At 38.0% G+C, this 144,179-nt stretch overlaps 1 protein-coding gene across 16 annotated transcripts; it reads left to right on the forward strand.

Annotated features, from left to right (window-relative positions):
• Nucleotides 1-30,568: 30,568 nt before the first annotated feature.
• Rbm26 (RNA binding motif protein 26) lies at nucleotides 30,569-104,299 on the forward strand. 16 transcript variants are annotated; one of them, XM_057786706.1, is made up of 24 exons: nucleotides 30,569-31,106; nucleotides 51,105-51,223; nucleotides 51,770-51,906; nucleotides 54,494-54,582; nucleotides 55,310-55,527; nucleotides 56,833-57,093; nucleotides 57,791-58,030; nucleotides 58,430-58,600; nucleotides 58,918-59,073; nucleotides 63,351-63,462; nucleotides 64,522-64,681; nucleotides 65,799-65,963; nucleotides 66,514-66,645; nucleotides 67,815-67,886; nucleotides 74,740-74,865; nucleotides 75,208-75,282; nucleotides 77,399-77,566; nucleotides 79,414-79,518; nucleotides 83,314-83,514; nucleotides 86,455-86,541; nucleotides 93,359-93,472; nucleotides 95,095-96,265; nucleotides 96,866-96,924; nucleotides 100,547-104,299. In XM_057786706.1, the coding sequence occupies exons 1-22, from the start codon at nucleotides 31,036-31,038 to the stop codon at nucleotides 95,182-95,184; spliced, it is 3,069 nt and encodes a 1,022-aa protein (XP_057642689.1). In that variant the 5' UTR covers nucleotides 30,569-31,035; the 3' UTR covers nucleotides 95,185-96,265; nucleotides 96,866-96,924; nucleotides 100,547-104,299. The 16 variants fall into 16 exon arrangements, with proteins under 16 accessions (XP_057642689.1, XP_057642690.1, XP_057642691.1 ...); XM_057786707.1 differs by having other exon boundaries at nucleotides 100,550-104,299; XM_057786708.1 differs by having other exon boundaries at nucleotides 96,869-96,924.
• Nucleotides 104,300-144,179: the final 39,880 nt, after the last annotated feature.

A 144,179-nucleotide genomic window follows, 5' to 3' on the forward strand; every position in this document is an offset into this window, starting at 1 on the left:
TCAGAAGTCACTCTGTAAGTGACTTCTCCACTACACTACCAGAGGCTGTGGATGGAAGGATGCCCCCAATCCTACCTATACTCTGTAAGACAGAACCTCATATTCCCCCTGACACACCCAAATAACTAGCACCATAATTATGTTTTCAGTACACTGTGTACTGTTTAACTAGGTCAGTGACTACCACGCCTCTGATTTCATACATTTTTTTAAAAGAGAGGATTTTGATGTTTGCTTTTTAGAGCAGATAATGAAAATGGCTTAGATTCCATTATCCACATGACACATTTATGAAACATGCAGGGAACTATAAATTGAATGCTGGCTTGGATTAGAGAATAGTTAAACATCCATTCCCGGCATGTCCCAGGTCAGCGTTGCCGGGAGAAACACGCTCAGAGTATCCCAGCATCCCTATGATGGCTCGCAGCTGCCTATAACTCTGGTTTCATAGTATCCACCACCCTTTCCTGGCCTCTGCAGGTACTAGACCTGCATGTGGTATTCCTGAGTTTGTACAGACACTCACACATACAGTAGATATATTTATATATAAAAGATAAGTTTTTAGGGCCAGCAATATTGAGACTCAGTAGGTAAAAGCGCTTGCTTCGAAGCCTGATGACCTGAGTTTGGTCCCTGGAACTCACATAAGGGAAAGAAAACAGATCCCACAAGTAGTCCTCTGACCTTCACACACGGTCTGGCATGAGCATGAGTGTGTATGTGCACATGCTCACAAATAAATAAAAAGTGTAATAAAATAAAGATGATTTTTAATAAATTGGCCGAGACAGCTAAATAGCTATTTGGAAAAATATAAACAGATTTCCACCTTACATCATACACAAAAATAACTTCTAAACTGACTACAAATCTTAGAAGAAAATATTGGTTAATTCCTCTTTAATCTTGATATTGTGAAGCAGTTCTAATGCCTCAAAATCTAGGGGCACTAATAAAATAATGAATTTGACTACATAAAGCTAAATTTTTCGTGATTAACAAACCCCATACCATCAGCAAAGTCAAACTACACTTCCGAATGAGTACACATACCGATGATGCATGATACAGAGTCTAAAAGTCTAATACACAACAAACTTTAATGTTAAAACAGTGCTTACTGGGATATTTACACCATCAAATATTTATGTTAGCAAGGAAGACGGGTCTCAAATCAATAATGTTAGCTTCCAATTTAGGAACAAACTAAGGAAGAGGAAAATAAACCCAGAGCAAGAAGAATGAAGGAAATAGTGAAGACTAGAGCAGAAATGAATGGAGTTTTTGCAAACAAATAATAGAGTTAATGAGACAAAAAGGCAATTTGTTGGAGGAAATAAAAGTAAAATTGATCAGCCACTGCAAAGTTGGCTAAAGAATAGTACAGGACACAATGTATCAACGTCAGAAACAAATGAGGGACACTTGCTGGAAGTGTAGTGCAGACAGTCCTAACACTTCCGAGGCAGAAGCAGGAGGATCAGGAGTTCAAGGCCAGCTTCTGCTGTTGGAGAAAAACAATAAGCCAAAGCAAAACGAAACAAAAACAACCAAAAACAACTAAGAGGATATAGCACCACAGCCCCTACAGACAATACAAAGATCCTAAAGAAACATTAGGAACACTCTATGTACACACTCTTAATAGCCCTTTTGTAAACATGAATTTCTTGGAAGCCACATGCTACCAAAAACCATCCAAGTTGAAATACGCAACCTGAATACTACCACAATTACTAAAGAAATTGGATTCACAGCTTATGAATCTTCTAGAGAAAAAAAAAAACTAGGCACAGAGTATTTTACAAAAGAATTACTCCCAGTATTTAGAGAAACAACTGTTAACCTACGCAATCACTTGGAAACGCAGAAATCCTCAACCCGCTGGGGCACCTACTTGTACCACTTGGACTGCCCAGCTCACTCCCCTCCCTGTACCACACCCCAGATAGTGCCCAGCTTCCAGGCCCTACTCCTGATACACAGGCTCTGCTCAGTGCTCTACTTGCTTTCTCTTGTGTCTTGCTGCCTCCCTCTCCCTCCCTCCAAAACTGCACTTACAAACCTGTAACATTCTCAGCAAAATATTATCAAATAAGAGCTAACAAAAGAAAAAAAATAAATACACAGCAACCAAGTGAGACATACTGGGAATTTAAAATTCAATCATGGTAATTTAGTGCATTACCAAGCCTAAGGAAGAAACAATAGTGTTTATTATCAATCGATGTAGAAAAAAACATGACAACACCCAACACTTAGTCATGATAAAAACTCAATACATGTATGTACAAGAACTTCTTCCACTTGTAAAGGGTTTCTACAAAAAGCCAGCCTCTGTGTATATGTATGCATGTATGTGTATATGTGCATGTGTGTGTGCTATAAGATAGTCAGTCATATTGCATAAAGTTGATAAAAGTGATAAAATGTTCATATTTTATAAAACTGAAGTAAAGTTTTTTTTGTAACGGATAGATGGTGTGGATCAAACATTTGCATATAATAACAATGTTCTCTCCTTTCTTTCTTCGTTTTTTTTTCTTTCTTCCCAAGATGCTATGATAGTATCTTCTAACAATCATATTTTTGATTAAAAAATGATATCAAGCTTCAAAGCATAGTATGTTCTGCTTTTAGTTACAAAATAAAAGTTTCTCATCTAAATGACATTGCTCTAAATGTAGTTCCACAAAGAAAAGTAATATTATGAAAAATTGCTCCAGAATTTTTCTCACTTATGTCACATTGAAAGTTATTTTGTAACTGAGTATACTGAAAAGATTATATAGTCATGTTACTTGTTTATGAAATAAAACATGTATTTTGGGCCGGGCGGTGGTGGCGCACGCCTTTAATCCCAGCACTTGGGAGGCAGAGGCAGGTGGATCTCTGTGAGTTCGAGACCAGCCTGGTCTACAAGAGCTAGTTCCGGGACAGGCTCCAAAACCACAGAGAAACTCTGTCTCAAAAAACCAAAAAAAAAAAAAAAAAAAAAAAAAAAAAACATGTATTTTGGGCATGTGTCTTCTTCATTAGATGGGGTGTCAATGAAAAAACTACACTTATTTCAATCAAAGAATTCTGTATTTGATTATGTGGAAAGTTTGGGAGATGGAAACTGAAATCTCATCAGACTCTGTTAATACACTTTATGGCAATTCCTACATTGCCATTAGAACACAAAATTTTCCGAACCAATGAGGAAAAGAATGCTTTTATTTTCATATCTCTTATTTTAATAGACCTCAGTACATTTATATTTTCTTTTATAATATAAACTTAATAAGAGACAAAATTCTAAGAACTATAAAGGAGTGTTATTGATTCAGTATTGTCCCTTCTGAAGATTTCAGTGCTGAAGTCCAAATCCTCAGTATCTTAAAGTATGATTGTATAGATGAGGTATGTCTTGCTTTGTTTTAGATGCAGTTTCAATATGTAGCTCAGGCTACTCTGAATCCACCTGCTGATATTATATGTATATGCCATGTGTGTGCCATCTCTCATACCACAGAGATAGGGCCTTTAAAAATTAGCTTTCGATAGCTATGAAGAGACACCATGATCACGGTAAGTCTTATAAAGGAAAACATTTAATTGGGAGGCTTACATTTTCATCATTGTGGGACATGGCAGCCTACAGGCTGACATAGTGCTGGGGAGGTAGCTGAGAGTTCTACATCTTGATATTCAGGCAACAGGAAGTGAACTGTATCACTATGCATGACTTAAACATATATGAGACCTCAAAACCCAACCCCACAGTGACACACTTTCTCCAACAAGGTCACACCTGTTACAAGCTGCAACATTGTACAGTAATTGCTAGTCATCTTTTCACAAGTGAGTTATCAGAACCAAGGGATCTGATAAAGGTTAAATTAAAAGGCAAGGCTTTTTGGCATTACTGCTTTGTGAAAAAGTTGCTGTCCTGTGATGTAGATTTTTCATTGTGACTGGCTTCCCTTCTGTTACTACATATTTGGGAATTAATTTCCTCAGTTCAGAATTGTTTTCCCCTAGCTACGTGTGAAAACAGTTTCTCACTGCCTGATCTCCATTTCCCTCCCCTAGGTAAGCACAGAGATCTGCCTTCCTGCAATTATCTTTGTCAGCAGGCGTTTGGTCAGTATTTAGAGTCAAGGAAAGAGCGTTCCATTTAAGATACTCACAGATCTCCAAGGGCACAGAGTTACCTGCCCAAAGCTGCTGATCTGGTTTTACCCCACTTAAAAGATTCTTAACTCTTTCTGCTCACTTTCACTGATGATTTTAATTCAGGAAATTTAGGGCTTCTGTTTTACTCTCAAGGACAGCAGGAGAGATAATTAACTGTGACCACAGAAAAACTTCCTTCCCCCTGGCACTACAGACGTACATTGGCCCACGAACCAGAACAGCTGATGACAGCCTATCCCAGAACTGATAAATTTAGAGGCCTGGCTCTCCCCTTTGACTTTACAGCTTAGGTGTGTAGCTCCGAACCGTAGGCCTATAGAAATTGCAGTGTCTAGCCAGGTGGTGGTGGTGCACGCCTTTAATCCCAGTACTCGGGGGCAGAGGCAGGAGGATCTCTGTAAGTTCAAAGCTAGCCTGGTCTACAAGAGCTAGTTCCAGAGCTGGTTCCAAAGCTACAGGAAAACCCTTACTCAAAAATATAAAAATAAAAAAAGAAAGAAGGAAGGAAAAAGAAAAAAAAGAAACAGCAGCATCTGGTGTGTGTGCTATCTGATCAAGAGCCAAGGCTTCAGCCCGGCATTGGTGGTGCAGGCCTTTAATTCCAGCACTGGGGAGGCAGAGGCAGGCAGATCTTTTCTTGAACCCTGAGAGGGGTACCCTAGAAGCTGGACTTTTAGAGACCTCATTATACACCCACTCCAACAAAGTCACACCTCCTAACAGTGACACTCCCTGTGAACTCACAAGGGTCAATGACATTCAACCTACCACAATAAGGTCATATGGGTGCACCCTAATTAAATATGACTGAGATTCTTATAATAAGGAAATTTGAAAACAGACGTGTGGGTACACAGAAGAAAGACAAGGTGTAGTCACAATGAGAAAATGGCCTGTGTTTTGTTTATGGCAACCATCATAATAGAATACAAGGAGCTTTTAACTTTATGTTCAGTGAGGATTAAAAAATGCTTAACGTATGCTAGACACTATGAAGAAGACAGACATTTAAATATTTGTTTCATTTCCTAGAATACTCAAAATTAGGCCAGATGTGATGAGACTCTTGTAATCCCAGAACATGGGAGATGGAGGCAGGAGAATCATAAATTCACGACCATCCTTAGCAATACAGTGATTTAAGGCCTGCTAGACTGCAGAGACATTGTCAACAAACAAATAAAAAAATCAAGGAAAGTTCATGTCTGGTATAGTGGTGAGCTCTTTTAATCATAGCTCTTGGGAGGCTTCTGTGAGTTCAAGGCCAGCCTGATCTACAGAATTATGAAGCTTGAAGGCCATGTTTAAAATAAACCAAAATGAATATGGAGCTATATTTTCATGAATTATTTATTAAATGAAAAAGAAAATTGAGTTTTCATTTCATATGTCTAAAAGAGATTCACAACGTCTGTTTGAACTACATTCAAGAGGTAAATGTTTGCCTTCTGAGAAGGGATTAATGGAAAGTCATTTTTCCAGCTCAGCTGCATGGGAATCACAAGAAATGCAGAAGTAAAAGTTCTGTAACTGACACTGCATTTAACTGGAATGCCCCGATAACTCCCAGACAGGTGGTCGTTATCCACTGGAAACTCATAACCTGAAACCAGGGAACTGGTGTCTAGAGTCCAATTGGGAACAGAGTCCTAACACCCAAGCACATGACATCCTGTCTGCTGCACACAGACTGTCACTGTAGAGTCCTAACACCCAAGCACATGACATCCTGTCTGCTGCACATAGACTGTCACTGTAGAGTCCTAACACCCAAGCACATGACATCCTGTCTGCTGCACATAGACGGTCACTGTAGAGTCCTAACACCCAAGCACATGACATCCTGTCTGCTGGGCATAGACGGTCACTGTTTTACAAAACAAGGTTTCTGTTACACTTGTAATTGTTTTGAAGAGTAATATCAGAAAATTTCTTTCCATAAAAAAAAGTTTTAAAAGTTACACAATTTCTTTCCACTTTAAAAATATCCGGGAAGTTATTTAAAAAGAAAAAAAAATGATAATAAGTCAGAGTTTGGCCTGATCTCTGTAGGTTTGGTACCAATTGTATAATGTGTTCCAACCCACTCATCCGCATTACTCATCTCTGTTACTGAATAATTGAAAGTTAGCCTCACATTTGAGCACTTAATACGCTGTCTGCTCATACATTCTTAATATGGTATCACTATTAGGTTGATAATGTACCACCCTTAAGTTAGAATTAAATAATTAACCCGAGGCGCTGAACACCGCGAATATGAGCCTCCTCACTCTCTTTGCCTCCCTGAACACTGAGTCCATATCTCTGATCACTTTGGCCAGCGGCTGGGATTAGTACATCCTCTGATGAACACTCAATACACATTTTGATAAAGCTTCTTCTGGAAATGAATTCATTTAATCAAAAAGGAGCAAGGGCAGATTTATTGATATATTTGTAGCACATACTAAGAAATAGCCCCAATATATAGTTATTATTGAAGACTCCGTGAAGCCTTCTCAGGTTGTTTATACATTACATGGCTCACAATTATACAGACTAAATTTCTTCATTTATCCAGTCGCTTCAGAAGATTTACTGAATACATACTATAAGATAGCACTTACTGGGGCTGGAGAGATGGCTCATGGTTAAGAGCACTTGCTGCTTTTGCAGAAGATTGGAGCTCAATTCCTAGCATTCACACGGTAACTCACAACCTTTCACAAACCTTGTTCCAATGGATATGACGCCCTCTTCTGACTTCCACAGGCCTAGACATGGTGCACAAACACATGCAGACAAAGCGCCCCTATGCAAAAAATTAATGAACTAATTAAACCCCTTTTAAAGGAAGAAAGATAGTACTTATCAGCAAACACGGAGAAGTTGGGGTGAAGGACTGAGGTAGAGTTCTTGTTGAAATGATGAGCTGAGAGTGTGCGCTCAGAAAAAGGAAGGAGGAAGAAATGGGAGCTCCCAGAAAGAATACGATCTCGTTACTGTGCTACATTCAGTACAGCTTAACAGAAAACTGGTTTCCTTAGGAGAAAGGGTGAAGCCAGTTACTGAATGGCAGCTGTAACTCTCAAGGGTGTGTGCTTGGTTTCTCTGTTGTATTGAAAGCAAGAGAGCAATGTTTCTGGAATGAGAACATCTTTTAAAGAAAAATGAAGGGGATTCCATGCACCCTGGTACATATATGGAGGTCAGAGGGCAGCTACAGGAGTCAGCTCTCTCTTCCACCATGTTGTGGCGAATGCCTTTGCTACACAAAGTTCCCAAACAGCTATGGGATGGCCACACCAGACTTGCCAGCAAGGCGGGGCACCAACAATGTCAGCAGTTTCCCTGGAGGTGTGTGTGAGACAGCCATGACTGACCAGGCTTTCGGAAGTATGAAGCATTCTACAGATAACATAAGAAATCACCATTCACTTTCCACACAGGGTCTGGAAACACAGTAATAGCAGGACCTAATCTGTCATAATCTGAGTTAAACTGCAGGACTAGCATCCAACAAATACACTTTATTATGCCTTAATTCCTATTGACTTCCAGACTCCTGGCTTTTGGTGTGTGTAGAAGTATAGAAACCTTCTCTCTAGTCTCCATGTCCTACCCCACTGTAAAAGAGAAGTGCGAATCTGATGCCATGTTTTGGGTCTAAGTATCATATTAGAAAATAACCAACTTCTCAGAAACAGGTAATTGGATAGATTCATCTTGCAGTGAATTTCAGAAGAAATCAATACCAAAATTTAGATGAGGATGTAAAAAGAAAAGAAAAAAAAAAGACTTTAAACTAGAAATAATAAATGAGAAACGAGAGATCAATTTCTTCCTATTATAAATGATGAGGCAGGAATACCCCAGGTTGGAAATAAGCCTAGAAACAATGGAGCCGAGGCTAGAGAGCGAGGAGAGCTGCCCCATCACCATTCCTTAAAGCAGCAGCACTAAATAGTCACGTCTTGTAAGGAAGAATCTTGAAAGATACAGAATTGTCTTTCTATTTTCAAGTCATTAGAGCTGACATCCCAAAGCAGAAATGTCCCCCTTCTTTTCAGGGGCTTTCCATGTGTCTTTACTCTGTCTTAAGAATTCTGTAATGATATCAGGTACAGAATATGAAAGTCATAAATTCTGCTTAAGAAACTCTTACCCTGGAGCTCTTAAACAAATTCGGGGGATCTTTGAACTTGATTGGATGGAAATATTGCATCATTGCTTTCAGTAACATTTAACTGCATTTTAAATACTCCTTTAGGTATGAATATCAGCAAGTATCTTGGTCTCTGACTTTGCTACCTAGAAAAGCACAGGTATTTTCCTATCACTGTGAAACTGCTGTAGCTATCTCAAAGTGTTATTTATTCTTGTCACTAAGTCAAAGTCACTCTATATTTAATCTTACCTTCCTGATAGTTTCAAAGGACTAAATGTTTGTGTCTCCTACCACCAAGTCTTTATGCTGAAATCCTACTCTCTGGAGCTAGGCTATTAGATGAATAAGTCAGCAAAGGAAAGCTCACATAAATGTGATTCTACCTTGCAAAACGACACAAAAGGCCAGTGAGATGGCTCAGCTGGTAAAGTACTTGCCATATATAGTGGTTTAAATAAGACGCTCATATATTTGAACACTTAGACACTGGGGGCCGGGGTGGGGGACAATGTGAAAGGGTTAAAAGGATTAGAAGCGTCGTCTTGTTGGGGGAAGTGAGTCAAAGGGGGTAGGCTTTCAGGTTTCAAAAACCCAAGGCTGTCCCCCACCTCTACCGGCTCCCCTCTTTCTTCTCTCTCTCTCAGCTACTGCTCCAGTGCCACGTTTATCGCCATGCTCCCTGTCACAACACGGACTAAGCCTCTGAAACTGTAAACAAACCCCTAAGGAAATGTTTTCTGTCCTAAGCACTGCCTTGATCATGGTGTCTCTTCACAGCAATAGCAGTGAGGAAGACACCGTGAAATAATTGTTCTGCATTCTTCAATGTCAGCTTTGAGGAATAAAGAGTCAGAATATAAGAAAGCAAATAGATGTAGATGATTTTGAATTTCTTCTACCACATTTGCCATTACCAAAACCATTAGTGAAATCTGAAGAAAGGCTGTCCATTATGTGGCAGTACCACATCAGCATTGATCACAATATTTATCATTTATAATTATAATTTATAATTATTATGAAGTTATATAAGAAGCTGTCCTTGGTTGTAGCAAGTATACACTGGGCTAGGTAGCGGGGTGGGGGGGATACGTAACTACAACTGATACCTAAATGCTTTAGAAAACTGTGTGCATGTATGTGTGCACAGGTAGACGGAGAAAGAAACAGGGAAATGAATGAATGGAAGATAAAAAAGGAGACTGCAAACATAACAAAAGTTAGCATTGGGAATTTGAGTAAAAGTTATTCTGAATTCTTTGTCCTGGTCTTAGCGTTTCATAAAAATAAAGTTGTGTTAAAAGGAAAATACGATGCTTAGTCTTAAATGTCCTTGCTGTCATACCAAACCCTGAGGTGTTTACGCTCACCTTTATACATCACAGTTAGTTTCCTGCTATTGGTAAATCTTCTCTGTAGATTTTCTACCCTGTGTGCCACTTCTCCATCTCAGACTCTGTGCCTCTCTTCTCCGTAATTTGTTATTCCCTAGGGTAGATGATGCTCATTTTTGAACATATGGCCATTTTCACTTCCTGCCAATCACTTACAAAAATACAACAAATGAGACCCGTCTTTGCAATATGCTAAAATAAGATATGGAAATGGAAAAAAGTATGAGTCATGTATTTTGGGAGTCAGCAGCTTCGGTTGGTCACTGGCTGAATCCTGCCCTTGGACGTGGCGGGAAGGACATTACTTGCTGTGTGTCCTCTTCAGGATCTGTCCTGCCAAGCTGTGTTCCACTGCTGGAAGGACCAATTTGCGAGTGTGAGTCTCTTGGAATCCTGTGATTTAAGTGGTAAGGAAGCGCCCTCAAACAGGCATCCTTATAAATAGTCCCCTTCTGCAATTCCCCTCCTGCTGTTTTGCTTGCAGTTTTGGGACTGCATGTGCTTTCACGAAGCTCAAACGAGGTAAGAATTGCTCTGCTGTGTGCTTCCTCTCTGGACAGCGTCAATAAATAGTAAAGAAAGTTGGATATTACGAAACGGGTCCACTGACTCTTCAATATTGTCCCTTTATGTTTCTAGGCTGGAAATACCTATCCCCCCTGCAAGTGTTCACCTTCTCTACCAAACACACCATCTTTACCTGGCATCTTGTGTTTTCTGGCACCATTAAGCAAGTTTCCTTTAGGTAACTGCCTCCTCTGCTTATTCCACAGGACTTAGCTGTATCTGACCTCAGAGGATGGGGCCCGTGGAGCAAATATGACCAGTCTGAGCAGCGCTCATCAAGTCTGCAGTGATCGGCTCACGAATGGCCATGTAATACCTATGACCTCAGTTCCTTGCCCAGCTCACCAGAATATTCTTGAGAAACAAGAATTGGGCTTGCTAACCCAGGAGAAAGCAAGCTTGGCTTCCCTATAGCGATCTTTCTAGTTAAAGAAGAGAACATTTTAAAGCATATTTCCAGCCTGCATAAATGGCAGAACAGAGAGAAAAGGGAAGCAGTTTCTAAATAACCACTTAATCGCCAAAGCCATACCTGATACTTGTGAATGTGTTCTAAGTCAAAATGAAAGGTTTTAGTTTTAAAATAGTAAAACTATGCACAAAAAAACAGTTATCAAGTAAGAATTACATTTACAACATTCAGTACATTTGTATTTAGCAAACTCCGAGAAAAGACCCCATTACCTATCTTATCTTAGTTATTCTAAAGTTGAATACCTAATTTACTTTCTATCATAACTAAGGAAAACTGTAACTCTAATAATTTAGTCTTTAACTCTATCAAAGATTCCCCAGAAGGATGTACTATTACCTAACAACAGAGACATGCCTGGACAGTCACCCAAAGTTCCTCTGCAAGGTTGGGGCATCCACCTTCAGCCTACAGGCCTAGAATTTATGGCAGACTTTCCAGTAAAGCAGGAAACTTAAAGGACTGTCCCACCATGTATTGTAAAAGTTCAGCAGTCACTTTCCTGTGGGTCCTGCATGTCCAGTTTTTATAGCACATTGTCAATAGTCAAAGGCAAGAGCAGTTTCTTTGCCGGGTAACTAACCTTGCCACAATGACAGCAAACTCCATTGGAGTTTGTTCAATGCCCATTGTCCTTTTATTAAGTAAACTGGTGCTGCCAGGATCAGATTTGTCCTATTGTCATGAAAAATTTGTTATTAAGCATCTTAAATGCCATATTCTGTAGGTCTCTGAAGTGCTTGAAAATCATATAAAATATACCTGTTTAGCCTTGAAAACATACCTAATGTGGCTACAAGTCTGATTATTATAGATTAACTACTAACCTCGTTTCTTATTTATACATTGCATTTTTAAATGAAATGCATAAGCACAATACCCCAAACAAGAGTACAAACATATATACAGTGTAACAAAATAACTTTAAACTTGTATCAATATACCAAAATCCATATCAGTGCAAAATGTCTGAGGTTAATAACCACCTTTTTTATCATATATTCCACAAAATGATAACAAACATCCATAACCCACCAAATAATCAAAGACCACCCACACCACAAATGTGGGCATTCTATTCTCTAGTCTGCTTCCTGTTGTCTAGAGGTGAAGGTATCGTTAGAAACAATGACCTACTCCTGAGAAGACCAGTGCTAACCCTTGTTGATAGATCTCACCTGTCAAGAGATCTCACCTCGGTGGTGGCGCACGCCTTTAATCCCAGCACTTGAGAGGCAGAGGCAGGCGGATCTCTATGAGTTCGAGGCCAGCCTGGTTTACAAAGGGAGTTTCAGGATAGGCTCCAAAGCTACACAGAAACCCTGTCTCGAAAAACCAAAAAAAAAAAAAAAAAAAAAAAAAAAAAAAAAAAGATTCAAGAGGTCTCCCTTGATCAAACCTGATCCATAGTAACCTGGAGTAAATCCACAGTCTCTTGCTTCCCGTGGAAATAAAAACAGAACCTCTTCTTCAGAACAAGACATCTCTTCTAAGTTTCATCTTACAGATACATTTTCTTGACTTCCATTTTAAAGTTAAGGCATTCTTCAAATATCTAGGCTGGTTTATTTCATCAGTCCTCTTTCAATCCCGTGTTTCTTAGCAGCTCTTGTTTGCTTGACAGCATTCAAAAAAATTCAAAATCAACACAGTACTTATAGGATCCAGACTCCCTATGTGTTTCCCGTCTTAGGTGGCACTTTTCTTCTATATTACTTTTACTCTCTCTTTAAAGACTTTACTATTATTTTTTAAACTATTTCTTTCTATGACTGTCTATGCTCACAGTCTTTCTTAAGCCTACACACATTATAAAACACACTAGAACCTGTTTAGAGGCTTTTCCCCTTGGACCTCTTTTATTGCATATATCTAGTCTTTTTTTGACGGTGTGGGCAAATTTTCTTTTTTATTTAAAAGGTTTTATTTTCATTTTGCATACCAACCAGAGTTCACCCTCCCTCCTCTCCTCCTGCTCTCCCTCTCATCCCTCCCCCATTCACTCCTCAGAAAAGTTAAGGCCTCCCATGGGGAGTCAACAAAGTCTGGCATATCAAGTTGAGGCAGGACCAAACCCTTCCCCCCTATATTGAGGCTGAGCAACGTATCCCTTCATAGAGAATGGCTCAAAAAAGCACGCACTGGGAAGAAATCATGGTCCCACAGCCAATGGCCCCACAGACTGCCCAAGCCTCAATATAATTTATCATATAAACAAACTGAAAAAAAAAACATGATCATCTTATTAGATGATGAAAAAGCCTTTGACAAAATACAAAACCCCTTCGTGATAAATGTCTTAGAGAGAGTAGGGATACAAGGAATATACCTAAATATAATAAAGGCAATATACAGCAGATCAACAGCCAATATCAAACTAAATGGAGAGAAACTCAAAGTGATTCCACTAAAATCAGGAACAAAACAAGGTTGCCCACTCTCACCATATCCATCCAATATAGTACTGAAAGGTCTAGCTAGAGCAATAAGACAACAAGAGGAGATCAAGGGGATTCAAATTGGAAAAGTAGAAAAAAATCAAACTCTCACTATTTGTGGATGATAATTTACATAAGAGACCCCAAAAATTCTACTAGGGAACTCCTACAACTTATAAACACTTTCAGTAATGTGGCAGGATACAAAGCTAAGTAAAAAAAAAAAAGGCAGCCCTCCTATACACAAATAATAAATGGAATAAAAAGGGAATCAGGGAAATATCACCCTTTACAATTGCCACAAATAACATACAATATCATGGGAATAATTCTAACCAAACAAGTGAAAGACCTGTAGGGCAAGAACTTTAGATCTCCCTTGCTCTTGGGTAGGTAGGACCAACATAGGGAACAAACTTTAAAGTGCTAAGCCACAGCTGGATCCTCTGTGCTGCTCTATCTGCTGCTCCACCCACTTCTCAGTTAATGAGACCACGAACCCGTATTCAACCTCCCTAGCTGTAGGAAGGCTGTAACTGCTGCCACCAGCGGTTTTCTTGTTTGTTTGTTTGTTTGTTTTACTTATCTTGCTGTTTCTATTAGCCCTGCTAGCTGAACATAACACCTCTGAAAGGAGCCTTGTTCTTTTCCTTTTTCTTCCTTTTGTTTTCCGGCTTCCTCAGGCCCTAGGGATATTTGAGCCCCGCATTGGGCACCAAATTGTAGTTATTTATTTATTTTTACTCTTTACTCTTTTGCTCTTTGTTCTTTGCTTTGGGGGTGCAGGGTGCCACTCAGCTCCCAAGTGTAGCGCGCAACTCTGCCAGCAGAGAAGACGACCACAACAGGATTCTTCTTGGAACGTACTTTATTGGAGCGCAGAAGACTGAAGATAAGATGGAGGCGAAAAGACCCCGAGCCCGACCGCGCGCGGGGAATATATACAGTGCCTGGTCCGCCTATGATGTGTCATTGCTTGATTGGCTCGGCCCACACTGATGCAATTGCGTGAGCAAGACGTGTGAGCAATTGATAGGTGGATTCAAACCACTCTTGGGCCGGTAGCGAGCGTGCGCAGAAGTTGTTTTCTACTAGGGACACTAGCAAATGGCAGCAATGGGCTTAGTGCCAGACCCTGAGAACATGACAGCTGACAGCGCCAAGGTGCGCAAAGCGCCTGGCGCGCAGAGCGCCATGGCGCGCTACATCGGAACATGACAGCTGACAGCGCCATGGTGCACAGAGCGCCGTGGCGCACTACACCCAAGCACATACATATGGAGGCATATTCTTTCTTATGAATGCCTGGCCTTAGCATGGCTTGTTTCTACCCAACTTTTCTTAACTTAAATTATCCTGTCTTCTCTTTGCCTCTGGGCTTTTACCTTTCTCTGCTTCTGTATACCTTTTCTTTACTTCTTACTCCTTGGCTTGTTCTTTAGCATAATAATAAAAACAGGGCCTTGGAGATGAAAGGGTTTATTTCAGCTTGCAGCTCTCAGGTCATTTGCCATGGCTGAGGGAATTTAGTACAGGAATTCAAACCAGGAACCTGGAGACAGGGTCTAATTCAGAGGCCGTGGAGAATGCTGCTCACTGGCTTGCTCCCCACGACTTGCTCAGCCTGCTTTCTTATAGATCCCAGGACTAATAGCCTGGGGTGGTCCCACCCACAGTGCACCTACTACTAAAGTCTGTTGACTAAACATTTGCGTTTATATGGGTCTCTTTGTGTTGCTGTCACCGTTGGTCAGAGTGACACCTTATTCCAGTGAGTAGTGCTTAGTGCAGAGTACCCTAATTTGTCAAAATACCAAACATAAGTAACTCTAAATGCTTAGGTGACTTCCGGGGTGGACATGGCCGTGGCACACAACAGCTCACAGCATCAGCCCAAATGCCAACATGATGGGAAGGTCCCCTGAAGCCCCATACTTCATAGAGGAGCTATTGCTAGTTGGAGGCTGCAGAAAAAGGGAGTCTCTGTCACATGTTCCAGTGGATGGCTCCACCCCCATGGGCAGCCCTAACTGAAGTCAGTGTTGTTAGTAGCAACGAAAAAGGAGGACAGAGTTCGGGGAAGGAAGGGATTGGAGACACTGGGGAGAGTTGGGTAGAGGTGGTGGTGGATATATGTGATTGAAATGCTTTGTATATGAGACAATTGAATAAGTAATATGTTAAAAAGTGGAGAAAGTGAGCTTTCTAGCATTCAGACATTAATTCATCTCCTCCCTCAACTACAGATGTAAAGTCACCAGTTCTCCCAAGGTCCTGCTGCTGTAACCTCATTACCACGAGAGCCTGTAATCTGGATTGTGAGCCAAATAAATGCTTTCTCTCATCAGATGCTTTTTGGAAGCATCAGGAAATGAATATCTGGATTTACTCTGTGTGGGTGTACTACAAAGAGGAAAAGGACAAGAAGAGGTTTGCTGGAAAGGTAGCGTTAATGTCAAACAAAGAGAATCACCTAAGCTCTCTTCACTTTGCCTCATGTCAGCGTTTTTCTCGTGTGAAGAGTAACCAGTAATGTGGGCTGCTGTGACCTCCACTGCTTTTCTTACCATCTCCACACTCCGAAGGACATTGTGGATAGGTCAGCTGCAGTAGTTCAGATGCACAAGGCTTTGCCAATGTGTGTGTGTGTGTGTGTTTACCTGTGTGTGTATGTATGTATATGTATATGTGTGTGTGTTTACCTGTGTGTGTATGTATGTATATGTGTATGTGTATGTGTGTATGTTTACCTGTGTGTGTGTATGTATATGTGTGTGTGTGTGTATGTGTAGGAATTCTCAGTTTTTAGCCTTCTCTCTATCCTTACTATCATGCTTCATTTTAGGCCATTATCAATCTGCGACTTGGAACTTCATGTGTCTTACTTTGGTTCATTGAATCCAGGTTTCTCCACTGCATCATAAAAATAATCTGTTATATAGTCAGGATTGAAAGAGCAACAACAATCTGCAAAGAAGTTGCAGTGGATCGAATGAAAATGTCTCCTATAGGCTCATGTATTTGAACACTTGGACCCAAGTTGGTGGAAGTGCTGGGGAAAGCTAGGAGATGTGACTTTGCCTGAGGAAATTTGTCACTGGGGGTGGATTTGGAGGTTTCAAAGCCGAGTGTCATTCCCAGCCCTCTCTTTTTCTTTTTCCTACCTCCTTTTCTCTTCCATCCCTCTACCTCTTCTTTATGTCTGTCTGTTCTCCCTCCCTGTCTCTCTCTGTAGTGACATTTCATTTGTATTTTAATAAATAAAGCTTTCCTGAAGCTCAGAAAAGCAAAACAGCCACACTGGCCAGCCTTACAGACTAGGCAGCAATGACACACACCTTTAATCCCAGTAGCTACATTTGTTTGACATAGAAACCAGGGTTAGTGGTGACACGAAAGAGGATGATAAGACGGGAGGAGACAGCTCTCAGTCTCAGTCTCCTGGAGGCAGGGTCGCCGTTTTCGGACTAAGGTCATGGTAAAAACCAGTGACTAGATGCTTTGCTTTTCAGGTCTTCGGTTGAACCCCAATATCTGTCTCTGAGTTTTTATTAATTGTGCTTCATTTGATGCCCAATGCTTGGGGTACAAATTCATTAAAAAGGCCATTTGTCTGAGGCTTTTTAGCCACCATCACAGACCAGACCTGGACCCAAACCTAGCCACCTGGATCTGGGAGAAAAAAAGCTAGTTTTCTCCACCAAGTTTAACTCTCCTGCCCTGCCTTTACTTCCACCTGGCTACTGGCCAATCAGTGTTTTATTAAAACCGAAACGAGTGACAAATCTTTGCAGAGCTTATCCCATAACACTCTCTTTTCTTGGTGTTTGCCATTCGAGATGTTTCAACATCCTGCTCCAGCCTCCATGCTTGCCTGATACCCCTGTTCTCACATTACGGACTCTAACCCCCTGGAAGAGGAAACCAAAATCAACCCATTCTTCTATGAGCTGTCTTAGGGGTTTTATCACAGCTAGAGAAAAGTAATGAATGCAGTTACCTAACTCTTGAAGGAAAATAATAGTAACAGATGAGAAGTAAGGTTAAAGAGAAATGAGTTATAGAGTTCAGGGTGGCCATGGACATAAGACACAGGGTCTTTGCATGATAGGCAAGAACTTTATCAATACTATCAGCCCTTAAATGCTTATTGCTCAGTGAGAGACACCAATATGAAGGGAGTAATAAAATAAAATAAAGCTTTCCTAAATGTTTACATTTTATTTGAATTATAATTGAATGATTTTATACTCCCCCAAAAGTAGTATCATGTAAGTGTATTCTATAGTTAGCACTATAAGGCATCTTGGAAAAGGCAAAGTTATGGAGTCAGTAGAAAATATTTAAATTGAACAATGCTCACCTGAATCGTCAATGGGTCAAGGAAGAAATAAAGGGAGAAATTAAAGACATCCTAAAATTCAATGAAAATGACCACACAACATACCCAAATTTATGGCACACAAAGAAAGCAGTGTTAAGAGAAAAAAGTTCATAGCACTACATGCCTACATAAAGAAGCTGGAAAAATCCCACACTAGTGAATTAACAGAACATTTGAAGACTTTAGAACAAAAAGAAGCAAACTCACCCAAGAGAATTAGAAGGCAGGAAATAATCAAATTGAGAGCTGAAATCAACAAAATAGTAACAAAGGAAACAATACAAAGAATCAATGAGACAAAGAGTTGGTTCTTCGAGAAAATCAACAAAACAGACAAACCTTTATCCAAACTAACCAAAATGCAGAGAGAGAATATACAAATTACAACATCAGAAATGAAAAGGGGGACTGGAGAGATGGCTCAGTGGTTAAGAGCACTGACTGCTCTTCTAGAGGTCCTGAGTTCAATTCCCAGCAACCACATGGTGGCTCACAGCCGTCTATAATGAGACCTGGTGCCCTCCTCTGGCATGCGGGCACACAAGGAAGAAATGCTGTACACATAATAAATAAATAAATATTTTTTAAAAAAAAAGAACTGAAAAGAGGGACATAACAACAGACACAGGAAATCCAGAGAATAATCAGGCCATATTTCAAAAACCTGTACTCCACAAAATTGAAAAACTTAAAGGAAATGGATAATTTTCTGGATAAATATCACTTACCAAAATTAAATCAAGACCAGATAAGCAAATTAAATAGACCTATAACTGCTAAAGAAGTAGAAACAACCATCAAAGGTTTCCCTACCAAAAAAAGCCCAGGACCAGTTGGTTTCAGCTCAACAAGATTTTTAAAGAAGAACTAATACCAATACTCTTCAAATTTTCCCACACAATCAAAACAGAAGGAACACTGTCAAACTCTTTTTATGAGGCTACAATTACCCTGATACCCAGACCACATAAAGACATTACCAAGGAAGAGAATTACAGAACAATCTCAGCCATGAACATTGATGCAAAAGTACTAAATAAAATACTGGCAAATCAAATCCAAGAACCGCATCAGAACCATCATCCACCATGATCAAGTGGGCTTTGTCCCAGAGATGCAGAGATGGTTCAACATACAAAAATCTGCCAATGTAATCCAACATAAAAACAAACTGAAAAATAAAAACCACATGATCATCTCATTAGATGCTGAAAAGTCTTTTGGCAAAATACAACATTCCTTCATTTTAAAGGTCCTGGAGAGAGCAGGGATACAAGAAACATACCTAAACATAATAAAGGCAATATACAGCAAGCCAACAGCCAACATTAAACTAGATGGAGAAATTCATAGTGATCCCACAGAAATCAGGAACAAGACAAGGTTGTCCACTCTCCTCATATCTATTCAATATAGTTCTTGAGGTCTTAGCTAGAGCAATAAGACAACAAAAGGAGATCAAGGGGGTACAAATCAGAAAAGAAGTCAAACTCTCACTATTTGCTGATGATATGAGAGTTTACATAAGCCACCCAAAAAAATTCTACCAAGTGGCTTCTACAACTCATAAACACCTGCAGGACTATAGCAAGATACAAGGTTAACTCAAAAAAAAAATCAATAGTTCTCCTTTACACAGATGATAAATGGACTGAGAAAGAAATCAGAGAAACATCACCCTTCACAATAGCCACAAATAACATAAACTATCTCAGAGTACCTCTAACCAAACAAGTGGAAGATTTATATGACAAGAACTTTAAAGCTTTGAAGAAATAAATTGAAGAATACACCAGAAAGAGGAAAGATTGTCCATGCTCTTGGGTATGTAGAATTAACATAGTAAAAATGGCAATCTACCAAAAGTAATCTACAGATTCAATGCAATGCCCATCAAAATCTGAGTAAAATTCTTCATAGACTTTGAAAGAACAATTATCAACTTCATATGAAAAAGCAAAAATCCCAGGATAACAAAAATAGTCCTGTACAATAAAAGAACTTCTGGAGGCATCACAATACCTGACTTCAAACTCTACTACAGAGCTACAGTACTGAAAATAGCCTGGTATTGGCATGAAAGCAGACAGGAAGACCAATGAAACTGAATCGAAGACACAGATATTAATCCAAACACCTATGAACACCTGATTTTTGACAAAGAAGCAAAAAAATGGAAAAAAGCATATATAATAAATGGTTCTGGCATAACTGGATATCAACATGTAGAAAAATTAAAATAGATCCATATCTATCACAATGCACAAAACTTAAGTCCAAATGGATCAAAGACCTCAACATAAAGCCAGCCACACTAAACCTCATGGAAGAGAAAGTGGGAAGTACACTTGAACACATTGGCACAGGAGACCACCTCCTAAATATAACCTCAGTAACACAGACACTGAGAGAACAATTAATAAATGGGACCTCCTGAAACTGAAAAGCTTCTGTAAAGGAAAGGAAATGGTCAACAAGACAAACAGCAGCCTACAGAATGGGAAAAGATCCTTACCAAACCCACATCAGACAGAAGTCTGATCTCCAAAATATACAAAGAACTCAAGAAATTGATCATCGAAAGAACAAATAATCCAATAAAAAATGGAGTACACGCCTAAACAGAGAACTCTCAGAGGAATCTAAAATGGCTGAAGACAATTAAGGAAATCTTCAACATCCTTAGCCATCAGAGAAATGCAAATCAAAACAACTCTGAGATTCCATCTTACACCTGTAAGAATGGCCAAGATCAAAAACACTGATGACAACTTATGCTGGAGAGGTTGTGGCGTAAAGAGAACATGCCTACATTGCTGGTGGGAGTTCAAGCTGGTACAGCCTGTTTGGATATCAGTATGGTGATTTCTCAGAAAATTAGGAAACCGTCTTCCTCAAAATCCAGCAATACCACTTCTGGGTATATACCCATAGGATGATGATCAATTGTACCACAAGGACATGTGCTCAACTATGTTCATAGCAGCATTGTTTGTTTTAGCCAGAACCTGGAAATAATCTAAATGCCCCTCGACCAAAGAATGGATAAGGAAAAAAAAGTGGTACATTTACACAATGAAGTACTATACTGTAGAATAAAACGATATCTTGAAATTTGCAGGCAAATGGATGGAGCTAGAAAACATATTGAGTGAGGTAACACAGACCCAGAAAGACAATTATCATATATACTCACTCATAAGTGGTTTTTAAACCTAAAGCAAAGAAAACCAGCCTACAAATCACAGTCCCAGAGAACTTGAACAACAAAGAGAACCCTAAGAGATACATACATGGATCTAACCTACATGGGAAGTAGAAAAAGACAAGATCTCCTGAGTAAATTGGGAGCATGAGGACCATGGGGAGAGGGATGAAGGGGAGGGAAAAGAAAAGGAGGGGAGTGCCACAGATGGGCTCAGGGGAGCCACTCAGACCATGGGAGAAGCAGGGTCTTAGTACACAGGAAGGCATAAGTTCGGTGAATGACAGACACAACACACAAGAGAGTGGTTGGAATCTGCTGCGATTTTACTGAATTGATGTTTTCATTATATAGTATTCAAACAAAGAACAAATCAGAAGGTCATGAATCATTGGTTGGCACAGTATGAAAGCTTCTTTTAGTCACATCATCAATATTTAAGAAAAGGATATTATCAGGGACAGGTATTAGATATAAAACATCCTTCGAAGAGGAACTCCTGTCCTTGAGAACTTAAACCTCAGACAAGTGGTTTCACCTTATCTAAGAATAGAAAGTTTCTGTCTCATTATCGCTCTCATGGCCCTTCCTCTTTTTAACCCTTTCTTATTTCATCTAGTGACCAAATATGCCTAATCAGTTCTCTGCACCTGTTGAAATATACTTTTTTGTACCTTCTTATGCAGCAGACATCATGGGGGTTGGGATCTAGCAAGCCTATCCATAAAGTTCAAAGTATAATATAACAGTCTTTGTCCATCAACATTAACCCATCTATTCCCTTGCTCATCATACACCCCTGTGTATGACAAGGTCTTTGCTGTAGTCTTATACATTCCCATACTGTGCTTCCCTATCCCAGAGCTGTTCCTGAAGAGAATGATCCTTGTCTTGTAGATATAAAGACTATCATTATTATAAAAGAGATTGTGCAAAGCCCATATCCCACATAGCCAGCTAATCGAGAAACTGTCTATGGCTCAAGGGCGGCCAATACCGGTCCATCTGCCATTGACCTTCAGGAAGCCTAGTCCCATAGGACACATAGCTCCTATCCGGCATAATGATATATGTCATGCCACACAGACGACACTGGAGTTGGTGTGGCAGGGGAGCAGAGAAAAATGTATAGCTCAATAAAATCAATAAAAAAAAAAAAAGAAAAGAAGAGTGAGAAACCTTGAGTGCTCATTAGTATCTCTCACAGAGACTTCATTGACTGGAGTCCTTATGACTCCCATCAAGGGAAGTACTCTCAAAGTTAAGATGGAAGCAGTATAGTTTGAACGGAACTGTAGAGATTAGTTCTTCCATTAATGAACCTATTGAATGCATGGCATTAGAATGTCAAGACCTCTCCTGTAGGAAGTTAAGGCCTACTAGGCCAAGAGGAGCCAACCTAGACCTGCCTGGTGCTGTCAGAACTCTTGATTATAGCTAGCCAATGAGGAGTGACCATGTGATGCTGCCTAAGAGCCTAGAAACAGATGCTGTCAGAGATTCAGATTATGCATACCAATGAGAGGCAACCACACGATGTCAACAGATGGGAATCCCTCGGTGCTGGGAGGGTATATTTTTTTATGTTAAATAAATGAGTCTGCTGTATGCCCTCTACCTGAAAATAAGTAAATTGACTTATTTATCATATATTGTCCAGTTTGTTTTTGACTTGTAGCTGGAAATTTCTTTTTGTGTACTCTAAAACAAGCAATTAAAGCATATATATGCTATTGGGAAAATAAATTGAAAGCATGTAACTTTAAAACCACTTCTAAATATAAATGAGTAACAATATCTTTTTACATTGCAATAATTTTTATTTTAACCAACAGTATGATATTTTTGTTTACTACTGTATTTTTAGTGTATCAATAATAATGACATTCTAAGTGCAGTGGCTTTTAAAGATTTTCTTTACTAACTGAACAAAAATGTGTGAGCTCCCTCTGCTGGATCTGTAGTACCATAACCAAATGTACATTTGCGTGTGTGTGTATGCGTGCATGCATATGTGAATACACATGGTTCACTTTGCTAATATAAAAGAACAATTTTAAATGGTTTTTCATAATCTTATAAATGTTAAATTATTATATATGATATTGAAAACATTAACATTTCAATGTTAAATGTTTACTTTTTATTTGAATCATGATTAAATGATTTTATACTCCCTCCAAAATAGTATTACATAAGTGTATTTTTCATAGGAAGTTTCTCTCCATGTATGTAATATGTACAAGAGGATTTTAGGGTTTTTTCCCAATTTATTTTTAATTTTTTTTTTAAAAAAATCAACTATCTTTTCTCATTTTAAATGCCAAATCCATTTCCCACTCCCTCACCTCCTGCTCCCCACCATCTTTCCCCCTTCCTACCTCCCAGCCACTCCTCAGGAAGGTAAGGCACATTGCTTTGTGGCAGGACCAAGGCCCTCCCCACTCTATCTAGCTTGAACAAGGTATCCCTCCAGAGAGAATGGGTTCTAAAAATCCAGAACAAGCAGTAGGCATAAATCCTGGTCTCACTGCCAGTGGCCCCATAGTCTGCACCAGACATAAAACTGTCACCCACATTCAGAGGGACTGGTTTGGTCTTATGTTGATTCCCACAGTGTCAGGGCAGAGTTGGAAGGCTGCCATTAGCTCGGGTAAGCTGTTTCTGTGGGTGTCCCCATCACGGTCTTGACTCCTCCCTCTCTTCGACTGAACATTGGTAGTTTAGCCTAATGCTCCGCTGTGGTTCTCTGCATCTGCTTCCATCAGTTGCTGGATGAAGATTCTATGACGACATTTAAGATGATTGTAGTAAGAGCTGCGGTGGGCTGCATTCTGGCCGCCCAGCTAGCTTTATCCGAAATAATTACATGGAAACTGTATTCTTTTAAGCACTGCTTGGCCCATTAGTTCCAGCCTCTTATTGGCTAGCTCTTACATATTGATCTAACCCATTTCTAATATTCTGTGTAGCACCATGAGCTGGCTTACCAGGAAAGATCTTAACCTGCCTCTGTCTGGAGTGGGAGAATCATGGCAACTGCCTGATTCGGCTTCTTTCTCCCAGCATTCTCTGTCTGTCTACTCTGTCTACCTAATTTTAATATTCTGTCCTATTAAAGGGCCAAGGCGGTCTCTTTATTTAACCAATGAAATTAACACAAAACAGAAGACTCTCCCCCATCAGATGATCATCACTCTGACTTCAGGGTAAGGCTAGTTCTGGTACCCTCTCTACTGTTGCCTAGGGTCTTAGCTGGGGTCATCCTTGTGGATTCCTGGGAATTTCTCCAGTGCTAGTTTTCTTGCTAGCCCCATAATCGCTCCCTCAATCAAGGTATCTTTTTCCTTGTTTTCTGTATCTGTCCTCCCCCTATCTCAACCATCCTGTACCCTCTAGTTCTCCTTCCCCTTCTCCCCTCTTCCTCTCCTTTCTTCAGTTCTCCCCCTACCCCCACACTCTCAGTTTTCTCAGGAGATATTGTCTAAAATGGCTGAAAGACACTTAAGAAAATGTTCAACATCCTTAGCCATCAGAGAAATGCAAATCAAAATAACTCTGAGATTCCATCTTACATCTGTAAGAATGACCAAGATCAAAAACACGGATGACAACTTATGCTGGAAAGGATGCAGAGTAAGGAGAACACTTCTCCATTGTTAGTGGGAATGCAAATTTGTACAACCACTCTGGAAATCAGTACGGTACTTTCTCAGAAAATTGGGAATCAACCTACTTCAATACCCAACAATACAATTCATGGGCATATACCCAAAGGATCCTCAACCATACTACAAGGACATTTGTTCAACTATGTTCATAGCAGCACTATTCGTAATAGCCAGGACCTGGAAATAACTTAGATGCCCCTCATCTTAGGAATGGACAAAGAAAATGAGGCATATTTACACATTAGAATACTACTCAGCTGTAAAAAATTCAATGACATTTTGAAATTTGCTTGCAAATGGATGAAACTAGAAAAAAAAATCCTCCTGAGTGAGGTAACCCAGACCCAGAAAGATGAGCATGGTATATATCCACTCATAGGTGAATACTAACTGCAAAGCAAAGAATAGAGAGTCTATATTCCACCACCCCGGAGAAGCAAAGTAACAAGGAGAACCCCAAGAGAAATATATATATAGATTCCCCCGGGAAAGGGAAATAAGTCTGTTCTGTGTGGTGCCTATACTTACACACAAACATATTGTTTTCCTGTTAATTCATACTCTGTTAAGCAAAGAACTTTGGAGGTCACAATGTATTCTAAAGTTAGTGCTTACCACAGTTGATACTACTTACATATTACAAGGGCTACGTGGCCATACATTGTTGATGGCTGTGACAGTAGACAGTGCAGCTTCCAAACCTATGGGCAATGTCTCACGAGAGCATTTAATTCGGCTGCTCTATGCTATCTCACTGTTATTGTTTTCTTCTGTCTAGGGTCTGGTCTTCAAAATGATGGCCTTGATTATCAAAAGCTTTAATTTAGGTTCCACATCATTAACATTCATAGCAGACAGTTCTGTCCCAGGGCTAATGGACACCAAGAATAACATGCAGAGGTAGACTGACTTCAAAAGAATAGTTAGCCATTTCCCCCACTCAAGTTAGAGAAGAAGGAAGTGGAAAGGGAGCGCTGGGTAAAAGGTGAATTTTTTTTAAAACTTTTATTTTCTCAATGGCTTTTGGCTTAAAGCATGAAGGCACTGCACCGTAACTATTAATTGAAAAATAGGAAAGAAAGGATGTGACAGAGTCCCTAGAAGCAACTCTCCAGGGATCGCGTGTGTGCCAGCTTGTGAATGAATACTTGTCATGGGATCCGAGGTAGACGTTTGTGTTTGACTTTTTTGGGGGGAGTATCCATTTTTGATGGATTCTCCCCCTTCCCCCTTTGCCTAAAAACAGGCTCCCCATGCACCTTGGAAATCCTTTTTGCAATCAAGAGTGGCTCTCCTGGAGATCCTACCTATGCCTCCCAGGGCTGAAGTATTTATGTTTAAGGCATATATAGTGGGGCTCTGGAAAGATGGCTCAGTGGTTAAGAGTGCCCTCGCTTTCCAGCGGCTCCACGTTAGGTTCCTGGTCCCCGAGCCAGGCACAGAACCCAGCTCACAGCTGCTCGTAACTTTAGCTCCAGGGAGATCTGATGGCTCTGGCCTCTGTAGGCACCTGCGTCCACATGCACATACCCATAACACATACACAATTTAAAAAATAAAAATAAATTTAAAAACTGTATCACGGGGGCTGGCGAGATGGCTAAGAGGGTAAAGTCACTTGCCTGACCTTGAGTTTGATTTTGAAATCCCACAGTGGAAAGAGAACCAATTCCTGAAAGTTATCCGTTGACCTCTCCATGTATGTCATGGCACATGTGCCTACACTCACACACACATATCACATACAATAATAATTTAAACTTAGATAATGGACTGTCAGATGTGACATGACAGGTAAGTAAACCCCAGGATATTTGTTTCTCACTCCAAAAGAGCAGATTCTTTCACAAAGTCTGAGTTGTACTCTCTAGCATTCATTCACGTAACACACAGTGAGAGCTGTCAATGTGTTATGCACATTGCCCAGCACTGAACACACAGCGGTCCCCAGAAGGCCAAGTCTCTGCTCTCACAGAACTCCAGCCTTCTCAGAGGTCTGTTCATTTCTTGGGTCTCTGTTCTTTAATATATTCTCTTTATAAATATGACCTTGACATTATTCCTAAGTAAACAAAACCTCTGGTATTATTATGCTAAAGAACAGTTTGCCTATTCTCAGATTTCAGCTCTGAGAAGGAGGTGAAGATCACACTTCAGTAGCTTCGAGATCTTGTTACCCCTTTAAATCTCAAAACTGACCCATAGCCATTCTCCTCCTCCACCCACCTTCATACTTTCCTACTTCTTACATCTTTTTAAAGGTCTTGGCTTTTGAGGCAGGTGGTGGTGGTGCACGCTTTTAATCCCAGTACTTGGAGGCAGAAGCAAGTGGATCTTTGTGAGTTCAAGGCCAGCGTGATCTACAGAGCATGTCCCAGTACAGCCAGAACTGTTACACAGAGAAACCCTGGCTCTAAAAACAAACAGAATAAAACAATCAAGCGAGCAAGCAAATAAAAAGGTCTGGCTTTTATTTGTGCCAGTAACATCCTACAAGCTATCATATAGGCCTGAAATGTTCTGTTTGCTTCACATGGTTAGTTTCTTTTACTAGCCATCTTTCTTAATCATTAAAATTTTCATATCCCTAAAGAAGCTAGGCATGGCTAAAAAAAAAAATTAAAAATAAGAAGCTAGACATGAGCCTTCCTCGACTGCACTGCTGTAATGATCTATATCTTTATATCTTCTTCTGTGCTGAATGTCTAAATATTTGGAAGATTAAACGTTCTCATTTAGCCAGGTTTAATCTGGAAAAGAAGGACAGAGAAGTATTAGCACAACAGAAAGCAAACAACACAGTAACTGGTGTAGTCATAGACAAATAGACGGACTCAATAGGAAGCCATAACCTGAGTCAAGTGTAAATAGGAATGTGATGTATGATAAATAACATTTCCCACAGGCTACTGAGGGGCACTATAGAGGAAACCTAACTCAGCTCTAGAACAAAAAAGGAGGCTGACAGCAACCTCCTACCATCTGCAGGGTGCACCACTCTAGGTGCGCCTAGAGAGGAGGAAGAGGGGTAAGATGAAATTGAAGAAAATATAGACTATCTTTCTGATCTTGAAAAGCAGAGTGGTTTTTTTGGGGGGGATCATCCTCCCCCTTCCCCCGGCTGTCCTGGAACTCGCTAGGCTCAAACTCAGAGATCCGCCTGCCTCTGCCTCTCGAGAGCTGGGATTAAAGGCGTGCTGCACTACCCCGGCACAGACTGAGTTTTTTTTAAATATTTATTTATTTATTTATTATGTATACAATATTCTGTCTTGTGTGTCTGCCTGAAGGCCAGAAGAAGGCATCAGATCTCATTTCAGATGGTTGTGAGCCACCATGTGGTTGCTGGGAATTGAACTCAGGACCTTTGGAAGAGCAGGCAGTGCTCTTAACTGCTGAGCCATCTCTCCAGCCCCCAGACTGAGTTTTTAAACAAGGCTCTATAACCACTACTGAGAGTGATAAGACTATATTCGCCAGCTATGTGAGAAAACGGAATTAAGAAGTTAAGCCGGCTAACTCCTAGGGGTGGGGGACGGAAAGACGACTGGAGACAAAATAGCATAAAATGATACAAACCTGTAGAAAATGTATCATTATCAGCAGTAACGGAAACTGTTTCTCTTACTTCTGTTTCTTTTCTACTTAAAGTGCAACAAATATCCTTTGACAATTTTTTGTTGCTTTAGTTATTATGCTACGTTGAGATGCAAAAAGGGGAATTAATTTGATGCTCAGCATATTTGAAGATGAGAAAGACTAGAAAATAAAAAATTTAACTTTTATTCTACATCTAGAAACCAAACGGCTATTAAAAACCACGAGGAGACGGAGTGTGAGCAATGAGGAACATTATTCTGTGCAAAAGGAACAGCATTAATAGTGACAGGGTCTTGAAAGACCAATGTACGTTGGGAAATGTGAAGTAACAAATGCCGAGCTCTAAGATGTCCACACTGATGGTTAGTAGTCTCTGGGTAGTACTATTGCTGCACTAGCCAAGTTTCTGTCTTTGAAGAGAGGTCTAAAGAAAATAAAGGAGGTAACACAGACTGAGTAACTGCATAAGCCCGCAAAGCATTGGGGCAGCCGTGACTTAAGGCTGAGTGCTAACAAGCACTGTAATACGGAAGGGGAGGAGCTCCTATTACTCTCGCTGGTGAAGGGACATTTCTTGGAAGCTTCATTTTTTCATTCGGAAATACAGCTGATCCTTGTCACTCACAGACTCTATATTTTATATTCGTGAGTTTCTTACCCTTTAGAATTTATCTGTAAACCCCAGACCCGTACTGGGGTCTGCAGTGAACAACTGTGGCCAAAGCCTGAGTGGTTAAAACTTCAGGTTCAATGGTGTGTGTGTTCTCAGTTGAGGTTGGAGAAGGGGCTATAAAACATCCTGTGTCCTTTTCACAGTTCACACAGTGGAAACAAGTGCCCGTTTTGTGATCTGTTTGGTGCCATGCTTTATTTTCCTCATTTATGAGCTTTTTGCTGATGATGTCACTGTTTAAAATGCCCCATACTCCATATGCAACAACGAGCTTCTCTCCGTGGTCCCTATATAAAAAGGATGTGATGGAAAACAAACCCAAGATTCGGGTTGTGGTGGTGCAGCCTGGTGGTGGCGGCATACTCCTTTAATCTTTAATCCCAGCACTTGGGCGGCAGAGGCAGGTGGATGGATCTCTATGAGTTCGAAGCCAGCGTGGTCTACAGAGAAACCCTGTCTCAAAACAAACCAAAAAAACAAACAAAACCCCCCCCCCAAATCCAGGGTGTGACGTATTTTCCAGAGAAAAGTACGAGAATTATAGGTCTTTGTTCAAGCATGTGTTACAGTGGCATTGAACACGAGCTCTGTATTGATTAATCAACGATACCTATAGTGGCTTTAAACAGAAACACATGGCTCGCAGCAGTGTAGTATTTATAAATCAATTTTATATGTAATCCAAACTTTACCATTTTAATAATTGTATATGTACAACTTTATGGCATTAGATATAGTCAAATTGTTCAGTCATCAACACCATCCATCCCAGAACTCTATTAATCATGCCAAACTGAAACTCTGTATCACTGAGAGTATTTCCGAAGCTCCCTTTCTTTTTGCCTCCCATTCTGCCTTTCACTCCTGTCTCTCCTGCTCCGCTAGAAACCTCTATAAAGACATATTTATCTTTTCATATCTGGATTATCTCACTTAATCAGTGGCTTGATTATAATTAATGGCTGACTTAAGACACTGTCTTTTAGAGCAAACATCTAGCTTGTATTTTATAATCTCAGTTAGTTCTTAAAGAACACTGCACTCCAGCAATGTTCTTTAGATTATAATTGCATCTCATCAAGAATTTCTTTATGGTTCACCATCTTTAGACTGGAACTATTTTCATCTCTCTTGTATTATATGGACTTTATAGTCTTTGCTAGTCTCTTAATATTATATAATAGAATCAAACCCTGTTGGGTCACCCATGACATATGGCATGCTAATTTACATGCTCTGCTTTGGTACACTGTAACTTCTTGGAGAAAGTGTTGAGTCTTTTCTAAGTGAACAGAACTGAAAACGTAACAAAACTGCCCTTTGCTAGGCTGGACCTCATCAAGGTGTTGGGGGGCCATGCATAGGCCGTTAGACCTATGCCACAAAATCCTGACACTAATCCTCTGGAGGTCTAGGTGGGCATCAGAGCGGTCTGTCTTTATGCATCGTGTGCACAGGACAGCGCACACAGGAATACTGAACTGGGAGGGTGCTGAGGTAGCTACGGCAGGCTGCACGGGGCGGGACAGACTGCTGGCCGCGTTCTCAAGGGGCTCCCGCTTCTTGCCCGTTCATTCCCGCGCACACAGGCACAACCCTCTTAGAGGAAATATCTGGGAGTCGGTGGCCTTTCCCTCCTTGTGAAATACGACAGCGCTTGTGGTTCTTCATTACGAGGGCCGATGGGTACAAAGGGACCAGGGCCTCTACCCACGCAGACCCAAAACACACCACCGCATTTGCTCAGCCTACGGTCCGGCGAACTTGCGTCTCTTCCCAGCATGCCCTGGGACTCACCGCGAGACTTCAATTAATTCTCGCGAGATTTGCCGGGCAGCCATCTTCTTGGGGGTGCTGGAAGCCGGGAAGACCCCCGAACCGTTCCCATTGAGCCGCCCTCCGTTCTCGCCCGCCTTCACTCCTGCTCTGCCGCGTTGCCAACAAGCACCTAACCCCAGAGCTGAGAGGAACGCCTGGGTCTCAGCGCGTCCGGCTGTCTTTCGGGAAGATTCATTGGGGGGAGCCGGGCAAGGGGGAGGGCCCGGGGAAACCGTTGCTGCCTCAGCCCCGGGCCGGGGGCCGCCGACGGGAAGCTCCGGGCCAGCAGGTGGGCGCGCGGCCTGCGGCGGCCCCGCCGGGCTGCTGGGCGAGCTCGGCTCGCGGGGAGCTGCCACCGGCACCTCCCACCGCGGCCCACGCGGACGGACGGCGCGCGGAGGAGGGGGCGGCGGCGGTGGCGGTGGCCGCGATCCGGGCGAGCGCAGGAGTGTGACCGGCCTCGGGGCCGCGGTGGATGGTTTCTAAAATGATCATTGAAAACTTCGAGGCCCTCAAGTCCTGGCTCAGCAAGACCCTCGAGCCCATGTGAGTACCCCGGGGAGCTGTCCTTGCAGGCATGGCGGGGGTGGCCCCGGCGGACGCCCAGATCGGTGCAGTTGACCCGAAATGCTCGTGGTGGGGGCCGGAGCGAAGAACGGGGGCCCTAGGGTTCTGCTGTCTCCTCTCCCTCCACCTTCGCTTCCACGGTCGAGGGCGCCCAGGCTGGGACTGTGCTTGTTTTTTGTCGTTGAACCGATCTTTGCACCGCTGTCTACTGCTTTTGTTGTCCCGTTACGTGTAGACTGACGGCAAACTTCCCCAGACACCTGTGTTTTCCGAGGGCCTTCACTTCGGTTTCTACGCTCTCCAGGGCTGCTAGCGTGTGATCCTGGCCATAGCTTATTTGACATTGTTTCTTTAAGCGAAGTGAATGGCTTTTTGGGGGCAGTCCGAGTTTAAACTAGGTTTCACTCACGGTCCCTTAAAAGAAAGGCCACGTCTTCCATGTGGTGTCTGGCTCATACGCACCTCTTTAACTGATGGAAGATGTAACAGGTGCTGATGTGCCCCGTAGAACTCCCCTGTTCCACTCACGCCCTACTCACGTGGAGAGGGGAAAAAGTCAAATCTCTATCCATATGGGATATTTAGCAGTTTAAGGAGGGAATTCAGTAGTTCGTGCGACTGTTGAAATGGCTTAGATGGAAAAATTTTAGGAATGTTTTGTGGATTTGTTAAATGCAAAATACAGTGTAGATAAATTTCTTTTCGGTTTGATTGATTTACAATAACAACACAATGCAGCGACAGATATAGCTCACCTATTTAATACACGTTTTAAGTTTTTAGAGTGTGCTGAGGGAAGGTTTGGGTAGAACTTTAAAATTCCCAGATTAACAGTAAGATACCATTTCAGGTATGACTAGTTTTGACCATTGTAATAATAGAGGATCGTGTATATGTGGTTAGGATGGGGGCTGCTTCAGCACTTGGTGGGAGCTGTCAGAGCAAGTAATATTTAACAAACTAAGATGATAAGCTGTGATAGTCGGAAGAATGGAAAGGCCTGGTATAAGACATAATCCTTGTGGTTTCTGTAGAGAAGGGAGGAAAGACAGTGAAGTTACAAGCAGGCAGGGGCCAAATCATACAGGGGCTTTTAGATCAAGGTCAGGAATTAAGATTTTATTTAACACATAAGTGAAAGATAGGCTATTTGAATCTGGCCAGGACTGATTTGACTTTAAAGACGCCTGCTTTGTGGAATGAAGGGAGGCTATTTTGAGGGTATTGGAGAAAGACTGCATTGGATGCTAGTACAGTCAGAACCAAATGTACTTCACAATGATCTGAGAAAACTTGCTGATAGAGCAGATGTGGGAGATAGGGAAAGGAAAATCAAGTATGATGCCCGAAGTTAACTCCACAGCTGCATGGATGATGTAGAAGGCTGGGGTGGAGTTATTATTTTGATCAATACAGTAAGTTAGAAGCTCTTAGATTTGGCAAGGTGGCAAAACAGTTGACCAGAATGGTATAGAAATTGTATTTCAGAGAGCTGGAGGGTATGCAGAGCCAAAGACTAAATCTTCACTACCCTCCACCTTCAAATAAAAAAGACAATTGTCTTCAGTAACATATCTAACAGGTGAGAGGGAGGCCCGAGCCTAATGATAGTTTTGAACTGTGCAGCTACTGCTCTCCAGCGAGTTGTATAATATTGGATAAGTCGCTTAACTTGGTGCATGTTTCCATTTGTAAAATGGGGAAAATAATGAATATATATATATATAAAGAAAATCCAAAATACTGCCCAGTTTGTAATTAGCATGTTTCAAACCAATTTTATTTTGTTAGTTCATGTTTTTTCACTAACCTAAAATATATCATCTTAGTGTGTATGCTTTTTAATTAAAGAAAAGCATGCTTACTGGAGCACTACTCAGATACTGTTACTTCATGATTACAGTAAACAGTTACTGCTAGTAGAGCCTACTCAGGGGCCCTTTCTAATGTCCATTGTACAATTTAGCTTCTTTTAGTCTCCATGTGTTCTCTTTTCCGCTAGGTGATAACTTACAAAAGCTTAATTATTTACTGCCGTTGACTTCTCTCTCTCTCTCTCTCTCTCTCTCTCTCTCTCTCTCTCTCTCTCTTTCTTTCTTTCCTTCTCTTTCTTTTTTTAAAGACCAAATTTCTCTGTGAAACAGTACTGGGCATTCTTGAACTCACTCTGTAGACCCGGCTGGCCTCTGCCTCCTGAGTGCTGGGATTATTAAAGGCATGCGTCCCCCCCTCCCCATTGGTTTCTTTCTGTTTATTTGTTTGTTTTCGAGACAGAGTTTCTCTGTAGCTTTGGAGCCTGTCCTGGATCTAGCTCTTGTAGACCAGGCTGGCCCCAAACTCACAAAGATCTGCCTGCCTCTGCCTCCTGAGTGCTGGGATTAAAGGAGTGTGCCACCACTGCCCAGCCCCCCATTGATTTCTTATGTTCATTCCTTTGTCCCTCCCCACCTCCCTCCTTCCCTCTCTCCCTTTCTTCATTTTTTGATTTTTCAAGACAGGTATAACAGCTCCGACTCAGCTCTGGTGTGTCTGAGGTCGCTTTGTAGCCCAGGTTGGCCTAGAAATGCCTACAAAGTGCTGGGATCAGCTGGGATCAGAAGCAGGTGCCACCACCACAGGGTGTCTGTCTTTTTGTTTGTTTTTTTTTTTTTTTTTAATGTAAAGAGTTGTGTTTTTTTTTTCTTAGTGTTGACATGTAATTATAAAATACATACTTTCTGAGGAAAAACTATATGAAGGAACTTTATATATTTTTTAGCTATCATGATAGTGAAGTATCATTTAATTTGTTTTTTTTTTTTTCTTTTTTTAACTAACCTGAGTTGTGAATGTATTGGCAAACTTTTAAGTACTTACTCTGTACTAATCAGAGTGTTGTAATAAGAGCAGTGGGCTGCGTCTCCGGCACCCAGCCACCCGCATGGCTAGCTTATGCCCCGAAATAATTACACGGAAACTGTATTCTTTTAATCACTGCCTGGCCCATTAGTTCTAGCCTCTTATTGGCTAGCTCTTACATATTGATCTAACCCATTTCTAATATTCTGTGTAGTACCACGAGCTGGCTTACCAGGAAAGATCTTAACCTGCGTCTGTCTGGAGTGGGAGAACCATGGCGACTCACTGACTCGGCTTCTTTCCCCAGCATTCTGTTCTGTTTACTCCACCCACCTAAGGGTTGGCCTATCAAATGGGCCTAGGCAGTTTCTTTATTAATTAACCAATGAAAGCAACAGATTAATACAAGACCCACCTCCATCATTTCCCCTTTTTCTGTTTAAACAAAAAAGAAAGGTTTCACTTTAACATAGTAAGATTACATATAGCAAAACAGTTATCAAGTAAGAATTACAGTTACAATATTTACATCTGTTTTATCTCTTATCATAACTAAGGAAAACTGTAACTATCTATCCATTCTTCAACTCCATCAAAGACTCCAGAAGGATATAATATTACCTAAGTAAACAAGAAATCTAAAACTCTAGAAATGACAGAGATATCTTGCTGTCTGGACAGTCACCCAAAGTTCTTTTCTACTGTTGGGGCATCCGTCTTTGGCCTTCAGGCCCATAGTGTTTAGCAGACATTTCCATGAAGCAGGAAATTTCAAAGACATTTCAAAATTTCAAAGTCACTAGCTGCTGTGTCCTGCAGAATGTCTCGCAGACTCTTTCATGAGTCAGGAACCCCAAAAGACCATCTCACCTTCAGGCAAGTTCAGCAGTCCTTTCTCTGTAGGTTCTCTGTGTCCAGCTTATGCATCAGTCCAGGCAAGAACAGTTTCTTGCCCAAATGGCTATCAAACTCCATAAGGAGCCTCTTCGATGCCCATCTTCCTCTTGAAGTAGCTGGTGCTGCCAGGAGCAGACGTGTCTCATTGTCATGAAAAACCCTAAGTTATTAAAACATTTTAAATGCCATATTCTGCAGTCTTTGAAAGATATGAAGAATGCCTATCTAACTGAAATATATCTCTGTATATCCAGAAAATCTAACATGACTACAAGCTTGACTATTATTGATGATTATCCATTAACAACCTATATATGTTACATTTTTACATGAACTACACAATCACAATACCTTAGTCAAGATCAGAAATACATATACATATAACAAAATTGACCTTAAAATCCATACCAATGTAAATTATTTATATCTATATCATATCCCCCTTTAAATGTAAAAGAACATTTATAAACAATATTTGGGAACATGGGCGCAGTTATTTCTCTCCAAACTGCTTCCTGTTGAATGGGGGCGTCGTTAATTAGGTCTTTCATGGTACAACCTGTGTGTCAGGGTCATCTCAGTTGGCAGTTGAGTGAAGTAATTTTTTGAGGGTGTTCACAGCAACCTTTCAGGAAGGCGTGGTCTATCATACCATATTGGGATAGATGCAATCCACAGAGTCTCATCCTCTGTGAAAACAAAAGAAGACCCTCTCCAAAGCATCATATCCTTAGACCCAAATTCTGAAATCATAATACCCTTATATCCATTCTGGTTTAGCTTGGCAGCCCATATAATGAAATGTCTCTCTGCAGTTAGCTCCTTTACAGTCAAAAATTTTAAAGAAAACAGAATAATACAAAGAATCCAGACTCTCTGTGAATTTTCCATTTTTACGTGGCTTATTTTTCTTTATTTCTTTTAATCTATAACTATCTGTACTCTGTCTCTTTAAAGACTTTACCCTTTTTTAAGACATTAACTTTATTCTTTATATATATATTTTTTATCTCTTTCAAGCCTACGTACATTAATCCAACAGTGTCTGAATCAGTTGTATTGTGAATCTGTAATTTTTTTACTATCCAGGAGCATTTCTTAAAATGTTAAGCATTTTTTAAAAAATTAAGTTGCACCATGTACAGATAATATGGTACCGCCTGTGTCCTGCTCAGTTCAAACCTTAACTGCGCTGTTATTATGGTAATTACGGTAGTTCCTGCCTGAGACCAGCACAGTTCAGCATGGTGGAGTTGAGCCGCTCCTGCCTCAGAGCTATTTGGTGCCCCTGAGCCACACACAGTTCCAGGCACACAGCAGTCCACATTGCCATCAAGCAAGCCGTAGCACTTTACTCCAAATGCTCCATTCAAAAGCTCTGTCTCCCGCAGGAGCCAGACAGAGATCACAATGGTGGCACAGCCCAGAAAGCCGGCATTTTAAAACAGCCAGTTTTTTCCTGCTGTTGAGTCAGGACAATTTCTTTGCGGCACGCAACCCACAAACAGCAAAAGGCTGTCTTAAATTCTCTCTCTCTCCTTTTTAAGCCCTCTCAGGTTTTACGTGGAGTTCATTAGCACGTTGGGTGCCACTCTGTTGTAATAAGAGCGGCGGGCTGCGTCCCTGACACCCAGCCGCCCGCATGGCTAGCTTATGCCCCGAAATAATTACACGGAAACTGTATTCTTTTAATCACTGCCTGGCCCATTAGTTCTAACCTCTTATTGGCTAGCTCTTACATATTGATCTAACCCATTTCTAATATTCTGTGTAGTACCACGAGCTGGCTTACCAGGAAAGATCTTAACCTGTGTCTGTCTGGAGTGGGAGAATCATGGCGACTCACTGACTCGGCTTCTTTCTCCCAGCATTCTGTTCTGTTTACTCCACCCACCTAAGGGTTGGCCTATCAAATGGGCCTAGGCAGTTTTTTTATTAATTAACCAATGAAAGCAACAGATTAATACAAGACCCACCTCCATCAATCAGAGTAGGAAATGTGGCAAGGTTTTCATCTGTTAGGGAAGACAGATGCTGAACAAGTAATTATAGTATTGTGTGAGGTGAAGAAGTCCAAAATGCTTTGGAGAGACATTGGGTAGAGGTCAAGAAAGACTTCTTTGAAATGGTAACATTAGATCTCAGCTTGGATGAAGAGCAGCTTTCTAGGTTTTGGAGAGAATATTGTATGAATGTCCTAAAAATGAGGTGGAGTAAAATTGTGTGGAGGTAATGAAAGAAATTGAAAGAGCAAAGGAAGAATAGAAATGGTTAGTGATGGGAGACGAGCCAGGTCACACAGGACTTTGTTGAGTCAAGCTATTGAGTCTTTTTTAGGAAGCCTGTAAAGGGTTAGGTGAGTTTGGAGAGTGATGGGGAGTGAGGTGCCCCTGGGAACCTGGCTGCATTTTCAGGCAGAGTGACAAATGTGTGCATCACTTTATTTAGCAGAGTTCTGTTCTTCACAAATCATTGAGAATTTAGATACTAAAATTCCTCTTGAAGTACTTAGAATTGTTATCTTTTGATTTTAACAGTTTTCTTAGTCCTTTCCTTACTACTAATGTCCTTTTGGTAATGTGAAATCCTGACACCCCCTCCCTGCAAATAAGGTATTTGTGATAGTGATTCAACCTTAAAGCTAGCATATAAAGTAGTGGGCTTTATAATGGCATTGGCATTTCCATATATATATGCCTTTCTGTACTTTGTTTTTATTGCTCCTCATTTTAATTGTGGCCTTGACCTCATTCTCCCTATGTTGCATTTGCCTTTTTTCCGTATTCCTTTACCCTGTTTTCACCCTCTCCCCACCTAAGATCTCCTCTCTCTCACATGGTCACCCGTCTGCCTCCTGAGTGCTGGGATTAAAGTCGTGCAACACCACTGCCTGCCTGTCATTTGTTTTCTTGATCCTGGCCATTCTCCTTGGGGTGAACCAGAGTCTTGAAGTTAGTAGTCCAATTCAGGTATTTTCCTACTGCTGTACACTTCGTATTTTGAGACAAAGTCTTTCTTTCTTTCTTTCTTTCTTTCTTTCTTTCTTTCTTTCTTTCTTTCTTTCTTTCTTTTCTTGCTTTTTTCGAGACAGGGTTTCTCTGTGGTTCTTGGAGCCTGTCCTGGAACTAGCTCTTGTAGACCAGGCTGGTCTCGAACTCACAGAGATTCACCTGCCTCTGCCTCCCAAGTGCTGGGATTAAAGGCGTGCGCCACCACCGCCCAGCTGAGACAAAGTCTTTCATTGGACCTCAAGCTCCTTGATTTGGCTAAGGTTAATTGGCCAGTGAGCTCTAGGGTCTACCTGTTCACCACCCCCAAACCAGGCTCTAATTTGTGTCTTCATACTTTTAAGGCAGACATTTTACTGATCTCTGCAGTCTCCTGAAAGCATTTTAAGTCGTTTCTTTAATGGCTAAGGATATTTATTGACCATTTGTATTTCTTCCTTTGAGAACCATTTCTTCATTTGTGGACTTGTTTGTGGGGATTTGATTTTTGTAGTCCTTTATATAATCTAGGTAACTCCATCTGAAGTACAGTTGGCAGTTTCTTTTCCTATTCTCTAGGTTGTGTCTTTACGCTGGTAATTGTTTCCTTTGCTGTGCTTCTATTTCAGGTAATCTTACTTGTCAATTCTTGGGATTATTTCTGCTGTTAGAGTAGTTTTCAGTAAGTCCTAGCCTGTGCGTAAATCTTAAAGGGTTTTACCTACTTTTTCTCATTTTTTTTTAAAGATTTATTTATTATGTATACAACACTCCTTCCATGTATGTTTATATGCTAGAAGAGGGCACCAGATCTCATTATAGATGACTGTGAGCCACCATGTGGTTGCTGGGAATTGAACTCAGGACCTCGGGAAGAGCAGTCAGTGCTCTTAACCTCTGAGCCATCTCTCCAGCCCCTCATTTTTTTTTTTAAATAGAAAAAGTTTCCTTCACTAATTTTTTGTGGGCTTATTACCATATTGGTAATTTAAAAAATCAGATTTTTTTAATATGAAGGGATTCCTCAAAATACAATCAAATCCTTTAATTTTTCAGAAAATAAAACTGAGAGACAGACTAGTGCTCAGACTTTGGAGTTTAGTTTTTGCTTCTGCAGCTGTGCTCTTAATGTCGGTTGTGTGGAGGAAAGAAAGCAAACGTGACCTCATACATAGTATTCTGTCAGTATTCTAATTTCTGCCATCAGTTAGCTTAGTGATCTAGGCAGGTGAACCTTTCTTTCCTTACTGATATAATTGGGGAGGATAGTTTCTTTGTATAGTTAGAAGAGAATTAGATGCTTAAGATTCTGCTGTCTTTTCTCCTTCCTTAAATACTGCTTGATTAAACACAAATAACTTACATAACTATTACTGCTACCACTAACATTTGCGTGTATTGCTGGTGTTTCCTATTACTTTTTATTTGATGGAGTGTTATCTCTGTTTTGCAGGTGATGATGACAGTGAGGCACTGAAGTGTGAAGTTAGATATTAGTTCATAATTAATTAAGTTCAAGCCTTATTTATGCTCTAGAGCACCAGTTTTCAACCTGTGAATCTCCACCCTTTCAGGGGCCGAAAGTCTCTTTCACAGGAGTCTCCTAAGACCATTGGGATTCATAACAGTAACAAAATTGCAGCTATGAAGAAGCAATGAAAATAATTTCATGGTTGGGGGTCACCACAACATGAGGAACTGTATTAAAGGTTCACAGCATTAGGAAGGTTGAGCTCTGCTTGATTGAGCTGAACATGCATGCTCCAGAGCCATGCATGTTCTTACTATGCTACTGCGTGGTAGTGTGGATAATACTTTCTTTCCAGTGGTATACTTCCTTTTTAAACTATTAGACTCTTTCACAGGAACCCATTTGAAAAGGAACAAGAATCTAAAAGCATTACACACAGTTTGAGAGATACCTCCTTGGAGTTTTTGTAGTACTTTTTTCTTATATTTGCTACTAACAAGTACTTTTAAAAAACTCTTTAAAATTTATTTTTTATATCTTGAATTATGGGAAGATTGTTCTTTTGTGATGGACAGTGACCTTTTTACCCCCGAACCTTAATTAGATTTTCTTCTTAATTTTCCCTTACTGCAGAGTAGCACCTTTGGCATAGTGAGTCTGTTTGCTACGTTAGTGAAAATAGCAGAAACTATCCCCGTACTTTTCTTACTATTGTCTTCTTGCTGGTTTCTACTTACATCCTATTTTATTAGCATCTAATTTCTGCAAAGCTACACTTTGTGATTCTCTGTTACATTGTTTATATTGGCCCCCTTTCTCCCATTTTAAATTCATTGACAGCTTACTCTATACTGATTATTTTGCCTTTGTTGAATGTGAACAAAGTCTGTTAAAGATGACAAAATGGACTCTTAGGACCATTTAGTAGCACACCTTACTACTGGCTTGAATTTGATAAATGATTCTCAAGACCATATTCTGTTGCTGCAATCTTATAGGAATATATAACCAGTAGGTGATGGTGATGGACTCCAAATGAAGACATTTTGATTCTGAAGCTTTGTGTGATGGTGCCTCCTGATTTTAGATGTTTTTTATGTGTATGTGTTGTATGTCAGTACTAAAATAGAGATCTGATATGAACTATTTTCCCCAGAAGCTTTTTTGGGATCCTTCTAGTTGGGGATTGTGACTCTTTCCAACAAAACTCTTTAATCAGTCTTATATAACTTACTACGTGCATCACATGCAACACACATTGTTGGAATGTGGCAGGTGAAAGCCGACTTTGTCTCTTGCAGTTTGTCTTTCTGTTCTCGGTAGCACCTAGAATGTGTGTGTGTGTGTGTGTGTGTGTGTGTGTGTGTATGACACAGACTTCAGTATTAAATGCATTCAGTGAAGTTTCTCCTTTGTTGACTGAAAATCTGAGTGACAAGCTCGTTTGTATAAAACTAAAATCCACATTGTTACCTTAACTTTCAGAGTAGCTGACATGAGGGGTCAATTTCTCTTTTTATTTCAGTATTTTAAACACCTTTTGCTTATTTGTGAGTGTGCCCAGGCACCGGTACATGGTGGTGGTTAGAAGACAGCCTGTAAGAGTGATTCTGGAAGTTGGACTCAGGTCATCAAGCTAGGTGACAAGCACCTTTAACTCCTAACCATATTACCAGAAGCCTCTTTATTTCAGAGTGCCTTCAGAATTAGAATTTTTTTCCATTTTGTTTTGAGACAAGGTTTCACTTTGTAGCCTAGTAGGCTGGCCTCAGTTTTCCCAAAATCTGGAATTTACACCAAGCTAAGATTAGAAATTTAAAGCTTAAATTTGTTAAAATAGTTTAGTGATTTTTTTTTTTTTTTTTTTTTATGAGAGCACTGATGAGTTCATGTTTACTAAAGAAAAAGTTGAGGGTTTCTGTGTTGAACATTTTGTTCATGGAGCCGGATAAAAGTAATAATTCTAATTATATATTAATTTTAGTTAGTGGAAGAGTTAATACTGTGTAATTAATTATTAGCCATGATGCTTATATTCATTACTTTCTGTATCTCCTTAACTTGATAAATGGCTCTCAAGACCATATTTTATTGCTGAATACTACTTGAATTTTTCATTTGAAGTTTGAGTTACTAAATTTAGTCCTTTTAAAATGCGTTTTAGCAATTTGACTGGCCTATGGGTATGTCTCCAATAAAATTACTTAAAAACCACAAGATAGGGAAAGGTTTGTGAGCAAAATGGATATATTACCTTGTTTGATGTATACATGTTGAAAATGGCCGAGTCAAGCTCGAACAAATTTCTCAGCTTTTTTTCTTCCTCCCCTTGTTCCAAAGAGAATGAATGAGATGAAGGAGGTGATGATAAGCCTTTCTTACCAGATTTATTACTTCTCACTACCTTATTTTTGTGAGAAAAAAATATTTTTAGTGTATGCCTTAGGGTTACTATTGCTGTGATGAATGATCGTGACTAAAGGCAGCTTGAGAAGGAGAGAGTTTATATGGCTTACATATCCTGGATTACGGTCACTATGAGGGAAGCCAACCAGGTGGGAACCTGGAAGCAGGAGCTGATTCAGAGCCCATGGCGGAGTGCTGCTTACTGGCTTGTGTGCTGTCTCATAGAACCCAGGACTACCAGCCCTGGGAAGTCCCTGCCTACCATGGATTTGGCCCTCCTCCATTAATCATTAATTAAGAAAATGCCCTACAGGCTGGCCCGCTTTCACCCAATTTCATAGTTGAGGTTCCTCTCTTGATATGACTAGCTTGTGTCAAGTTAACGTAAAACTAGCCAGGACAGTGTTCAAATAATTATTTTTGTACCAAGAAAAAGCTTATTTTTAATTTGGTTTCTGTTTGTAAACATTAAAATCAGTTCTGAAATATTTTACTTACATATAAGCAATATTTTATAGTTTTCGCTGGTGAGGTCTTACAAAGATTAGATTTTTTTTCTCCCATGTCTTATAACTAGCATTTAAAAATTTCACTTTGCAACTGTTATTAGTATTTAGAAATATAATTGACATCTATATATTGACTTGTTTTCTGAAACATTTGGCTTGCTTCAGATTAATTAAGATTGCTTTTTAGTGGGAGGTCTTTAGGTCACTATAGGTGTGAACTCTAAGGGGATAGTGGGAACTCAATTCCTTTTCTTCTTTCTTGTTCACTTCTCAGCCATGAAGTAAGTGGGCACTTCCTGTTTTGCCATGTGGTCTCACCATGATGTGCTATCCTGCCATAGGACAAAAAGCCTCTTTTGCAATTGTGTGGGCCCCACCTTAAGGTACTCATCTAATCCTAATTACTTCTCAAAGGCCCACCTGGTTCCACATCATAATACCTCACAGTGCGGATTAATTTCCCCTTTTTGTAGAAACACCTAAGCCATAGCAGGTGAATAATGTTTAAGAAAAATCAGACAATTCTTTAAGTTTTTTTAAGTTAATCACTGTACAGTAAGAAATGAATTAGCCTGTGTTCTATTAAGTCAAGCCTTTATAAAATATTTACAAAAAATATGAAACACTGTTACTCAGTTTTTTAAAATACAATATTTAATTTCCACTGAGGCTGTCAGTCCTGGTGTTCTGAACATTTCTTAAGCCAGATACATATAAAGCCAGTACTCCCTTTGGATTTACAGTTACTACATCAAAGAAGTCCTCCTCTTACTTAAAAGTATTTATGCTAATGTCAGTTTTCAGAATAGCGACACTGGTGGAACACTTACGCCCCTTGGAGTTCTAACAGTTAGAGCACGGAGCTGTAGCACGGATGATAAAACCCAGAGACGGGTACTGGGGCTCAAGCTAAAGATCAGAAAAACTAAGCAGCCAAACACTAGAGAAACCTTTTTTCTCTACCAAATCTTCAGACAGAAAGGGTGAGATCCTCTCTCCATGAATCCTCAGACTTCATACCACACTGAGTTCCTGTCCTCTCCACCCATTCATATCAAGCCTGTCTCTACCTCCCTAGTGCTGGGATTAAAGGTGTGTGATCCCAAGTGTTGGGATCACCTTTGTGTGAGCTTTTTCTCTTTTAGACAGATTCAATTTTGTGTAGCCCAGGGTGGCTTTGAACTACGGAGACATGCATGCCTGTTTTGTGGGTCCTGGGAGTAAAGGTGTGTGCCACCACTTCCTGGCCTCTATGGCTGATTAGCCATACTAGCTTTGCCCTCTGATTTTCAGGCAAGATTTATTTATTAAAACATAAATAATATATACCACTATATAGAGTGATTCTTAGAAAGCATTTGAAGAACCATTCTTAGAAAAATAAGAAAATACTGTTTCTTGGGCTAGTTTAGGGGAGTGAAAGAATGGACTAAAAGCTTATTATAGTTACAAGTATTATGTTATAATTATGTGAATTGTGTTATGCTTTGGCAGTGTGTGGATTTAGTGAAAAACTGTAAAACACTGATTGCAAGTTGGAAAAGACAATAGATAAAAAGTCCTTGTGTTTACAGATGGGCCATATTATTGTAAAACTATTACATCTGCAGCCGGTAGCCTTTTAGTTACCCGCCCACTTGGGTGTGGCCTCTTACGCTATAAATTCTGAAGTAAAGCACGCGGTTGCCCCCTTCTGGCTGCGGGATTTGGTTGCTGTTTCCCATTCGAGCAGAGGACTGTGATCTGTGTGTTTACTCCTAAATAAATAACCCTTTATTATATCAGTTCTGAGTTATGTGAGGTAGAGGACTGTGATCTGTGTGTCTACTCCTAAATAAATAACCCTTTATTATATCAATTCTGAGTTATGTGGGGTTTCTTTTTAGCGTCCATCTTTATCTGGTGCCCCAAAGTTACCAAAAGTAATTACCAACTACAGATTGAACCTAATAGACATCAAAATTCAATAGACATTTCTTGTAGAACTAAAAGAAAAATCCCACAAATTCACATGGAAGCAAAAAAAGATAAAGAACTGGGTGGTGGTGGCACATGCCTTTAATCCCAGTACTCCGAGGCAGAGGTAGGCAGATTTCTGTGAGTTCCAGGCTAGCCTGGTCTACAGAGTGAGTTACAGGACAAGCTTCAAAGTTACACTGAGAAACTGTCTTGAAAAACAAAACAAAAGGTCAGATCAACTGGAGGTAAAGGGGAAAAATGGAGGTACAGCAATCCCCGATAATCCCAGCACTCGGGAGGCAGAGGTAGGCGGATCTCTGGGAGTTCGAGGCCAGCCTGGTCTACAAGAGCTAGTTCCAGGACAGGAACCAAAAGCTATGGAGAAACCCTGTCTTGAAAATCCAAAAAATAAAAAAAAAAAAAAAATAAAATAAAGTTATACTCAGAGCCACAGTCAACAACAAAAACTGGTAGAGTACCCACAGAGGTCAACCTACATAGGCATGGGCATCTTATTCTTATTAAAGGTATTAAAAATGGTGTTTTACTTAAAAAATGACACCTTTTCTAATGTATAGAAAACCAATTAGCCATATGAATAAAACTAGATTCCCCTTTGTTTGTATAAAAAATAAAAGACTGAAGACCTAATTTAGAGCTGAAACTAAAAATACTAGAGTAAAACACAGGGAAAATATTTCATGATCTGGGCATAGGCAACAGTTTTCTGAGGACATGATGGGAATAACAAGAATTGACAAACTGGGTGACATGAAATCAAAAAACTTCTGTATAGCAAAGAAAACAATAGAGTGAAGAAACAGCTAATAGGAGGAAAAATTGCTGCCGTTGTCTATCTAGTGGAATTAATATGCTTAATATATAAAAAACTCAGAACAACAAACAGTAGAAGAATAATCCAGGCAGTAAATGAACAAATGAATTGAACAGTTCATAAAAGAAGTAGACTTCTTGGTTCACTGAGATCTTAGCAAGCAGCCGCTGTCTCCTATGCTGCCACCAAGTTTTCTACCACCATACCTTCCCCACCATGGTAGACTATGTCCTTTAAACCAGGAGCCAGACTTAACATCTGCTTTCAGTTGCTTTTTTTCAGATATTTAGTCACAGGAACAAGGAACAAATGTAGAAAAACAGCATCAAGAAATGGAACTGTTGCTGTAAAACCCGATCATGTGATTTGTAAATCTTGTGTACTGGTTTGTTGAAAGAGTACAGAAAAGTTTGAAACTGCAGGCTAGGGAAGCTAGCTAGCTATAGAATGCTGTTAGTAGTGTTTGATGGACCTTTCTGCTTGAGTTCAGAAGACCAGAATGCCAAGAGACACGGGCAGTGAAAACTAGGGGAATTAGGCTAGGGACTGTTTGTTTTACAACAATGACTATGTTCTGTTTATGTACTGAAAACTTGAGCAAAACTATGCAAAGAAGTAACTCTTCATTGCATAGCTCTCACCCCTTCACCACAGACCTTTTTTTTTTTTCTTTTTTGCAACAGAGACCATTTCAGTAAACTGCAACTTGTCATAATGCAAAGAACAGCTAATTGTGGGATGCCTACCCCCTGTGGATACATCTACAACACAACTCCTGCACCTAAGGCTCAGGGAACATCTTGAAGGGGGATAGAAGGATTGTAAGAGCCAGAGGACCCTGACCAAAAGCCAAAGCCGCTGTGAGATTGTGTCTCCTAGTAATGATAGCAAAACCTTGACCACGATACCTCAACAGTTTGACTAGCCTAAACAGGGCCGGAACTAGAAACAACACTAATTAGATAGGCCAAAGGAAAAATCTCATGGGACTCTACCCGTAGATAAAGAACAAGAGAGGAATGATTAGAGCAGGAGAATTAGGCTACCTGGGGGATGAATTCTTAGTTATTCAGTATCTGGTAGTCAGTCCTGAAATCATACACATTCAAGTATCATTAAATGGACTCATCAGGTTTGTATATTAATGTGTCTATGTATGTGGTAGTAAAAGAAAAGGTTCTAATTTGAGGGGCACTTGGAGGACTTGGAAGGAGGGAAGAGAAAGGGGAATGATATCATTTTATTTTAATAAAAAATATGCTAGAGAGTAATCAGAGATGACACCTGATATTGACCACATGCCTTCACATACCTGCACACATATGCAAACTTATGCCACACACATAAAACATTGGTGGCTCTGATGATTGGGAAAATGAAAAGAAGGAATATGTATTATTAGTCTTGTCATTATGGTAGTCAGTATGGAAAATCTTCAAAAAACTAAAATAGTACTAATATAATCTTCCCATACAACTGGGTATATCATCAAAATCAACAGTGATACTTGCAATGCCCTGTTATTGGGAATATTCACTGTAGCCAAATTACAGGATCAGCTTGTGTGTTTTATCAGTGGATGAGTGGATGGGTTTTTATATAAAGTAGTAAGTTATTCAGCAATAAGGTTGAACAAATTTATATAATTTACATGAAAATGGTGGAACTGAAGGTTGTATGTTAAGTGAAGTAAACTGGACTCAAAAAAAAAATTACTACTGGTTTCCTGTCTTATTCAGGATCTGAATTTAAAAACCAAGCCTGAAAGTATCTGGGAAAAAGAAGGAAACTAGAAAGTATATAGAGGGAGGAAATGGAGTCAATCTGAGCCGACTATACATTACACATATGAAATTGCCAGTGAAGTCAACAATAAATAATGTAAAAATGGATTTTGATGGTTATGTAAAGAATGTATAAATGTTTCATAATCTTATTTTGTAATGTAGATGCTTCATAATTCTTTTTTTTTTTTTTTTTTTCAAGACAGGGTTTCTCTGTGGTTTTGGAGCCTGTCCTGGAACTAGCTCTTGTAGACCAGGCTGGTCTCGAACTCACAGAGATCCGCCTGCCTCTGCCTCCCGAGTGAGTGCTGGGATTAAAGGTGTGCGCCACCACCGCCCGGCTGCTTCATAATTCTTAATAGCCTTTATTGTAAGTAAATTATATGCAAGTATTTTTGGTTTATTTGAATAAAACAATATAGTAATGAAGCTATAGTAATTAAATTTCATATTCTATGTATTATGTCTTTTGCCATGAAATTTTTTTCTTCTTTGTTTTTGACTTTTTTTTTTTTTTTTTGAGACATGAGTTTCTTGGTGTAGCTCTAGCTACACCTGGAACTGCTCTGTAGACCAGCCAGCTTTGAACTCAGAGAGATCTATAAGAGCTAGATTAAAGGCGTGAGTCACCACTGCCCAATTTGAAATTTGGGTTTTTTGAAAGACTAATCCTAAGTATAGAATATAGAATTATGACTTGCAAATTAAATGGTTTTCATGAATATAAAATAAAAAATTGATCAGAGCAGATGTGGGTTTGTAACTATGTTCTAAAGCTATTGAGATTATTTAAGTTTTAATTCCCACCCCAGGTAATCTCCAGCTCCTCATAAATGGAAACTCGGGTTAAATTCCATCAGTTATCTTCCACTGAAATTCTAAAAAGTTTAGGATAGTTGAACAGGGCAAATCTTAAAAATAGTATAGTAGAAGCTGGGTGGTTATAGAAGTACATGCCTTTCATCCAGCAGAGGGAGGCAGATCTCTGAATTCAAGGACAGCGTGGTCTACAGCCTGAGTTTCAGGACAGCCAGGGATACACAGAGAAACCCTGTCTTGAAATACAGCCATATATATATGGTGGAATGCCAGTGTTTTCTGTACTGTTATTACCAATCTGACATCATTAAGTTAAAATATAAATGTGATGATCGTGTTAGAGAATTGTGTGCAGCTTTTCTTTTGAGGCTTAGTCTGATTCTAGTTTAAATTATTAAAACAGTTTAATTATTTTCAAGAATTTTATTGGTTTTCTCCATTTCTTTTAATTCCATCATTTAGTATAATTTCCTTCTTACTATCTAGAAGAGACTAATGTTCTTAATAGCTATATGCTTTCTTTTTATATTTTTCAAAATGTTTATCGTCTGTGTATATGTGTATAGGCATGTTTGTTGTCATCGTGTGCCTGTGGCAGCTTGCTAGGTTACTTTGACACACTGAGCCCTTTCACTGCCTCCATCCCTGTGCTTTTCATCAGTGGTATGAAGCTGGACCTCTACAACTCCATTTTAAAACTAAAAGTGTTTTCTTAGTAGTTTTATTAAGGTTTGTTCAGATAGTGATGAAGTTTTATTCTTAGGCTTTTAAGTAATTTTGTGACTGACCATAATAATCTGAATAATTCGTCCAGAGTCACCGAAAATGTTAATCTGGTGGGTAATTCAGATGTTTTATGTTCATTTTATTCCATTTTGCTGGAATCTTTCTTTGGTGTCAACTCTTTCCAAACCTTGGGTTCTTTCTATTGGGTTCTGTTGGCCTGGGCTGTCTTTTCTAAACAGTCATAAAGTACGCTTGCACTCAGTTCTGATCCTTACAAGAGTTCAGCACCACATGGGTGATAGGAATTGAGTTTGTTACCTCTGGAAGAATGTTCAGTGCTCTTAACCATCAAGTCTTTTATCCAGTCCAAAGGGAGTTTTGAAAATAAGTTTTCATAAAATTTCTCATGTACCATTAAAAAATGTTCCTCCATTTCTATTATAACTAACTTCAAGTCTTGAAAATGGATAGAGTGCAGGATGGGAGCTAAGGGAACTGACTTGGGTTGCAACTGAGGCTGTTGAGAGGTAAAGCCCAGGAGGATTTTTACAGAAAATAATATGGGAGGTGCATAGGAGTTGGTGGTTGTAACACTCGTCATGTAGAGAGATGATGAATTGTTTATCTGGTTTCTGGACATTTCATTGTAAAGAGGGAGTCCTCCAGAGTGGTTAAAAAGTGAGCATTAGAGTTGAATAGTTTGGCTTTAAATATTGGCTCATTCGCTATACTTATTTAATAGTCTTAGGGGACCTGCTTAACTTTTTCCTACTCACCTCAGTTTTTTCTCAGTAAAGCGAGAGCTTTCCATATAATAGTAGAGCTAGCCTAGTTTATGGAACAGAATGAGTTCAGTAAAGCTAGCTATTGCTGTTATTTTGTTGTTTAATTTGTTAAGTGATCCTTAATAACACATTTTATTTAGTTTTTGAGTTGGACAAACATGATTTCAGTATTAGAGCATTCCTTTCTGACCCAGTTTCTCCTTTATTGAAGCAACCAACGCTTCCTCATACAAGTAACTGTAATTATTAGTTATACTTATGCATATGTATTATTTATTTGTAACAGTCCATGTATATAATCTCTTCTTTACAAATAGTAGCATATTGTTTACACTTTTATACGTTGCTTTTTATATTAAAGAAGTTGCTTTTCCTAAGTATATTATTTTTGAGTATTTTGTTGCCTGTCGTTCCCCGATGTGAATTTAATATAATTTTTCTAGTTCTCTTTAAATGGCCATCCCTCCCCAACGCCCTGCCTGTGTTACTGAGTTAATCTTAATTATAGAAACTTAGTGCTTGAGGAATTTTTTTTTTTTAACTCAACGGTTCTCAACTTGTGGGTTGTGACCCCTTTGGAGGTTGAAGGACCCTTTCATGGGGTCGCCCAAGACCATTGGAAAACATAGGTATTTACATTATGATTCATAGCGATAGCAAAATTGCAGTTATGAAGTGGCAGCAAAAATTATATGGTTGGAGCAGCATGAACTGTATTGGAACATTAGGAAGATTGAAAACCACTGTTTTAACTATTGAGCTTTTAGTCCTATTTTTTGACTCTTTATTCTGAAGACTTTTTTATTCAATGGTATTACTCTTTGCTGACAAGAATTTTTTTTTTTTTTTTTTTTTTTTTTGATTTTTCGAGACAGGGTTTCTCTGTGGCTTTGGAGCCTGTCCTGGAACTAGCTCTTGTAGACCAGGCTGGTCTCGAACTCACAGAGATCCACCTGCCTCTGCCTCCCGAGTGCTGGGATTAAAGGCGTGCGCCACCATCGCCCGGCTGCTGACAAGAATTTTGTATTATAATATGACTCGGGTTTTTCTCTAATGCTAGTAATTTTCTATAGTGGGTTCATGTTTCTACTTTCAGTTTAATGTGATTTTTTTTTTTTTTTTAAATCTAACCTACCTTTATTTTAGATTTACTTATTTATTATGTGTACAGAGTTCTACCTGCATTTGTGCCTGCAGGCCAGAAGAGGACACCAGATCTCATTATAGGTGGTTGTGAGCCATCATGTGCTTGCTGGGAACTAAACTCGGGATCTCTGGAAGAAGAGCCAGTGCTCTTAACCTCAGAGCCATCTCTCTATCCCCCCAACATGGTTTTTAAAGATAGTTACCAAATTTCGTACTGCTTGAATGCTATTTTTATAAAATATAAATTCCTAATGCATTTGATTTGCTTTCTAGCTTTTCTGCCGTTTTATTTATCGGAGGGGGGGTGATATACTTACTTACCTGTTTATCTATTCATTCATCCACTCATCCACTTATTTATTTATTTATTTATCTGTGTGGGTTTATTTTCTTTTTATGTGTAGAGTGTTTTGTCTGTTTCTGTGTATATATGTGTGTACCACATGCATACCTGGTACCCTTGGAGATCAGAAGACGGTATTTGATCCCCATGAGCTGGAGTTACAGATGGTTATGAACCTCCATTTGAATTCTGGAAACTGAACTAGGAACTGCAAGAGCAAGTGCTCTTAATTACTAGTCCATCTCTCCAATCCCAGTGACATTCTTTTAAGAAATTATGTTTTTAAGAAGTGATGCAGCATGTAAAATATATTAACATAAGGAAAACATATTCATTCAGGGTCTTTCATGAGCCTAGTGTTTTTACATATATTAACTCAATTATATGTCATAGTTTGCAAGTTTTAACTCAGTTATAGACTGTGAAATCATTTATGGCTAAGTTTCATTCAAATTTTTCTTTTCCCCTTTAGCTGTGATGCCGATCCATCAGCCCTAGCAAAATATGTTTTGGCTCTGGTAAAGAAAGACAAAAGTGAAAAGGAATTAAAGGCATTATGTATTGATCAGCTTGATGTATTTCTTCAGAAAGGTAACACCTTTAGTTTTAAAATACTTTTTGAGTAAGTTATATAAAATAAGATTATGGACTGAATATTAAAGGAATTTAGCCCCTCGTTGCAACAAAGCTTTTAGCTGTAACAATATTGAATACACATATTACTGATTATATATATGACTAGTTTCCTCAGTATCTTTTATAGTTGTTTTGTAACATAGACTAACATATTTAGGAAATGGCTGCCTATTTTAGACAATACTAAGAAAATATCTTGGACTGTTGTATAGGGCATCTTTTCAACTTTGTTACACGTTTCCCACATCTAGATAATGACTAGTTCTTGTATTTATATATTGGTTGTGCTACATGTCAAAGAATAGTCATGTATGGAAGCAGCTGGCCAAGAAACTTGTGATTCTAGTCTTGAAACATGAATGAATTGTTGTCATGGAACTTGTTCCATTATATACTGTTTGGCAAGCTATTGATCAGGGTGTTAAGGAACTTGCTGTGTAGAACCCATTAAAGTCTTACTGAATATATTTTATTCTGTGAACTTTTTGGTTTTATTTTTAGAGACACAGATATTTGTGGAGAAGCTTTTTGATGCTGTGAATACAAAGAGTTACCTACCTCCTCCAGAGCAACCATCGTCAGGTAGCCTGAAGGTAGACTTTCTTCAGCACCAAGAAAAAGATATAAAAAAAGAAGAGGTGAGAATTCGTTATATTTGTGTTGGCTCCTTAAGTTCTTTGAAGGAATAATTAGTCAAGTTTTCTGCATTTTTCTATTGTGTGTCCTAAATACCTGTTCCTAAGTTTAGGGACTTCTCTAGGAGTAATTAGTGAACTAGGAATTTAGTTGTAATCATGGCAATGATTTAGTTAATACAAAAGAGTTAAAAGTTACCAAAGAAAAATGGTTTGCGAGGAAATCTGGTGGAAAATTAGTGCAAGTGTCAAGATTCACTGGGGTCACATGGGATATGCTTAATTCCCCTCGAGACTAGTTATAGCAGCAAGACCTATTTTGAATTAAAAAAAATTATCTCATTGTGTTTACGGATGTTTTGCCTAGGTGTTTATGTATCATGTGTGTGCCTAGTACATATAAGACAAAAGAGGGTCTCAGATCACCTAGAACTGGAGTTAGTTACAGATGGTTGTGAGCCACCATGTAGATGCTGGGAATTGAACCTGAGCCCTCTGGAAGAGCAGCAGTGCTTAATTTTTATTTGGAGTAGGCACCTACTATATAACATGTAACAGAATTCCAGACTCCCAAGAGAAAAGCAAGTGTTGGCATAAACCATTGTGTTTTTGCAAAGACAGTACAGTGAGCCATCCTTATCAAGAAATGGTGGGGACGGTATAGATACCAAAATTTCAGAAGGTAGCTGAAGATCAACCAGTCTTATATGTAGGCCCTTTTAAAACTTAGCATTCTAAGTCTGCTTTGAACTCTATTTATTGGTCATGGAATCCTATAGTTGTTCTGTGAAACTCATCAGGATAACAGGAAATGTACTGTCTGCCTGTCATATGTTTAGTCAGAATATTTTCAACATGGTCAAACAGGAGCTTTCACAAAGCAATAGAAATTACTTTATACTTAAAATTTTTTGGAAGTTTTAAATTACATTTTATAATTTGTGTTTCCATTTGCTTAATAACCTTAATAATTAAGATTTTCTCAATTTGGTAAAAATCAAGATGACCGAGGACAGTTGTGCCAGAGAAAACAGTGTCTGGCATTCGCACTCTACTGTTTTGTATTCGGCTAGTTTTACTTTAAGAGTGTTGGAACAGGGACTATGTATTCCTAGCTTGACTGAAACTTGAAGTATACACTAAGATGTTTTCCAGTTCTTTGATGATTCTCTTAGCTCTGCCTCCTGCTGCAGTTGTATGTCACCATACTTGACCCCAGCCTATCCTTTTAAAAATCTTATTTTTAATGATGTTTGCTTGTGTGTCTGTGTGGGCATGGAAAGTTTTTGTAGATGAGCTTTCAGAATTATCAAAATACCACATAGTGCGGGAACACTAAAAAATTTCTGGTGCACATGTATTATGGGATGTTGCTGTGTGTGTAAAATATGTTACTATATTGTTGTGTATGTTTGTAGGATGGAATGTTACTGGTTTTGCTTGGAAGAATACATTGTGGCAAGTAGAAGGGGGGAAAGTGCTCCAGGAGACCCAGATATCCTTAGGCTTATACCTGCACTTGAGGTTGAGATATAATGTTTTTAAGTTTCAGGCCAGCCTTGGCTACATAGTGAGTCTAAGTCTGAAATAAAACTACTCAGGTGGATTTTGTTAGTACTTGGTTTTTTATGGATTGGCAAGAGAATTTGTAGTGGGTAGGAAGAGAAAAACAATTGATGGAGGAGCAAATTATTGAAAGAAGTATTTCTTCAAGTTAGACTTTTGATGTGTTTCTAATTAATTCATGTGGTGTATATTTCATACCAGTGGGCTTTACGTGTGTGTGTGTGTATGTGTGTGTGTGTGTGTGTATCCTAGAGGATTTCTGGGAAGGCTGACATAAATTTGGATATGTATATTAATAAATTGTCTGCATCAGAATTTCTTTATGTACTTATTTAGAATACACAAGTTTAAAAGCCTTGGCATATTTACAGAATCTATTATCAATATCCTCGATTTGTCTAACTTTTAAATTCTTTCTAATCCCATATTAATGTCCTATGGAATAGTGTTGTGAGAAGTATAATTCAGATAGTGTAGTAATGACTAAAGGCATATTCCTGTAATAGCTTTATAACTATAAAATATGAATAGAGCCTGTAGGAAACAGTAATATATAGCTGACACGATCATCTAAAATGACAGTTTTGTTTTATATTATTATATGTATATTATACTAAATAAACTTTCATTTTGTATAGTCTCATGTAGTCTTTTTTATTTATGACTTGATTAGTACTAATGTCTTCTGTTCTATGATGTCAGACCAAGTCCATGAAACAGAAGTATGGATGTATGCTAGACTTTTGAAGTAATTGGCTTTCAAATGTTGAATTGAAGACATTTGTTTACATTTCTTTTTTTGCCACTATTATCTAAAGTAAGGGTCTATGACTATTATTCAGTTTAACTTTAGACAATTACAGGTTGCAGGTTAAAGAAATTTGGTAGAGAAATTAATTTTGCTTGAAATTGTGATAATAGTTTTGTATTTCTAGTACATAAATTAAGCTTAATATTAAGTCTTTTAAATAATAATGTGGCAAAGAATTACTATTGGTAAAGTTGTCCATTTTTTTTATATTAGCTCACAAAGGAGGAAGAGCGAGAGAAGAAGTTTTCCAGAAGGCTGAATCATAGTCCTCCCCAGTCAAGCTCCCGCTACAGAGACAACAGGTGATTTGTTTAGTTTTCATTTTTTATTATTTAGGTTATATTTTACATAGGGATAAGTAGCATTTATATTTTCGTTCTTTTGGATATATATTTTTTTTTAATCTAGGATCTTGCCAGTTAGGTGGCATACAACTCATGGCAATCCTGCCTCTGCCTCCTGAGTGCTAGGATTGTATTGCAGACATGTGCCATCGTCACTCTCGGCACTCACACTCTCTTATTGGTTCAGGAAAGTATAATTGGGTCCTTTTCTACCAAGAATATCTAGGTCCAGTGTATGTGCTGAGCGTGAGATTCGGAATAGTGCTTTGTATATTGGTTGCTATTGATGTTACTTTCTCTAACTTCAGATCCTGTGGCTCCTAGTGAGAGATTTTATTTGGGGCTCTTTTGGGCAACAGTGGGGTTGGGGGTTGAAGGTTCCCTTTAGTATGTTTAAATTACTTTTCCTATTATGGTTTCAAAAGTGTTTGGAGTATGATATAAGTGATACTTGTAAACGTGATTGTATGTATAGACTATTTGTAATATAAGACGCATGTAGATGCCTTCTGTGTAGATACATAATCGAATAGATATTGTACATAAGACTAAGAATTAAGAGATTTGATTTTTCTTTTTAAAAGCTTTTAGAATAAGCAATCTCAGAATTTTCAATTTTTGAAGTTGCCCTTGTTTGTATTATGATAATGACACAACTTAGATATTTGATGATACATTTTTTTAGAAGCCGCGATGAGAGGAAAAAAGACGATCGTTCTCGCAAAAGAGATTATGATCGAAATCCTCCTCGACGAGATTCATATAGAGATCGGTATAACAGAAGGCGAGGGAGAAGTCGCAGTTACAGCAGGAGTCGCAGCCGAAGTTGGAGTAAAGAGCGGCTTCGTGACCGGGATAGAGATAGAAGCAGGACGAGGAGCAGAAGCCGGACACGAAGCCGGGGTTAGTGATCTATGTGTTCATGGTTTGGTTATAGTTCTTCACTTTGAAAATCCTTCCATGCTGCTCAGTGTGTTGTCTTTTTATCTTTCCTATTTGCCTGCCTCTGCCTCCCAAGTTCTGGGATTAAAGGCATGCACCTCCTCTGTTCAGTCTCCTACTATGGTTTTTGAGAATGCCTTCTCTTTTTTCTTTTCTTTTGAATACAAGTTCTCATTGTGTAGCCCTGACTGGCTTAGAACTGGTTATGTACACCAGGCTGTCCTTAAACATCCAGAGATCTGCATGCTTATAATGGGATAAAAGGCATGTATTTCCATGGTTGACTTCTAGGAATGTTTTCATAAAAAGATTACATATTTATTTATTGTTTTCATTCAAGATAATGCCTAACTATGTAGTTCTGGCCATCGAGGAACACACTATAGATAGAACAGTTTGACTTTGAATTCACAGAGGTCCACCTACCTCTGCCTCCAGGAGCTGGGAGTAAATGTGTGTGCTACCAAGTCTGGCTTGCGAATACTCTTTAAATTTTTCTACTAAAGACTTTTATTTCATGTATATTGACTGAGCTTGGCACAATGTGTATTTATTGGACAGCTTTATTTTTAAAGTCTAAAATATTTCTTGGTTATTTTATATGTGAATACAATATATTATTACTATTAGACTCCCAAATCCACCCAGATCTATTCCCCTCACTTTTCCAATTTGAGGTTTTTTTTAATATTTTAAATATCACATCAAATCAAATTAGTGCTGCCAAGATGTGCATGAGTCTAGATTACCATCCACTGTAGCACAGCCAGCTTACCGTAGGCTGTGCTACCGAAGTATACTGACTCCTGCCCCTGCAGCCAGCAGCAGTTGATAGCTCCTGAGCTAAGAGTGGGGCCTCCTGAGTCTCTTCTCGCTATGCTGGAGTCAGTGTGATCTGCAGGCAGCCATATTGGCTGTGTGTTCATGAATGCAGTATCCAGAAGACACTATTTTACACTGGTCTTCTGAACTGTGTCTCTACAACCTTTCTGTCTCCTCCTCAGATGTTTGGGAAAGGCTGGGGCCTAGCTGTCTGTGTAGGACTAAGCACTCCAGTCCCTTATGTCTACACTTTGATCAGCGAATTATTAAGTAACTTATAAAAGAGAACATCTGTGAAAGTTTGAACTGTTCTTACTTATAAAGGAGAACATTTGTGAAAGTTTGAACTGTTCTATGTATTTAGCAAAAACTGACATTGTTTTTTTAAGATCTGTATTTCTTTTTAAAAATATAGTTTTGCAAGTTATTTATGTTTTATTTCAGAAAGGGATTTGGTGAAACCTAAATATGACCTGGACAGAACAGATCCATTAGAAAATAATTATACACCAGTCTCTTCAGTATCTAATATTTCATCTGGCCACTATCCTGTGCCTACTTTGAGCAGCACCATTACTGTGATTGCTCCCACTCATCATGGTAATAACACTACCGAAAGCTGGTCTGAATTTCATGAAGACCAGGTAGATCACAACTCTTATGTGAGGCCACCAATGCCAAAGAAACGGTGTAGAGATTATGATGGTAAGTCGCTCGAGTGGATTTTTTTCTATTTTTGTCTAACTGATTTTGTGTTTATGTTTTTTATTTGTTTAGATTGTGTAATAATTCAAAAGGAGTTTATGATATTAGAAAGGACAGATTAGCTTTTTATCACTTTATGAATTCCATAATGTCATTTCCCATTAGGTCACTGCTATTAACACTATTGTTGGAGTTTACCAAAAAAGAGTAAATACCATTTGAGTTACCTTTCAAGGAATCTGCTCACTTGAACATTTTTGATGAAATCGTTTTTTATGAAATCAGTGATTATTGAAGTATATGTAGGACCTATGAAGTAAACACATCCTATGTAAGATTTTTCAAAAGAATCAGACGTATGGATTTACTATGAAAGATTATGTTTAGTATTGAAAGCACAGTTGCAATATGTTTTTGGTGTAAAATGAGAGACCTAAGTATTAAGTGTGTTATCTAATGATAAATAGGAAGTTGCATGTAAGTTTATATTATTTTATTTATTATGCTTATTTAAATTTTCTTTTTCATTTTGTATGTTAGGCATATTATTAGTTGATAATTGCTTATATTACTAGGAATGAATAGAGCTCTTGTGCAAGTGTAAATTATAATTTTGCCCAATACTAAAAATACTTTTATTTGCTGTTTGGTAACTCAGAGCTTTTCACATTTATTTTTAATAATCCTTTACTTGCAGAAAAGGGGTTTTGTATGAGAGGAGACATGTGTCCTTTTGATCATGGAAGTGATCCAGTAGTGGTAGAAGATGTGAACCTGCCCGGGATGCTGCCTTTTCCAGCGCAGCCACCTGTTGTTGAAGGACCACCTCCTCCTGGACTGCCTCCACCTCCTCCAATTCTTACACCCCCACCTGTGAATCTCAGACCCCCAGTGCCGCCACCAGGTCCATTACCACCCAGTCTCCCACCTGTCACAGGTCAGTAGATTAAGTTGTTTCCTAGTATTTATTGCTTACTTATAGTCTTTTATGAAATTAGTAATTTCACACTTGTTTTTGTTAATAATTTCTAAAGTAAACCTGGTAGAAACGAAGTATTCTCTCCCCACTTGGATACCATGCACAAGTCACCTTTCCTTTAAACTACTTACTGTGATTTGTAACAGCCTGTGGCTTGCATACATTAGGATAATGCTCCCTCGCTTGTAGGTCTTTATAGTTTACAGCAAACTGTTTTGGAATAGATTAAAAAGAATATTTACTGTAAAAAAGTTAACTTACTTGTAGGAGCTTATTCTTTATAGAAAACATTTTAGTTGATAAAAGAACATTTTAGGTTTGAATGTATAATAATTTATTTCATTTGTTTGCTTTCAGATGATATTTCTTATTCTTTGGTTTTGACAGGACCACCTCCTCCACTCCCTCCTTTACAGCCATCTGGCATGGATGCTCCACCCAACTCTGCAACCAGCTCTGTCCCCACTGTAGTAACAACCGGCATTCATCACCAGCCGCCTCCTGCTCCGCCCTCTCTCTTTACTGCAGGTGCAGTTTTGGTCCCCTTTAAATTCGTAATGTAAAGCTCTGCTTTAAAACTACCTAGTCAGTTAAAAATATGGGAAGAAATTTCTCACTAAAATTATACAGTGTGAAGTGGACTTGATGAATTAATATTAAATCACTCAATTAAGATCTTTTGGAGGACTTCTATTAGTAACTTTTTAAGTACAACTTTGTCATATATTTCAAACACATTAGTTTTATGGTTTTTTTTACTAATTATAAGTTATGTTTTTGTTTTTTCTATTATCACTGTTTGAAAGTTACCAAATGTTTTTTTTATAATTGTTGTTTAATTACAGTTTTTGTGTTACCAGATACATATGATACAGATGGCTACAATCCTGAAGCACCAAGCATAACAAACACTTCCAGACCTATGTATAGACACAGAGTGCATGCGCAAAGGCCTAACTTGATAGGACTAACATCAGGGGATATGGATTTGCCACCCAGAGGTATTATGATCAATCTTTTTTTTTTTCACAGCATTAAAAATGGGACAGCAGGATGGGGTGTAGCTTAGTAGCAGGAAGCTTGCTTATCAAGCACAGGGTCCCCTGCGTTGATCTCTAACAAAACAAACAAGTGACAGAGAAAGGAGGAAAGCTTAAGGAAGGTATGGTGGTGGTTTGCTCACTTGGTTTTCTGGTCTGTCATGAGTTCCATATTTATGAAATTCGCCCAAAGTACGTATGTCTTAGGAAACTTATTGTTTTGTTTCATGTGTGGTCTTTCTGGTTCACTTAAACCAGAGAGTTTCAACCTGTGGGTTGTGACCCTTTGACAAACCTATATCTCCAGAAGTATTTACATGACAACTTATAACAGTAGCAAAATTACAGCTATGAAGTTGCAATTAAATAATTTTATGGTTGTTGAAGTCATCATAACATGAGGAACTGTATTAAAGAGTCGCAGCATTGAGAACCATTGATGAGAGTAAGATAGAATTCTTTAAGTCTTGAAGTCTGTCATAGTTTAGATAATGAAATTATCTAAAACTTGTACTCCATATGCAGATTTTTTCGTATACTTGACATGTTAAAATTTGATACTTTTCTTTAGCAAAAGGAAATATGGGCTAGCAGTTAATTCATCTTTCAAATTCTAGGAGAGACAGTAAATTCTTTTTTTAGTTGCTTCTATAAATGAGACATATACATTGCATATAATGGGAAAGTAGACCCTTCAGATTATAGTTGTTAATAATGTTTACTTATCCTCTGAATTTCTCTCCCACCCTGGTTAGTTTACAGGAGTCTTCTTTCTTTCCTTGAGTCAGTTTAGCACTTAGAAAGAAAAACAGTAATTTTTAATTATGTAGTTTTGTCTGTGGGTTTGTATGTGAATGGAGGTGCCCAAGCAGTCCAGCAGAGGGTGGAATTTCCTCTGGTGTTATGAACTGCCTGATGTGGGTGCTGGGTACTGAACTCAGTCATCTGCAAGAGTAGTACTCCCTTTTACCTGCTGAGCTATTTGTCCAGCCCTATATTTTCATTAAAAATCATATCAATAGTCCTTGCTGTTACGGGTAACTCCTACTTCACTCATGTTTTGCTTCTTTTGTTTGGCATAAATGTATGCTGCTACTGGGTAATAATATTTTAAACCCTGTTCAGTGCCAGACTGGTTTTTAGTTTTGATTGAGAGAAGGAAGAGAAATCAAATCCTTTGCATGTAAATTTTTTGACATAGCCATTGGCATTATGGTAATTTCAGCTCTTTGTGAATAATGTTGCAGGATACATGAAGTGCTCTTATTGAGAGATAAATGTACACTGCCTTTTCTCATAGTCATAATTGTGTAGTGATTATTTTAATAGTTAGATACATCATGTTTTTTGTGTGATAATTTATAAATGCAGTTTTTACTTTTAGAAATGCATTAATTACTTTTAATTTGTCAACTGATTTAGCAAACCATTTAAATTGAGGATTGTTTATATGAATTTCATGTCCTTTTTTCAGTCCTTTCTTTTCATCCCAATATGTTCTTTTCAAATTTCTTGTTCTGGACTGTGACAATTGTATAAAAAGCTTGTAGTGATATGAATTATTTAATTACTCTGCATTTCTGGTAGCCTGAACCATGGCATTAGTTTGTCATGGGGGTATTATTTGGTAATTTGACTTAGGTTTCATACTTTAAATCTTGATATGAGGTAATCATTAAATAAAACATCTTGGGCACTTTTTATGGTATGGAATTCTAATATAAAAATGACTTCTTTGTCCTTGAAATTATTTTTGTATTTCAAAGGACAAGAACTGGATAGATGTTCCCACAGGTAGATATAGGCAGGAAGAAGAATTTAATAGCTTAAGGCAACTATCTGGTGCTGTTAGTTTTAACCAGAAATACTATTGAACTGATAATATTGTTTGGAAATGTTATATATAGATGATTAGATGCATTTGCTAATTGCATATCATGAAATACTTATTTCTTTGGTTTTTAATGCTTATTTTCAAGTAAACCTTAGTGAAAGTGAATCTGAAAGAGAAAATAGAGGTGTAGCAAATGCGCCAATTACTGGGTGAAAAACACTTTACTGTGTTTCTTAGTTTTCAGATAATTGAGGTTTGTTTTAGTGGAAAAGGATTGAATAGCTTAGAGCTTCTCCAAACGAGCCAATGAGCTAAGTGCCTACACTAAGGGACTAAGTCCTCTTGGAGAACTGGTCATGTGAGTGTATTCCTACCCACAGAAATCAGAACTTGCACTTTGATCACCACTAACGCCAATGCCGTATTTTCCCACTGAGATCAATATGACATGACATTTGTACCAACAATTCATATAGTACACTGATCAGTTGGTCAGCGAGAGAAAGGGAACTAAAGTATATACAGTTTACACTTCTGAGAAACTCAACTTTGTCTCAAAAAGGAAGGAGGTGTGGAAGGAAGTTCACAGGACAGTGAAGACATTTGAAGAATTTTAAAATAGGTGATAGAACTGGTCTAGGTTAGCAGTCGTGGGAACTGAGATTTTGACAGCATGATTTACTAAATGTGATTGGAAGAGTAATGTAAAGGCTGAAATCAAATACCAGTTTTTGTGTTGATAATTAGGAAGTGATAATAACATTTGCTACAAAAAGAATGGATTGGTAGAGAAATAAATTTTGTTACTGTTTAGTTAATATGCCTGTTAAGTCATCTGATTAGAAATACTTAAGTCTCAGCTTCCTGAAGACAGCTGACTGGAAATTACTTTGGAATCATAAATATGGAGGTAAAGAATAATAGAATGAAGCACAGTGAGTCTTGCATGGTTGACTCACATGGAACAAAGAGTCTTTTCTGTTTATTTTCATATCCCTCCCCCATATTTCTGCCCCGCTCCCCACACACCGGAACTCCTGAGAAACATCAGGAAAGATGAATGAAAGTAGATAAAAGAAGGACACTAGGGAGATAATGGAGTGAGATGAGGGAGCCAGACTTACTAGGGACTGGAAACAAAAGGCCACAAACAAAAGGGATTCCTGAAAATCCAGAACTGGTGATACCTAAGAGGGAAAGTAATCAGCAGCAGCAAATGTCTCTTGGAGGCCAGTTAAAAACTGAGAAGTAGGACTGGACAAGTGGTTAAGATGTTAAAAGCACTTACTGCTCTTTTGGATGACCAGGGTTTGATTCCAGTCCCAGCATCCACATGGTGGCTCACATCTGATGCCTCCATCTCTGCAGTCACCAGGCATATACACCGTGTACAGTGTACAGGCAAAGTACACATACACAACTGGGAAAAGACACTAAATATTCATACTCCTATGTATCAAATTGTGACATCAGTTTTTTATTTTTCTTCCATGAACAAGATGCTAGTAATGTGAACAGCTACCAATTTCCAGAGAACTAGTGACTGATTGGGTGTGGTAAGGAAGAAGAGATAGTCAAATGTAAATATCTCTTAGGGACTAGATGTAGGATATATAGAGAGAAACTAGAGGAGTAAAAGGAGAAGCCCCTTTGTAAATATGGAGGAATATGAACTGTAATATCAGATGCTGCTCATGTTCCAGTGTCATAGGAGAGCTAGAAAATGGAAGCAAGCAGCGGGGCTCCGAGACAGATTGGGGGCTCTGTCTTTATGTTTAGATAGACAACTAGAGAAATTGGGAATTTAGAAGCCCAGTATAGACAACAAGCTATGTAAAAAGACAAGCTTGTAAGATTGCTTTAGCAGAATGTTTGTAAAGTATTGGTTAGTAGATGTTTATAATTCTCTAGCGCTATATTCAGTTTTGAATATTTCTTTTAAAATATAATTTCAATTGTTAGTGTTGCTATCTAAGCAGTATAATTGCAGTTTGCTAGTTTGCAAAGGCAGTTTGATGTGTTTGAGCTTATAATTGTGCCTTTGATTTCAAAACTATGAATTTAAAGTCTCAAGTGACTTATTTCTATATTTATGTTTTGGTTTATGATAAAAGATGCAAATTGGAGGAGTGGCGTGGATTTTGCCTTTAAAAAAGTAGCCTATAAAATCATATTTGTCATGGGAACTTTATTGAGTCTTAGAGCTAAGTGTGAATTTAGAAAACTGCATCTGAAATTCTAAAATTTCCGAGGAGACTAAAATTCTCTTGAAATAATGTACTTGAATGTATATTGACCCTTTTGATTATAAAATATATTCATTTGGAGAGAAATGAACTCTTTCATTGGAGAAGTAGCTGAGATAAACACAAAAATATTAATGTCTACTTTTGTTTTGACACAGAAAAGCCTCCTAACAAAAGCAGTATGAGGATAGTAGTGGATTCAGAATCAAGGAAAAGAACCATTGGGTCTGGAGAACCTGGAGTTTCTACAAAGAAGACATGGTTTGATAAGTAATTAAATATTAAACTTATTATTTAAATTAGAATTAATTATATTAATAAATTTTGTTTTACATTGATTATTACTGTAATATTTTGATCATGTAATCTTTTCTCTTAAAAGATACTGATATGTAGGCTGTCCTCAGCTACAATTTTTGTTTTCTAGAAATTTATACAAATTGGTTTGACAGTACAAAATTATTTTCTTAGAAAATAGTGGAGAACACAATTTGACGCTTTCTTCTTCCACCTCAGAAAGAAGCAACCCCTTCTACATGTTAGCTGTATTATTGAGTAGAAGCTGTGCACAGGGTAGTTAGGAGCCCAGTGGCGTGTGAGAAGAAGGTGGAAGGTCTGGGTGGAGACTGCAGCATGTAGACACTTCCTATTAGGAACTGAAGCGGGCTTGGGGGGGCGGGGCGGAGAGGCTGAAGAGGCACTGAATAGATCAGGAAGAACTTTGAAGAAAGGAAGAAAGTCAGAATACTGGAGAGTTTGACATTGCATTTAAACATTTTCACCCGTAAAGGGAGATTAGGGCCACACCTAATAGTTCAATAGTTTTTATGTCTGATTTTGCTATTTAAGGGAAAAGGTAGCTTCATATATCACAGATATTATTTTATTCATGTGCCAAAGTATCATGTATATTTCCAATAATTTTGTTTCTTAAACTGGAGACAGGTTGAGGTGTCATCTTTATATCAAAAAGTAAAGAATTTCTAAAATGAAATGCTTTTCAGTAAGCTAACTTGCAGAATAGGAAAAGATTTGTGTGCACATTTTGACTAAATGCAAATAGTAGTACCTTTTTGATAAAGATAATTAGCAGAAGATGAAAAGTGTAAGTAAGGAGGAGTATGGTGTCCATAAAATATAGTAACGTTACAAATTTGGAAACTTCATTGTTGAAAGGAAACTTAAAATTTCCTTATCAACTAGTACCTCCAGTTTTGGAGAAAAATTGATTAAATTAAGAATATCCATTTTACTTGTAAAACTTCTTTCTTTGTAGTAGTTGGAGTCAGCATTTATAAATATATTGACCGACTTGATTTTTGTTTACAGACCTAATTTTAATAGGACAAACAGCCCAGGTTTCCAGAAGAAAGTTCAGTTTGGAAATGAAAATACTAAACTTGAACTTAGGAAAGTTCCTCCGGAATTAAATAATATCAGCAAACTTAATGAACATTTTAGTAGATTTGGAACATTGGTTAACTTACAGGTAAGAGGTGTGGAATGATACTATTGTCAGTAATTATTTGAAGAACTTAAGAAAACTTTATTTATAGAGACTTAGAAAATTTGTTCAGATTATCTTGTCTGTTACTAGAATGAAATACCTGAAGAGGGCTCATTTAATAAAGAAAAGATATTTTGTAAGATGAAGTAATGCTGTTAGTTTGGTCTCTGATGAGAGATGGTTGGGCTAGGGGCATTCAGTGGTCAGACTCACTCCCATATACCTTTCTCTTGTGAGAGCCCAGGGATCCCCGAGATCTTGTGGCTTAATTAGGATTACTGTTGCTGTGATGAAACACAATGACCAAGCAATTTGTAGAGGAAACGGTTTATTCACCATATGCTTCCATATCAGCCTTCATCATCAAAGGAGATCAGGATAAGAACTCAAGCAGGGCAGGAACCTGTAGGCAGGAACAGTTGCAGAGGCCATGGAGGAGTGCAGGTTACTGGCTTTCTCAGCCTGCTTTCTTACAAAACCCAGGACCACCAGCCCAGGGAGGTCCCTTACTCACAGTGGACTAGGCCCTTCCACATCAGTCACTTGTAAAGAAAATGCCCCACAGACCTATGGAGGCATTTTTCTTAAATGAGGTTCCTTCCTCTGAAATGACTTAGTGTGTGTGAAGCTGACATAAAACTACCCAGCATAGCTTGTAAGGACAGCTCCTCTAAGTGATCTGATAACTTACCACTAGCCTCACTTCTTCAAAGATTCTCACCACTTACCAGCACTGCTGGCACTAATAGCTTGTTTTGATCTGTCTTTGTTCTGGGAAACTAAAAAATGTCATGAAACTGCTTCCACATTGAAATCTAAATGTTTATCCAGGCCATGGTCACTCAGATCTGGCCCCCAAATAAACTTTCTCTTACTGCCCTAAACAAATAAGTAAATAAACAAAAAGCAAAGAACTTTCTCATGCTCTTTAGAAGTAACTCTGCGTTGGCACGTTGTATTGATAGAATAGGTCTAAGGAACTGTGATGATAAGCTCCTTACTTACTTGGAAGGACCAGCATTTCATATCTTGAGAAATTGACTGTCTAGAGCTGTGTATTCCTTTAGAAGTAAACTGTCCTCAATATGTTAAATCTTAGGTTGCCTATAATGGTGATCCTGAAGGTGCCCTTATCCAATTTGCAACATATGAAGAGGCAAAGAAAGCAATCTCAAGTACAGAAGCAGTATTAAATAACCGCTTTATTAAGGTTTATTGGCACAGAGAAGGAACTACTCAGCAGTTACAGACCACTTCACCAAAGGTAAGAGAAATTTGTGTGAAGTCTAGTGTTTCTTGGGGTCTTTTAACAGTTCTTAAACAGAGGCTTTTGAGCTATGAGGTGCCTGGCTTTCCTACTATAGAGACTTGACAAAGTTACTTATCCAGACTATTCTTTCATTAGCTTGTGAGGTTAATCCCAGTTTAGAGAATTATAATATGGCATGTGTAAAGCATCTGAAACACTCATTAAGAGATGACTGTATATCTTATAAGTTTACACTACACAGTATCTTTGGAATTCTTTTTCTTCCTTTCACTTTTCTCCTTTCTCTTTATTTTAGAGGTTATAGAATAGTCTGGTTTCTCATTGTTAAAGCAAACAATGATGATTTAATTATTTTTCTGTACTTTTATAATTCATTTCCTACAGAGAAGATTTATACACTGAAAAGAATTGAAAGATAGTTGAGTTTGATTATAAGCTACATTTAAACATTCTTTATATGGGTAATGAGTACAAAATCACCCTGGTTGGATTTTTATCTTCCTTTACTAACTAGCTTGTTTTTAATCTTTCCACTTGTTCTGAGGTAATACAGCCGTTAGTTCAGCAGCCCATTTTACCTGTTGTGAAACAATCTGTCAAAGAGCGGTTGGGTCCTGTACCATCAGTTACTGTTGAACCAGCAGAAGCTCAGAGTGCTACTTCAGACCTTCCCCAGGTAAATAGAAGGTTTTATCAAGAGATCTTTCAAATAGTTTCTTATTCATTTTCTATTCATTTTCCTTGGTAACTAGAATTTTGATGATGCATGTTTTACACAGAAATATGGTATATATGTCTTTGAACTTCTCCTGTAAGTTAGTTTTACTGTAACATTTGCACTGTCTTCTGCTAGAGAATACTTAGGAGAAAGGTCTCTTTTTCACTTTGTGGAGATGTATTTAAAAAATTTGCCTGAGAGTGAATTTCAGTATACTAAATCTTATTTTTTCCATTATCCTTTGCTTAGTGTTTTATCTCGTGATAATTATGCAGTAGGGTGAACAGAAAACATTTGAGAAAGGAAAACTTACACCGTCGGTCTACATGTGTTTGATGGATGATGATACATTGTTTTAGGAACTCACTTGCCCTGCTTAGAACTTTGTACCACTTACTACTGCCTGGATTCTCTTTATGTATGTTGTTGCTTTCCAAATTCTGTACTTGAGCCAACAGTTTCTTGTCTCTACACTCTCAGTCTCAGAAATTTAGCTTTTCTTTTTCTCTAGATGTTTTAAGACTTACTGTACATAATTGGGTTAGGATGTAGTATCCTACTTAGCTAATAGATGCCATGGTAGATGCCCTTTTTGATAATTCCTGATGCATAGAGTAAGATAATAAGATTCTATATGAAGGTTCAGAATGCAAATTGATAAACAGTTACTTTTAAATTTTATGTAAGTAATCACTAAGTATAATGTATTTAATTATAAGCATATTTTAGGAATAAATGACTCTTGTTTTTAAGCTTATGAAGCAGGTTTATACCTTAAATGTTCACATCTATTTTTAAATGTGCAGACTTTCTACTTATTAATGTACAGTTCCAGGAAGGGACATTAGGAACCAACTACTTGGACAGATTTTTACATTGTAATTTTTTTATGGTTAATATTAAGGACTTTTTGTTTTTCAACATCTGTTTCCTTTTTATCTTCTTATTTTTTTCCCTTTTCTTCTTTCTCCTTGTTTCTCTCCCATTTTTTTAAAGGCCCAAGTTTCTGTGGCTAGTATTGTTATGCACAAACTCAGTATATATAGTAGAATCAGGATGTTCAAAATCCCAACAGACTTAATATATGTTTGGGGAAACACTGAATATGTCCGTTTTAATCTTTTTAGAATGTAACTAAGTTATCTGTGAAGGACAGGTTGGGTTTTGTATCAAAGCCATCTGTTTCAGCAACTGAAAAGGTAAGAATAGCATGATGTGTTTGTCTTGGCTTCATAAATGTTTTCCAGGTGGCATCTTCATTTTTAATTTTTTTTCATGGCTCCAAACTCCTGCTTCTTAATAGTATTGGTAGCTCTTACTCCTATTTGCTGAAAAAGAAAAGCCTAGCTACTTTCTTTTTTACATCAACATTGTAATACTTGCTTCTCTTATTTCTGTGTGCTCCATTCTTTGTCTTCTTTTATGTTTATTTTCTAAAGAGACGTGCATTTTAGTTTCAAAACTCTGGTAGTGTAATAGAAAGGGTCATGAGCTAGGAATATTATCAGAATTTGATCCCCAGCTCTTTGTTTACTAACTGCATGATAATTGGCAGTGCATTTAACGTTTCTCAGTCTTTTAACGTATTGGTAGACTGGTGATGGTAACGTGTCTTTGTTTACTTAAAAGTAGTCTGTAAATGGGAAGGATGATCTAATTATTTTATTTTTGGCAGTTAAAAGTTATTGCTGACAGTTTTCTCTAAGGCTTTACAATACACTTTTTAAAAAAGAAGGTAAATACAGATTGTTACAGCTGTTTATGGATCTGTCTTCTGAATAGACAGACATAGGGTATTTTGTCTTCATGTTGCGGTATTAGGGACTTCCCTGATAACATTGTTTTGTTTGAAATACATGAAACTATAGGATATTAGAACTGAATGATCTAAAGACCAAGTATAACCAAGCCCCAAAAGATTTGTGTTTCTCTGATTTTTAGTCCATGTTCTTTCTAGTCTGAAGGTTGCAGTGGAAATTCATGATGAAAATGATTCAAGCATCTCCTGAACTGCCCTCCATTTGTTCTTTAGAGTGCTGTTTTTTTTTTTTTTAAATATTATTATTTATCTTTGTGGTCTTTGACATTTCTAGAAACTTGAAACTCAGTTTTCATCAGGCCTTCCTCTTGGGCATCTCAGTGCCTAAAATGAATTATTTTCCATATAGAAGTTAATTTTAATTTCTAGTCCTCACCTCTAGAAGTGGTTGTCTTAAAACCTCACGGGCACGGTGCATGTATTTATAGTCTACCACTTTTTCTCTACTTAAGTCTCCTGGCTTTTGGGTGCCTATTCACGGGTGTCTTGCCATTCTCCTCTTTAAATTTTTCTTTGTTGCCAATGTGTCAATACCATTCCAGTGTCTATTTATTATAGAAAATGTGAATTTATTGGCTACAGTTACTTGGTTTCATAAACAGTTCATAGACACCTCTGCCCTTGGTAGTTTGTCTCACTTTTGCTGTGCAGTCTATGTTATCTACCTTAGAAATAACTTGTGTGTCGTCTGTGTCCTTCAACCCAAGGTTTCAGTCTTGTTTTCTTCCTCTTTCTTTTCTAGCTCACTCTTCTCTTTTGTTTTTGTTCTATTTTGGTCTAGTTTTAGCTTCTTTGTAGTGCTTCTCCTAGAGTGCATTTACCTTGCCAATCAAATGTCCTGCCCTGGTATCTAATATGCCAGTTTTAGATATTAAACTTATCATAGAATGTTCATTTTTGAACTAAAAAAATGTTTTTTTTTTATTATTATTATTTTGGATATTTTTAAGACAGGGTTTCTCTGTAGTTCTGGCTGTCCTGGAACTCACTCTGTAGACCTGGCTGTCCTAAACTCAGAGATCCGCCTGCCTTTTTCTCCTGAGTGCTGGGATTAAAGACATGTACCACCACTGCCCGACTTAATGTATTTTTTTTTAATCTGAGGTATATATTATCCTGTTTTTATAATGAAAGTTAACATTTGTATTTGGAATTTTTTTAAATTAGAGATTGTGTGGTATAATTGAGCTACATTTCATATAGACACTTTAGTTTTTCATTTAGCCATTGGAAATGACATTGAGCAAGTTCTCTTAAATTTTGATTTGATGTAGAGTTTTGCTAATATAAATCCAAAGATTGGTAGAATAAATGAAGCTTTTCTCTCCCATTATTTGTTATTTTCATTTTTAGTACATTGTCCTCTAAAGACTTTTTTCCCTTGTTTTTCGAGATAGTTTCTCTGTAGTTTTGGAGCCTGTCCTGGAACTAGCTTTTGTAAATCGGGCTGGCCTCAAACTCACAGAGATCTGCCTGCCTCTGCCTCCTGAGTGGGATTAAAGGTGTGCATCACCACCTCCCCACTTCTTGGATTATTTTTTATTACCAGAAAATTTGACTTATTTAAAAGATTGGCTGCACTTTCTGGGAGTTAGAGTTTGTAGCAAAATTGACTATGGATTGCAAATAGTTTTTCTTTGTTTAAAATGTTTCTCTGTAAGGTCATTAATTCCTTTATCATATATGGAAAATTAAAAAGTTGAATTCATGGAGCAGAGTAATGTTAGTAGGGCTCCAGGGTGAGGAAATTATGAAGATAATAGTTGGAGGTTGTAAAATAATTTCAGAACATAAGTACAACATGATAACTTCAGTGAATAGCCATGATTTTAAGTGTCCTCACAACCAAATGCATCACAAGCATTCAGTTTAGCCATATACAAGAGATACACACATACACATACATATACACACAATGTATTATTTATGGCAGTTGTAATTTTTTACTGTTGGTTAAATTAAGCTTATAAAAAGTATCTAATATTGTTGAGAAGAATCTTCAGAATACTTTATAAATGAACCTTTAAATCTTGTTCTTCTCACAGATCTCCACTGGCCAGTGCTGTAGAATGCTATCTATGCTGTTAAGTAATATTGTAAATAAACATTCCACTCTATTGAATAGATGCATACTTAATCGAAAACATTAAGCATATTAATTTTCCTGTATATATAGTACTTCAGATACTTTTAAAATTAACTGAGTTTCTCTTTTCTGCTTTAAATACCTGCTACAACTTCTTTCTTTAACATGTTTACATTCTTTTATATTAAATTTCAGTTTGAACATTTTAAAAATGAAGCTTAGATGACTTCATAGTAATCCTAAATAGTAAATAATTTTGTTTTTTTGCAGAATAGTTTTTCCCTCCCATCCTTAGCAAGAAAATGTTTGGTTTTTCCATGAACTAGTACTAGTATGGATGATAATGTTGTATGTAAGAAACGGAGATGTGAGAACTATATAAACGGCTCAGCAGTTGAGAGTACTTGTTGGTCTGGTAGAGGACCCAGGCTCGTTTCCCAGAACCCTTGTAACTTCAGAAGGTTTAGGGGATCTAGTGCCCTCTTTTGACCTCCTTGGACCCCAGACATGCACATAATGCATATATGTAACATAATGGCAAAACACAAATACATATAAAATAAATCTAAATGAAAAAGAAAGAAAACGTGTTAGTGAAGGTAACCTCTTTAGAGAATTGACATGTCTTGGTTATAGGAGATATTAATGAAAGCTTACCACATGATAGACCTCTTAACCCATCTTCTGGGTTTATATTTGCTACCAAAACTGACAAAGGATATCATAAGAAAGGAAAATTATAGACTAACACCAGTTATGAACATAGACACAGATATTCCTAATAAATTATTAGTAATTTCCAGTGTATGTCAAATGCATAATACATCGTGGCTAGAAAAGATTTAGTCTAGAAACTCAAGATGATTTAGCATCAAGAAATCTATTTAACTAACCACATTAGTATTGTAAGGGAGAAGAAAAACCTCACATGAATAACTTGGTAGAAAAACATTTGGTGTAGCCGGGCGGTGGTGGCGCACGCCTTTAATCCCAGCACTCGGGAGGCAGAGGCAGGTGGATCTCTGGGAGTTCGAGGCCAGCCTGGTCTACAAGAGCTAGTTCCTGGCCGGGCACCAAAGCTACAGAGAAACCCTGTCTCGAAAAACCAAAAAAAAAAAAAAAAAAAAAAAAAGAAAAACATTTGGTGAAATATTTAACAACCTACAAAATAAGAATAGGCAGATTCTCTACATTGATAAAGAATGTTTGCATCCCTACCCACCAGAATTAACATTGAACTTAATGGTGAAACATATTGAATGTCTCCCATCTGTTAAGTTCAGGAAATGAGACAGAGATGTCCACTGTAAACATTTGCAGATTTTTCTGTAGGGCATAACCAATCCAGTAAAGTAGTAAAATGAAATAAACCATTATAAAGATTCTAAAGGAGGAAATAAAACTGTTTGTATATGGGTGACACAATTATTATCTGTATAGAAAATCCAAAATAAACTTAGAAGCAGTCGAGATGGTGAGTACAATTAGATCTTCAGAAGTTAAGCTAGTATTATGTCACCATGTTAAGTTACATTATGTGAAAAAATTGGAAAATAAACATGCTGTGTTTACTTGCAAAGGCCATGCTTTGTATTAGGAATTGTAACTCAATCTTGTCTGTTGGAATTGTTTTGCTTCCTTCACTGTTTTCATTTTAAATGTATTTATTTATTGACAGTGCTAAAGGTTGAACCCATGACTGTGCTGCCAGCCTCCAGTCTCATATGTAGCTCTTAGTGTGTGCTACTATCAGTGCTTCCAGCTCCCAAGTGCTCGATTTGCAGGCACATGCCACCAGGCCTGGATAAATTTTACATCTTGAAAAATGTGGATATTATTTACTATTTTAGTACCTAATCTAACACTAAATAGATTCAAATAAAAAACAATGCTTGTAGTTCTACAGTTCATTATTTCCAATACACGTTTTAATTTTACATCTTGGCACTTTTGGGCTATGTTTCACCATTGTTGAAAATAAAGTTATAAGTGTAACCTCTGTGCTCTTGTTTCTTTATCTTTGGATTTTAAGGAGTCCTTGAGATATTGAGGCTTTGTGGAACAGTTTATCATATATCCTATCATTACAAAAGGAAATCAGTGGATAGGACCATGGATGTGCTTATGAGACAGCTTGTAGAAACAAAGAAGTGTTCTGTTCTCATCAGATACAAACTTTGAGCCAGCATGCCGTAGTCTGATATAAAATGCTAAGATGGCTTTAAAAGCTATATTCCATAACCACTGTAGTGAGGAAAATACTAGTGGTTAAACAAATTGTTTTATATATATTTGATATTTGAAAACATGGTTGTGATACTCAATATTTCCAAGTTATTTGAGTGTGGAAAACTTTTCTACTCTAAGCTGTTTAACTTTTTAGGGCATTCTTATAAAAAATGGTATACTTAAAGTAGTTAAATATATACTTTAAAAAGTGAGACTGTTTTATGTTTTTCATAAGTTGTTTCTCTTTTGTATAATCATTCACTTTAACATTTGTTACATAGCAAACTAGGTTCAAAGACATTCTCTGAATTATTCACTAATAATCACTGAAATTAGACTATAAGGTAAATCCATGTTTTATATTCTAATGAATGCAAGGATTTCATAGTTACTATTTCATGTTCATTAGTGATATGTGACAGTTTTTAACCTTGAAGAAAATTACACATGAAATTTGGGTACATTTAGAATATTATTTTCTTTTACCTTTTAAACATCAGGTGTGCTCTGTGGAGGTAAAATAACAGTTTTTATTTTATTTAGATTTTGAGACATTCATGGATACATGGAAGAGTAATGAGTTGCCCATTTTTTTTCCTTCTAATTCCATGAGGAAAGATTAGACAGTGCTCTCCAAATGGCTGCTTTATGCTACACCAGATGTTAACATAGTAGCTAAAAATAGAGTGATAGTTCTTATTTATACTCTTACATCTTTGGGTATTATGTTTTAGTCTAGGAACTCTTAAGACATTTGAAGCAATAATATTTTCTCTGGAAATTCATGGTGTATGGTTACTTGATTAGGTTTTATAGAATCTGTTGATACCATCTTTTCTGGGAACCCGTCACCTCATGGAGCTTAGTAAAGGAAATAAGTAGATTGTCAGAGCTGTCCTTTTTTAAAATAAACCTTGTGTTTTAAAGGGTATTCCACTTGAATCTATAATCATTTGTTTAATTTAGTGTGAAAATATTTATCATGTGTGACTGTACTGTTTTAGATGCTAACAGCATAGTGATAAAAGTGAAACAGTAATTTGTGTTCAAGGAGAGCAAGAGCTTTGAGTTTGTGTTTTGGATACTGTCGAGTGAACCTTCAGTTTATAGATAAGCACACTGAAGTTACCCCACCTCTCAAGTTTACTTTAACCAAAGTCTCATAATTCTGCGTCAGTAAGACTTAGATTCAAGAACCACAAAGAAGAGAAGGACTAGTTTTTTGTTTCAAGGCTCTTGCAGTATAGATAGGAAGGAAGACATCACTATCAGAATTTTTAAAATTTATTAAATAGTTAATATTACCTAACAACATTTAATGGTATTTTATATCATGGCTTAAGGAATAAAAAGTTGTTTGTTAAATATTGGGCAGAAAAGAGAAATGGTTAGAGCTTTGGCTTGTACTGCATCTGAGCTTGGCTTAAGAGGTTAAGATCACTTCAGACAGGAAGAATATGGGCTGCAGGGAATGGAGAGTGATGGCTGCATTTATTTTGGAACTTCAAATTATAGTGATCATACTAAATTGTTTGTAGGATGACATTCAGTTTTTCTCTTGTGCTTTTTTTTTTTTTTTTTTGCTTCAGTAGAGATAGGTAGAGATATATTCACAAGTATTTTCTGAGAAATACAGTAATGGCAGTCCTTTTTCTTCTTTGATTTCAAGATTTACATGTTTGGCTTTGAATTTTTGTTACAGATATTAAGTCACTAGGAAATTTTTGTTTGGTTTAGGGCTTATTCACTCAAACCATTTCAAGTCATAAAATGTGATTTAGTTATTTTAAGTATATAATACATTTAGTTCTGCATGCTAATTTTAGGCAGGAATGCTTTAAAGTTTGAGTTTCTTAGAAGCAAGACTTAAGAAATTATGAATGATAACACTCTGAAAAAATTGAATTTGTGTTGGTAGGTGTTGTCTACATCTACTGGCCTTACAAAAACGGTGTATAATCCAGCTGCTTTGAAGGCTGCACAGAAAACTTTACTAGTTTCTACCCCTGCAGTTGATAGTAATGAAGCACAGAAAAAGAAACAGGTAAGCATAAATAGCATGACATATAAAATCTGCACCTAGGAAGAGTCCTCCAGTCAGTGTGTGTATAAGGCACTTACCACAAAGTGAGACTAGATAGATAGATCTGTGTGTAGAAATAAGTAGCCCCCCCCACACACACACACAATTTTCCGTTTACTGTAAAGGGAAGTTTTTTCTTTTTGATCTTTGACACTTGCATGCATTTTCTAAGCTTTACGGATAGAAACTTAGTGTATTGCTTTTGTTGCCACGCTTCTTCAACTAAAACTGCCTTTCTTGTATTGCTTTATCGATCTTTAGATATCATTAGATATTACTCAGATGATATTTTGATTCTTTTAGGAGACACTGAAACTTCAGCAGGATGTAAGAAAAAGGAAGCAAGAAATTTTAGAAAAGCACATTGAAACACAGAAGGTAAAATAATAAAAGTATTTGGCAAAATACCGGCGTTCTTATTTTTATTGAATTTAATCTTTTTAATTCATAGTGAGAACCAGATTTATTGTAATTGGTAGTGGTAAAAATAAAAAAAACAGTGTATCACGTGTATTAATTTATTAGCATTGTAGTTGAAGAAATTTATGAAGTGTACGTATAGTTTATATGGAAATGGCTATCAACGCAAATTGAAAATAAGTATATTTAGCTCTGTTACTGTAGTCTGGTCAGCGAATAATGAAATCTTTTTACTATTATTGACATGCTTTTCACTAATTGGGATTCTCTACTCCGGGGTTATACAGGAATAATCAAAAGCCACACCTGGCTGATCCATTTGCCCTGTGTCTAGTCCAAATTGAGAGGAAAATCATAATTATATGCCAGACTTCAAAGCTATTGTATGAAGAAAAACATCTTAGAATTTTTTATTGTTGAAATGTGCATTTTGGTACACTAGGCTAAATTACTTAATTTTGATGTGGGATTCTCCTCTGTATGTTGTGAATACTATCTAATAAAGAATCTGCTTTGGGCCTGTTGGAGCGCAGAATAGGGCAAGGTGGGAATTTTAAGCAGATAGAGGTGGAGAGGGTAGGCAGAGTCAAACGGAAGCCCTGTAGCTGCCACAGGAGACAGATGCCGGACAGAAACTTACGGGTAGGCCACAACTATGTGGCAATACATAGATTAATAGAAATGGGTTAATTTAAGATGTAAGAGTTAACTAGAAATATGCATAAGCTAATAGGCAAAGCAGTGTTTTAATTAATATAGTTTCTGTGTTGTTATCTCAGATCTGGGCGGCCAGGAAATGAACGAATGGCTTCTGCCAACATAATCTTATTTTTCCTTTTTTATCTTTTTAATGTGATTGATAAAACAATCAAATTATTTGTGGACATGGAGAGATGGCTCAATGGTTAAGAGCATTTGCTACTACTATTTCAGAGGACCCAAGTTTGGGTTTCTACAGCAATATCAGGTGCTTCACAATTGCACGTAACCCTAGCTGCAAGGTACCAGACCCTGTTTTCTGGCTTCCGTGGCCATCTGCATGCATACGGCACAAGCACATACACATCAATTATAAACTAAGTCTTTTTAAAACTTACTTAATGTGACTGGCATTTCTTGGCTGACATTTTTGGGGCAGATTGCTCTCTAATATATGACATTTTAATTAGAAATTAGCTTTTTTTTTTTTTTTTTTTTTTTTTTTTTTTCGAGATAGGGTTTCTCTGTGTAACAGTCCTAGCTGTTATGGAACTAGCTCTTGTAGACCAGACTGGACTTGAACTCAGAGAGATCTGCCTGCCTCTGTCTACTGAGTGCTGGAATTAAAAGTGTGCACCACCAGCCGGGCGGTGGTGGCGCACGCCTTTAATCCCAGCACTTGGGAGGCAGAGGCAGGCGGATCTTTGTGAGTTCGAGACCAGCCTGGTCTACAAGAGCTAGTTCCAGGACAGGCTCCAAAACCACAGAGAAACCCTGTCTCGAAAAACCAAAAAAAAAAAAAGTGTGCACCACCACTATCTGGCTTAGAAATTAGTTTTGATATGTTTTATAATGTAGTAGAAATGTAAAAATTTAGAAAAATGTTTTGTTGGAGTATAGTGGTGCATTAATATAATCTCAGCACCTGAGGAGACTAAGGCTGTCAAATTATTTAGTAATTTGTAGTGTAGGCTACACGTTAAGACTGTTGAAAAACTTACATAAGATTTTAAATATGGTCTTTTTTTATTTTGGATATACTTCATTAAGGTGAAATCATAGTGCTTCATACAAAACTGAAGCTATCTTAACTCCGAGAACATAATTCCATGTGATATCTCCTATCTCACTTCTCCTGTTCAGATCTTATGTTCTAAGAGAGCCAAATAATAGTAAAGTTCTTCCCAAAGTAAACTGGTTGTAATTATGCTGTTAGCTCCCAAGCCTGCTCTTCTATCTTTATACACTTAGATATGTCAGCTTTGTTGAGAACAATAAACTAAAAATAGTATTTGTTTTAATTGTTTTACTTTATTTGTTTTGTTATCAGTAGTAGGAATAGGTCTCTTAAGATTTCTGTTTTAAAACTTGCCAGATGCTAATTTCAAAACTAGAGAAAAACAAAACAATGAAGTCTGAAGATAAAGCAGAAATAATGAAAACATTAGAGGTTTTGACAAAAAATATTACCAAGTTGAAAGATGAAGTCAAAGCTACATCTCCTGGACGCTGTCTTCCAAAAAGTATAAAAACAAAGACTCAGGTATTCTGTTTTTTTTCCATATGACTGCTTACTAAGAATATCAAGCATGGGTCTGGCGAGATGGCCTAGTGGTTAAGTGCTCTTGTTGCTCTTTCAGAGGACCTAGGTTCAACTTACTTGGCAGCTAACAACTGTCTGTAATTCCAGTTCCAAAGGATCTCATGCCTTCTTTTGGCCCCCATGTGCACTGAATGAACATAGTGCACAGATACATATGCAGGCGAAACATCCATATATAATAAATACAAATAAGTCTTTTTAAAAAAGAGCTTTAAAATAAAAATACCAAACATGATTTTTTAAAGGTTTTTTTTTTAGGATGTATCCTTTGTTCAGAATTGGACCAATCATAACTCTACTTCTTACAGTTGTGAAACCTGCTATTATAAAATTATTATGGATAATTTTGGAAAGGTAGTTTGGGACAAAATGATATGGGTACTTGATTGTATGTTCAAGAAGTTTGAACTATATATTGTTACTAGTTAGTAATATAAAAGGCTCATGATAGGAAGTAACCTATTATCACTGTCGAGAAGAATTTTCAAAGGGAAAAAATTCAGATGTATTACTCTGGATGATCTAAACAAATGAGCAAGATGTTTTTAGATGGCAACAAGTGATAAAATATAGGTGGTACAGTATTTATTCTTTGTGTGTGTGTGATGCCACATTGACATTTCTAATTTCAATCTAAATCACATCCTTACTCTTTTTTAAAATTTATATTCTACTGTCAGTTTCCATAATGATGACTTGGTTTCATAACATCAGTTTATTCATCATTCAAGTTGACCTGCAATCCATTTTATTTATATTCTTCACAAACTAATTGTATTCCAATAAAGATTAGATCAGACGGGGCTGGAGAGATGGCTCAGGGGCTAAGAGCATTGCCTATTCTTCCAAAGGTCCTGAGTTCAATTCCCAGCAACCACATGGTGGCTCACAACCATCTGTGCCCTCTTCTGGCCTGCAGGCATACACGCAGACAGAATATTGTTTACATAATAAATACATAAATATTTTTTAAAAAATGATTAGATCAAGCCGGGCGGTGGTGGCGCACGCCTTTTATCCCAGCACTCGGGAGGCAGAGGCAGGCGGATCTCTGTGAGTTCGAGGCCAGCCTGGTCTACAAGAGCTAATTCCGGGACAGGCACTAAAGCTACAGAGAAACCCTGTTTCGAAAAACCAAAAAAAAAAAAAAAAAAAAAAAAGAGATTAGATGCTTTACTTTGAGTCCTTTTTGTAAATACTGTTAATTAGATAAAGTTAGGTCTGTGTCTGTTTTCAGTTTTGAATTCTTTCTTCTGGCTCCAGTTTTTACTGGTTTAAAATTTTTTAAAGTAACTAATAATAACATGGTTCAAAAGTACATAAAAAGATACACATAAGAGACTCCTTTCCAGCTCCTGATAATCGTATCCCTAACACAACTCCTATTGGTACCCTTTGTCATTACTTTGTGTATTTACCTATATAAAAACATACTATATATTGCTTGTTAGCCCTTTTCCTCCCAGAAGTTATTACATTATTAGCTCATAGAAATCATACTCTGGCTGTGGTATAGACAATGAATTTTAGGGAAATAAATGAGAATAAGGATTAGGATACTTTTACTAGAATAATATCACATGAAATAGGAATGTCAGTTTTCATAGTGACACATACATTTAATCTTGTCATTCATGAAGTCAATACAGGAGAATCTTGACTTTATATATAACTAGCCCATGCCAAAAGAAAGGGGAAAAAAAGGAATATGAGCAAAAAGATCTTGTAAAAATTTTACATAAGATCAGAATATTAATTGTTATTTGAAACATTAATAACTTTTTCAGATGCAGAAAGAATTGCTTGACACAGAATTGGATTTATATAAGAAGATGCAGGCTGGAGAAGAAGTCACAGAACTAAGGAGGAAATATACAGAATTACAGTTGGAGGTATGTTTATTACAATCACACAGTTGACTTGGAAGAAGTGGTTACAGTTATGGTTAACATGAAAATGTGGGTTTGAGGTCTAGTTAACAGTTGCTGACCACCATGTATTTGTGGGGGTGGATTTTTACAGAATGACTAGAGAAAATATTTTTTTAAAAAAAACAAGTTTATTTTGCTTGTGAATTTATTCATTTGCATAGGAATATGAGGGCAGTTTGTGGGGTGTGTTCTCTCCTTTTACCATGTTGCTCTTGAGCATTGACTGCAGTGTATTTACCCTCTGAGACATCTTACTGCTTCTACCTATACACCCTGGTTGGTGTCCATTTCTAGTGAATTTTATGTCTTCTTTGTTTTTGTTCTCTTTTTCTTCTTTGAATTAAATACAGTTAAAGGCTTTTCAGGTAATTGTATGAAAACAGTCTTTATATGTGTAAAGTTATGTAGGCATATTGTGTTGTTGAGTGGCTAAAGAATAGACTCAGCTGTACACCTTTTTAAACACATGCTTGTTTAAGTTTGGCCTATAGATGGTGCTGTGGCTGTTTTAAAAGAGAAGATAAGCTACCTTATAATTCAGTTACATGGTTATATAAGAAACTCCTCATGCAATTGATCTCTTATAAAACATGATGCTTAACATTCATTAAAAATGTATAGAAATAAAATTATATAACAATATGAAACTATATTAATGTCTGTTTACTGTTGCTTGATACAATCTAAGGTTTTTTATTTTTATATATTTTTTAACATTTTAGGTCATTTTGCTTAATCAGAGTAAACTTTTCTTACAGAGTATGTTGACACTGATTTTTTTTCCCCCCTCACCTTACAATGCAGTAGAAATCTGTTTAGTGTTGTGTAAGTTTTAAAGAATTAACTTTTAGAACCTACTGGCCATGTCCTGGACTAGTTCTTATCTGAAAGTTAGAAAAAGCTGTGAAATTTTGTCCTAAACATGTATATACTTGCATTCCCTTGAAACATGATCTGGTTTGCCTACATATTCTGCCCAAAACAATAAGTTTCTTGCATTAATTTTAAAATTATTTTTTCTATAAATATTTTGTACCATTAGTACCATTAGTTTGTAAAATTTCTGACATATGATTTTAGTAAGTAAATAACAATAAATAAATAAATAATAAATAACACAAAAATTTACTGTTCTGTGTTTTACTTGTTGTAATTCAGCCAAAGGTAAAATGGTATTTTCTGTTCTTTTATGGTGATTCAGCTTTGGTTTTCAATAATACTCATATATGCAGTAATGTAGTCAATTCCAGAATCTGCACATTATAGTAATTCTGTTATCATTAATAGAGACTCGTTAGCACACATTCTAAGATTAAGTATAATTTGAAAAGGTCATACTGAATATGCTGTTTGACTATAGGACTTTTTAGAGGCTTTTAGATTGAATCTCCAAATTATAGGCTTGCTGTAGCTTAATTTTCAGGGATTATCTGTGTGTCATTAATATTCTACAGGGCATACTTTTCATATATTTAATTTTAATAACTTTGCCCTTTAAACTATATTATTTTATTTCAATATATTTTAATTGATCAGTTAAGAGTTGTATATGTGTATGGTATATAGCATGATGTTTTAGTATATGTATACATCATGAAATGAGTTATCAAAGTAATTCATACATATTCAAATTCTTATGAAAATATATCAAAAATTTTCTTCCCTAGCTCTTCTCATATATCATCTACTATCATCAATTGTACTCACTATACTATACAACTGATGGTAGAATTTATTCCATTGTACATTTTGACCAACATTTCCCTTATTCTCCATACCAATGCAGTCCTTGGTAATAGCCATTCTTCTGTTTCTATGAGATTGCTGTTTCAGATTCTGTGTGTAAATGAAATCTTACAGTAGTTGTCTTTCTGTGCCTGCTTTATTTCATTAAGCATTATTATTTGATTTTATGTGTTTATTGCTTGGACGTCAAATACCCTTATCAGCATGTTCATCATTGTTTATCTTGCTTTACAAAGTTTGTATATATAGTTACTCAAATTAGAAATATGGAAGGAGTCTTGATCACACCCTTTCTTTGTTCAACCTCTATTTATTCAGTTAATTACCAAATTTTAGGTGAGTTGCTCCCAAGTTTTATTTTATTCTTTTGAATGAGTGTTTGCTTGCATATATGTATGTATATGTACCACATGTATGGATAATGACCATGGAAGTCAGAGAGGATCTCTTGGAACTGTCAAGCACCATGTGGGTGTTTGAAGTTGAACCTAAGTTTTGTATAAGAACCTATGTCAGTAATTTACCTGTCTAGAAATTGAGCTTGTCTATGTGGTTTATGTGTATTTGTATTTATGTTGCATGTGTGCACAGGTGCTAATGCATGTGTGGAGGCTAGATGCCAAAAGTTAATGTTGAGTGTCTTCACTGTTCATTCATTGCTCAACGATTTGACTGGCCAAGAGGGCCCAGGGGTCTGCCTGTCTGTGTCTCTCTGATGATGAGATTACAGATGTACACTATGGTGTTGTCTTAATCAGGGTTTCTATTTTTGTGAAGAGATACCATGACCACTGCAACCCTTGCAAGGGAAAGGATTTAAATGGGGCTGGCTCACAGTTCAGGGATTTAGTTCATTGTTATTGTGGAAGGAAGCATAGGGACATACAGGCAGACATGGTGCTGGAAGGGGTAGCTGAGAGTTCTGCATCAGGAGCAGCCCACAGCAGGAAGACACAATAACACACTGGACCTGGCTTGAGCATTTTAGACCTCAAAGCCCACCCCCAATGATACATTTCCTCTAACAATCTACCCCTGCTCCAACAAGACGCTACCTCCTAATAGTGCTGCTCCTTTGAACCTATGAGAGCAATTTTCTTTCAAACCACTACTGATGCCCTTGTTGTGTAGGGTGCTTACATGACATGGTAAGCATTTTAATGACTGTGGCAACTGCGCAGCCTGAAATTGCACTTAGGGTTAATGGCTGCTAACATAGGTGTTGATGAAATATTGGTGTAATCAAGGAATGGTGCTCCATGTGAAAGAAATGATGTGGTAGAATATTGATATTCTGTATTCTATGGTAAGAGCAAAATACTGCTTTTGAGAAAACTTACTAGACCAGTTTAGTCAACAAAAATGAAATAGCATTCATTTGAAAATTATATAAAGCTTGAAGGGTTGGAGTATATTCAATGTAAAATGTGTTTATTATTTATGTAGATCATGCTTCAGTCTGTATTAACTAGACTTTTGAAGGAACTAAGAGATCCAGAGTTACCAGTCTTCTTGTCCTGTGTCCTTGATGGCTTTGAGTATGAATTTAGTTTGGGAGGGAAGAAGAAGGGTGAGGTGGCAAGATGGCTGGCTCGGTGTGTGAAGTTGGCTAGCTGACAGGTTTGATGACTCAAATTAGTTCTCTGGGGACCTATTTGGTGGAAAGAGACAGAAAATAATGTAATAAAATTTTAAATATTTTTAAAATTTTTATATTTTAAATACTTTTAGAAAAAGCACATTCAGTAATTTTATATTTTTCATGTTTTGTAGTTATCTAAATACTTTCTCAGATTGTATAAAGATATGAATCATTTTTGAAATTGTAACACATGGCTTGAGTTAACACAGGTATAGTATTGAATTTACTTGTTATGTTCAACAAGTAAAGAAAATCAGTGGAAATATTTTAAAATCTGAAAGCTCAGAAACACAGATTTAGGCTTTTCAAATTAGAGGTCTAAGTGCCTACTTACTACATGTGTAACCTATGCACTTTTTCTTTTCTAGGCTGCTAAAAGAGGAATTCTTTCATCTGGCCGAGGTAGAGGAATTCATCCAAGAGGTCGCGGTGCAGCTCACAGCCGGGGCAGGGGTAGAGGTCGAGGACGAGGTGTTCCTGGACATGCGGTGGTGGATCACCGGCCCAGAGCCTTGGAGATTTCCGCATTTACAGAGAGTGACAGAGAAGATCTTCTTCCTCATTTTGCGGTACTTTCTTAACATCTAGCAAAAATAATCCAAATAATTGTTTGTTGGGTTAGTAGATGTAACTAAAGAAAAGGTTAGGAAAATGTATAGCAGTCTTTTTTGTTAGTTTTTCTTAGTTATAAAACAGAGAAATAATTTTTTTTTCAAGACAGGGTTTCACTTTGTAGCCCTAGCTGTCCTGAAACTCGCTTGTAGACCAGTCTGGCCTCAGATTCAGAGATTCTCCTGTCTCTACCTCTCAAGTGCTGGGATTAAAGGTGTGGTTTACCAAGAACCAGCTAAAATTTTATAATTCTCAAAATTAGATAGGCCTTTAAATACTATAAGGCTAATTATTTAAGCGTCATTGTTTCAGAGAGGGACCTTATGAGTAGGTTTATGTTGATAACTTAAAGAAAAATTGGCATGTTATCGAGACCATATCGATTTTTAAATACGAAAATAAATTATAAGGTTTTCGTAGAGCCTAGTAAAATTGAAGGAAGATACACTTTTGATGTATAATCTAAAAGTTGTCTTACTTGGATCAAGGGTAAAATTTAAGAGAGTTTATCTAATGGTAGAGTGGCTAAGAGAAGGAGATTCTAGTCCCTAATCATCCATTGTTTGTTTAGACTTCCTGGGATTCATAGGCTAATGTGCAGAATGGAGACTATACCTACCTTACCCTTTCATTTTAGTTATTTCAGTGTTTAGTGTTATCCAGAACATAAGTTACTAAACGTCAGTATTAACCTAGGTATTCTGGTAATTACATCAGAGAGAGGAAGAACCATCAGTTCTTTACTCACAGAGCTTTTAAGATACATTGCTTTGACGCAAGTCAGTTGAACCAAACTTCATTTTAGTAAACACTTAAAGACCCCAATGACTAGTTTGACCCTGACGTGTAGTGAAAAGATCAGTGGAGGAAAGTTTAGCAATTAATAAAATTGAAACTGAGAATTAGAAGAATAGGTATTAGCTGTCTTCATCATTTCATTTAGAAATTTATATTTCGGTTTTTGGCATTCATATTTCAAGCTTTTAGTTAATATTTATCCAAATATAAGGAAGTTTTGAAAGAAATAATTGATGTTTATGAAGTAACTAAAGTGATTAATATTTAAGGCTGAGGAGTCTGGAGAGTCCTGTGCTTGTTGGATTCAGAAGCATAAAGACTGAGAACTAGAAATGTGCTTGGCAATGCAACTCAGCTCTTCCCTCCTCTGTGTCCCACTCTACAAAGGAAAGGAGATCCAGATAATCTACCTGTCTTGTATATAGTTATTGAGCTAATTAGGGGACTAGCAATCAATATGCTAAAATAATCGTGTGTTATAATTGTGTTTTGCTGAGACTAAGATGTTTGAGAAATAAATATTCAGAAACTTAAGAGTAGAAATTGTTCCATAAACTTGGAGATTTTTAGTTAGAAGTGGTTATTTGCTCACGAAGAATACTAGTGTTAAACAAGAGTACACATTTCAAAGTTTAGCTTTTTTATCTTTGAGCATAAGAGACAGGGTATAGAGATTAAGGACCATTGACAGAAAAATTACGTTTAACAAATGCTTTTTAAAATTTATCTTGTTAAACCAGTAACAGTGGTAATAAAAACAGTTGAAATTTATTGGGGATATTAAGAATTACTTGAATGACCACTTGATTTAGTCAGGATTCTCTAGAGGAGCAGAACTTAAACGAATGAGTCTCATAAAGAGTGAGGTGGGATTTATTAGAATGACTTAAAGACTATGGTCCAGCTTGTCCAAGAGTGATGGTCTGTACCAATGGAAGTTCCAGGAATCCAGTAGTTGTCCAGTTCACAAGACTGACTGTCTCAGCTTCAGTAATACACCGAAATCCCCCCAAAGTAGACCATTCTTGCCAGAGAAGGAATGGACTTGCTGTTGAGAGTGCTATCAGTAGGCAGAGAGAGCCAGCCAGCTTCCTTCTTCCATGTCCTTTATGTAGGCTGCCAGCCGAAGGTGTGGTCCAAATTGAAGATGGATCTTTCTACATCAAACTACCTGGATTAAAGGTGTATTTTCCCACCTCAAAGATCCATATTATAAATGGGTCTTCCCATTTCAAATAATTTAATTAAAAACAAAGCAAAACAAATCTCACAGGTGTGCCCCATCTTTGGGTTTTAGTTAATTCCACGTAGTCAAGTTGACACTAAGATTGGCTGCTATTTTGCCCTTTTTTTTTAAGGTGAGGACATGAAACCTGAAGAGATTAAATAACTTGTTCAAGTATAAATTAGTTCACAAAAATTTGTATTTAATGAATTTATGGCTGTAGTTTTATTTTGGAACAAAAGGAAAATATTAGTAATATACAAAGAGCTAATCTTCATGTAGTAAAATTGCTGTTTAGAAAAATCTTCCTTAATTTGGGAAAATACAGCAAACTCCAATCAGGCATAGTATAATTGGGTTAGTATTTAAGTATTGTAAATTGTGTATGCCATAATAGGATACATAGTAAGGGAACCCATGCTCAGTTAATGTTGAATTTATAATCAGAAGACCTGGATCTTCATCTTGATAATTTGCTTGACTGCTTGGAAAAATTGCTTGAATTCTCTGAATCTTTCCTCCCTTTTACTGAAAATGATACTAGAATTCCCTAGTTTGATGATTCAGTATGCTGTTTAAGAACAAATTTACCTTGTCCTGAGGTTGGCGTAATAAGGAAGGTTGGTAAGCAACCTCAGGCTTTGACCATTATTATTTTATCCATTATTTCTCAAATAGAGCATAATGTCACTAATTCTGGGAAGTATAGAATTAGAACTGAGATTGGAAGATAGGATTAGATGAAATAACTATTTGTCTCTTAAGCTGTATGAGTTATATATTTTGGGTTATGCTTATTACTTTTCTAATGCAGTTGGGGTTTTAGATATTTTAAAACATTTATTTTGAGGAAATATAATTTGTTAATTTACAGCAATATGGGGAAATTGAGGATTGTCAGATTGACGACTCATCACTTCATGCGATAATTACATTCAAGACAAGAGCAGAAGCAGAAGCTGTAAGTGTTAAAATAATTAAAACTTCCGACTTAAATGATTATTCTTAAGTTTTAATATAAATTTCAAGTTTACTGATTAATTGTACTTTGACAGAAGGTAGAATATTTGAAGTGCAAGTTTGTGTTTATGAAAGAAATGTCTTTATTTTCTTAGGAAATCTGTATGTAACATTTTAATATATTAAATATAATACTAATAGAATATAATATTGAAGCATGAATAATAAAAACTCAGAGTCCTATATTGGGGTTTAACCTGAAGGTCAGAAAACTAAAACAGCCAACTAGTGGCTCTACCTCAGTCTAAAATGACGATCCTGCCTCCAGGAATCTCAGAATGAGACTCAGTCTGAGAGCTCTCTCCTCCCATCTTATAATCTTCTCTAGGGCTGGAATTAAAGGTGTGCACCCCTGAGATTAAAGGCATGCACCTCCTGGTTTCTGTGGCAACTAGTGTGGCTACTGGGATTAAAGGTGTGTGTTACCACTGCCTGGTGGGTAAGGCTGACCTATGAGGCTGTTTTACTCTCTGATCTTCAGGCAAACTTTTTTATTAAAATGCAAATGAAACGCTACTACATCATATAGCGTGTATAACTTAGACACCAAGTAGAATTTAAAATTGCTTTAACTCGAAGATGTCATAAGCTCTTTTTACAGAAATTAGGGCTGCCACTCTCTTCCCACTGTTTACTGTTTTATCTGGACAAAGTCTGCATTAGTAGAATAGTGGTAAGAGTTATCTAGGGTAGATGTAGAGAAAGTGTGATTCTGCCTGCCCTTTTTATTTATCCTTCACCTATGAGTTCCGGGTCCCTGCAGGTTGAGTTCTACAGAAGCATCTCTTGTTTAGTATATGCCTGAATAGGCTGCTGTTATTTGTCCAAGAGAAGATATGTCACTCTAGCTTTTAGAGTCCTTGTTATATAGTTATCTTAATCGATATACTTTGAATTGTCTTTTTTGTTTTGCATTTTGAAACGGGATCTTTATGGCAGTGTAGCTCTGGTTATCATAGAGTGCACTATGTAGACCAGGCTGGCCTTGAACTCACAGAGATGTGCCTATCTCTGTGTCCTTAGTACTGAGATTAAAGGTACACATCCCCATGCCCCTGCCTTGTGCTTGAATTGTCTTTCAAAAGACAACCCAGAAATATCTTCGGTTTATGTGTGTGTGTGCATGTGTACATTGTGTAATTGCATGTTTGTGGGTGTGCCTGCATGTGTATCCATGTGCTTGTAGAGACCAGAGATTGATGTTTAGTGTCTCTTTCTTAATTACTTTCATTTTATATTGAGGTTGTGTCTCTTGATGAGCTCACCTTGATGTAAGGATCCCCTGAATTCTAGTATTACTGCTGAACTGTCATGCCTTCCTGGCATTTACTTGGATAGTAGAGATCTGAATTCTTCTCATGCTTATGTGGGAAGTACTTAACCCTTTAATTACCCACCTTGGCCTGTAAAGCAAGTTCTGGGGCAGCCAGGGCTACAGAGAGAAACCCTGTTTTAAAAAAAAATCGAAAAAAAAAAAACATTTTTTAAAAAATTGTGATTATTTAAAAACAATAGTATATGTATGTTAGGTAGAACTTTATTATATTTTCTCTGAGAGGTCTTAGTTTTACATGAAGAATTTCCCTCCACATATTAATGATACTTGCTTCTTCACAAATTTCCATCTTTTTTAGTACTTTGAAATAATACTTTTTTTTTTTTACTATAAAAAAAATTTAAGATTTTTTTTTCCCTTTAAAGGCTGGGCTTGATAACATGTGTTCCTAATCTCATTATTCAGGGTCATCATAGTTAATTTGAAACCAGCCAGGACTGTATAACAGAACTGTCTCAAAGCAACAATAATAACAAAAAGCAAACCAAATGAAACAACCTTTCTGGATGAATCTTGATAATTTGGAGGATTTTGAAAATATAGTGGATTTTTAACTGTGTTTACACTGACATGGGACTATTTTCTATTGTTTTGTGCATTTTTATATATAGTCCTATTTCCATTAACATTACTGCACTGTAGTGCAAATTCTAATTGGTCTTAATAATAAAAACCCAGAGTCAGATATTAGGGGGTGAAAGCTGAAAGATGAGAGAAAGCAGCCAGCACTAGTTATTACCTACACAAAATCCTCAGACTGAATAGGGCATCCTCTCTTTCCAAGTCCTCAGACCAAATGCTTGAGCTCCTGTCTCCCTCCACCGTGTTGTGCTTTTCTCTCCGTCAAGCCATATTCCATGTCTGTCTTCACCTCCCTAGTGTTGGAGTTAAAGGCGTATGACTCCCAAGTCCTGGGATTAAACGTGTGAACCACCACCGCCTGGCTATGTTTTCTCTTTTAGGCAGATTAATTCGAGTGAGGCTTAGGGTGGCCTTGAATTCAGAGGGTCCACCTGTCTCCCGAGTGCTGGGATTAAAGGTGTGTGCCACCACTGCTTGTCCTCTATGGCTGACTAGTAGTCACTTAGCTCCACACTATGATCTTCAGGCAAACTTGTTTGAGCACAAACAAAACATCACCACACTACTTTCCTTAAGTGTCTTACAGAAAGTACACGTAAAAGTACTTGTGTGGCCGGGCGGTGGTGGCGCACGCCTTTAATCCCAGCACTTGGGAGGCAGAGGCAAGCGGATCTCTGTGAGTTCGAGACCAGCCTGGTCTACAAGAGCTAGTTCCAGGACAGGCTCCAAAACCACAGAGAAACCCTGTCTCGAAAAACCAAAAAAAAAAAAAAAAAAAAAAAAAGTACTTGTGTGACGCTTGTTAACATTTTAGAAATATCTATGAAGTTCCTTCTTAAATTTCTGTGAGATGCTTGCAGAACTCTTGCTGTTCTTGGTATACTATATGAAAACAATACTAAAGCTCATAGTATATCATTAACTAACACCTGTTAAAGATCATGTGATACTGTATTTGGCCACAGGTAGGAATAACATCAATTAGTGCCAAATATAAATGAACAAAGAACGGTATTTAATTTATCATAAGTTATGAATTAGAATAGATATAGAAAATAAGAAAAAGTAGAATTCAGAAATAGATGTCCATGTATTATTTATATTTATGGATTTTAAAGGCTCACAAAAGAGCTGTTTGAAAGTACCAAATAAAACATTTAGTAAATGTATTTGGACAATGACTTGGGGAGGGGATGGACAAAAAACAAGACATTTTATTACTTTTTATAGTTCAAGTTCAAACTAAAAAAACAACAAAAATATTTGTTAACTAAAGTCTGTGGGAAATCTGAGAACAGCCTGACTTAAAACCCAGAGGATCCTGCCTCAAAAAAAACCCAAAACAGGACTGGAGAGATGTGTCCAGCAGTTCAAAGTACCTTCTGCTATTCTGATGACCCACGGTTGATTCAAAGTACCATGGAACTGAATGTATAATCACATGTAACTCCAGCTTCCGGGATTCTGACACTCTCTTCTGGCCTCTGGAGCACCTGCACATGCATAGCATACAGTTTTTTACACACACACACACACACACACACACACACACACACACACACACAAAATGACCTGTGGAGATGATGTAATACAGCACTTGTGTGAAACATGAGGATCTAGGTCATCTCCAGCACTCCAAAAAGCTAGCCACGGAGCGTGTTAGTCTGTGATCTCAGCACTGGGGAGGTAGATAGAGCTACAAATCTGGAGCTTCCTAGCAAGCCAACTATTCTAGCCAGATTGATGAGCTTTATGTTTAATGGGAGATTTTGTCTCAAAAAAGTAAGGTGGAGAGTAACTAAGGAAGACATCCTGTGTTACCTGCTGTTCTGTGTACACATGTATATATATACGCTCAGGCATTCAGACAAACATACATAAAAATTATTTTTAAATTACCTTAATTTAGTGAGTGCTTTTTAAGTTATGACATATTTACAAAGGAAAAGACTGATAAATTCTATTACATAAAAATTTAAAACTTTCTGTTAAAATCAAAGAATAACTACTTAAAATATAATAAATTATCTTGCAAAATTACATTTCCATAATTATGATAAAATTCTTTTCTATTAGAAAAATCCAAGCAGGCTTGTTGTTAATGATGAGAGCCTGGTCTACAAGAGCTAGTTCCAGGACAGGCTCCAAAGCTACGGAGAAACCCTCTCTTGAAAAATAAATTAAAAAAAAAAAAAAAAAAAAAGTTAATGATGAGCTGGAAAGGTGACTTGGTGGTTAAACATGACTATTGCTGTTTGTAGAGGACCCGAGTTCAGTTTCTAGCAGCAGGTGAAGTGTTGATCTAATTAATCTTTATCAATAAAAACCAGGAGTCAGATACCAGGGTACAAACCTGAAAGATCAGAGAAGCAGCAGAGTATTCACCTGTGACTTCTTACCTCTGCCTGGGGTTCCTCCCAAAGGGTCTTCTCTCTGCCCCTGCCTTATCGCTTCCTGTTTCCTCTTTATGGCTAAAACCAGTGGCTAGCTCCACCCTCTGACTCCAAGCAAGCTTTAAATGTAAGAACACTAATAATGTTACACATTTCTCCCTTTTTGTCTAAATAAAAAGCAATGGTTTTAGCTAATATAGTAAAACTATATACAGTAACTACATACAAATATATGCAGATAATAATTACATTAACAATGTCTAGTCCGTTTGCATTTGACAAATTCAGAGAAAATACTCCATTATCTGCCCTGCCTTGGTATGTTCAAGTGTTGTACTAATTCACTTTCTATCTTAACTTGTATTACCAACCCAAAACTATCTTTTTATGTCTCTAAACCTTACACACTTTCACCTATTTTGTGAATTCCTTTTTTGGATAGTATCTGACAGCTCACACCTATAACTCCAGCTCCTAGGGATCCTGTGTCCTCTTCCGACTTCAACTAGCACTGCCCTCTGTCCCAAATTATATAGTGGTGGCTATCTCTTAGCCTTATAATAATGATAATTATGAATAATAATTTTTTATACTATATTACTTAAATTTGAATTTTAAAAAATATAAAATGAACCTGGGTGTAGTGGTGTACTCCTTTAATCTCAGTACTTGGGACGCAGAGGAAGGCAGATCTGAGTGTAACACCAGCCTGGTCCACAAAGCAAGTTTTAGGACAGACAGGGTTATGCAGAGAAGCCCTGCCTTGGAAACCAACAAAACAGAAAAAATAAGTAAACAAATAGAAACCCTGTCTTGAAAAGTTAGATAGCTAGGTAAATAGACAGACAGACAGACAGATAAAATGGGTGAGTTACAGAAATAATTATGTTTTAAATTACCTGAATTACATTCTAATTTCTGAAAGGCTTATTATAAATAGATTTTACTACAATGAAAATAATCATGGAACTTAATGTTTCTTATAAGAAAAGCTTAGGTTTCTTGAATTAAATTTTCATCTTCAGGGAACAAAAATTCAAAGTTGTTTCACAGGTTTATATAGCCTGGATTGTTAAAAGTTTCTAAGGAACAAAATTCATTGAAAATTGAAAACACCTAGTTTTTAAAAACCTCCAGTATCCAAGAGCAATGGTAATAGTGGTGTTTTGGAGACTACTTGGCCCTCCATCCAAAATGATATAAAGTTAAAAGTTCACCCTATGCCAGGCAGCGGTAGTGCATACCTTTAATTCCAGCACTTGGGAAGCAGTGTCAGGCGATTCTCTGTAAGTTTGAGGCCAGCCTGGTCAAGTTCCAGTACAGCCAGGGCTATTACATAGAAAAACCCTGTCTTGGGGAAAAAAAAGTTTACCTTACAAATTTAAAATATGTGTTGAATATAGAAATGGACAAAATTCATTTGTTATAAAAATTTGTCAGTAACCTGTTGTTGCAAGGTGTAGTATTATGCAACTGTATTGTTCCTTAGTAGGAAACTGAAGCAGGAGGAGTGTGAGTTCAAGTCTAGGTAGAGATACACAGCAAAGACCTTTTCCCCTAGAAACAAAATCAACTGCTTACCTAAAATTTACTGTATAGGTTGCTGATCATAGTTTGTACTTTTTATATTTATGTTTTTGGCTAAATAGAAAAAAAATTTTTATAGGTATTTTACATGTGCTGTTTATTATTCCTAAAAGATATCTGATATACTTATGAAATGATTTCAGCTTCAGTTTTCAGTTTTTTCTGAACTAAAGCATCCATATGTATGTATGTATTTAAAATTTGTACGATGGGCCATTAATATTACATACAACAGATTTTCAGGTGTTATTCTATATATAATTGTTTCTATGCTTCATATTATTCTGTACTTTGAGTCTGTACTATAAATCTTTTGTGACCATGAGTTACTTTAAAATGTTTTTAGCATTGATTTTTGTTCATTCTTGTTATTTTAAAAATGGTGTTTCCATACCCGCTACTGACTATAGCACTAACCTTAGACCTGAACATTTTTTTTCAGCTGTCATCACCATCATTTTCGAAATGTTTTCATAGGAAACACTGCTTTTTTGTAGATAAGTTCAGAGCTGTGACCTTTCCCTTTTCTCAAGGTGTTTATACTTTGTGTTAGTTATGCATCGTTTTTTAGTGGTTTTGATCATTAATTTGTTAAAGGTTTCTACTTAATAGTTACTAAATGTATCAGATGTAAATTGACAGTTAATGAAGCAGAATTCATTTAGTATGTTGATCTTAAAATAGACATTAGAAGCTAGAGCTGAAATCTTGATGGATAATGGGATTGTTGTCTAAGTAATAGTTGTTGTCATTGGGCTGTAAGTTGGCAAACATACTAATTTTTACTAAAATTTGACCAAGAGTGAAATAGTACTTGCTTATGAGAATATTCTTCATTCCCATATTCTTACTTGTTTTAGGCTGCAATTCATGGAGCTCGTTTCAAAGGGCAGGATTTAAAACTGGCGTGGAATAAACCAATAACCAATATTTCAGCTGTGGAAACGGAAGAAGTTGAACCTGATGAAGAGGAAGTATGTTATTTTTTTTCACTTGTTTTCCCATCATTATTCATAATTCTTTTATAAAAGGTATTTTTATGGCTGTGATTTTAACATACTTTTATTCCTAAGCCATAGTCCAACCAGGAGAGATCAGATAAATTCAGACAACTTTATATTTTATGGATTAATGAGAAGAATTGTTGATGGCTAACCTAAAAAGATTATGTGATATATCAGTTTTTAATTCCTCTAGAAGATAATAATTCTTCATTAGATTTTTGTTCACAGGAAATCTTATAATATGTTATGTTTTAGGGTATTTAATTTACTCAATTACTGTATCAACATTTTAGCCTTTTTAAATTCATATTGCTTTAGTACATTAGAATGACTACCTGCTATGTGGTAGATTTTGTAATAGGCTCAAAAATGAATAAGACACGGTCCCTATCATCAAGGAGCTTATAATCTGGAAAAGAGGGTGGTGACAGAGACAGAAGGAACTAATTGCAGTAGCAGGCATATTGATGTGCCGAATGCAGACTTGGACAACATGCTGGGGGAGCTCTCAGGAAAGACTAATTGTGTCTGTCCAGAATACTCTTAAAGGCTTATTGCTAATGGAGCCGAGTACTGAATATAGTAGTATTCCGTAACTATGTGCTGGCACTGGGAATGTAGTTGAGAAAGGCATTTGCAGCAGAATTTGAGCTTCAGGATAAGAATGGGAGATTGCATTTTTCTCAGGTAACACCAGCTATTCAGTGGAATAAAGGTTTGGCAGGTAAGACAGTGAATGATAAAAGCCTTTAAGACAAAAGAATTTAAAATAAGCAATTGTGTTTTTGCTTAATCATGAGAAAAGCTATAGGAAAATTTTGAAGAAGTTAAAAAATAAAGGTAAGAAAGTAAAAGATTCTGTTTTATATTTGTTAGAGTTCCATAATGGTGCTTCACTTTGTTTGAAGAGCATTTCAAGTCTGTTATGCATATCCATAGTCAAATGCAAGAATAAATGTGTATTTGAAACTCATGTACATGATTTGTCATTTTATATTTTAGATTATACCTTTGTCCTTCCCTGAGTTTGAATTGAATGGGGAGAAAAGCAGGAGAGCTCCTGGTATTAGGTATTTTGAAGTTTGGGAAAGCAGTGTGAGAAGTTTTTATGGAGGGAATGGGGAAAAGAAAGAGGTGTTTGGTTTTCCTTAAAAATATTTTACAGATAGCAAAAAAACAAATTGAAGTTGTGGTAGAATTTTTATAAGTCATTGGTTGTTTGAGTGTTGAGAGTTAGCGTAAGTCAGTGAAAATTGATGTATTCCTTTTTTAAAGAAGGATTGAGCAGTATTTTAAAGTACAGCAGATGGCATGATTTGTCAGAGTAGAAGTGGCATGTACAAAATTTTAATTTGATCTTTATTGCTTGCTTCATGTAGGCAGTAAAACATACTGTAGAGAGACTGAGTGATTAAGGACATGTTTTAGCTATAGAAATAACCGTTTGTATTCAACTCTTGAGCGAGAAAGTATTTAAAAGTGTTACTTTTTTTTCTTTCTTTTTTTTCCTTTTTTTCTTTTCTTTTTTTCTTTCTTTTTTTTTCTTTCTTTTTTTATTTTGGGTAAATTCCTAAATACATTTTAACCTAAAGTTTCAGGAAGAGTCTTTGGTGGATGACTCATTACTTCAAGATGATGATGAAGAAGAAGAGGACAATGAATCTCGTTCTTGGAGAAGATGATTTGACTGATCACTGATCTGCATATGCTAGGACTCTACCTGTGTTTCATTAGTATTATCTAATGTACTTTTACATGTTTGTAAAAACAATTTTTGGTAAAATATGATGAAGATGGATTTCACAAATAGATAAAAGAGAAGAAAACTACCTTCTGATCTTGTATTTTAAAAGATTGATGTTTGCATTTTATTTCAGTAAACAATTGCTAAAGACATCACAATAGAACATATGCAATGTTTTTATTACATAATTCTATTGAACATTACAGAATTCTTTGGGTTATTTGTAAATTAATGAATAGATTTGAATAATTATGACCCAGTTCTTGTCATAACATAGAGGATTTTGTTTTACTCCAAATAAGGAATGAGTTTGCATTTAAAACCTTAATGAATGTTTTCAAAAATGAATAGATGACATAGTACTCTAACTAAAGTCTCCAAGTTATGTATTCATAATATTACATAGTAGTATGCTTAGGCTTTACTATGTATTAGCTGTTTGTTGGATTTGTGTATGTATTTTATCACATGGGTGTTAATGATAATGGTGTATGACTGCTTAACATATGAGTCCTTATGCATCTGGATGCTAAAAATAAAGTGGAATGGTCTTTTAAAAGAAAAAAGAAAAGAAAAAAAAAGCAATGAAAAAAATCCATGACAACGTTCCTTGATTTTAAAAAAAAGAAAAAGTAAAAAAAAAAAAAAGAAAGAAAAAAGAAAAAAAAAAAAGAGAAAATGAAACAGACCATTCCAGATGATGATCTACCTTCCCCTGACTATCAAAAAGAGCTATAATCATTCAGTAATAATGGGTACTGGTACCTTTATAATGATGTACAATCCAATGTCTAAAATTGATACCACTTCAGTTTGGTTTGATCATATACATTTTCAACAGATGTCTTAAAATTTAAAAGCAGGCTGATTAGTTTGGAACCAGACTTCAAGTAGCGCTAACATTTGGTGACTAAGACAACTTCATATTACATTTTGGATGTATGAAAGAGAACTTGACCATTTGAAGATGTATGAATAAAGAATGTACTATAGATACCACTTTAGGAAAACACTGTTTGGTAAGTGTTCCAGTCTGATATTTTAAGTGTGCATTTACTATACTTATATAAAAATCTTTCACATTTGCAACAATATTGTGATTTTTTTAAGTGGAATTCTCTGGCACGTAAATATAATTATTGAAAGTTAGATAAACCATTTTCAGGAAATATATTCTTTGTAGAATGAGGGTAGGAGATTACTGTATTTTTTTAAAGTCTTTATATTTATTTCAAGTATTTTTTGCTTCTCAAGATTATGATTTTTTTTTTTAAACACCTCTTAACAAAACTAAACTACTTTCTTCCACTTTGGGGCCAACACAATCAAAACCTAATCCCACCAGTAGCAGTCTTTTGCAGTAGTACAACTCAGATGGTGTTTTGTCTTTTTCCCCACTGGGCTTATAGTTGTATGTTTTTATGACAGTACTATTTTATAGGAATGTTTGACTTGCAGTTAGTACACATTTATATATAAAATTTCAAACTCAGATTCCATTTGCTACAATAATGACTCTAACGTTTGCTTAGACTGTGGTATATTTTTATGTAGTCTCTTGTGTGTTTACTATGTGCTATTCTCATTCATTAGGTAAGTTTGTTTTCTTTTCTTTTTAGTAGTCGTGAAAGATGCCAAATTGGCAGAGGCTCACGTTTCTTCTCTTTACACCAAACAGGTATTATAAAGAAAGTAAATCTTTCCAAGGCCAGTTAAATCTCCATTCTATTTTTGGCTTTATGATTTGATTATAGTTTGAAATTTTATTGTAAATTTCCCTAGAAATGTCACTGAAATTCCAGTTTTCTTTTAAGCTCAGGAATAGCTCATCAACTTCCCTAGCCTGAAATTGCCTAATAACTTAATTTTAAGGCATGGTGCTTTGGATGAATCAGAAGACCAACTATGGCTCGTTATCATTTCCTAGCATGAGGGTTACATATTCCCAGTATTCATTAGATTTACAGTTGTTCTTTTATAAGAATTAGTCTGGCTTTTATTATAAATAATATTTACTGATGCATTGCTACTAGGTTTTTAATTCATGAATATGTTTATAAATCCTAGTACTCTCTGTCCACATTTATATTTTTTATTTAAAACCTAAGACACCTCTTTTAAGTCGATGGTAGTTCTCATTTTACTAATAAGAAAACAAGCTGCTAGAAATGGAGTGGCTTACCTAAAGTCCTAGTGAGCAAGTGGAAGAACTAGATATAAGCTTTGTGATTTCATTACCAACTTTGCAAAACAAGAAAAAAACTATAGAACTCCGCTGCTGTCTTTTCCCTTCTTACTGATCAACCATGAAATTGTGTTTATAGTAACCATGATAGTCTTTACCTCAGAATACTGCACAGAATTAGTAGACTCTTTGGTCATTAGACAGTTCATATGTTTACCCTTTTAAAAAGCACTTTGTTCATATCTCTGTTATAATATTTAATGTTGTAACATAATTTATCTGGTTTATATGTTTGTCTTCCCCCACTAGATTGATTGCAAGCTCCTCTAGGAAGGGGACCATGTCTTATTCATCTTTTTATCTCTAGTGCTTATAGTAAAGCCTGGCTCATGTGAGCACTTAGATGTTTGTTGGATGAAATAATGAATGGATGCATATTTAAATTTATAGTAATGAGGTTGACAATTACCTCCCTTGTTAATTCTTATCAATTTTCTAAAATATCTCTGGATAGCCTCCTCAGTCACTGGGGCCATTTTATAAAATGATAGAGCTATGTGTCTCGTCACAGGGGTTACAAGTAGTGGTTGAGGTAGACACAGAACCAATTCTGACATGTCCCCAGTTAAGGCATCTAGATGGTGTAATATTAAAGACTGTAGTCATTTCTAGGGGTTAATTTATCTTTGGGTTTTTTATTAGAATGTGTGGTTAGAAGTGTTGAAAGCCACCAATCTAGACCATCTCACTAAATTTCTCTTGGTCCATAGATGACCTAGTTTAGAGAACTGAACAGGGATCAAAAGATTCATCTTTTGGTCTCAACTGTTGTAGGTAACTCTGTGGCCAGGTCTCTTGCCTTTCCCAGAGTTTGTTCCTTATATATAAAATGAAAGGGGTTGGACTAAATTATCTCTAACGTCTCTTTTATCTCTCCACTGTCCCTGATGATACATTAGTGTTTAATTTCAAAATACGTCTATCTGTAAGCCAGTTATTCCTACCTGACGTTCTTTTCTCATCAGTGGAAACCACTTAGCTTTGATTCTAATAATTTACATAATACCTCTTGCTAAAGTTTTATATGTATGTTTCCAAAGTTTGCCATTTAGCTTATAAAGTACAAGTAAACTTCTGTATTTACAAGTTCTACTCATTCCCACTTATAACTTTACTTGGTTTAAAAATAAAACTATTTGCCTATTATACCAGTTTTCAACAAATGCAGATTTATATCTTCTTTTCCATCTCCATTTTTCCTTCTACAATATGTCACCTAAAAGGAGAAACCTTTTTAATTCTACAGCTCTCCTGATAAGTTTGCTGCTTTGTTGTACGCATCTGGTTATCTGGCTGTGCAGGTAGAATTGGGAGTGGGGAAAAGATTAGAGACAAGGTAGGCAACTATAGGGAAATTATGTATTTCTGGTTAAAAGATTGATTAGGATTACTTCAAGGGATGGTTGTCACTTTGCATATTTTTAATCTCTAAACAATGTTTTATATGTTATTGGAAAATTGTAAGTTTATTTTTTAACAAGTAACGGATGCCCCGACACTTAATGAAAACATGTTGCAAGAAATGGAAGACTATTCCATAGGTTCTGTTCTATTGTTATATGATCAAATGTAACAAACCAGTAGTTTACTATGAAGAAAAGACACCACTGTTTTAGCTGATTACGTATAGCAAGTATGGCTAAGTCTCATTGAAGAAGGTATCTTGTAACCAGGACTGTTTTCTGGGGAGAGGGAAGAGGGGCTGTATTCAAATTTTACTTGCAACACTGACCATTGGGTGTAATGGCTCAAAAAGAAATCAAACGTTTGCTTATTGGATTTGTTGAAATATCATTTACTGTCTCAGAGTACTGTGCAGATCTTATCAAAATATGTTTTCTCCCCTCCTACAATGAATATAGGCTAATTACAGAAAACTAGTTTTAGTTCTAGCATTTGTATAAATATCTGTAGCCCTATCCCCCTTAAAATCTCAATAAGCCTTCAAAACAAGGTTATCCTAAAAGAAGTTTTGTATTACTCACTCTGGGTTTTTCCTTAGGACTTTTTTTTCTTCTAAAATTCTATGAACTAAAATTGGACACTTAATAACAGATTTTAAGCCACAAGTATAAAATATTTATAAACCAAAAAGAATACACCCTTCTCTTATATTAGATAAAAGGAGCTCACTTTTGTCAGTTCTCTGAACTAAAACAGGCTGCTCCACGGTGTGCATGTGTTGCTATAAAAAAGAGTGGTGTTATTATTTTTTTGTCTCTTATCACACAGAATTGTAATCTTGTAAATAGTTACCCAGTTCTACGAAAGGAAAAAAATACTGGCCATGATTGCCATTATCGGTAATTTCTAATGAAAGCAGATATGCTTAGTAAAAAGCATCTAACTTGATACAGTTTATTAGTGCTCTGTGTTCATTACTTAAGTGAGAACATTTTAAAACTTTTTTGTATCAACTTTTTATATTTGATCTCATGTATTATATATCTTTTTATATTTGATCTAAACCTCCCCTCTATTTCTTTATTTCATCCACTCATCCCAGGCACTGTCTCATTATGTGTTCCTTTTTAAATTTTTGTTATTGCACTTGGTGCTTGGTTTATAATTTTGTGTCATGTAGGATAATTAAAGAAAGAAATGATAATTGTATGGAGTTTAAGGAAATAAGGTATCCTTATGATTATTTTGAAAATCCTTGGGAGACTGTAAGAAATTTGTTTTTGTTTTTGTTTTATTTACAGTGACTTGAGGCTTGTACGTGATTTTTAAAAAATCTCTTTGCCTGCTCACAGCTCTGTGTAAACATACCACCTGACCTTAGTAGATGTTCTAGTCCCCCCAGTTTCAATGACAGCTGTTTGTAGTGCTGTGATATTGACACCTAATATTTTTAGAAAGCATGATATTGAGGTTTTGTTAAAAATCACTTAAGTCAAAGGTAATCTTGGATACAATTTGTAACTTTTGATCCTTCTCAAGTAGACTTTTAAAAATGTCTTAGTAAGTTAGAGTTAGTTCATACTGCAATTCAATTTTGGAGTTTTTCTGTTATTTATTTCTTTATTTTTTAATAAGTGTTCTCTTTTTCCAGCAGAGAGAGAACATCACTGCCTGAATTTAGCTTTGTGACGACATGAGCAAGCCCTGTCCTGTCCCGTCCTGTTGGAGATGACTGTTAATATCATCATCATGTCATTTGGGTTTGCCCTTTCCAATCTGAAGAGATGTTTATGTTTACATGTACTGTGATGACCATTTTACCTTTACAGTTCTGTACGAGCACATCTCGGTCCAGAGGTGTATCAAATATGTGATATTTCTGACATTATTCATAAATTTTTTCTTTCCTTATTTTATAGCAGTTTAATTTGTAAAAGACCTTAGGAAGGAACAAGGCCTTTTGGTTTCCTTATGAAATATAATACATCTCAGCCAAACTGAGAATTGTGTCTGGTAAATATAAAGCCATGAAAGCATTAACTGAACAGTTTAGAATGAAGAAAATGAATTAAAAAGTTAAACATAAGTTTGGCTTTAATTTTTCTTATTTTTGAGATGTATTTATTGAATTAGGATTGCCACTAAATTAATTTTGAGACAACTATAAAGTACTTTTTACACATTGTAATTAATTTGTGTCTGTTATTGTGAGTGTATAAATTGATGTGATTGCTAGGACCACTTACTTCAGTGAACTTTTGTTGTTGTTCTCTTCAAAAACAAGAAAAATAATTTTATTTCTTTTCAAGTAATAAATAATGACCTATGTGTTTTAAAATTATATATCTACTAAATTTGTCTAATTTATACAATTTTCATCACTTATAATCAAGACATCAAAGACAATCTTACAAGCAAGGGGAAATAGTGTTGTGTTTATTTTTAATGGCTAGTTTTCAGCTGCTTTAAAAGTGTATGTACTAATAATAAGCACTATAGCTTAAACTTAGAAAGTTCTCATCCTAAATATTAACAAAACCCTTTTTATAGTACACCAGTTTTTTTTTATTAATTGATTTGAGTATTTATTATAAGATCCTTAGAGGTATTTGAGAAATCTAGTATCATAGCTACTCTTCAGAAAAACCAAATTATATTGATTCTGATTTTTTTTAAGTTCTATTCAATCATACTTTATTATACAAAGCTGATATCCTACAAACACTTTTTCCCTCTTGAGTATGTATTGTGATTGTCTTCATGAATAATAAAATGTAACAAACTCATTAGTCATGTTATAAATTGTCTGTCTTGATCCACATTGATTATACATGCATGGTTAAAGGTAAAGCATGTATTTTAGGTAATTATTACATAATAGCCTACAAGGCATTTTGTTTCGTTACCCCTCCCCACACACACTTTTTTTTTGTTACTCATTTTCACAAATTATTAGATAGCCATGAGGAATTCATACCAGAATAATTAACATTTTTTTTTATTTTCAAAGAAGTCTTTATAGTGGTAGTGTTGTGGCTGCTTAAGTTAGAGCCAAAGAACATGGTCCGAACGACTATACCTGCCAGTAACTCTTGATGGTTTCATTGGTGAGTGCTACATACTGTCACCTTTATATTTATTTCGCTATTACTTTTTCTTTTTGCTATTGAATCAAAAAGCAAAACAAAGTGGAATGTGCCCTTGGGAATGAAAAGTCAAATTGACATCTCCTTAAGATCAGTGATTTTTTTTCTTTTTCTTTTTCTTTTTCTTTTTCTTTTCTTTTTTTTTTTGAAAATTGTTGTGTGAGTCAGTTGGTCAGTTATACTTAAATCCTTAAACATTGGTTACTAGAGATTCGCTTTTAACATTTTTTTTTAATAAACTCGTCATGGAGTGATGTGTACATAACTGTATAGAATCGTTTTTTTTGTGTAGTTGAATGGAGCAGTTTACCTCTGCATGACTGCATTATGGAAGCCTTTTATATATCTTTATATTTTTTAATATACTTAGATTTTACACTATTGTCGCTCTAGTCATGCTATATTTGTTTTTTTAATAGAATTTATAAATATTTATGCTCAAAATACAGATCAATTGAATATTTTTGGTCTTGTTTACAAGATAATACTTTAAAGTGATACAGTCCCCTCAAGTGTCTTAGGAAACAGTCATTGGTGCTATAAAACCTTTCCGTGTCATTGAATCTGTTGTCTAGTCTTTGCTAGGCTTTACTCTAATATCGCTTATAATAATCCCACTAGCTGCAGAACTATAAAATGGTATGTGTTAAGTCAGGTGAGAGCCCAGCCCCATTAGAGAACACCTAATAATTTAAGAAAATGATGCAGAATGACTGTACCCTTACTTTTGCCCAGCTTCTCCCAAAAGAAAATAGTTTATTTTGATAAGACGAAGGCTATTAATTTGATTAGAATTTTAAGGTGATATATTTGAGCATGGTTTTCCCCTCATTTGAAATGGAAAACTTTTCTAGTCATAAAATAATTATGTCATTATACTCTGCTTTAAACTCTCGTCTGTCCTTTGCTCAGCGGAAGGCAGCGTGTTTCCTACAGATACTTACAAAATTGTGATGAGTTACTACATTGTAAAAGTTTTCCCTTGATGTGCATTTTCCGTTTTGCCCCCAAGACTTTATTCTAGCACCTTAGTGATTGTTCCTGAAACACAGTGAAGTATCAGCAGAGCACTCCGACATGTTTACTTCTGATTCTCAGAATCCCAACTCTGACCATACTTCTTCTGAACATGCTGTCTGGCACAAGACTGCCTTTAATAAGTGGTTTGTTTTAACTCAGTTTCTATGGACTGTTGTTGAATATGAAAACACCAAAGGAGTCTTTTCTTGTCTGAAGACTGGGTTGTTCCAGTGGTTAGTACCTGTGCCCATAATTATCCCATTTCATGAATGCGTGTTGGCATGGGGGAAATTCCCTGCTCTTTGAGTGGAGCGAAAGTAATTGGTTAAGCTGTAGCAGCTTCCTTGTCTATTTTTAAAAGTGATGATAAAACTTGAACTGAAAAGGTAAAACTTGAACTTGAAAATTACTCTTGTATGCACAGAATGTTTATAGTGATTGTGTTTATGTGGGTTGTCAACACTTCTATTATTTATAGTTGAATTATGTTGTTTTGTTTATTAAATATCCATGTTTATTATTTTTATATTTTGAAAATTTTAAAAATAAAATAGTCTTAATAAAAACACTTGTTAATGTTTTAAAATTATCCTACATCTTGTAACAGTTATATTTATATAAATAAGATATTTATCCACCATGCATACACAGTTGAGACTTGTGAAACTGTTAGTGAAGAAGTAGCCACATTTCTTCTTTCGCTGTCTACCTTCTGTTCTCACTTGAAGTTAAGTCAGCCATGATTCAAGTGTGTTATTAGCCCCGGTGCCTCTTCCCATACATGCACAACCCTTAATTACCATTTGTCCTTAGTTTCTGCTTCTCTACTGCTGAATTTTCTCTTCCATTTGGTTGCCAAAAAGGTCTTCTTATGTTGAATGATGAGTACGAAATTACTGCATCATGACTGAGAGTTGCTGCTATGGAGTCTGAAAGTGAAATTATGTATAAAATGCTTGCAATGATGATCCATAGACTCATAAAAATGTTTTCACAAGTCCCCCTTGTAACCTGATGGTGAGGTAGACCCCTTTCCTCACCTGGTCTGACTTGGCTTTCTTTTCTCACGTTCAGCATGTTTCTTTCATAGTTAATGTTATTACAAATAGTACATATTCTTTTGTGTGTCATTGTAGGGATACATCTCACAGGCATAAAAAGCTTGATGGTAGTCAGTCTACTTGTGACAGTCTGGGGATTAAAAATACATCTTTAAAGGATGTAAATCTTGATTTATGTGTGTGTGTGTGTTTAGTTTTTAAACAGTAAAATTTTTTAATAAAAATGGTGCTTGGTGAAATTATTAAAATTTGTATCTACTTACAAGTAAACACTCACACACGTACACATTCACACAAATATACAGCCACCTGTTGGTATTTAGATTATGTTGTCAGTTTCTTCTTTACCCAAAAGTATTTCTTCAGAAGAATGATTTTTTTCTTTTTTAGTTTTTTTAATTACATATAGTTGTGTATTTTAAGGAAACTTGAATTTTTTCTTTTATTTTTTCACTCTACTCTCATACAATATATCCAATTGCAGTTTCCCCTTCCTCTCCTCCCTTTCCTTCTGCCTCCCTTCTTCCCTAGATCCACTGCTCCTCCATTTCCCTTTAGAAAAGAGGACTTCCAGTGATAGCCGACCACAGCATGGCAATAAGACTAGGCACATACCCTCATATAGGCCGAATGAGATAATCCAGTAGCAGGAAAAAAGGTCCTGAGAACAGGCAAAAAGAGTTGGAGACACCCCCACTCCCACTTTTAGGAGTCCCACAAAAACCCCAAGCTAAGCAACCACAGCATGTATACAGAGGGCCTCCTGCAGACCAGTGCACAGGCTCTGTGATTGGTGTCAAAACTAGAAATTTTTATATTGGACTATATACTTTATACTTTTTATAAATTTATACTTTTTTATATCTCCTGATGGCAAAGTTTTTATTTAACTAGAAATAGGAAAACTTGGGTATAATTTAGTATGACTGTGGTTTAAATAACTGGACGTTTGCATTACAGAGTTTTACATTTTAGGTTACTGATTCACTGAATGCCTAAAATATACATTATTGAGTTAATGTAATATATCTTTTATTCAGAGCTCTGAAAATCATGATTCTTAGTAGTTTGGGTAGGATGGAGGCATGGTCACATGGTATCCCAGGCTAATCTCAGACTTGCTGTGTTCTCTTTGGGAGACAAGATGCTGGACATATATGAGACCTCAAAGCCGTCCTCCACAGTGGCACACTTCCTCCAGTGAGACTGAACCTGCTCCAGCAAAGCCACAACTCCTAATAGTGCCGCTCCCTTTGGGGTCTATTTCCTTTTAAACCGTCACAGGCAGCATACACAGTGCCTGCACAGGTACAAACCAGATGGTGCCAGCAATGAGAGAGGGGAGCAGACAAATTGCATCCTTGGCCAAGAAGCTGTCTGCAGTTGACACCCACCATCCTAGATAATGCCAACTTACATATGCTGGAGTCATTTAGTAGGAAGGAGCCTTAGTTAAGAAAATGCCCCCATAAGATGGAGTGTATGAAAGTTTGTAAGGCACTTTCTTAGTTACTGTTGAGTGAAGACTCAACGTATTGTGGGTGGCGCCATCTCTGAGCTTGTGATCCTGGGTTCTATAAGAAAGCAGGCCAGTTAGCAGGACCACCCCCTCCCCTGCATGGTATCTAATCAGCTTCTGCCTCCAGGTTTCTGTCCAGAATTCTTTCCATGATGAACAGCCATGTCGAAGTGTGAGCCAATAAAGCCTTTCCTCCCCAACTTGCTTTTTGGTCATTGTATTTCAGTCATAGCAGTGTAAACCTAAGACACCGGCTTGCAGAGGAAAAATTAACATTCTTCACCGGAGTCTCATATTAGCCACTCATAAGGATAGGACTCATGCCCAGTAGCAAATGGCCAAAAATGAACTCAATGGTGCTTTTGTAGACTTTGTCTCATATCACTCTGGACATTGTGTCTTACTGATTTTTGGTTTGTATTATGGTTTCTGACTCTGTTTCTGTAGGACTGTGTGTGTGTGTTTCTGCTTATTGGGCTTGGTTATTGTTTGATTTTTGAAGTGAGAGGAAGAAAGGGGTGAGTGGGTGGGAATGATCTGAAATGACTGCAGAGGGGAAATGTTTTAATGAAAAATTAGGTTCTTCGACAATTTCATGTGTAACATGCATTGTGGTTATTATAAGCGCCCTTCTCTAATCTTCTCATCTCTGTTGATCTCCCTCAAAGTTCTTTCCACATTCATGTGATACATTTACACAATGGAGTACTACACAGCAGAAAAAATAACAACATCTTGAAATTTGCAGGCAAATTAATAGGTCTAGAAAACATCATATTGAGTGTGGTAATCCAGACCCAGAAAGACAAATATCATGTGTACTCACTCCTAAGTGGCTTTTAGACATAAAGCAAAGAAAATCAGCCTACAATTCACAATCCCAGCGTAGATAACAATGAGGATCCTAAGAGACCTACATGAATCTAATCTACGTGGGAAGCAGAAAAAGACAAGATCTCCTGAGTAAATTGGGAGCAGGGTGACCATGGGAGAGGGTTGAAGGGGAGGGAAGAGAAGGGGGGGCGCAGAGAAAAATGTATAGCTCAATAAAAAGTCCTTCCAACATTCATGATTTTTCTTTTTTTTTTAATATTTATTTATTATGTATACAGTATTCTTCCTATGTGTATGCCTGAAGACCAGAAGAGGCCACCAGACCTCACTACAGATGGTTGTGAGCCACCATGTGGTTGCTGGGAATTGAACTCAGGACCTTTGGAAGAGCAGGCAATGCTCTTAACCGCTGAGCCATCTCTCCAGCCCCATGATTTTTCTTTTGATTATTAGTAGGTATGTAGTTTGCTGCAGAGTCATCACTTTCTGACACTCCCCCCCCTCGCTCACACACACATACTCACACACACACACACCTACACACACCTTTACCATTCTTTTTAGTTATACTTGGGGTTAAGAATGTACAGTCTTGTCTCATTGCTTTGTTTGGGCATTTTTCTGTTTTATTGTACTTTTGCTTGTATATTATGGTTTCCAATTTTGCATTTGAGTTCTCTGTGTACGTGTGTGTGTTTCTAGTGTTTTTTGTTTTTTAAAAAAGTTATTTTGTTTGCCTGTTTATTTTCTAAAGAGAGAAAGAAAGGGTGTTGAGTTAAGGAGGTAGGGAGGATCTGGGAAGACCTGTTGGAGGGAAAACCATGATCAGAATATACTGTTTGAAAAAAAAAATTTAATTAAAGAAAGTCCAGTCTCAAGTACACCACTGTTCTATGAGACTTCTATATCAGATTCATGGGATCTCTCGTTGAGTTCTTTCCTGCCAAGCACAAATCTACAGTGTAATCTGAGGAAGTCAAGGATCCATCCCTAACTCAATTGTCAGTGTGTTCCTGTGGCCTAGTGCACAACATCTTTCAGAACCAGTCTTGAACACCTATTTTTTGTCAGAAGTTCTCAAACTAGAGTAGGCAACCATTTTCTTATCCTTCCCATAATATGCCTTTTCCATTCTTCCCAGTTTTCCCACCCTCATCTTTTATTTAAGGAAAAAACTTCTCAGGGATATTAATGCAAATGAGCACTTCAGAGGAGTGACAATAAACATGAAATGACTAAAATGTGAAGGGTTTTTAAGAAAAAGCAAGTGAGAACAGGCAGGGAAGCTTTGAAAGAAGTTCTAGTGTGCTAAGAACTTTCAATTTCATCCTGAGATATTTAGGAGCCACTGGAATTCTTTGAAACTTGTGGGGAAAGTGGGATAGAGTGGAAGGAGAACCTGAAGAATCATTTTATTTACATTTCAAAAAAAATGGGAGTGGTGAGAAGGATGCAGCAGAAGTAGCATAGGCTGTTTATGAAAGTCTGGGTCTCTGGGTTGAGCAACCAAGTTGGTGGCCATGTGGTATCCAGGAATCTATCATGGGGCTGGAAACCGACGTGTAGGTCAAAAGAATGAGTTGACTTAGTTTCTGACATACAGCTCTTTATGACTTTACGGGATTTCAAAGTGGAAATATCCAGTGGATATATCTAGGATGGTCTAGGCTGAAGACACAGATCTGGTGATCATGTTTAATGGGTGAGATTCTGTGGGGTGCACATGTAGCAGGCTAAGGATAGAAGCTTGGTGAACTCCACAAGGACAGGAGGAGAACATGTATGTGGAGTAGATGCAAGAGTCCAGCAGAAGCTAAGTGCAGTTGTAGTGTCCAAAACATTGAGGAAGAAGGGAACTTCATAGATGCTATCTTGCCCGGGGGCCAGGTACTAGAGAGGAAGAGACTGTATAGTTGAGTACACACAGGAGACTCTTCTGAGGGCCAAAACTTCATTTTTCATTTTATTTTTTTTCTTCTTGCTGTTCCTACTCTCTTACTTTACCCTGATGTTTTCCTTCTACGTCTTTCCTGATGTTTTCCTTCTTTTTTTTCTTCTATTAATCTTATTTTTCTCTTACCATTTTATACCTCCTAAGACAAAAATTTCTGCGCAAGAAATAATTACCTCACAACCACAAGTTACATAGTTTCCAAAAACAAATTAAAACATTTACAGAAATTGGAATTGTGGGGAATCATGGGAGAGGGTAAAAGGGAAGGGGGGGGGGAGAAAGGGAGGGGAGCAGAGAAAAATATATAGCTCAATAAAAACGAAAAATGTAAAAAAAAAATAAAATCTTTACAGGAAGAAATCTCATTATGATCATTATTACATGTTTTTCTTAGAAGCGCACAAGTAGTTAAACTTCTTTGTATTAATTTTCCTCCCATAACATCTTTAACTCAAATGAATGATTCTCTTATAATTTAACAAAGTTTTAAGCAAATCAAGCATGCTTTGGTTCCTTTGTACTGGCAGACAGCTGTTTGCAGTTAAAGAAAGGATCAATCATTTATCTTAAAAGGAAATCTTATAAAAAATCATAAAATCTTAAAAGAATCACAAATCTAAGATTTTTATATATGAAATGTATCTATGCTAACCCCCGAGCTGTCTTTCATGAGTTCCAAAACTAAGTCTGGCTGCTCTGCTTCTCTGATCTTTCAGCATTTACCCCTATAACAAACTGTGGGTTTTTATTATTAAGACCGATTAGAATTTGTGCTACAGTCTACCATAGTCTTTTTAACTGGAAATCAGTTGTCAAGGAAGTGTAGGAATTTTCAGACACCACCAGATCTTGTTTGTTACAGAAGAAAAGCTGGGAAGATTGTCCAGCGTCTCAGAGACAGTAGGTAAATATCTGCCACAGTTGGTACCAGCATTGCTCCCTGTGGTTGCTGGCAAACTAGGAGCACCAGTATCTTAATTTGTAACCTCACTTTCAAACACATGCCTGAGAGGCACATCTCCAAGGCTACTGTCATAAGACAACTGCCAGCACATGCAAGACACAGTGATACAGATGGACACATGGAGCCCAAGTGTTAATCAGACATCAGTGACAACTTTTTTTTTTTCACAAGATCAGCTTTCACCCCCAAAGCTATCATTGCTATTTTCTAATAGTTTATTTCATTTCTTTTTCTCATATGACATACTTCTGTGTAGTTTTGTGTCCAAGATCTTTCTCTTGTCCTTTTTTGTCTATTTGCAGGCAGTGGGGTTGTTTTTCTTTACTTTTTGTCTTATTTGCCTTTTTATTTCTGATAATGAGGTATCCTGGGTGTTAATTCTTGGAAAGTATTTTTCTGTTTCTCTTCTCAAAGCAAAGGAGGTTAAAGAATATGATATTTTATTTCGACCCCTTGTGGTTTTTTTTTCACATCCCCTGTTGACTGACTTGGAAGAAACACGTCTATTCCTCTTGAGAATTTAAGCTTGTACGGAAGCAGAAAACAGTAGCTTATGACTACTTTTAGGTAATCTCATTTTCTTTGGTATACATTCTTTGACATGTGCACATTTTTGCATGGTAAAGAGATTTGACTCTCTGGAAGATAAAGGATGAGGGATTTCAGATTTTGGGAGAGCATTCACAAGAGAGGTGACAGGTATGAACCAAAACTGGAGGCTCAGAGGGAAGGGAGGAATCTGGGCTGGCTGAGAAGGGAAATGGTAGCCAAAACAAAGGGCCTCTCGGAACACTCAGCTCCTCCAGGGATATCAAGATAAAAACAGCATATAAGAATTGAACAGATTGAAATACCACTAAAGCTTTTCTGAGCTCCCAGTTCCTCTTTGTACTAGGAATCAGTGTTTGCTCAGTGAAAAGTAAAAATTTAATAAAATATTCTTTCCATAGCAATGGATAAAACACACTTTACAAGACTGACTTAATTTTATACCTTTTTTCTCAGCTGTATCTTAGACATGTTAAGAAACTATGAGAAAGATGCAAATGATTATACTAATCAGTTTATTTGATTTCTTTTGTCTTTCACTATTTTTAAAAGATTTCTTTTTATCTTATGCATATGAATGTTTATCTGAATGTATGCAAGTGTATCAGATCCATGCCGGTTCCTGTGGTGATCAGAAGGGTTTTGGATCCTTCAGAGTTACAGGCTGTTGTGTGAACCTCCATATGGGTGATAAGAACTGAACATGGGTCCTCTGTAAGAAGAGCAAATACCCGTAACTACTGAGCATTCTCTTCAGTCCATGCTTTACTATTTTTAATGGTATGCTTTCAGAAAGTACTGAATATATCAAACTACACAGATACACTATATAGTTAAATAGCATACACTCACATGTATTGATATCTGTTATAAAACTACACAGATATACTATGTAGTTAAATAGCATACACTCACATGTATTGATATCTGTTATAAAACTACACAGGTATTCTATGTAGTTAAATAGCATACACTCACATATATTGATATCTGTTATCTGGTTTAAAAGGGCAAATAGTCATTGAGAATATTACTTTCTTGTTGTATATGTACATTTATATGTGTATATACATAGATGCACATTATTGACTAGCTATTTTGAATTAAAGTGTATTCTAATGAGTATAGTGTAAAAAGAGTCAGGCTAGTTGGGTTCTGGTTCAGGCTCTGAAAACTGTCTCTGCGACTTAAAACAGTAATTTAGTTTCCCAGAAACTTCTTTGGCTTTTTGCAACAAGAGAAAAGGAACTAGATCCATGTTGCTCACATAGGATTCATCTTGAGAACCAACTCTTAACAGTGGTCTGCTGAGTGCTAACCAGTAAAGTCTAAGGTGGAGTCATGACTTAGTGAGAAAGAGCACCATGATGAGTCAATGCTATCTGCTTTGGGTTCAGGAGGCGAAGAACAGGCCATATGTGCCATATATTAGCTGTCTCTGTAGATTACATTGCCTTCAAGGATGCTTGTACTCTGTTATATAATTCAATTCATTTGTGTAGTGATACTTTGTAATCTAACAAATAAAGCTTGCCTGAAGATCAGAGTGTGGAGCTAAGCCACTAGTTAACCATAGAGGCCAGGCAGTGGTGGCACACACCTTTAACCCCAGCACTCGGGAGACAGAGGCAGATGGATCTCTGTGAGCAGTACTACCCTGGGCTACAGTAGACTGAATAGTCTAGAAGAGAAACAGAGCCAAGCGGTAGTGGCTCACAGCTTTCATCCCAGAACTAGGGAGATGGAGACAGGAAGTGATATGGCTGAGCAGAGAGAGGAATATAAGGCGGGAGGAGACAGGAGCTCTGGATTCAGTCTTAGGTTTCATAGAGAGGGCATCCAGTCTGAGGACTTGTAGAGATAGAACACCCAATTTGGTCTGAGGATTTTGTAGAGGTAAAAATAGTGCTGGCTGTTCTGCTTCTCTGATCGTTCAGCTTTCACCCCCTGATACCTGACTCTGTTCTTTTTTTAAAATTAAGACCAATTAGAATTTGTGCTACATATTTATCTTCTAAATTTAAATTTATAAACAAAAAACAAACTGGAAGAAAAAATTTTGGAGTTCCTTGATCTGAGTATGGATTTTGGAAAAATGCATTTCTTCTTAAAAGTAAGAATTTAAAAAGTAGTTTCTGCCAAAACTTTTTGGGAAGTATTTTAAAATAATGTAAATTTATCTTCCTTCACCCTTTCATTCTCTCATGAAATATTTATTAAGTGCTAACTTTAAAATTGACACAGCGCTGGGTATTGAATATTTGCTGAATTGAATTGAAATGGGGATTGAAAGGTGAATAAGATGCAGTCTTGCTCTTGTGGAGTTCATGGCCCAGTGGGGAACGCAGACATCCTGGAAGATAATTATAATACAAGGTATTAAATGCTATAATAGTCTTGTGAAGCTTAGACAAGGAAGCGACTAACTTGTCTCAAGGAATTTGCTGCAGATTCCTCAGAGGCAGTGACATCTGAGCTCAAAACGAATAACGAGGCACTGTCCAGAGGATGCCTTTCGTGTTTTGACACTAATGAAAGTAGAATTTCTCCCTACGAATATTTGTATTTTGGAGGGTTACTTTTGGTAAAGATGGAGTCTAAAAGATTGAAGCATCGTTGTTAGTAATTATTTTGGTAATTGTTGAAGCTATGGCCAGATGATAGAGGCCCGAAAAAGAGATTTAACTCTCTGGAAGATAAAGGATGAGGGATTTCAGTTTTTGGGAGAGTATTCACCAGAGAGGTGACAGGTATGAACCAAAACTGGAGGCTCAGAGGGAAGGGAGGAATCTGGGCTGGCTGAGAAGGGAAATGGTAGCCAAAACAAAGGGCCTCTCGGAACACTCAGCTCCTCCAGGGATATCAAGATAAAAACAGCATCATATTCTGGAGCATGACATTGACACTACCAGGAGTCCGTCTTCCGAGGAGTGGTCATGATATCACCATGGAGTGACCAGTCTATTGTGTACCAGCAGCTGAATACCTCAAAATTCATGTGTGTGGAAAAGATGGCATAAAGGAATAGAACACTGTCTTTATGAAGATTGTACTGTGATCTTCAGAGGTGTGGGGAAATTCTCAGACCAGGGGACCTTCTTAGCGGTCCCTCCTCCATATTTTCCTCCTCCCTGTGAGATAGTGGAAGCTACGGAGACCAGAAGAAACCACTGTTTTAATCTTCACCATGTGCCAGGTTTGTCTGCTCTAGAGTATCATATGATTAGACTTACATGACTAAAAGATGATATCCAATATGAATGACTAACTATATTATGAAGACAGTCGCCAATTTGGAGATATTTTCATGGCATGATTTTTAATTTTTATTAAGAAAATATATTTCAGTAGGAAAGTAATATTTAATTCATAAATACATTGTTCCTCACCAAGGCTCTGAGTTGTTGCATGTGTTAACAAGCCCATAGATGATACTTAAGAGCTGCATTTACTTCATAATGGCCTATGTCCATTTTGGCAACAGGTGAGCCCGCACGAGACTATGATGGTTTTTTGTGGTTGTCCAGTCCCTGTCTTGTCTGAGCCGCCAGTCAATTTAGCCCACTTGTGAAAGCACTGAGTGTAAAACAGCTTGTTTTGTCTTCTGAAAAGGTAAAACCAGCTGTGTTAATGGGGTGACACATACCTCATATTCCAGATGGCATATAGCATGGGTGCTGTGTCTGCCTCATGAGGCGTGTGGGTCCATACTTGGCTTTTAAACTGAGCACACTTTGGAAGCTGCTCAGTGAGTGATCATTTTCTGATCCTCTCCATGAACTCCTCTGCGGATGGCATCGAATGGATAGCCAAGCCCGTTTCTTTCATTTCAGTGAATCATTCCCATTAGGCAGGACTAGATGCAGTTATATTAAACTTTTAATATGAAATGAAATTAAGCCTAAAAATTAAAAAAATCCTTTTTACTATATAAAATATGCTTTATTTTACTCTAGAAAAAAAGGTTAGAAACCGAAGCTTTAAATTCACATTATAAAATATGTGTAAATTTAAATGGCCAGCAGTTCAACTCCTAGGTATGTAATACTCCACAGAAATAAAATATGCACTTACCCAAGTAATATACAAGGAGAATACATACCAGGACAAACAAATAAGTAGAATAGTAGCTCAAAGCAGAAAAATAATTTCTATACTCATTAATGGTAGAATATGCTTTATATATAAACCGCCATATAATGAAAAAGAGCAAGCCATCTTTACACAATAATATGAATAAATTAATAAAATAAAGCAAATAAAATATTGAGCTAAAAGTCACCTTTCACCAAGAAAAAAGATCGCAGACCGCAATGTGCAGATTTTCCATGACTTAGTTTGTATGAACTTAAAAGGCTCAGTCAAGGGGTGCACATGGGAAGTTGAAGACTGCTTCTGTTTGTGGGGTTGAGTGGACAGACCTGCTTAGGGCTTCCATGGTTATATCCTGTCTTGATATGGGTGGTTGGGACACAGCTGTTTGTTTTATATGCTTCAAATATAAAATGATTGTGCAGCTTGTAAATGTTTATGCTTTTTTTCTCTTTATGGTCATGGAGATTGTCTCTGAGGCCTCATACATGCTGGGTAAGCTCTCTACTACTCAGCCACATCACCCACCCTAGTTTTAAAATTTATATACCTGTTTTTTTTTTACAAGGTTTTAGTAGTAAATATACTATTCTAGGCCTGTAAAAATGAATTTAATAATTCTCATTTATTTATTTGGAGGGAACTCAATTTGTCGACCAGGCTGGTCTTGAACTCGCAGAGATCTACCTGTCTCTATCTCCCAAGTGGTGCACCACCACTGCCCAGAGAGTTTAATAATTATTATCATAATCCAATATATTAAAAGCTTTTGCAGAAGGTTGACATTTGTACTCCCTTCCCCTTTTGTGCTTATTTTGAAATGGAATCTCACCTTGTAGCCCAAACTGTCCTCTGTTTCACTGTATAGCCCAGCCCAGCCTCAAACTCAATATTCTCCTGCCTCAACTTCTGGAGTGATGGACTGCAAGTGTGTGCTACCACGCTCAGCAACAATGATACATTTAGTTGTTGGACCATGCTAATAAATTATATCCAGGTTTCTTATATAATAAGAAACTTTGTGTTAGCTGGTAGAATTTTACACAGGAAAATATAACATTCATGATTCTACAACTTATTCTAACACAATTTGCCTTTGTCTGCTTAGCTTCATGTTACATTAGATGGGGTCATTTTTTATAAAAGAATTTAAGCTTATGCTCTCTCTTTATGAATATAGCCATAAAATACATAAATGTGAATATTGTTTCTGTTTTTGACTGATATCATTGAGGTTTTCTCAGGAAGGTGATAAAGGGGTGAAGTCAGTCTGATGAGATGACTCGGGTGAGAGCACTTGCTGCACAGTCGTGAAGGTGAACCACACAAAAGGTGAACCACACAAAAAGCTGAGTGTGGCTGAGTACACACACACACACACACACACACACACACACACACACACACCACAGCAGAGGCGGGGAAGAGACTGGGGGGGAGGGAGAAAAAAGATTATAAAGATGTGTTAAAAAGAACTAAGAATAATGGTTCAGGTAACTGTTTCAGATTAGAGCTGACTCAGTAAGAGACTGAGCATCGCAAACCAGCCTACTAAGAATTAAAAAAAAAAAAGCACAATTACATGATATTGAGGAAGCAAACAAGAACAGGCTCTGTGTGTTGCTGTCATTTTACTTGACAGTTGCTGAATATTAGAGCATGGTGATACTGGAGATAAGCACCTGAAAATTCAGGGAAATGGTCCTTCAAGTTAGCTAGGTGCTGGTCATCGTGTGTCAGGGCCCTGTGAAGAAAAGAAGCTCCCCCTCTTCTCTCTGCAGTCTCTTGTACAATGCAGGAAGGATGCACTAAAAGATAACGAGCTGAGCCAGCTTCACAGAGGGACCCTGTCCTGCTAGAGATTTAAGAAGCCTTGAGTTCCTTTCTATTGTTCTTGACTTCCAGATTTCCAGCTTTCCTCCATTCCAAAGGCTGGTGGTCCTCAGGGCTCAGCTTTACAATCTTAGGTACCTTCCAGTGCAGGATAAACATATTGGGTTTAGCTAAATTATGAATTCTGATCATATAAATTTGGTACAATTTATATTTTTCTTTTGTCTTTTTGACAGTTTAGGCTGGGACATAAAGCATAATTATACTCTTAGCATCCTCCCTTAGAAGTTTTAAATCAGTTCATGAGGTTCTCAGCGCGGCTCCTGCCATTTATCCATCAGCATCCGGTCCATTTAATCCCGGACTCTGAGCCCAGCAGCCCTAGCCCCTGTTGTGAATGATTGGCCTGCTCCAGTGCTCCCAGCTTCTCCTGTCACATCGCATTTGCATAAAAGAGGACAGATAACCAAATTTGAGCACACAAATGAAAATGCTAAGCGCTAAACCTGTCACAGTTGTTGTTCAACTAATTGTGAAAAATTTGATTTGCTCGCCTTTCCCTGTTTGTCATGTGGACCCCCTTCTCAAATGCACCTTGGCTCCAGCCTCTGCCTGCATGGCTCTGAAACTCTTGAGTGCAAGCAGCCCACCCTTGGGGTTACTTACCTCTCCTACTAGCTTTTAATGTTGGCTCATCTTCTGGACTAAATTAGGCCACCATGGCAAACAAACACATAATTAAAAAAGGAAGAAAGACAACTGCACTTACACTTCTTAAATTGATTTCCACAATGCTCGTGAATGTCTCCATGTGCCTCCATTTCAAAATGTTGTTTCTTTATACAACCTTTTGGTAGGAGAAATTTAAGGATGGGTGTTGTCGAAAGCTTTATGTGATTTTAAAACTTATGTGCTATTTTGTTTCTTATTTTGTGTTCCTTAAATAACAAAAAGTGTATAATGGGTCCTAAAAAGCATATTCCTATTCCTTAATACCTGACCTGACATAATGGTATACATTTTTAATCAAGGTTTAAAATGATTTCATTTGAAATAGTATTAGAAACAATGGATAAAATTCCATTGCTGCCAACACTCAATCACAGGAGCTGTGTTTAAATGGTACGTAATATGAGTGTTTTGAAAATTTGTACTTGTAATATGCACAGTCTGTTTCAACATTTGTTATAAAGATGCCCGAGCTATTTTCTTTTTACAGGCATTAGGCTGGTGATTTCTTGATGCCCATTAAAGCAATACGTGTGGTGTGTCTGTAGTCAGTACTTATTTTCCAGAGTCACACAGGAAAATGTCCCTATTGTTTAAAACACCTCCTCTCCTTGGTTTCTGCGCCAACTCTTTCCCATTGTCTTAGATGTGTAAGTGCAGCAGCAAGATGGCATTAACTACAGCTGAAATGTTTTAAGGTTGAATATGCCTTATAATGCCTTTGAGGATTGGAGGACGGTAAGCTTGAGATTGGGTTAAAATGAAACGTGACATTGTAGTGACAGTTGGCCTGCAAAATTTGAATATGGCATCATTTATTGTACCATCCCTTTGGGAATTTATTTTTTTAAGTAGGCCATGAGGAGTGGATTAATGGAAAAATACATATGAAGAGTATATAGTAAAAAACTTTCAATAACACAAAGAAAATAACATGCTGAACTTTTTGCCAGAATTCTGTGAATGCTGAAAATTTGGGTATTCACAATTATCCGGAAATGTTTGATCTCAATTTAGATCAAAGGAGCTAGAGTAATGTATGGGATGTTACTACCTTAAAACATGGATGGCAAACTTAAGAGTTGAGTTTTTATTCTCTTTTGACAGAGCTAAGGGGAACATTTTTCTTCATTGCTTTTTATCATTATAGCTTCTGAATGAAAATCTTATGAATGAAAATCTCACTGAGTCTCTACATACAAACTCAAAGGGTTATAAAGGAACAGCTATGGTAAATGTTACTTCTAGGATTATCTTTTGGTTTGTCTAACCCAAGTATTTGGGATAAACTCTCAAAAAATTTGCTGTGCTAAGGAAGATTGAATAAAACCTTTTATCAGAGAAGTCGCTTATGAAAACACTGCACAGCCTTAGACAAAGGAGTAAACTTAAGACTATTCTACTTTTATTCTAGCTTAAGTTGTGTTATTTCTCTGCTGTGAGACTTTGTGTTTCTCATTCATGATTTGATTTTGCATTGTTTTAATTATGAATTATGCAAAACTATGGAGACAGAATCCACACTATGGGTAATAGTTTAAATCTTGTGTCCTGCTTACAGCAGCTGTGTGGCCTTCGTCATCCCTGTGGTCTTCCTTACTTGATGAAGGGAATGGTGCAATCTTTTTAGAATACCATTACTTTTATTTTTAATTGTGTGTGTGTGCGTGTGCATGTAAATATGTGTTGCATTCTCTTATGTTGCATTTGTTTAACTCTGTGAAGCTGTGCCACATTGTCTTCCTAAAACACCTGATTGGTCTAATAAAGGCCTGAACAGCCAATAGCTAGCTAGCTAGGTAAGAGAGAGAAATGGGTGGAGCTGCCAGGCAAACAGAATAAATAGGAGGGGAAATCTAGGATAGAAGAGTAGGAGAGAGAAATGGAGAAAGAGAGTAGGATGCCAGGGACCATCTACACAACCACACAGCCAGCCACAGAGTAAGTAAGAAAGGAAGACATATAGAATAAAAAAAATGCCAGAGACATAATGTACAAGAAGAGAAACAGGATAATTTAAGTTACAAAAGCTAGCTAGAAACAAGCCCACCTTTTATAAACTAATTTTAAATAGGTAGAAGGTGACTGGTAAGATAGATAAGTGGGTAAAGCAAGTTGCTGCCAATCCTGACAACATGAATTCAGCCCCAGGAAGTTTATAAAGTTAGCACAAACTAAAGAATTTTCTGATGGTACTGTCAGAAAATTTTCTGTCTTTATAGTTTGTTCTAATTTATCCTCCCCCGTGCCTTCTTGCTCTATTCTGATGGTTCTGTTTCTTGTTCCAGATAGTTCCTCCTCCATTTTGCTTCCATGCCACATGTACTTAGTCCATTTGTATAGTAATATTGCAAAATGATTGTCCCTAAAGACAGAACCACGATTCACTCTCTGTGATGACCTCAGCCCACCCAGTGTTGTCTTTCCAGCATTCTCTGCTTGTGTCTTCATCACCTCTAGTGAGAGTCCAGTGTGAATTCTCTGAACTACTGCTGTGTTCTTGCAGTTCATGCCCAACAACCCCTTTCTTCCCTTGACTTTATCTTATGGCACCATTAGAATTACTCTTCTATGGATTATATTTTTATAAATAAAGTTACAATTTTTACAATTTGAAGAACTATAATATTTGTCGTCTACCAAGTCGTTCTGTTTTTCTGTTACTCTGCTAGGAGATGGTGTGGCCTGGTCCCAGGAAAGCAGGCTTTCCACGCTAAAAGGTCAAGTTCAAGCCCTGACAATGAAGCTTACAAAGTTGTGTGCCTTCAACTAGGTCCTGTGAAGCTCAGCCCCCCCCCCCCTTTTTTTGGATAAAGCAGCAGTGCGACAGTTGCACGGCGCCTGTGGCAGACTTGTGCAGTGTTCTCTAATACCCAGCATTCAACGCAGTTTACCCTTTCAGTCTTTATGACATTCTCATTATTGCAAATTGGGATATATTATTCGCAAATGCTCTTCCTCTACAATCCGTAAGCCGTTATGAGTGACTGAGATTCCCCTGTCCATCCTCTGCTGAATTTAATGTTTTATTCTTGGCAATAGTTTTTGCATTCCTACCTGTTCAGCAACAGCATCTTTGTAACTGTATGATATTTCAGATTACTGTTTTTACACACACAGAATTTTTTAAAACTAGCTTAAAATGTGGTAAAATACTGAAGTAATCCATCAATTAATATGGAAATATGAGTTCTTACTTTGGAGAAGAGATAGGGAAGTGAAAAGAAATTGTTTATGGGATCAATCATTTCTCTTCCCCAGAGAAAAACACGATTTCTGCACTTGAGTTACTCTAACATATATTCATGATCTTTGTTTACACAGGAAATATGGCAAGAGAAATCGTTTCCAGCCTTTGTAGCTACTTACATTTACCAAATACCTTCAACTCTCCTTGCCCTGTCCAAAGTTTTCATTACAGAAAACCTTTCTCTGATCTTAGGAAACTTACAGGTAGGTTAGGAAAAGTATTTGTAAAACATAATAGCTTACAGATAATGCTGCTATAACAACGTGTCCTGGACTAGGATGATCAAACTAAAGTGGGAAGCGAAAATAGATGGTTCATGAAAGCATGAAGATGGGCCTGGTGATGTGTGGTTGGGATTCCAATATTATGGAGAAGAAGCTGATAGACATCTGTGAATTTGAGACCAGCCTGGTCTGCATAGTGATTTTAGATAGACTAGGTAGGGCTATAAAATAAGAACCAATCTCAAAACATAGCAAAACATAAAAAATTTAGCTTAGCAGCAAAAGCAACCACCACAATGTTAACAATTGTTTTGGTTCTTCTTGGTTATCAATCAACTTGATCATATAATGAACTAAAACTCAAGCATCTGGGCACACCTGTGAAGTATATTTATCTTGATTAAGTCATTTGAAATAAGAAGACCCACTTTTATATTAACATCAGGCTTTTTATTGGTTCTTTGGGAACTTCACAGCATGCACGCCAATAGCATTCATTTACAAGTCCTTTAGTGTCCACCCTCCACCCTTGTAGCCTCTCCCCAAAAATCTCTTCGTTCTTACATCTTTCCCACCTCTCATCATATATTGTTGTAGTGACCTTGAGAGCTGCAGTGTGTCACACACTTGTGCGCTTTTGCCCAAACAGCCTTACTTGCAAAGTTCATTGCTAGGAGTTGTTAGTCTGGTTCAAGGCCTCTGGCTTCTGGTACATCATCATCACTGGACCCTCACCGAAACTACTCTCAGATAACCTGCTACTGTCCAAAGTCATGGAGATCCTGCAGCTATGGTTCCAGAGGACTAGTTCCTTCATGTGCTCCATCAGGTCATCGATGGGGTAGACCAATTCAAAACCCTGGATGTGGGCCTGTGTGATAGCTGAATTGATCACTCAGAGCCTCTATTGGGACAGTCCTCCTTAGGGCCAACTCTGCTGAGCCCAAGCCCTTGGGCCCAGCTCTCCTCTCCTGCACACGTTGTTATAATCTAAAAAGGGGACTTAAAAATGCTTTGTGACAGAGTCACGTGGAGGGTTTTTTTTTTTTTTTTTTTTTGTGGGGGAAAAGGGAAAATAGAAAAGGGGAAGGGGAGCAGACAGGCAGGGGAAGGTAGGAAGTAGGAAGGGCCCTTTCAAAAGGAATGTAGTGAATGTGCACAGGAGGTGCTCTTAGTGGCTACAGCTGAGGACATAGCCTGTCAGAGCCCCAAGGGCAGGCCAGTACAGATGCCTGAATACTAACACACTTGGTGAGGGGTGGGACCAGCTCTCCCATGTGCAGAGCCATTGTGGCAGCTGTTGAGGGGGAATACTTCCCAGGGCTGTCAAGGACCAGCTCTTCTGTGCCCATGCCACTGGGGTCAGTTCTCCCAGGAGGGGAAGGGGCAGCTCTCTCTCTTAAGCAGTTGTCTAAGGGTGGGTGGGACCTGTGCCCAGGCCACTGGGGCCAGCACTCCCATGGCCCTTGGTGGTAACGAGGGCTACTTCCTACCTCCCCCGCCTCTGTCTGTTCCTCCCCCAGCTCTCTCTCTCTCTTTCTCCTTTCTTCCTTCCCTCTTTCTCTCTCTCTCTGCCTGTCCTTCTGTCTCCCCACCCCTGCCTCTCTTCTCTTCTGCCGCTCCTCTCCCCAGAGGCTCATCTCCGCTCCTCTTCCCCACAAAAGATGGAAATGAAAATAAAAAGTCCCTGTAGAGCAAAGGAAACAACTAGCAGATTGAATTGTCCTTGATTGTCATGGGTAGGAAGAGCAGGCCAGAATGCTAGGTCATTACTAACATGCAACACCTCTACCCTCCCTTAGCCAGAACATACTGCTGAACATCCTTTGGGATATCAGGCTGAGGGAGCAGCTCACCCATCTTCCATAGGAGGGGACCAGCTATCATGGGAGCATGGGGGTGTCTGCTACAAATGACGACAGTAATCATTCTTCAGGTCACTGGGTCTTAGGATCTCTTTAAGACAATGACAGCTTCTTCTTGAGAAGTCATAACTGCAAAGACCCATGATAGCTGGTCCTCTCGTTTCCATCTTTTGATCCTGGGACTTAGTTTCTGTAGTGTTGATGTTCTACTAAGAAAGTTCTTGCCTACCCCAATATTGTAAATGATATCAGCTATATTTTCTTGTAGAAACATGCTGTTGATAATGAGAAAGGAGTCCAGCCCCAGTGTTCCTCATTCCTGCTAACATCTACAGCTAACAGCAACTACTAACACCACGTTCTTGCTGGCTCTCAGATCCTTCTAAACTTTGAGTAACCATGCACTAATCTCTGTTTATTCTCTTATTTGATTCCAGTGTGAACATTAAAAGACGCTGCTTTTACTGAGGATGAGGAGGAGCAAGCAACTGCCCACTGAGCCATCTTGTGGGCGCACAACTTTTGATTTCCAAGTGTAAAGACTAGCTTTTTCTTCTGTTACATTTTACAACTACAGCAACACTCACCAAACTTACATACTTGAGATATTTTCTTCCAGTAGAATTAATAAATTTTCAAACAAGAAACTTTATTTTTTTTGAAAGAACATATCCCAGTGAGGGATGGAACCCAGCCATGCCTGCTATGCAGCCAAAGGAGCCCAGAACCTCTACTCATGTACAGCTGGCCTCTTGACTTACACTGCAGAGAAGGTTTTCCCAATGAGTTAGCATAAAGCAAAATGAGGACTTATTAAGACAAGGGCTACTAGTTTCCATTCAAAGACAGATTTAGAGTATGGGCATAAGAAGAGAGATTGCTTATTTAGCAATAACTATGTGACTTTTGTGGCTGTTGAAGTGGCATTGTTTAAAGGCTGTAACTCACAACTAGGTTCAAAGATTAAACAAGATTTAAAAATTAAATAGAAAATGCCTGAGGTTGTCACTTCTTTCTTGTATCTTAGATGACATTTTGTAAGTGAAGTTGGCCTGTGAATGATAACTGTCTAGGCTTTTGGAGGAGAGAAGAGTGTTGACAACATTTTGCTCACATTCTTCATTAGCTGCTTCTGTGTTCATGTCTGAGGCACATCCCAGCAAAGGGGACATTGTCTTTCTACAGGCAGTCTTGACAGTGGTGTTATCAGTTGCATCGCAATTCTTGACTCTAGCCGGAACAAGGGCTCAGTCCAGTGGGAGCTATGCAAGCCTGAGAACCAAAGTCTAGATTTTTAGCACTACATTCAATGTTACCCAGCTGTGGGATGTCAGAGGCAGTGGGATCCCTGGGGCTTGCAGGCCAACAGTCTTGCCAAATTGCTGATCTTCAGGCTCAGTGGGAGAACCTGTTTCTAAAAAGGGCAGGTGTGTGAATAAAAGGGATGAATAAGATAAGAAGAATGAGGGATAAGAAAGAGGAGGGTAGGGGAGAAAAGGAGAATGTTCTCAACACACTGTATGTGCTTGTATGCACACCTACACCATGGACTAGGAATGTATGCAGTAGAGATAAAGAGAAGGAATCTGGGTTAGGTTTAGCTTTAAAAGTAGGAGAGTGGTGGAAGACATCTGATACCCCTGTAACCCTACATACAGACATGCACACAATGTACCCCTCCCAGCATGCTCATACCGCGCTCTCCCATACATGAAATTCCTGACTGCAAGTCAGTAAGAAATGTAAACCAGACTTGGGCTTAGGCTGGGGATCTTTTCCTTTCTTGTGTCCCCTAATTTTCTGTCTTTCTGTCTGGCCTCAATGGCAGTTTGTGAAGATGAGAATCCTCACTAGCCTCTGAGCAGAATGCAGAAGAAGCCTGGCCACAGTGGGGTTCCACTGGGACCCCGAGAACCAACTGACTCTTCGGCTGAGTGTTCATACGTGGGGATGGAAACCACAGAGAATATGGAAAGTTTCACTGAATTGCACCTCTGTAGTGCAATGGACAGTGGGCCATTATAACGACTCCTGGATGGATACAAAGAGGAACTTCACCTCACAACTAGGGATGGCATAATTAAGAACATCTGGTATTTCTGAGTATTAAAATGTACCAGTACACCAAAGCTACTTAACAATGTGTTAAATGCCAGGGCATTTCACATCCGCTTCTTATCCTAAAGTTAATCTTCCATAGTAGTTTTTTACTGTAAATAAATAAGATAAGCTTTCTGACATACAGAGAGGTCAGGTAACTTAGCTGAGGACACACAGTGGTGTGGAGATCTAAGCTGAAATCTGTTGGACATGGAGACTTGTGCATATCTTTTCTATACCTGCATTCCTAAAATGATTTAGATCTGTACTTGTGCGATTTAGTGACAAATGTGATGCACTATAACCATCTGACATTGAGCTGTCTTTCCTAGTTACTTTCTTCTTATGGGAAATGATGCTGGGTTTCCATCTGCAGTAGTGATTGGTGGCTGTGTTTAAAACATATGCATTCGATTGGGTAAAAGTAAACGGATAAAGTGGAACATTGTGAGGAATGCGGTCGCTCCAGTGTAGGTAGCAGGGACTGTAGTGCCCACACAACGCTGTGATTGATGTAGGACTGGAGGGCTAGACTAGACTGCCGTGAAAACAGCAGCCTAAGGAAAACGATGGCTTCCGGCTCACATGATCAGAGGCGGTGATGGGGAAGGATGTCTGTTCTGTGTTAGTCACTCAAGAAGCCGGGAGTCTGAAGCTCTACTATCTTGTCATTCAATCTGAGGTGGGAAGTTCGAGAGAGACCAGTCTCTGGAGAGGTTCAGGACCTGGGACTTAACCTACTGTCTCTCACACACTACATCTGGACTGTAGTTTCCCCTGTTTCCTCACCTCCCAGCTCCCCCACACCTCCCAGATCCCCCCACACCTCCCAGCTCCCCCAGATCCACTCCTCCTCTGTCTCTCTTCAGAAAAGTGCAGGCCTCCTAGGGATTTCAACCAAACATGGCATAAAAGTTTCAGTGAGACTAGGCACAAACCCTTATATCAAGGGTGGGCGAGGCATTTCAGTAGGAGGAATAGGACCCCACGAGCAGGCAAAAGAGTCAGAAATAGCCCCTGCTCGCGCTGTCAGGAGTCCCAAAAGAAGACCAAGCTACACAACCATAGCATATATGCAGAGCACCTAGCTCAGATCCATACAGGCTCCAGTCTCTGTGAGCCCCGAAGAGTCCAGGTTGGTTGACTCTGTGGGCTGTGTTCTTGTGGTGTCCTGGACCCCTCTGGCTTCTACAGTCCTTCCTCCCCCTCTTCTGCAGGATTCTCATAGCTCTGCCTAATGTTTAGCTGTTGTAGGTCCCCACATCTGCTCCCATCAGTTTCTGGATGATGCCTCTCTGATGACGATTATGCTGGGCTCTGGTCTGCGAATGAGTGTAGGCAGAATATTATTAGGAATCATTTCATTGATTTTTTTTTTTGCCAGTCCCGTTTGTTTTTATTCTAGGTCTCTGTGCTACCCTGCCTCTGGGTCCTGGACTCCATGCAGTGTAATGTCACCTCTCTCCTGTCAGGGGTCCCAAGTTGGACCAGTCATTGGTTGGCCGCTCCCATAAGATCTGCACCACCTTTGCCCCAGCACATCTTGCAGGTAGGTTTTGTTGCTGAGTTGGTGGCCCAGTCCAACCACCGGAAGCCTTGCCTAGTTATCAAAGATGGCCGGTTCGGGCTCTGTGTCCTCCATTACTAGGACTCTCCCTAGGGTCACTCTCCTACGTTTTTGCTAGGGTCACTCTGGTAGGTTCCAGGGAGTTTCCACTGCACCAGGTTTTGACCTCCCTCTAGAAATGGCCCCCACTTCCAGTCATCTCTCTCTAGGGATGGAGGGAGAAGGATTAGTGCTTTTAATGCCCCACCCCACCGGTTCATGGGAGCACAGGTAGCCAGGACCTATGGAGACTATGTATATTGTCTGGGAACCATTACTATGGTTTTTGCTATCAAATATAATGTATGAAAATCAGGCTTATGCAGTAGCACTATTCCTACAACAAAAGGGTTGTTTTGCTAAATAAAGGACTCCTTGAAAGAAGTTCTTAAGGAGGAAACATCGTCACTGTGGGGTGTGGGAAGGTTATCCTAGCTTTGTAGAAACTCTGCAGTGATGAAAAGTTTTGCCCGGTTTACAATGAAGACAACAGTGGCTGTTTTAAAATGTGCACACTGTTTCCATAACAGTAAGAGTAAGTGGATGTGTTTTCTCCCTGAGAATACAACGACAGCAAGAGTAACTTAGGCTCTAAGCATTTAACAGGTACAACTCAGGGAGTCAAGAGCTTTTCTACAGCCATTATTTAAGCTCTCCAACTTTGTGTTGGCTTCCGTATTGGTTACTAACCTAGTGCTTTCATTGATCACCTGCTGGAAGGAATGTCTTCTCGAGTAATTCTTAAAGGACAAAGGCTGTATCTTTGTCTGCCTATTATCTGGCAGGACCTGACTCATGGTAAGTACTGCGATCGATGTTGACTGAATAACCAACTAAACACCTTCTTGAATTTTTCAAGCCAAATTTCCAGCACAAAATGCTTTCCTAGTGAGTTTTTCCTCTGCCACTCACGAATTTCTTTTCAATTTATCACTCCTTCTCTTCAGCTGCACCTTTGCTAGACTGAATACTTAATCCTAGGTAAATAAGAAACTTCCAGAGAGCCAAGACATCCTTAAATTGTGGATTCTGTGACTGATTGAGAAAAATGAGTGTATCCATACAGTTAATAAATAAATTCTAGGCAACCTTCACATAGTTGCCTAGTTTAAAAACACTAAGGACAATTCATCAATTGTCTCACTTTTGTTAAGTACTAATCAAGTTTATTTTTCTCCTCCACGCCAAGCAAGCGAGAGGAGCTGTAATTGTAGGGGAATGCCAAGCTCCAGTCAGTGTGCTTGTGACTTTAATGTCTGAGAAGAACGTATGCTTATTATGCTTAAAAGTCAGTTTCATAAGAGCTATATATCTCAAGAAAGATTGTCAAGTAGTAGGATGTGGATTTGCAAAGAATTGATTTCTGGTTTCATGTTCCCACTTTCCGGGCATTTGTTGCTTTGAGTAAATTCCTATTGCATCTTGTTTCATCCTGAAGGGATGTGCTGATGCACATAGCAAATTCTGTACCACTTGTGCTTTTGGGAGCACCGGATCTCCGGTGACTCTTGTCCACTTGATGTAAGCTTCTTCATCATTCCACGTCCTTGAATTTGATGTGACAAGACACAAGTGTGACCATGTTGGCTTTGCCTGGGAGAGTACAAAACTCACAAACCAGTGGGAAGCAGATGCGTTTGGCTTACTCAGATCAGCACTTGAGCTTAGTAATAAAGGACCTGCCAGTAATTAACTACCTCAGAATAATGAAATGATTGCACAGGGCACTGAGAGAGGCCCAGCTTAGCAGCGGAGGGCAGGAGGGCAGGAGCTGGGTTTTGAAGTACCTTTTCCCTTCCAGATGTTTACTTTTGGTACTTGCCAGCAATGGTGTTCCTCAAAAGCGCCTGGATCAGGCATTTTTTTGTTTAGATAAATACAGGACTGAAGTAAAGTATAGTTATACTTCCGGTATGTTTGGAACATTTAGATCCAGGGGCCTTTTCTTCTCTCTCTCTCTCTCTCTCTCTCTCTCTCTCTCTGGCATTCTTTGTCAAGTACAAAGAATCTATGCAAACTAAATTTCCTATGAAGAGAGGTATGCATGGGGACCAGCCATTGTCTAGCAGAAAGGCCTGCGGATCTTCCTCCCCAGCTCATGCTATTGTAGTCTGTTTCAGACAATACTTAAAGCCATTCAGATGGAGGGGAGTGAACAGGGATGAAGAGACCAATTAACCAATTTTTCTTGGCCTTTCCTCACACACAGACACATTCTGTACAGCACCCCAGTTTTGATGTATTATTTTAATTAATCCTAGTCTTTTGATTCCTGCAGAAAGAAGGTTAGCAAATGTAACAGTGCTTGGGAGTTTCTCTATCGTAAAAGACACATAATTTCAAGCATTTAATAAGGTGGATTTATTCTGGGTAGTTTAGCTTGCACATTCACTCAAGCAGCCCTCCCCAAAGACAACATTAAAAATGTGATTAGTTAGCTGCCATCAATAACACAAAATAGGAAAATGCTCTCTGAAGGGACAGCTTTGTGGAGGGCACTGCACAGTGTGTAGTAAAAATATATGGCCTAATAAGTTTACATTTGCAGGCTCATTTGTTAAAACTCTTGAATTTCTAATTTGTGTCGGAAAGATAAATGGACGGAGCCGCAGTAAAGTGTGAGATTAATACTGATGGATGGGGACTCAGTTTTTTGCTAGCCTCTTAGTTCCACACAACCCAGTAGGCAGTTTATAGGAGAACCAAATGTAAATACAAAGGAGGGCATTATTTACTCTGGCTGAGACCAATTACTAGCTATTTTCTTCTGTTCAGCCCCATAGTTAAGGAAATTTCTACATAATTTAATTACTGTATGTCAGCAATCAAAGCCTACAATTTATAACTTGATGTTCCTAGTGTTGGCCCCCAGAAACCTCCGTCAGTAAGGAGTAGTTAGCTTCATCTAACTCTTCGGATTTCACAAAACGTTTTTTTTTTTTTTAGATATTTTTGGATGAAGTGTGGGAAGAAAGTGGAGGTTCTAAGGGATCACGTAAGAAGAATGAACTTTTCCACAACCAAGGAGGCAGGACAGCAAAATGAGAGTTCTGCAGGAGATTGGCCCCCAAAGGGGGAATGTAATGCCTCTCGTCACTCTATCCCATGTACCCACTGCCAACCAGGGCACATGGGCGTAGCCCGCAGACCCTCATGTGGCCCCTTTGCATGGAGTTTCCTAAATGTCTTCTCAACCTCCTGCAGCCGCGTCTCCGATGGGCCTCAGAACAGCAATAGCAACAGGGTTCAAAGACAGAGACAGAGGGAAAGCAACACTTACAACAGCACAAGCCAGCACGGTGACTCACGCCTTTGATCCCAGCACTTGGGAGGCAAAGGCAGGTGGATCTCTGTGAGTTCAGGGTCCGCCTGGTCTACAGAGTGAGTTACAGGACAGCCAGGGCTACATAGAAGGACCCTGTCTGAAAAAACAAAAAACCCAAAGATACTTAGTACACATGGAAATTGTGGCTTCTTTATCTAAAGTCAGGCATTTTTTTTTTATTAGAAGATAGTGAAATTTCTGTGCAAATGTTTGCTTAAAGAACACTTCCTTCTTTAATTCCCCACGCCACTATCCTCTCCTCTTTGTTCTTCTGCCTTCCTTCTTTCCATAGACATAGACGTAGACACACACACATGGCAGCTCACAACTGTCTGTAACTCTAGTCCCAGGGGACCCGACAGCCAAAACACTAATGCTCATAAAATGAAGAAGAAGGTATTCAGTTCCTTATCTATCTTTAACTAAACTGAAAAGTAGTCTTAAAAATAAAAAAGGAAACCAACAAAAATCAAAACAAACAAACCCCACAAAACCACAAAAGTTTACAGGACTGGTGGGATGGCTCAGTGGGTAAAGATTTTTGGCCAAGTCTGACAAAAAGTTTTCCCCCAACATAATATTTTTAGTGATTATTTAGGGATTTCATACTCCCTTCCTGGTCCTCTCAGGTCCACCTGCCCACCCACTTGTGACCTCCTCCAAGGGGGAAAAAAAAAGAAAAAGGAAAATTAATTCCTAGTTCAGTTTGTTTTACCCATATACTCACTGGAGCATGGTCAAACTCCCAGTGTGGCCAGTCCCCTGAAGAAAACTGAGTCCTTCCCCACCCCCACCCCACAGCCATTAACTGTGACGAGCTACACTTCAGGACCCCATCACAATTTTTAAAAGTTCTCTTCTGTAGCTTACTGTCTGTCTAGACTGTTTTTCTGGGGGTGTGGGTGGGGAAGAGGTTGACACAGAAGCCTTCAATGTCTCATTCTCAACTGTGAGTCTGCAGTCATCGCTACCACTGCAAATGAAGCTTCCTTCCCTTTGCAGTCAGAACAGTACAGATCATGGACTTCCACATGGTTTCTGGTCAAAGCACGGACCATGGACCTCAGCATGGTCTCTGGTGACAACATGGACCACGGACCTCAGCATGGTCTCTGGTGACAGCACGGACCACAGACCTCAGCGTGGTCTCTGGTGGCTTACCGATCATGGACCTCCGCAGCTGGACCACAGACATCGTCATGAGCCTGAATGGCAGCACAGGCCATGGACAAATTTTGTTTGACAGAACCCACATAAAGATGGAAGGAGAAGTGGTTTCCCCAAGTGGCCATTTGATCTATACATACACATACAACACAAAGTGAAAGGAGACGAAATAGAATAACCTTAATAACGCTAACAGGGAAATTCAGAAGCAATGACTGTAAAATGATGGTACAGTCTTGGGAGTAGGTCCTGATGTTAGCCATAGCATCTCCATTGATGCCTCCCTCAGTTCAGACTTGCTGGCTGACTCTGAGCGGCTGCACGGTGGGAACTGTGTTTCAGGTCAGCCATTTCTCCACATGTAAGACATTCAGGTTGTTATTCAGCAGTGCTATAACCTTAGGCCTTCAGGCCTGCACTCTTTTTCTCCTGACCCCAGCAGCAATTTTATTTTTATTTATTTATTTATTTATTTATTTATTTATTTATTTATTGTTTTGAGACAGGGTTCTGCAACTTGCTATGTAGACCAGGCTATCTTTGAACTCCTGGAGATCTACCTGTCTCTACTTTCTAAATGCTGGGATTAAACGTGTGTGCCACCATGGCTAACCCAAGTAGCAATTATTAATCAGCTCTTCCCATAGATGTTTTTGAGTACATTACATCTGTTTACAGAATCCAGCATGGTTGGATTCTTGGAAACCCGGCTGGTGTGGTAAGTAAAGGAAGAAGTGAAAGACTCTGAAGAAATGTCAGCCACACATACAGAAAAGCACAGATCAGTCGAGTGGGCTCTCCGATGGAGGGTGCCGACCGTGCAGCTCCAAACCTCAGTCTGTTTATGATGTACACCACAAAGAAGAGTTAGCTTGTCTTAGTAGGAGGTCTCAGTTTGTAGTCTTCTGGGTGGATGAAGTGGTGGTTGCTGGTTTATGTACACTGTGGTCAATCATTCACAGGACTTGGATCAGAGGAAATAATGTTCCTTTAATCCTGACACTTGAGAAATAGAGGCAAGTAGGTCTCTGGAAGTTCGAGACCATCCTAATCTACATATCCAAGTTCCAGTGGCATTCTCCTGAGCCTCACCCGAAGAAAGCTTTGTCATTTCCACGTGTCTGTGTCCGGGGGGTCTTTGACATGGTCATGCCCAAGTCAGCAATACATTTTCATCTGCTTTACACATCTGCCCAAATGGCCCTACACAGCAAAGCTCTTCCAAGAATTGTCTGTCACTGTAGTGCAGCTACTGTCAATGCTCATCGGCTTTGAGTTGTCTGGTTATGTCAGCTCTGGAGACTTGTTCCTCTACTCAGCTGAGAAATTAGGAGGTACTCCTGGCAGCCCACACACATCTGTTGAACATTTTTCTTTTAAAACGTTTGAATCAAAATTTTATCTATTTATTATTTTGCCTACATGTATGGGTTTGTGGGTGGCATGACATGTGTGTGTGTGTGTGTGTGTATGTGTGTGAGAGAGAAGACAACTCCAGGGAGTTGGAGTTCTTCCACTTGTAGCTCGAGGGACTGAACTCAAGTCATTGGTCTTGGCAATAAGTGTCCTCATTCACTGAGCCATCTCTCTGGCCCATATTACAGTTTCTAAAAGGAGCTCTTTTCTGAAGTGTATTGAAGAGAATATTGTGTTCACCCATACTTACATGTGACTCAGTGTCACATGAAATGGGGGCTATAGAAGCTGCTTAGCCACAGGGAAGACAATGTTTCAGTTAAGGTTTCGATGGCTGGAACAAAACACCATGGCCAAAAAGCAAGCTGGGGAGAAAAAGGTTTATTTGGCTTACACTTCAGCATTGCTGTTCACCACTGAAGGAAGGGCAGGAACTCAAACAGGGAGGATCTTGGAGACAGGAGCTGATAGAAGCTGTGGAGAGGGGCTGCTTACTGACTTGCTTCCCATGTCTTGCTCAACCCACCTTCTTAAAGAACCCAGAACAAAAGCCCACAGATGGCACCATCCACCATGGATTGGGCCCTCCCTCACTGATTACTAAATGAGAAAATACCTTACAACTGGATCTCATGGAGGCATTTCCTCAGCTGAAGCTCCTTTCTCTGATGATCCTAGCTTGTGTCAAGTTGACACACAAAGCCAGCCAGTACAACATGATGCAAACACATCAAAAGTTTCTATTTAGAAATAACTCTCCAAAAACTGGAGCAACATAGAAAGCAAAGCTTTCAGTAAATATTATTTGTAGGGAAGTTGGAACTTCAGACTTCTGTAGGAAGTTCTCAAGGTAGATTCAGCAGGCACTTAAGGAGCCTTACTTAGGACCAACAGGCATTTGATGGGGATGGCGCACAAACTAGAAGAACTCTCTCATTCTGGTTGTTGTCTGACAAAACTTTCATGGGGAGAGAAACGCCCTCGTCTATTCATCCCAGATAAGGAATCCATGACAGATCAAAGTACAAATACCACCAAAGTCCAACTCGGTGAACCAGTGGATTTCATTGGAGTTACTTATTGGAACACGGGTGAGGGGTTACTTACAAAACTCAAATGACTCAAAGGAAGCTACGTCACCAAGGTCCACCTCAGCATGCTGGACCATTTAGAGCACATTGCACTGGCTGTAGGCAGCTCTGTAAATTGGAGAGTGTCCTTTTCAGGGTTCTAAAACCTCTAGAGGTAAGAGCTTCTTCAAAGACTTGGGTGAATAGACAATGGGAGAAGAAGCAGATTTATTTCTAAACTAATTTTTAAATTCATTTTATTTTATGTGTTTGAGTGCTTTGCCCTCATGTATAAATGTCTACCATGTGCTTGACTGGTGTCCAAGGAGGTCAGAAGTGGTCACTGAATCCCTCAGAACAGGAACTGAAGACAGTTGTGAGCTGCCATGTGGGTACCAGAAATCAAACCAGGATCTCTGGAAGAGCAGCTGTTGCTCTTAAGCATTGAGTCATCTTCCCTGGCCCAGTTCTAAAACTTCCAAGCCTGCTTTCTTATGTAAACATTCTAGAGGAGGAGATAGCTCCATGATAGAATGTGTACATAGCATACACAAAAGGCTGGGATTCAGTTCTAAGCTACTCCCACCCTACTTCCAAATCTAAAAGTTTTGTTACTTACAAAAGAAACCTGCAAGCTCCTTAGCTTAGTATAGGGGCCCTTTATAATTTGTTCCAAAATTTGTCTTTGTATCTTTAATTCCCTAATAAGGCACCCTGACTTCACTGAGATAAAACCCATTTACAGGACACCCTTCACCAGATTAGAATATACCCTTGGCTTCTTTTGACTGTTTCCCTAAAGGAGGATAGTTGGGAGCTCACTTGTTTGCATGCTGGCTCAATATGGACATGGTTGGAGCAGACTGCAGGAGAGTCAGCACAGGCTGAACCAGAAAACAAAGACAAGCTCAAGTTCCTAAGATGAGTGATTGACATCAGATCTGAAACAACATTTCCCCATTATGATTCCTTCCTTGCTTCTTTCTTTTCTTTTTTCCTTCCACTCTCCTTCCTCCCATCTTTCTTTCTTCTTTCCTTCTATCATCCTTCCTCCCCCCGTTCCCTCCCTCCCTCCATTCCTGCCCCCTCCCTCCCTCACTCCTCCCTCTCTCCTTCCTTCCCTCCTTCCTTTTTCTTCCTTCCTCCTTTCCCCCTTTTCTTTTTAATTTTTTTAAATCATATTTTTAACTTTTTATTAGGCTGGCTACAAACCCACCTTATAGCATGGGTCATCTTTGAACTGACAATTGTCTTCCTTTCTTAGCTTCCTGGTACCAAGATTATAGGCATGTAACACTATGCCTGGCTCATTTTTGTATTTCCTTTTTTTTTGAGGATTATTTCAAATTTGCAGCAATCTTTCTTCTTCTACCTTCTACCTTTTGAGATTATAGGCGTGCATCACCATGCTGTCTTTCAAATCCATTAATAATCATGGTTTTTATGATTCTCATGATTCCCAGGCCTGCCTAGAACTCTTCTTGCTCCTGTCTCATCTTCCCTGGTGCTGACATCGCAAGCATGTGCCGCTGCACACAGGTATCCTTTGGCTCTGTAATGATACAACAGGAACACATATGTCGGTGACAGTTCTTATCTCTCATCAGATCAAAAGTGACAGCACAGTGTTAATGGAATAAACCGCACCCCAGTAAGTATACTGTATCTGGAAGCCACACTCCACATCTGGGAGTTCCTTTGGTCAGACATTCAGAAGCTCAAGTTCTTGTTTCAATAATCAATAACCCCAATCCGCCAGCACCAGGCAGCTTGTCAGACCCTTGCTTAATCAGAATTTTAGGAAGGATAAAGTCTGTAATGAATCCTTATAAATTTGCCTTCAATCCTCTCCTGGGCTGATGACAGCCTTGCATATGGAGATCCGCATTTGCTGCTCAGTGGGAGTGCACATTTGACATTTCAAAGACTACAAAATATGATCTGGAAAATAAACACGGCTGTAGTAATTTTGATGGTTGATCATCTGTTTAATGTAATGTCAGTTAACTTAGAGGCTGTAAACTAGGCTGGCTTGATTTGTTATCAATTTTCAGTGCTGTTTAGCATCCCGAACAAAAAAGCAAAACAAAACAACTCCCCTCCCCAGAAGATCCAAGGAGGATGAAGCATCAAGATGGAGTTTTATCTTTATGAGAGGAACTGTCAGGTGTTTTCCAGACTCTAAATGTAGGTTGCTTTGATTAATTCTAAGACACAAAAAGGCACTTTCTGTTTTCAAATGTGAAGGAGTGATATTCCAGACAAAGAGCCTATTGATTCTTTCTTCATCTTTGTTCTAATGTTGGTGAGCTCCAACCCAAGGGCACTCTTTTAGGTTGGATTGACTCATACAAATACATTTTGTGGTAGTGTTCTGCTTAATAACTTTTGTACTTTTATTGTTGCTTTTGTTGAAATGCTGACATTTTTCTTTAACTGGTAGCTTTAATGACATGCAAGCTTGGCTTGGGACTGAAGCTGGTATGTGTCAGTTCTTGAAGAAATGGGCATGATATTTAGAATATAGAAACTTTCATGTTCTAAATTCCATCTTTTGAAAGTCAAGGTATGAATTCCTGAATGTCCTGTGTTACCCAGATTTAAGAAGTATGGAGAGGGCTGGAGAGATGGCTCAGCGGTTAAGAGCATTGCCTGTTCTTCCAAAGGTCCTGAGTTCAAATCCCAGCAACCACATGGTGGCTCACAACCATCTATAGTGAGGTCTGGTGCCCTCTTCTGGCCTGCAGACAGAATATTGTATACATAAATAAATAAATAAATAAATAAATAAATAAATAAATAAAAAGAAGTATGGAGATACACTAGTTCAACTGAACATTTACTGGGTACCTACTACAAAAGCGAAGCCAGCTAGTATGCTGCCCTTTCTCCTCAGCCCTGCTTCTCACAGGCATCTTTCACCTTGCACATCATTTGTTCTTGAGGTATTTACCTGTGTATTTCTAGATAACATACTTCTATGACTATTTCTTTGAGCTGATAGAATAAATTGTAAATTTATCAATTTCAGAAACTCCATTGTGATAGGTGAGGCTCTTGTCAATCCTGCCCAAATCAATGCAGTTACATCACTGTTTCTTAGGACAGTTAGGTCATTAGTTTTTCCCAATTGCATTGGTCTTACATAAAGGCAAAATACAGAGTTCATTAAGAGGAAGAGGGTGAAGGCTAGTCATAGAGATTTGGAGACAAGTAGACTGCCAAATGGCATATTTGTTAGCCACCAAGATCTGTGCAATGAAGGAGAGCACCTGGCAGAATTTACAGTATAATCATTTATATATCATGTCTTGAAAATTAAAATTTGGTGCTTACATTAGTCTTGTCATTTATATATTTTTCCTTTTTTTTTGACAGAATCTTACTGTGTAGCTCAGGCTGTCTTCAAACTTCAGATTTTTCTTCCTCTGTCTCCAGAGTGCTGGAATTATAGGTGTTTGTTACCATGCCTAAAAAAATACAATATTTCTTTCCAAACCTTTGAATCATTCTTGATATCTTTGATATTCCATGAAAATTTTTTTTGTTTTTTTTATCTTCAAAAAGCATGCAATTTCTAGCCCGTTTTAGCACTTTAACACTGTAGTTCCAGCTGTCCTTATTTCTTGTTTTATGTAAGGTAGTAGAGCCCTGACTGCTTCTGCTCTGTAGCTGCTTTCTGTAGCTCGTTCTCCACATAGTAGCTAGATGGTATATGAAGAGTGTGAAGTCTGCATCCCCTGCTGAGGTGTTCCATTGCCCTGCCTCTTTTCTTCACAGTACCTCTCACTACTAGATGTTGTTCAACTGTTTGATTGGTCTTTTACTTTTTTTCTTTTGTAATGTAAGTTCCACGAGAATCAGGTCATCATTGGTTTGTTCGCTTCCAGACCTCCAAGGTCCTGATCCTCAGGGGACACCAATAAACAATCAAGGAGTGAGTGGATGCATGTGCACCCCTCCTGGGAGCATGTAAGTGTTTCCTCGTGTAGCGCCACCCCCTCCTCTTGTTTCATCCTAATAGACACTTGCTCCAAAATCTCTTACACACATAAAAATTTAATGTTGCGAATTTTTTCTATTGCCCTACTCTATTTATTTAAAATTAGTTCAGAATGCTAAGTAATAGAATAAAGCACATAAATAGACAATTAAGTGATAAATGGCTGTTTCTGACCTTTTCTGTATAACAATCTTTTTTAAGGGAGAAAACCTTATCATGATAGATTTAGTGAGAAACAAATTGGAGTTTAATTTTATTCTCAGAAAATTGTCTCTGAACAAAATTGTGGTAAATATCTAAGTACTTATTTGGTGTCCAGGTATATGCATGTCTATATGTTCGTATGCATGACTGTATTTTAAAACTGAGACAGTAACATAGCAGTAATATGCATGGTTTCTACCCATGTAAGCTGCATGGTTTGGATATATACCTCAAAGGCCCACATGTTGATGACTTGTATCCCAGCCAATAGCCCTATCGGAAAGACAAAAACTTTTACAGGACAGTCCTCCACTTGTTGAGGAAGATGAAGACCTTGGCCCCTTCCAGTTTCACTTTTCTTTTTTGCATCTCAGCCATGAAGTAAACAGCTTTTTTGCCATGTGCTGCCACTGTGATGCTTTGTGTCACAAGCCCCCAAACAATAGGACCAACCCAGGATGGACTAAAACCTGCAAAGCTATGGTCGAGAATAAGACTTTCTCTTTCTAAGCTGGTTACTCCTGGGGGCAGAGGAAAATGTAGAGAAAAAAAAAAAACCCAGTAGAAAGCACACTGCATTCACTCTGTAAATTAAAAATAAAACATTACTGTTTCCAGGGGATCTATGTATGTTCTCTTAGAGTTCTCCTTGTTACTTAGCTTTTCTGGGATCATGGACTGTGGGCTTGTGGACTAGAGGCTTGTTATTCTTTGCTTTACAGCTAGTATCCACTTATGAGTGAGTACATACCATGCTCATCTTTCTGGGTCTGGGTTACCTCACTCAGAATGTTTTTTTCTAGTTCCATTTATTTGCAGGCAAATTTCAAGATGTATTTTTTTTTTCCCACTGAGTAGTATTCCATTGTGTAAATGTACCACATTTTCTTTATCCATTCTTCGGTTGAGGGGCATCTAGATTGTTTCCAGTTTCTGGCTATTGCAAATAATGCTGCTATAAACATAGTTGAACAAATGCCCTTGTAGTATGATTGAACATCCTTTGGTATATGACCAAGAGTGTTATTGCTGGGTCTTGCAGTAGGTACACTTCCAATTTTCTGAGAAACTGCCATACTGATTTTCAGGTTGTACATGTTTGCATTCCCATCAGCAATAGAGGAGTGTTCCTTTTACCCCACATGCTCTCCAGCATAAGCTGTCTTAAATCTCATCATAGACCCTTCATCCAGCAACTGATGGAAGCGGAGGGAGAGATCCACAGCAGAGTACTGGACTGAGCTCCCAAAGTCCAGTTGAAGAGTGGAAGGAGCGAGAATACAAACAAGCAAAGAGGTTCAAAACCATGATGGAGATACCCACTGAAACAGCTTACCTGAGCTAATGGGAACTCACCAACTCCGGCCTGGTACTGAGGGAACCAGCATAGGACCAATGTAGGCCCTCTGCATGTGGGTGATAGTTGTATGACTGGGACAGACTGTGGGGCCACTCACAGTGAGACCAGAATTTATCTCCACTTCTTGTTCTGGCTTTTTGGAACCCATTTTCTTTGGAAGGATACCTTGCTCAGTCTAGATATAGCGGGAGGGCCTTGGTCCTGCCTCAAAGCAATGTGCTAGACTTTGTTGACTCCCCATGGGAAACCTTACCCTCTATGAGGGTGGATGGGGAGTGGGATGGAGGGAAGGTGGAGCAAGTGGGAAGAGGGTAAGGAATGAGAACTGGATTTGGCATGTAAAATGAGAAAAGATCATTTTTGTTTTGTTTTTTTTAAATAAAATTAAAAAATAAAATAAAGCATTACAGTTTCAGCACTATGCTGACTATTTTATGTCAACTTGCCCCAGTTTAGAGTCATTTGAGATATGAGACCCTCAATTGAGAAAAAGCCTTCCTAAGATTAGGCTGTATGCAAGCCTGCAGGGCATTTTCTTACCTAGTGATTGATGGGGGAGCGCCTAGCCCATTGTGGTGGGTCCACTCCTGGGGTGATGGTCCTAGGTGCTATAAGAAAGGCTGAGCAAGCCATGGGAAGCACGACAGTAAGCAGCACTTCACCCATAGTCTCGGCATCAGCTCCTGCCTCCAGGTTCCTGCCCTATTTGAATTCCTGTCCTGACAGCCGCCAGTGATGAACAGTGACATGGAAGTGTAAACCAAAAAACTCTTTCTTCCCCAAGTTGCTTTGGTCCTGGTGTTTCTTCATAGCAATGGAAACTCTAAATAGGACAATTATCTTGTATTGTTTACTCTAAACCAAACACGATAATTACTGGAACACAACCAGAAACAATCGTGAACAGACTTCATGATCCAGTTGAGTCATACACGAAGTTTTCTTGCTACGTCTGTGTCACTTTTCTATAATTTTCTTGCACTATTTGTGCAGTGGTTGTTCTACACATTTACAACAAAACAATGAGATTTTTCTCCCAGACAATATTCTATTGGTTTAACTTAAGAGCATAAGGCAATTTACATATAAACTGTTTTATGTTTAGAATAATAAAAACGTCAGGACAAATAGGAAATGTTAAACACGGTGATATTTTTATACCATGCAAATTTATTGCTCCATTTAAAAATTAAAATTATGAAGGCATGTGATTGATACTCCACAGTGCAGTTACCACAGAGACGAGGCAACACAACCGGAGCTGCTCCTTCATTTCTGACTGAGTGCTGTTTTATTTGGTAAATAATTTGACAGCCGCAATGCACCCTTTTCATCTTGTAACCCCAGCCTGAGCATACCCAGAGAGCCGAAGAATGTTCTGGATGTATTGACTCAGGTATAAACACGTTTCTTAGGGATGGAGTGAAATACCACTTGGTTTCTTCCTTCCACGCTGCTTCTCTTCCTGGAGTTTGCTCTGGTGCCTCTCGAGTCCCTGAGGAGGCTGGTTTTCAGGTTCCTTCCCCCAGATTAAACAACAAGACTATAAGGTCCTTAGAGTGCAGGCCGAGAAGCCGTACTCTGACCTCTTCAAATGGAATACGATAGGCTAGATGAAGAAAGGGATGGGAAAAGGAGCTAGTGAGAACAAAGGATGAATCAGGCAGACGGTAGATCTTGTATGATTTACTCAAGGCTTGTGTTTTTATTCCCTCTAAATTTTGAAAGAGGTGAAAGATATGTGAGAACACCTGTGAGTATATATAAAAACAAATGTGTGCATAAAATCTTGTATCTAAACCGTCTGAAATAACTCAGGCCTGTCAGCTGGATTCCCTGGGAAAAAGAATTGGTGGAGAGAAATTCTTTAAAGTAGCTATTGCCTCTTTTGGGATCAGAGAATGAATTTTCACTTGTGCTTAGAGACTACATTAATATGAGCAGTACAGAGATCTAGGTAACATATCCCAGTCATAAAAAAAGAGATAAAACCAGAAAAATGGAAAATTTTGCATCAACTTTAGCCTTAGACAGGGGTCGGCAGGGAGTTGTTGAGCTGCGCTTCCTGCGCTCAGAGGTGTCTCCTGCTCTTCCTTGATGAAGGAAAGTGTGTGCATTCCATGCCTCTGGAGCAGGCAGAAGGCAAGCGTCTACTTATGGCATTAATTCTAAGTAATGCCACCAAGGAGTGACTCCGTTCTTAAATCTGGGTGATCCATTGTTCCCTCGCAGGACTGTGTCCTGTCCCTCTTGGCACAGCCCTGGTGGGTTGAGATTCCGCACCTCAGTTTCTCCTGATGACCTTGGTCTGCTCCAGAGTTTGTCCAATAAGACAGGTAAAAGAACTAGTGAAAGGAATAGGTCAACCCAAACCACAAGTCCTCCTTGGTTATGATTCAAGCACTTTCTAGAACCTTCTTGGGTGAAGGACACAGGGAGGGTCTGAAAGGAAATCCCAGGGTTTAGTACCCCCTGTCCTCACTCTGTAGTTCTGTGGTAAAAGCAGGCAGGCTTCACAATATGCATGCAAGGTTACTATTGCTGGTGATGTTATTATCCTTATTATTTTCGTTTGTAAAGGGAAAACACTCTGAGAGATACCAAGCAATGGGCAACATTACTTAGTTTGCAGCAGATCTGGAAGTGAAACAACTTCAGTATGGAAGCCTCAGTAGAAAAGTCTGCCAGTAAATAGTTGTGAAATAACCTGCCAGATAAGTGGAATAATGTTAAGGCAAATCCACTGTTATTAGTATATACATAATTTTGCTTTGTCCAGATTAAAATCATCTTAAAATCATGGAAATCACTTATGCTACCAATATATTACCAATAATTAACAAAACATCTTCATAGTAAAGTATAACTTTAAATAAAAACTTTAACATACAGGTTTATCTGTATTATGTATTTAATATTGGCAAGGAAAATCAATTTTATTTTCATGGCTTATATGGCTATGTCATAATCAGCCCACTGAAAGTGGTTTCTGAAAGGTAAGGATTTGGAATCTTTTAATTTAAACCTCTCTTCTACTTCATTCTCTTCTCACTGTTGCAGGGAGTTGGTTACTTAATCCAATATCAGGAGTGTGGCTTAAGAGTTATGGGAAATAACTTTCATGCCTGTCTTCCAAGACAGACAGATAGAAAGTAAACAGTCATGTATCCTTTGGTGCTTTTTCTCTGTTACGCTTTTATGGGTGGCATCCCAAGCTATGTCTTGAACAAGCAGCTAGCTCTAGGAAAGAAAATGAGGCGCATGTGTCACAGGTTGAGGCAAGGTACGCTAGGTTACACCTGCACACGTTTAGATGGAGTCCACATAGATATTACTATAGCAACCATAAATAAAGGACAGGTAGGGCAAGAGACTCTGGGGTGTATGTAGGATAGGTTCATACAGACTAAGCCACACACAAACAAGCAAAAGAAAGGATGGGGATAAATATGAGCAAAAAGATGCTATAAACAGTCCAGATACTAATTACTATCTTCTCATTTTTTAAAGGATGCTAAAATAGTTGATCAGAGGGAAGCAGTGAGCAGACAGAAGTCACTAGAGTATGAGAATGGCATGGGAGAAGAGTGGAAAATGATGTCTAGTGGGTGCCAATGCACAGAGGGGAAGGGTGAGTCTAACGTTCTACAGCATCATTATCGTTTATGTAAACTTCTATAGCAGAGTGTGTTAATTCCTAGCTGCAATACTAGCCATACATTTCAGAGTAACTAGAGAGGAGTTTGGAAGTTCCTATTTCACAGAGATGATAATATTTGAGGAGATAGGAGTGTTAAGTAATCTAATTTGACCACTACATATTTTAGGCATATGTAAAATTATAATATTAAAACCCTTAAATAAATATAAATGCCTTACCTCCCACCAGAGTAATATGGGGACTTTGGAATCTCAGCCAATTCTACAGTCAAGGATAACTAATGTCCCTGCATTTTGGAAATAAAGCAAAATAGTTGTCAGTATTCAATGAATTAAATAAGGGAAGAACACAGAAGTGATGAAATGCTTTGAATTGAACGATAACCATGGCACACTGCAACCTTGCAATTGGAAAATTCAGAACCATGAATAAATACCTAGGAAACAAAAGCTAAAAGTTCCAACTATGTCAATAAGACAATGCTGAGATTGTTCTCATTTTCTTTCTGCTACTGTGATGGAATACTACAAACAAAACCAAGTTAGAAGAAAAGGGTTTATTCCATATTATAACTCCAGGCTAGGACAGGAGCTCAAAACAGGAACCCGGAGGCAGAAACTGAAGCAGACACCATGGAGGAGGGCTGCTTACTGGCTTGCTTCCCCTAGTTGCTCAACTGCCTTTCTTGTTCATCCCAGACCCACCGGCTTAGGGATTATAAACTCAACAATGGGTTGGGCACTCCCACAGTTTGATGGAGGCATTTTCACAAATGAGAGTCCCTCTTCCCAGGTATGTCTCGGTTTATGTGGAGTTGATAAAAACTATGGCATAAATGACTATACTAGCTAATTACTAGGATGCTCATGTTGAAATGAAAACTTTCTAAGTCAGATATAAAACATAAAGAAAGGTATAGGATTGATTAAAGGATGTCATTGTCTACACCAAGAAAATAATCACAAAAGTAAAAATCATAGACACACAGTACACATAACAGGCTTTCATAGAAAAGGTTATAAAAGACCCTTAAATAATAGGATTATACTAAAATTGCCAAGAAGATTTAGCAAGTTTAGACTCCTGTATCTCTAATAAAATATCTTGAATGTGTAGTGCAAAATTTGATAGAACCTTCCAGATCTTTAGATAGTGTCAAGCATCAGTTGTGCGAGTTACACCATGTGAGGGAATTCTGGGGTTTCCTGAGTGAGTATCCCAGATTTGGGTTGATGGTATTGAGAAACAGGTAAGGACAAATAGGCTCCGTGGTAAACTGACTTTTAAGCTGAAAAACTTCTCCCAGTAATACCCAAGCATAAAAATATATTCTTTTTTTGTAGAAAATGCAAAATGAATATTGGAATGGAAGCAGAAGTCAAGGACTAGAAGAAATTCAGCTCATCAACAGCTGTGGGCACCCAGCTTTGAGTCTAAGAGGAGTTATTGGAAACCCAGCTGTACCAAGGTGAAGGGATGTTTAGTTTATTAGAGAGGAATGAAAAATGTTTAGATGTTGAACTATGTCAGAGGAGGTCAGATAATATGAGTTAATGTGAAACTAACCAACTCAGCAATGCCTGTTTCATGCTGTGTCTACAATTTAGGGCCATTTCTTCCAGGTGGTATATGCTGTAAGTACAGCCACATACAATTTTAATTTTCTGGATAATATCCTCTTTTTTTTTTTTTTTTAAACAGCCTTTTCTGGTTGCTCAGTCTGTATAGTTGCTACAACACTTTAATCCCAACTCATTCACTTTGCAGTTTTTGCCCCAGTGATATGAGTGTGAATACACACACACACACACACACACACCCCTCCACACTCCTTTGGTTAGTCTTCCTTTAAGAGGGCTGATCATTCCAGGTGAAAGGAATGTTAAGTGCTGGCTGGGCCCTAAACTTTACTACTGACATTACCTATTAAGTATCTCTAAAGGAAATAAGAAAATGGCAGCTTTTTAGAGCCCGTGTGTGACTCATAAAACATGGCTTCAAACCTCCCACTTTATTACACTTTGACTTTTGTAATTATTGCTATAAGTGATAGGACTGTGCTGGGCAATCAAAAACCAACTCTCTCCACTCATACAAAGAACCAGAGCCTACACTTGAAGACTCTCTATCAAAGTCTAAAACTTGCTGAAATAAAAGATGATCAGAGCAAATAGAGACAGCCAACAGGCAAAAGGTAACCTCTGAATAAAGAAACGTAATGTTAAAATCAGAGGTTCTGAGCTCATACAACCCACCCCTGTTTTGTTTTGCAGTTACGTGTGACTCTGTATTTGCTCAGTGTTTTCACCTTAATTTGCTCATCCAGAAAATG

The sequence above is a fragment of the Chionomys nivalis genome, chromosome 12 (genome assembly GCF_950005125.1).
Source record: "Chionomys nivalis chromosome 12, mChiNiv1.1, whole genome shotgun sequence".
Classification (NCBI taxonomy): domain Eukaryota; kingdom Metazoa; phylum Chordata; class Mammalia; order Rodentia; family Cricetidae; genus Chionomys; species Chionomys nivalis.

Bases quoted from the DNA above. Each gene is read 5' to 3' on its own strand.
- Rbm26 (XM_057786706.1), top strand. From the start codon at position 31,036: ATGGTTTCTAAAATGATCATTGAAAACTTCGAGGCCCTCAAGTCCTGG. The intron at 51,224-51,769 runs GTAACACCTTTA...TTTTATTTTTAG, and splicing joins TGATGTATTTCTTCAGAAAG to AGACACAGATATTTGTGGAG. The intron at 51,907-54,493 runs GTGAGAATTCGT...TTTTTATATTAG, and splicing joins AAGATATAAAAAAAGAAGAG to CTCACAAAGGAGGAAGAGCG.